Consider the following 121,896-nt stretch of genomic DNA (forward strand, 5'->3'; position numbering starts at 1 on the left):
AGAAAGGCAGGCAACCCTGGATCAAAAATGGGGGCTGCTTTCTCTTATCCCTACACTTCTCAGTTTGCTGCGATCTGACCACCCACTTCAGCTTCAGATTGAATGGAACCAGTGGCATTTCAGCTGCTATGTCCAGTGGACACTTCTCTATCCCCCGAGCCCCTTCTTGAGTCCTTCATCCCTCTTGACACTCTCTCTTCTCATCCTTAGGATGCTGCTCTGGTGCTTCTCCAGATTTTCTGGATAGGCCTTCTTAAGGCCCTTGACTATTTCCTCTTCTTCAAAGTTTTCTGCATGTCATTACTCACCCTACAGGCTTCCTCTACCACTGTTTCCACCCACTTTTCCAATGCCATAGGATTTGGCAAAATGTGGGGTGTTGGTGATGTTCATTCTCAATGGAGCCAGAATGGAGTGGGATGAAGAGTCAGTGCAGGTGCAGATAGCTCTGAAGGTTGGCTCCCTGGTCACCAGGTCCAGCCTGGTCTTCATTCCCAATGACTCTGTGCCAGCCCTTCCCACCCACCCTGCAGGGCAGTTTGAGGTCAAGTTCTCATCATTCCCTACCCAGCTAACCAAAAGCCTTCTAACCCATGACCTTCAGGAGTGCACAGGTTAGTGCAGGGAGTCTTAAACACTTTTGTGCCATGAACTTCTGTGGCAGTCTGTGAAGCTTATGGGCCTTCCTCAGAAGATATATATATGTATGTATATGTATGTATATATATCTGTATATGTATGTATGTATATATATATCTGTATATATATATGTATGTATACATATATATATGTATACATATATATGTATATATATTCTTACATACATAATATCCAGTCCCATCACTTCATGGCAAATAGATGGGGAAAATGTGGAAACAGTGACAGATTTTACTTTTTGAGGCTCAAAAATCACTGCAGATGGTGACTGCAGTCATGAAATTAAAAGATGTTCCTTGGAAGAAAAGCTGTGACAAATCTAGACAATGTATTAAAAAGCAGAGGCATTTACTTTGCTGACAAAGGTCCATATAGTCAAAGTTACAGTTTTTCCAGTAGTCATGTATGGATGTGAGAGAGTTTGACCATAAAGAAGGCTGCGTGCCAAAGAATTGATGCCTTTCAACTGTGGTGTTGGAGAAGACTCTTGAGAGTCCCTTGGACATCAAGGAGATCAAACCAGTCAATCCTAGAAGAAATCAATCTTGAATATTCATTTAAAGGGCTGATGCTGAAGCTGATGCTTCAATGCTTTGGCCACCTGATGCAAAGAGCCAACTCATTAGATAAGACCCTACTGGTGGGAAAGATTGAGGACAGGAGGAGAAGGGGACGACAGAGGATGAGATGGTTGTATGGCATCACTGACTCAGAGAGGTTCCTTGGCTCAGGCGTTAAACAATCTGCCTACAGTGCAGGAGATTTGCATTTGATCCCTGGATTGGGAAGATCCCCTGGAGAAGGGAATGACAACCCACTCCAGTATTGTTGCCTGGAGAATCCCATAGACAGAAGAGCCTGATGGGCAATAGTCCATGGGGTTGCAAAGAGTTGGACATGACTGACTGACTAACACTTTTCACTGACTCAGTGGATGTGAGTTTGAGCAAGCTCTGGGAGATGGTGAAGGACAGGAAAGCCTGGTGTGCTACAGTCCATGGGGTCGAAAAGAGTTGGACGTGAGTGAGTGACTGAGCAACAAATGTAGGATCCCAAAGAAACCAATTATAGTTATCAAAATATTTTTAAGTGTGTGTTTCAGGACTATGTATGTGTGGTGTGCTTCTTTATTTTGTTGTTGTTGTTGTTCAGTCGCTCAGTCATGTCCGAATCTTAGAGACCCCATGGTTTCCCTGTCCTTTATTATCTCCCAGAGTTTGCTCAAACTTATGTCCATTGAGTCAGAGATGCCATCCAACCATCTCATCCTCTGTGGCCCCCTTCTCCTGCCTTCAGTCTTTCCAAGCATCAGGGTCGTTTCCAATGAGCTGGCTCTTTGCATCATGTGGCCAAAGAATTGGAGCTCAAGTTTTAGCAATTCAGGGTTGATTTCCTTCCTTTAGGATTGACTGGTTTTATCTTCTTGCTGTCCAAGGGGCTCTCAAGAGTCTTCTACAGCACCACAGTTCAAAAACATCAATTGTTGGGTGCTCAACCTTCTTTATGGTCCAACTCTCACATCCATACGTGACTACTGAAAAAACCATAGCTGTGACTATGCTGACCTTTGTCGGCAAAGTGATGTCTTTGCTTTTTAATACACTATCTAGGTTTGTCATAGCTTTTCTTCCTAGGAGCAACCATCTTTTAATTTCATGGCTGCAGTCACCATCTGCAGTGATTTTGGAGCCCAGTAAAATAGAGTCTCTCCCTGTTTCCACACTTTCCCCATCTATTTGCCATCTATTTGAAGTGATAGGACCAGATGCTATGATCTTCATTTTTTGAATGTTGAGTTTTAAGTCAGTTTTTCACTCTCTTCTTTTACCTTCATCAAGAGACTCTTCAGTTCCTCTATGCTTTCTGCCATAAGGGTGGTGTTATCTGCATATCTGAGGTTATTGATATTTCTCCTGGCAATCTTGATTCTGGCTTGAGCTTCATTCAGGCTGATATTTCTCATGATGTACTCTGCATATAAATTAAATAAGCAAAGTGACAATATACAGCGTTGATGGACTCCTTTCCCAATTTGAACCAGTTCATTGTTCCACATCCAGTTCTAACTGTTGCTTCTTGATCTGCATACAAATTTCTTAGGAGACAGGTAAGGTGGTCTGCTATTTCCATATCTTTAAGAATTTTCCACAGTTTGTTGTGATCCACACAGTCACAGGATTTAGCATAGTCAATGAAGAAGAAGTACATGTTTTCCTGGAATTTACTTGCTTTTTCTATGATCCAATGGATGTTGGCAATTTGCTCTTTGATTCCTCTGCCTTTTCTAAACATTGCTTGTATATCTGGAAGTTCTGGGTTCCCGTACTGTTGAAGCCTAGCTTGAAGGATTTTGAGCATAACCTTGCTAGCATGCAAAATGAGTGCAATTGTGAGGTAATTTGCACATTCTTTGGCATTGCCCTTCTTTGGGATTGGAATAAAAACTGACCTTTTCCAGTCTTGCAGCCACTCCTTAAATTTAAAAAATCCAACAGGAGGTCCAACAACTTCAATAATTTTGATGATCAATAAGTTCAGTTCAGTCACTCAGTCGTGACCAACTCTTTGTGACCCCATGGACTGCAGCATGCCAGGCTTCCCTGTCCATCACCAGCTTCTGAGGCTTACTCAAACTCCTGTCCATTGAGTCAGTGATGCTATCCAACCATCTCATCCTCAGTCATCCCCTTCTCCTGCCTTCAATCTTTCCCAGCATCAAGGTTTTTTCCAGTGAGTCAGTTCTTTGCATCAGGTGGCCAAAGTATTGGAGTTTCAGCTTCAGCATCAGTCCTTCCAATGAATATTCAGGACTGATTTCCTTTAGGATGGACTGGTTGGACCTCCTTGCAGTCCAAAGGGCTCTCTAGAGTCTCCTCCAACACCACAGTTCAAAATAATCAAATCTTCGGCACTCAGATTTCTTTGTAGTCCAACTCTCACATCCATACATGACTACTGGGAAAACTATAGCCTTGACTAGACAGATCTTTGTTGGCAAAGTAATGTCTCTGCTTTTTAATATGCTGTCTAGGTTGGTCATAGCTTTTCTTCCAAGGAGCAAGCTTCTTTTAATTTCATGGCTGCAGTCACCATCTGCACTGATTTTGGAGCCCCCCAAAATAAAGTCTGCCACTGTTTTCATTGTTTCCCCATCTATTTGCCATTAAATGATGGGACCAGTTGCCATGATCTTAGTTTTCTGAATGTTGAGCTTTAAGCCACCTTTCACTCTCCTCTTTCACTTTCATCAAGAGGCTCTTCAGTTCTTCTTCACTTTCTGCCATGAGGGTGGTGTCATCTGCATATCTGAGGTTATTGATATTTCTTCTGGCAATCTTGATTCCAGCTTGTGCTTCATCCAGCCCAGCATTTTGCATGATGTAATCTGTATGTAAGTTAAATAAACAAGGTGACAATATACAGCCTTGACATATTCCTCTCCCGATTTGGAACCAGTCTGTTGTTCCATGTCCAGTTCTTTTTTTTTTCCCATGTCCAGTTCTAACTGTTGCTTCTTGACCAGCATACAGATTTCTCAAGAAGTAGGTCAGGTGGTCTGGTATTCTCATCTCTTTAAGAATGTTCCACAGTTTGTTGTGATCCATGCAATAACTTTGGCGTAGTCAATATAGCAGAAGTAGATGTTTTTCTGGAACTCTCTTGCTTTTTCTATGATCCAATGGATGTTGGCAATTTGATCTCTGGTTCCTCTTCCTTTTCTGAATCTAGCTTGAATATCTGGAAGTTCATGGTTCATGTACTGTTGAAGCCTGGCTTGGAGAATTTTCAGCATTTCTTTGCTAGTGTGTGAGATGAGGGCAATTGTGAGATAGTTTGAACATTCTTTGGGATTGCTTTCTTTGGGAGTGGAATGAAAACTGACCTTTTCCAGTCCTGTGGCCACTGCTGAGTTTTCAAAATTTGCTGACATATTGAGTGCTACACTTTACCAGCATCATCTTTTAGGATTTGAAATAGCTCAATTGGAATTCCATCGCCTCCACTAGCACTCGACTTCACATTCCAGGAGGTCTGGCTTTAGGTGAGTAATCACACCATTGCGGTTATCTGGGTCATGAAGATCTTTTTTCTATAGTTCTTCTGTGTGTTGTTGCCACCTCTTCTTAATAGCTTCTGCTTCTGTTAGGTCCATACTATTTCTGTGCTTTATTATGGCCTTCTTTGCATGAAATGTTCCCTCGGTATCTCTAATTTTCTTGAAGAGATCTCTAGTCTTTCCCATTCTATTGGTTTCTTCTATTTCTTTGCATTGATCACTGAGGAAGGCTTTCTTATATCTCATTGCTATCCTTTGGAACTCTGCATTCAAATGAGTATATCTTTCCTTTTCTTCTTTGTCTTTAGCTTCTCTTCTCTTCTCAGTTATTTGTAAGGCCTCCTCAGACAACCTTTTTGCCTTTTTGCATCTCTTTTTCTTGGGAGTGGTCTTGATCACTGCCTCCTATACAATGTCATGAACCTCTGTCCATAGTTCTTCAGGCACTCTATCAGATCTAATCCCTTGAATCTGTTTGTCACTTCCACTGTATAACTGTAAGATATCTGATTTAGGTCATAACTGTATTGTTTAGTGGTTTTCCCTACTTTCTTCAATTTAAGTCTCAATTTTGTGATAAGGAGTTCATGATCTGAGCCACAGATCATTAAAGTGATTAAAGTGAAAGTCACTTAGTTGTGTCCTACTGTTTGTGACCCCATGAATGATACAGTCCATGGAATTCTCCAAGGCAGGATACTGGAGTATACCTACTGCCTTTCCCTTCTCCAGGGAATTTTCCCAACCCAGGGATCGAACCAGGATCTCCTGCATTGCAGGCAGATTCTTTACTAACTGAGCTATCAGGGAAGCCCTTTGATGATCATAAATGACAGAAAACTATGAAAAGTGGTTTGGAAATATCTGTGTTTTGTTGGTGATTCACCTGTGGTTTGTTGCCTTCATTCGTCACTGAAACAAATGGTGAATTTCAGTTAGAAATTTGTGAAAGAGACCTCCATCCAAGTTCATATACCCTGTCTCCAAGGGCCTCTGGTTGAGAACCCTTGTAATCCAGTCACCATATTCAGCCAGGAGATCTGTCTAAATTATAATCTGATTGAGTTTTAAGACAAGTGAAAACTCTTGCATGGCTGGAGGAGAAGGTTTACCTCTTTGGCTGGCTCATCCCTGGACTCTTCTGCACCATCAACCCCACCCCAACCCCGTGCTCCAGCTGGGGAAGGAGCCACTTCCTCTCTGGGAGCTCTCAAGCCTCTGAAGCTCATTAGATGTCATCTCCCCTGTGGCACCCTCTTCCCTTTTTCTCAAGCCCGCCTTGCTCTTGACTCTCCTTCCCTCACCCAAAGCCTCCCCTGGGACATTATCTGTGATAGAGGCTGGCAACATGTGGGTTCCTTGGTACAGCCAGCACTCTCTGGAGAGGGGGTAGCACCCTCCTGGCTTCTCTGCCAACCTGCCATGCCCAATGTCCTCCACCATCCTCTCTGACAATGATACATATGGGAGGGAGAGGCCTTTGGCAATATTTAAGCAAATAAAGAAAACAAGGATTATTTAGAAGATAAGTAGAAACTTCTTCCACGTTAAGGCCCTGTCAGTTCAGATGCAGAGAATACCCAGATGCAGACACACCTCAGGACATGAAGCAGGCTCTTCCATCCTTGGCATGTGATGAGAATGCAACTTGTCTTTATCATGTGCAAGTTGCAATGTGTGGCAGAAAGGGCCACCAGAGAAGGAATAGGCTCCTTTTCCTTATCTATAAAAATGAATGAAATATTGGAAATTCCAGTAGTTACTCAGCAGTTTCACTCCCAGGGGCCCAGGTTGAATCCCTGGTCAGGAAACTAAAATCCCATAAGCTGCTGGTTTGGCCAAAAACAATAAATAAATAAAAAATAAGTGAGTGAAATACTACCTACCTCATGATTTGACATAATGATATCAATGAGATAATGTTATTATCTGAAATACTAAGCAATGTTGTGTGTGTTCAGTCACTCAGTTGTGTCCAACTCTTTGCAACCCTCTGGACTGTAACCCACAAGGCTCCTCTGTCCATGGGATTTTCCAGGAAACAATATTGGAATAGGTTAATATTTCCTTCTCCTAAGCAATATTACTTACCCCAAAGTATGGTTATCCTTTTCTTCTCCCACTTCAGGCAAAAAAAAAAAAAAAGAAATTCCTTTGCAAAATGAAGTGCTAAGTACACTCCTTTCTAAGATTTTCACTCTAGCTCTGTGAAATCTGCTAAAAGCAAGCATTTGCATATGTGTGTGTGTGTGTGTGTGTGTATACACATACATACATTCATACACACACATATATGGGGCTTCCCAGGTGGCGCTAGAGGTAAAGAACCCACCTGTCAATGCAAGAGATGTAAAAGATGCAAGTTTAATCCCTGAGTTCAGAAGATACCCTGGAGAAGGGCCTGGCAAACCACTCTAGTGTTCTTGCCTGGAGAACCCCATGGACAGAGGAGGCTGGTGGGGAGTCTATAGGTTTGCAAAGAGTCAGACATGACTGAAGTGACTTAGCATGCACTCATGCATACACATATATGTGGGTTACGCTTAAGTTTCAATATAATGGCACACACATATGTTCACTGCTCCCCAGGGGACAACTGTCAGGTGCCCACCAGCCAGGAGTGTTAGAGCAGATCTGGGTGGTGGGTCCTTCCTTGCCCAGAACATCTACATCTCCCCCAGAGCAACAGAAGAAGGTTCCCAGGTAGATGGAGAAAAGCCAGTCTTCAGTTGGAAAAGGCCTGTGGATACAGTGCAGTTCCTGTTGCTCACGATTCTCAGATTGTAACTAGAATGTGTACAAGAGGCTGGGAGACTCTAGGAGTTGAGACAGTTGAGGCCGAAGACTTTGGGCAAAAAGAGCAGAAAACCAGGAGGGAGCCTGCCATTGCTAGGCGTGGTACATTGTTGGCAAAAATGGCCCCAGTGATTCCTTCCATCATCCCTGTATACACAGCCCTTTGCAAATGTAACTTTGCAGCTCTTCCCAGAAGTAGAGTCTATTCTCCACCTCTTAAAGCTGGGCATAGCCATGTGACATGTTTAGGCAAGAGGGACATTAGCAAATGTGATGTAAGCAGAGACTTGGAAGTAGTTAAGCAAATTGGGGCTCACCCTCTCTTGCTGGTAGAGACTGGCGCACCACCATGTGCGCAAGCCCCCTGGGTGATGAAAGACACACAGAGAGAGGCCCTGGCAAACCAGCTGAGACTCCATATAAGTGAGGCAATCCTAGATCTTTCTGGCCCAGGTGAGCCAGCCCAGACCATAAGAACCACTGAGTCATCCCACAGAATCATGAAAAAAGATAAATATTTATTGTTTTAAGTTAAGCTAGTAAGAGCTAACTGATACACTTCAGTGAGCCATCTTCCAAAGGACTAGTGTGGAATGCCATCAGCTACAGTCCATCTGCTGTAGTATAGAGTGTTCTCACTAAGAACATATGTATACCTATGGCTGATTCATGTTGATGTTTGACAGAAAGCAACAAAATACTGTAAAGCAATTATCCTTCAATTAAAAAATCAATTTAAAAAAATCTGCCCTTTCTTCACTGGTCTATAATAACAATATCATACTTTTATGAAGAGATCTAGAAGATTAGAAGAACTTTTATAATCGCAGGCTCTTTTTTATATAGCCAGCAGGGAGAATTGTCTCCATTTGTTATGAGAGGTGATACTGACTAGGTTAGGTGAGTATCTCCACAGTTTAAAAAAAAAAAAAATCCAAGGTCATTAATAGTTTTCTCAAAGCAAACTAGCACCTAACAGAATGGTTTTCCCATGACACCACTGTGGCTCTCTGGGTTTAGTGTTGACCTAATTGTACAAGCCTGAGTTAGTTAATTTTTGTGTGTTTCAGCTGCAACTTGAGTTCCTTCCATCCTTGGAACTTGCATTCCTCCCAGGTCCTGTCCATCAACCTCTTTGGCAACCCTCTCACTTGCAGTTGTGAGTTGTCCTGGCTCCTCATGGATGCAAAGAGGATTGTCCTAAGCAGGTAACACGTTAAAAAAGCAGATGACTGAGGGGTGAGGATCAAACCTCTGGAGCTGAAGTTCTCACAGTTTGTATCTTACTCATGTAACAATGCTGGGCAGATTGGCAGTGCTGGGTGTGGCAACTGTTCCCCATGTAGTCACAGTCAGGGACCCAGGAGATGAAGACTCTGCCTCCATCCCCCAAGCCTGAGGAGCAAAGAGCTGGAGGAGCCCACTCAGGAGGTTTTAAGGGCCAGGCCAGCACTTTCACCCATATCCCACTGGTCAGATTAACTTAGCAGGTCATGCCTACTGCATTGGAGGCTGGGAAATGTAGTGTAGCTGTGTGCCCGCTAGGAAAAGAAAATGGGCTAAGTAAACAGCTCTTTCTGCTAAAGTGGTGTTATCATTGCTCATTTTAGAAATGAGCGAACTGGGGCAAAAAGAGGAAGGTACTTGCTTAGATTCATGCAGCTGCTGGGTGGAGGAGGCAGGATCTACTGTCTTCCAAAATTCTGCTCTTGGGACTTCCCTGGCTCTCTGGTCATTAAGACTCTGCTGCTTCCAATGCAGGGGACCCCGGTTCCATCCCTTGTTGGGGAACTAAGATCCCGTGTGTGGCCAAAGAAAAAAGGACATGAAAACGTGTTCCACTGAGTCCCCAGAACAGAGCCTGACCTTCTGTGGCATTCAGTCCAGTGACCGTGGCCTTATAGAGCTCCCATGGGACAGGAGCCTGAATATCAGTGGGGCTCAGTCTGCCACCCCTCACCCCTTCATCTTGCCTATAGCAGCAGGCTCTTTGCAGTGAATGAAAAGGTTGAGAGTTCAAGCTCTTCACACCACTTACTACTATTGATTTTGGCTGTTACTTAAACTCTTTGTGCCTCTACCTCCTCATCTGTAAAATGGGTATAATAGTGCCTATCTCATGAGGTAGTGGAGATTAAATTGGTTTATACAGAAAAGTGTTAGCAATAGTCCCTAGCATGTGGCAAAGTACTCAAAAAATGTTAGCTAGTATGAGTGCTGTTACTAGTACTCACCACCAGGAAGCAGAGAGGTGAGAATAAAATGACAGACCACTCTTAGAGCATCTGGACTGCCCTTCACCATTCTCACCCTGGGTTTAGGCTCTGCATTTGCTAGCCATGCTGTCTTGGGCAGTTAGCTCCTCTTTCTGAATTCCCATTTCCTTCTCTGTCCAATGGGACTTACAAGGGGAGCCTCCTTGATGGGTTGTCCTGAAGGTCACCGAGGTGACCCATGTTGAGTGTGTACCATGTGGTACCCGGCAGATGTGTTACAAGGCTTGGGAGAGGGGTTATCTGCCCTAAGGACTCAAAGCCCAGCACAGAAGCAGACCCTCTAACTGACCAACCTCTTTCCTCTAGGGAGGCAGACATTGTGTGCAAACCAGCTGCAAGATCCAGTGGCACCTTCTCAGCCCCTCTTTTGCTGTCCCAGCTGCCAAGTGTGTGCCATTCGGACCAAAACACCACCCTCCTTGATTCCAACCCACCTTCCTCGGTCATCTCCACCCACACACCATCTGCTCAGGGTTCCTCCACCTTGCAGAGCACAACACTCTCCACCACACCTGCGGGAGGCCAACAGAGCATCACCAAGTTTCCCTTCCTCCCTGTGGATTCCCGCACACGAGCCGCTGCCGGGCTGCGGCACCGCCTTGCGAAGGATGGGGCCGCTCCCTCCACTACTGTCTCTCCAACAGGTTCAAGCAACTCTGGCAACCCACCTAAGGCTGTGAGCACGGCCTGGACAGAGCACCAAGAATATGCTCCCGGGCTTATCCTGGAGCCTAACATCTCAGCGGCCTCCATCCCATGGGCCAGCAGACACCCTGGTCTCTCCCCTGCCTCCCGGGACTCAGTGAGCCTGCCCCAGCCCGCCTGGGAGACTCGAGCCACCCCGCAGGCTCGCCACCCGCCTCCTTCCGAGCGCGGGATTCCTGTCCTGCTGCTGGACGACTCCAGGGAGGAGGAGGAAGAGGAGAGCGGAAAGGAGGAGGTAGGGGCGCCCGCCTGGGATGTACCCTGCGATTACCACCCCTGCAGGCACCTCCAGACACCGTGCGCAGAGCTTCAGCGGCTCTGGCGGTGCCGGTGCCCCGGCCTCAGCGGAGAAGACACCCTGCCAGACCCTCCCAAGCTGCAGGCGGTGGCGGAGACCACCGACACGTCGGCACTCGTGCGCTGGTGCGCCCCCAACTCAGTGGTGCGCGCCTACCAAATCCGCTACGCGCCGGAGGGCTGGCCAGGGAACCAGTCAGTGGTGGGGGACGTGTGTGCCACCGCGCGCCAGCACGCCCTGCATGGGCTGTCCCCGGCCACCGCCTACCGGGTGTGCGTCCTGGCGGCCAATGGCGCGGGGCTGAGCCAGCGCGGGGCGTGCGCCGCCTTCACCACCGGGCGCAGCCCCGGGCTCGTCGCCGCAGGGCTGGGCTCCGCTGGCGGCCTGCTGCTAGTCAGTACAGCGCTGCTGGCCACCGGCCTCTGCCGCCGGGGCCGGACGCCACGCACCCCGCCCTGCCACGCGCAGCTGCTGGCCTACCGCAACCCCGCATTCATCCCTGTGCCCGCGACCCCGCTCTCACAGGCGGGTGTTGACTGAGAACCCACCGCCAGTGCGGAGAAGGCGGTCCCGGGGTCTGGAAAGACCCGTCTGCCGACTGCTTCCTCGAGGCTTGCGCTCCTTGGGCACATGTGGCCCTGACCGAGCTGGGATCCTCAGCCCCCGGAGCCTCTGCCTTCCCTTCTTGCTGCTTCTCTCTGTTCCCAGAAAAGTTATGGGTCACCTTGCCGGGCACCCTGTGTTTGGTTTTTCCGAAGCCGGTGTCCCTCAGCATCCGGTAGAATAGAATTGTGTCAGCCGCTATTGTCCTGCTGGAAGCGACATCTTCAAGTCATTTCAGTAAAGTTCCCTCAAGGTCAAGCTCTGGCTAAGAGACTCCAGCGGATTCTCTCCAGCGGATTCTCTCCCCGGCTCCCTGTTTCACACACCCTGAGCCCCCCCACCCCCCCACCCCCGCCCCAACAATACTCCCCCTCCCCCTGGGCCCCTGCCAGTGGATTCTTAACCTGAGAACCAGTTATGCTCCCTGAAGCCTTCTGTTCATTTCAGGGTATGGCAGCATGTGTACTTCTAGCTTTAAACTGCAGTCTTCCCAGAACATCTGTGAAACACAGGCAGGGGGAAGGCTGTCCTTTCAAACTCGCTTAATGCATTTCACTTAAGACCAGATGGGTAAAGGAACCGTGCACTGTTTTTTGAAGGAAGCATAATAATTGATGAGCTCACATTCAAGAACTTTTCTGAGAGAAAGAAATGAACAAAAGGAAACCCTCAAGGCTCTAGTTAAACGCCAAAGCACTTCTCTGCTCAAATTGCATCAAACTTTCTCTTATTTTACTTCTATACAAACTTAGGAAGGAAAGTGATTTTATTAAATTAAAATGGGGTCATATTTCTAGATTTTAGTTTTCTACATTATCATTTATGTAAGTTCTGTGGCAGCCGTAACAGACTACCACAAACTTGGTTGCTTCAAACAACTTAAGTTTATTCTCTTACAGGTTAGGCTAGAAGTCCACAGTCAAGGTATCAACAAGGTTGGTTCCTTCTAGAGACTAAGGGAAAACTGTTCCATTCCCCACCTCCGCCCTGGGAGCGGGTGGGGGAGGGGTGGCAGGGAGCCAGCAATCCTTGGGTTCCTGGGCTTGCAGGTTCCTTATCCATGCCTCCTTGTCTTCTGACAGTCTCTAAATCCTGCCCCCCCCCCTTTTTTCCATTATCTTTTCTCCAGTCTTGAGATATAACAGACATATAACATTAAGGTGTACCATGCAATGATTTGAGACTCCTATATATTGAGAGATAATTACAATGAGGTTAGTGAATACATCTGCCACTTCATACAGTTATCTTTGTGTACATGCGCGATAAGAACTTTTAAGATCTTAGCTACTTTCCAATATACAGTATCATTAACTGTAGTCATCATGGACTTTCTTGTACCATTTGACCACCTTCAACCCATTCCCCATCCCACCTCTAGGAACCAATGATCTAACTCTTGAATTGGTTTTGTTAGATTTCACATATAAGATCATGCTGAATTTGCCTTTGTCTTATTTCAGTTGATATAATGGCCTCAGGATCCATTCATTTTGTTCCAAATTGCAGGACTTCCCTCTTTTTATGGTTGAATAATGTTCCATTATATATATATATATATATGTATTTTTTTTTCCTTTAGCCACTCATCCATTGACATTTAGGTTATTTCCATGTCTTGATTACTGTAGATAACACTACAGTGAACATGGGGAGTGAAGATATCTTGAGATAATGATCTTACTTCCTTTGGATATGTACCCAGAAGTCAAATTTCCTTCTTCTTGTAAGAACACCAGGCACTTGCTTAAGGCCCACCCAAATCCAGTATGACCATCCTAATTTTGATTACATCTGCAAAGACCCTATACTCAAATAAAGTCCCTTTCACAGGTACTGGGGGTTAGAACCTGAAAAATGTCTTTCTGAGGCACAGTTCAACCCAAAACAGCATTTACTTCTAAGAAAAAAAAATTAGATTTAATTCTCATGGTATCTTTTGTTTCTACAACATGCTGCAGGACAGAAACCATGCTGTAGAAACTAAGCCTATCCAAGTTTGATCTGGATGATGGGACTGTGCTACATATTTCTAGATGTTTGAAGTTTTGAAAAAGCTTCCCCAAAATCTAAGGTGGATCCCTAGTTTTATCAAATATAACCAAGAAAAATGGACTGATTTAAAAGATCTACCAGCTCCAAATTTAAAGCTGCCAGGCAAAAGCCCAAAATGTGACTAATATAAAAGCCCTCAGGCATGTAATTAAATTATCCCAGTGCCCTTTTAAGTTTAATATCAAGATTGAATCTGTTATATAGAGGCACCAAAATGAATGTCATGCTTGGAGTCTGTATGCATGACTCAAATATACCTAATACAATTCCAATGTTTTTTAAACCAGAATTTGTTTTATAGCAATTCAGTATCCAAAAACCTACAGGTTGGGGAGGGGGGAAGTATATTAACAAGAATCAGATTAACACTTGACTACTAAAGAGACTATGGATCCAACTATAAGTCACTCCATATAGTACCAACGCTAGACCACAAGTGAGCATAACGAAACACAAAATTCTAATTTTCCCCCTACTTTATTTCAAGTTCTCCCTTTTAAAAACATTTTCTTGTGCTCATACTTTGCTAGTACTGAGACATGTTCAATGTGCCTCTTGGGTAGTCCAGCAATGTGACTTTCACCTCTCACTGCGACCCAGGCCATTATGAGACATTAAAGGAGGTTCCAGGAGGGGAAAATGACTAGCCTCACACAGCCCTTCTCTCACCCACTTCCACTGGAGTCCATAGCAGTGTCCCTGGCTGCAGGATTCAGTACTTTTCAAGCCAGGGGTGACTCAGTAGCTAATTTGGGAACAAGGAAGCCCGGGCCAGCAGGCAACAAAGGACACACTGGTCCAAGCATGCCACAACTGAGAGGCATGGATCTTGCTTATAACTCCTTATAATTTTTAACACAGCTTAACAGGCTACATTTAGATGACCTCATGGTATGAGGCTATATTACACTCGGGTTAGAACCTGGGACAATGAGCAACAACAGGCCTCCACTCTGAAGAGGAAGCAGCCAGCACCAGCCACATGTCGTCTTCTCCTTGTACCTTCCATTCTCTTAAACATGACAGTGTAGTAAGAAAAGGACTTTTAAGTCAGATGATCCTAAATCAATTATTTTTACAATGTAAGTGCAAGTGACACAGCTAAATGGACTTTATGAATCATAAAACTTCCACAACAGCAGATGACCACAGGATGCTATACAAACAACCCAAGTTGAAGGTCATTTCTTCCCAGCTTTTATTCCTTTAACATCTTAACAAAAGAACATTCCTCAAGTTTAAAAAAAAAAAAAAAAACTTTGAAAAATATACAGTTTCATATTATTTACATAACATACAAGTACAGGTCCCAGTATCATACAAACGTGTTAGATATAGTGGGAAGGTATGCTATAACTCACTGCCTCCTGAATGGCTAGGGTAACAGACATGTTTGCATTTTCCAACTACCTTTATCACTTATTATCCTGATGCAAGGCACCTGAGATGTTGGAAGACTTCTGAATGTGAACTTCAATAGCTTCTATTTTGATCTTATTGATTTCAAAACTGACTACATTTTAAATCTCTTTACAAGTTTACTTTATCCAAAACTAAGCTACCTTTATAGTCATCCTAAATAATCAAATATTAATCACATGTACTGTTAATATGTACACAGATCTAAAAGTCAAACATACAACTGTGCAGCTAAGTTATACAGGATTTTATATTTAACCCCAGGACACTCCCTAGTGCTCTGTGAGGAATCCAAATTTATTAAAGTGCCAGCTCTTCAGTTTCCATGCTCTCAACTGGCTTTTTGAATGTATTTTTAAAAATGGCTTAAAAAAAAAAAAGACTGACAATAATTAGAATAATTGCTACTTACAAATTAATCAAGAAACCTAAGATAAAAAAAACCTAAATTATAGTTTTATTTGTATTTAAAAATATGTTGGAAATTCTGCATATGCCCATGATCAAGCTTATTGTCAATGCACATTACTTAAAATTTTGATGACATGGTTTGTTCTGACAAGTCCTCCTTCAAGCTGAACACCAAAATAAGGGAACTCCTGTAGACTTCCATTGGCCCTGCCATTGTTGATGTGTACTGCTTCCTTGTTAATGATAATGGATGACTTTTCATCTGCCTTTTATCACCTGGACAGTTTTCCGGCCATAATGATAATAACTGTAAGCTGATGCAGCTGTGGTAAAAGCTGTAAAACACCTTTTATGGAAGAAAAGAAATTTAGTTTAAATGGTAACTATAAATATACATAAAGAATACACATAATATATACTAAAGAATACATTTAAAAGAGTTGTTTAAAAGTAAAAAAGCCTGTTAGTGTAATATAACAAGAATCTAAATATATCGCTTTTCCTTAAGACTTCATTTGAATCAATAATGTCAAACATAATTTATCTAGTTAACAAATCTGAAAAAAATAGCAATTGTCATTTTTACCCAGACATTATTCTATGATAGGTAATTTTATTTTCACAGCCTCACCTTACTGAGGAAACACTGCCCTAGAGAGCTTGCTCAGGGCCACAGAACTATGAGTCTGGCCTGGTTCCAACTCTAGAGCCCTTGTGCTCCTCCCACTGTTCCATGCTGCTTAGAGTATTAGTATTAGAAGCTATTTCTTGCAGATTTGGGGAATTCTAATAATCTGAGTCATTTTAAATACAATTCAGCTTTCTTTACTTAAAATTAATCATATTCTCTTTGAAATGACATGTGTGACGCTCAGGGCTCACTGATTGTATGCAGCTAACAGGTTCATTTTTGTGCACACATGAGCTTCTGCTTCTATCAGGTGAGGTGTAGGCTCGTGAAGACCATTTTTATTTGACCCCAAACCTGTTTATGCCAGCTTAATATCCTAAATTCACACATAAATTTAATGAAATATACATGTGGGAAGAATTACTATTTCTGAGAATTAAGCTAGAACCTTGGAAAGGCAAGACAATCTGCTAAACACTACTGTTGAAGTAAGTAGACAATATGGGCTTCCCTGGTGGCTCAGTGTAAAGAATCTGCCTACCAATGCAGGAGACACAGGTTTGATCCCTGGGTCGGGAAGATCCCCCAGCGAAGGAAATGGCAACCCACTCTAGTGCTCTTGCTTGGGAAATCCCATGGACAGAAGGAACCTAGCAGACTACTACAGTCCACGGGATGGCAAAGGAGTTCAATGCAACTTAGTGACTGAACAACAAGTAGACAATATAATTGCTAAAATACTGGAGAAAATAATAAAAATCTACAAAGTGTCTATACTCTGCTTCATAAATGTCTTACATTCTTATATCATTTTAAAAGAAAATGAAAATCAGAGTTTGTATTATGGATGCAGTTTTTTTCAAGAAAGAAAAAATATCCTACTGATGAGCCTATAATCAAAGAAAATGAGTTGGGCTTATACCAGAAGATATAGGACAAATGAGTGTAGAATTTATATTTTAGGAAATAAAATGTTCAGCATGTGTATCATTTTTAAAGATTCTAAGCTTAGCTGACTTTAGTTAACCATTATCTGGCTCAGACTGCATCAAGCAATGCTTTAATTATCAAGTTAAAAATATAGTAAAATATAGAGCTTTAGTATCGGTGTGATGTATGTGGACTCAAAGTATGAATCTGACACATTTTCAAGGCTACACATAATCTTAACAAAATAAAATTTAAACTCCTTTCTCCAAGTTTCTTCCCCACTCTGCCTCCTTCATTAGGCTGGGTGCACCTCTTTTTACCCACTCTCCTATACATCTGAGTTTGCTCAGGGTCTGTCCTTCACAAGAAAGGCTTCCCCTCAGTCTCTCCCCATCTAGACTTCATGGCTCAAATGCCACTCCTCCCTAAAGCTTTTCCTCTTCTTCCTACTTGGAATATTTTTCTATCCTCCAAAACCCCAACACAATATCTCTCATCCTTATAACTTGCATGAAAGCCCCTATAACTTCTACATCCTATAATTGATAGTAAGCTTCTTAAAAATGGTATCAATAAAAAAATATAGCCCCTACAGCTTTACCCAGTGTTTAATAAACATGATTAAGGACAAAGTAATTCTAGGATTGTCACAATAAGCCATTTTGTTGCCGTCCTCACAGAGTAATTCTAAGTTAAGCTTACCACAGGATCTGAAGGTAAATACTGTCAGCATAATTGAAAACTGGAGCTGCCAAAGAAGCTGCCACCAAGATTAACTGAACTGCTGTGTTTACCTTTAAAAAGAGAAGTCACAAATGAACAGTGTGAACCCAGTCATGTTTCAAGCTCACGAGAAAAAGGCATAACCCATCACAGTATAACACAACAGACTCTCAGCACGCCTGATGTTGTAACATCTCTGCTAAAAAAGCTGGCATTCACACAAAAGGCTGAACTTCACTAACTGGCTCATCTGTCTGCAGAGCTGCCCTTTACAAAAGGTGGAGAAGGGCAACTATCAGAAAACACCATTATCTTGAATTTTCATAGCAATTCAGTAATATTGCAAAGTTCTTTGCCTTTTTCTCAGCTACCCATTAAAACAGACCTCCGAATATGGACAGTGAGACTCTTCACAGGTGAAAAGGTAATGAGTTAAGTGACTTGTCTACAGTCTAGCAGGTTACAGATCCAAACTGAGAACCCAGATTTCCTGGCACTTCATTTAATGCTCCTTTCACTAGCATTAGGTTAGATACACAAGTTAGAAAGTTGAAATGCATTCATCTCCATGAGAAAGGCTCTCAGGAGGAAATGAGCAGGTTTCCCTACCCTAAAAGACAGTATGGTGGAGAAAAGGAAGATGACAAAACCACTGGAGATTTTCTCTACTCATCTAGATAAGCATTCTGGGAAAATAGGTGATATGTTGAAGGAAGCACCAATGTTCTCTCATCCATTCTGTAGCCAGATTACAAGGATTCCACTCCATTTTTAAAAAGAAGTAATAAAAGTTGTCTGAAGAACTTGCAAGACCAAGGAGTTGAGGCATTTGTTCCTAGCACCTCTTTAAGCCACTTTCCATATGGTGCTATACTCCAATTACTATACTTGATACATATAAAAGTCACAGAAATAAATAGGTAAAAAAAAACAAATAACCAACCAACCAATCCATATTTGTAGGTAAAAATTAACCCCAGGGAGTCTCTGGTTTAAGAGTAATAATCCTTTTGTCCTAAAGATGATTGGCATTCCTAACCTGTTAAACCTCTGTCACAAGGGATGGAGCAAAATAACTGGAGTAAATTTATGTGCCTCAATAGGCATTAACAGTGTCCTCTCTGTGCGCAAAGACTGGCATGCAGGTATTGCCCTGGAAAGGGCTCAAGAAAACAGATGGATAACTAAGAGCAGGAGTTGTTTATTAGTGAATAAAACTTTCTCCTACTCTTTCCATGTAATTGCATGGCTATTGCACCTGAAAGAGACCTTATTGTATGGTGTTTTCACAACAGGGAGGGGTGGGTAGTGAAAGCAGAAAGAAATCTTCATACTGTCTTTGTGTCGCAATCAATATGCAATTATACTTCTACTTTGTCCACCTCCCCTAAGTGATGGCCCTATTACTTCATTCAGAGACTTAAATTCTTAGACCACCAGACCACCAACATAAAACACACATGCATACTAGAGCTCCAGAGAGCCTGGAGGACAAAAGAACTGGGTTGATGACTCCACTCTATCCACTATGGTCAATGCATTAAGATCTATCTTATTTTCAGCTGCTCCAGACTGAGGTTTATAGTCATTATAATAATCCACAAGGGAATAATAACTTAAAAGGATGTTGTGTGTCTCTTACCTTACTGATGAAGGTTGGTTTTAACCTAGCAGTGGCATAACAAGGATTGAAATACTTAGAAAGTGTTCGCTGGCAGAGGACAAAAAAAAAAAAAAGATAAACTTTATTCAATTTATTAAGTTTAAAATAAATATTTTGCTATTATTAACATATGTAACAGTTACTGAGTGTATACCACATGCCTGGCTATATGCTAGATCTATCATAAAGTCTGGCTGACGACATCTTTTTAACTAATCTCCCTCATCACTATTTTTCCTTAATAGGCTAAAAAATCAAAATGAATAAAATGTTGACATTTTCACTGGACTCGGAATCAAAAGATGAGGCTGTTATGCTCATGTAGTGATTATTAGCTAAGTTTGCTTAACTGCTCAAATATTTGTAGAACCAATGAACAAAAGTGCAAACAAATTACCCTATGCTCGTAAAACTGTCTTTTTAAAAACCAGTTCTAGAGAATCCATAGTAGAAGGTAAGTTACACAGGAAAGGGTGCTTAGTCATACAAAACACTCTTAAGAGGGGACTTCCCTGGTGGTCCAGTGGCTGAGACTCTGAGCTCCCAATGCAAGGGGTCGGGGTTCAATCCCTGGTCAGGGAACTAGACCCCACATGCCACAACTAGCAGAGCCCACAAGCTGCAATGAAGACTGAAGATCCTGCATACCACAACTAAGAGGCAGCACAACCAAATAAATATTAAAAAAACAAAAACATTCCTAATAGAGTCTGCTGCTAGGGACAGGGCTAGTTGGCCTGAGTTTTATGGGCTATCAACTAAAACAATTTTGACTTAAAATAAAAACATGCTTTTAAAAAATTATTCACATGTTCATTGAACAGCTACTATAATGGTGATTCAAAAGCAAGATGATAGTCTGTTTTCTTTAAATTCCTAGTAAATGGATTAAATACATGATTGTCATAAATTATTCCCATAAAGTGAAAATCAGTACACAATAGTGTTTTTTTCTTTTGCCTTAAGTTACAAATACTACTAAAAAAAAATTTTTTTTTTTTTAAACAAACTCACCGGTGTTGGAAGAGTTCGATATCTGACATAAAAAACAGCAGCAATCAACATTACATCTCTTGAAATTATCATATAAGTAAGTGGAACTGAAAATCAAATATAAGATAATTTTGATCGGAATTTTGAAAATTATTTAGACATTACACATAACATAAAGCCTTACCATAAACTGGTGTTTCACCTAAGTAAAAATTTTATAATAAACATTTATCGATGCCTGTCTAGGGTCCTTACCATGAACCAGTAATTTTTATATTCTTCTTTTACCTGCCTTCAAAACAAGGCGAAATACAGACTATGGCTTTTAAAAGCACATTTCAGAATGTTGACCCTCACTTCTTTTCATTTTTTTCCTTGCATACGTTTTTAAGTTGTAGTTATTATCAGTGTCAGCTTTACTCAGCCACCACTATTTCCTTGTTACTTCTCAACTTTATAAGTTTGGGAAAAAGATAACCTCACTATAATTGCATGGAATGAGTTTGTAAAGAGGTTGGAAAAGATGTCAGGACTCAAGCCATTCTGACTTTCAAGAACTGACTGCTTGCTTCTGTAGTCTAGATTATTTTATGAACAGCAAATTTTGTTATATGTACCACTTGTGGAGAAACAATATCTTCAGTTTTGCCTGGCCAGTTCCTATCCAAGCAATTTCCATTTTTCCTTCTGCTCATTCAGTCAATGAACCCTAACTAAACACGAACTCAACTTGTTGACAGTTTTCTCATTATTCCTAAGATCCTACAGGATGGCCCCAGAGCCAGAAGGACATTTTAAATGGACACCCAAGGAACTCCTGCTCCCTTGTTCAGTGAGAATGGGAGGGCAGAGGTCTTGCTTCACTTAACATCCTTCCACATCTAAGGAAGTTTTAACCATGACTATAAATCACATTTTATTAGAAAGAAATATTTTTTAAAGGAAAAAACCTTAAGGCTAACACTCAATTCAAATTGTTTCAGTTACTAAAATAAATGGATCATGCATAGCTCTCCCATAATACCTTCAAACAGCTCTTCTTGAATTACTTTTAAGGCTATCCTTATGATCTGCTCCAATTTTGACATTCTATTGGTTCAGCAACTTAACAATCTCACTAATTAATTACAGATTTAAAACTTAAATCTCTGCTGGTTGTGGCTGTTATATATATATATAAGTGTTGATCTATGGCATAGTACTTCGTGACAAGATGATTCCAAAGAGAAAATGCTTATCCACTCAAATCATGGCATTTGGAGCATAAAAAAGACTCCACTGTATGAGCCAAATAACAAAACAATCCAGTAATGATTTTTAGCAGGATTTTTGTGCCTGTCAACCCAACTTTTCTATATAGCAATAATCAGCTGCAAAATCAAATAACAATCAGTTTAAAATGCAGCAACTCATGCAAATGATATATAGTGAATACAACATTACAGGAAAATAAATACCTGCTATTGCAGTTCATCACCACAGGTGGAAAAGAATATAAATAAGAGGTTTCTACAGAAGAACAGATGAGGTGATTCCATATATTGCAAAGCAGTGGGTTCTAGTTCTCTTAACTACCAAAATTACCACTTACTGAGCATCTGGCACAATTTAAGCATTATATACATATTATGTCATTTAATCTACATATCATCACCATGAAATGTGAACCATCATTATCTCCATTTTACCAATAGGAAAACAAGCCTCAGGCAGATTATATATTCTGGCCAAGGTCACCAGTTAGTCAGTGGTACTGCAAAATGCATCTCTGGACTCAGTTCACCAACTGTCAATCTGTTTGATAGAGGAAAGGACTGTTTAAAAAATCAAGTGTTCCCCAAACTAACTACTCATCACAGAATCACCTCATAAAAGTTTTGTAAAAGCACAGATGAAAGCTCCCTGGGGATTCACAATACAGCCAGACTGGGACCAGGGCTGCAAGGCCTCTGCCAACTGACAGCCTGTATACTGTACATACAGGCTCTTAACTTTCATTTGAGGGGCAACTTTGTCCAGTTCCCTGGTTTTTGAATCTTCTAACTGTTCCTGCCTTCTCTCTCAGTGTTCCCTTGCCTTTTCTTCCAGGGCTAAAGCAGCTTTCTTTCTGTCTATTAGAGTACGACAGTGTGTTAGTGGAGGTGTAAAATGTGTCAGGGAATGCTCCAAGGTTTTCTTCTCTATTTGCTAATTCTGTCTGAAATATAGTTTCTGCAACAAGGAAGTATATCATGGGCAAATTTTATTAGTGTTAAAGGGGAAATAATAAAATCAAGTCACTTTTACACACAAAGTGATCACTATCAATAGCATACACTGTTGCACTGAAAATTTAACACACAGCCACACTCATTTGTTTATGTATTTTCTATGGCTATTTTCACACTACAATAGCAGGCTTGAGCAGCTGCAACAAAGACCACATGACCCACAAAATTGGAAATATTTATTTACTATCTGGCCTTGACTGAAAAAGTCTGCCAACATTTGTTCTACATCCTAACCTCTAAATTAGGACCTCCACAACCTCTAAGGAGCAGATAGAGAGCTCCTATCTACAGAACAGACTTACAAGTACTGCAAATTCAGGGCCATGTCTGTTCCCTCCCTGTCTGTTCACCCTAGAGGGAATGATACCACTCCGTGAATTCCACCAATGCTCAGAGAGCACCCAGTTAACATTTTACAAAGTGAGTAGCCAAGGATCACTAGGCATTTTAACAAAGTCTCCATCATGAAAGAGAGACCAAAACAAACAGGAAAAAAGAAAGAGTACACACACATACACACACACATAAACAGAAGATATCCTGAAATGATGATATTCAGCTATGATGCAAGAAAAAGACTTTTTTTTTTTTTTTAAAAAAAAGAACACATAGAAATAGAACAAGAGCTCTCGGAAATTAAAAATGACGCAATAAAAATGTCAATAAAGGGACAAATGACAAAGTTGAGGAAATCTCCCAGAAAGAGAACAAAAGAGTTTCCAGTAAGAAGAGAATCTAGAAAGAAATGTTTAGAACTTAAAGATAAGTTTTCAGACTGAAGGGGCGTTCTCATTACCCAGCACAATGGAAACAGACTCTAGAACATAAACTGTTGTAAACTCTCAGGCCACAAGGTTAAAAAAAAGATCATCAGGTTCAGCTTCCGTTAATATCTGAGTAGGTAATAATTCTCCTGCTAACACAATTAAAGACCATTAAAAAAAAAAAAAAAAAAAACTTGAAAGTGAAAAGCTTATAAGATGCTCAGAAGGTATCAGAATGAGAACTTGGAAAAATAAGCCTAGGCACTCAGAGACACTGTCCGTGACCCGAGAGAAGTAAGCAACAAAGCTGAATAAAACAAAGGCGTTTTGGCAGCCTTATGGGACAGCAGAACCATAGTCAAAGCCCAGAGTCCTCAGGTTCGGCTGTGACAAACCACTTCCTAGCTTTAAGCTAGGATCTGAACAAATACTCCCACAGGGTTGAGAGAGGAGTTGGCCCTAAGTAAACTAAACCTTAAAAGAATGTTTTATCTGGCCATCTAGGTAGTCCCAGACTATCAGCATTCCTAGATACCTGGCAGAACTGAACAAAAAATCTCTTCCAGAGAGTGATGCCATCATCCTATACATCAAAATATTTCTCCAAATTATTTTAAAATATTAATAGTGTCTAAACAGTTAAAACACACCAAAGACATAAGATACCATGAGTAAAAATCAATAGAAACAAACACCTGAAAGAGACACTCAAAAGATATTTCAGAAATATCAGTGCTTATAAAACTAAAGCTTACTATGTTCAGAGGACTATATATATAACAATTAAAGGGATATACATGAAAATTTCAGCAGGAAACTGAAAACTATAAAAGATGATTTGCTAAGTTTGAAGAATAAAATAGAAATTCTGTAATAAAAAAATACAATAGAAGATTTAAATGAATTTGGCTCAGCTGAAGAGAGAAGCAGTGAAATGAAAGAGTGCGCTTCAGCTTCATTAGTCATCATCTAGAACGGAGTTCAGAAAGATAAAATTAGTAGGTACCATGCAGAAAAGAGGCTAAGACACTTAAAGGAAACAGTGAAATTTAACACAGATATATTGCAGTCCCAAAAGGAGAAAAACAGGCAACAACACCTGAAGATTGTGGCTTAGAAGTTTTTATAACTGATTAAAAATATCAATCTATATATTAAAAAGCCCAACAAATCACAAGCAGGATAAATAAAAAAGAAAAATCACACCAAATAGTATGAAACTATGGAAAACCAAAGAGAAAGAAGAAATCTTAAAAGCAGCCAGAGTAAAAAAAATACCTTAGAAAATGAAGTGAGTTAACAGTTGATTTCTTATTGCCAACAACAGAAATGAGTAGACAATTGCATGGTATTCTTTGTGGGGAAAGTAAGATCCCACATGCCATGGAGCAACTAAGCCCAGATGCCACAACTACTGAGCCCATACGCCAGAACTAGAGAGTCCATGTGCTGCAACATTAGATCCCGCATGACGCAACTAACGTGACACAGCCAAATAAATAAATATTCAAACTTTATAAGGGCAAAAGTAGAACAGAACATACGGGTCAAATAAAACACAAAGTAAAATGGAAGACTGCTACACAAATATCAGTAATCATAGTAAATGGATTAAATGTTCCTGTTAAGAGTGAAAATATTTTTAGACTGGCTACATTAAAAACCTATTATGTGTTATTTACAAGCAATACCCAAAATAGATGTAGACAAGTTGAAAGTGAAAGATTTATTTATCATGCAAACACTGGACAGAGATAAGCTAGAGTAGATAAAGTAATATTAAAAAAAAAACAGACAAAAGCAAAAATCATTTCTAAAGATACAGAAGGTCACTTCAAAATAAAATATTCAATTCACCAAGAAGACATAACAATTTTACTTTATATGTACCTAACAGCATAACTTCAAGAGACACAAAGCAAAAATCAGAGCGAAAAAGAAAAAGTAATGGAAAACTGGACACAGCAGGAAACTTCACTCTCTCAGTAACTGACAGAAAAGCAGACTAAATGTAAAAAATAAGTCAGTAAAGAAATAAAAGTAAAAAAAAAAAAAAAAAAGAAATAAAAGTACATAAAAGTAATTTATTAGGACTAAAAATTTGACGAAATGGACACACATAGACCATCACACCCAATGATCACAGAATACTAACTAATTCACTTGAAAAATGCCTAAAAATGTTGTTCATAAAATTTGACTGTATACTGAAGGGCTGAAAATCACAGAGCATGTTCTTTGAATATAGTTAATTATGCCCAAAATCAGTAACAAAAAAAATTGTTAGAAAATCCCACAAATTGAGAAATAAATTCTTATTAACTCCATAGGCCAAAGAAAAATCATAATAGAAATAGATTACTCTGAATTCAGATAATGATAAGAACACAAATACCAACATATGAGAAACAGTGAAAAGGAAAATGCAAAATGCCTTAAATGCAAACATTAAAAAAGTAAAGCTGAGAGAATTCCCTGGTAGTCCAGTGGTTAGCACTCCACGCTTCCACTTAGGGGGCACAAGTTCAATCCCTAATTAGGGAACAAAGATCCCATCGGCCACACAGCATGGTCAAAAAAAGGAATGAGTTAAACATTCATCTACAGCTGCACTATTCAATACAATAGCCCACCAGCTACATGTAAAGATAAAGCACTTGAAATGTGGCTAGTCTGAACTGAAATGTTGTAAATGCAAACTGCATGCTGGCTTTTGAAGACAGAGTATCAAAAAAAAAATCTCATTAATGATTTTTATTGATTATATAAAGTGGCTCTTTTTGATCTAGTGGACTGAATAAAATGTTATTAAGGGGAGGGGGTAGCACAGGCAACAATGCATGCTCAGAACATGCTGTCTCCACTGCAGCAGGAGAACAATGTCTCACACACACACACACACACACACTTCACCTGTTTCCCTTCACTATGAATATGACTTCTAAAAAAATTTAAATTAAATCTATGGTTCCCATTATATCTCTATGAGACAGGACTGATCTAAAGGATTTAGAAAAGACCATCGGAGAAAAGCCAAAGGATGACACAGAAATAAAAGGACAAGATTTAATGAAACAGTAAACATATCAGAGAAGTTTGACAAAGCTCAAAGTTGGTTCTTTGTAAAGATCCACAAAACTGACAAACCTCTGGCAAGACAAGTCAAAGAAAAAAAGGACAAATAACTAACAATTAGGATGAAAGGGGGGACACTACATACCCTACAGACATCAAAAAGTAAACGTGGATAACTTTAGCTTATAAATAGCTTATGGTAATTTTTTTTAATGTAGCTGAAATGAATCAAGTTCCTAGAAAAAACATCGTAACTCACAAAACAGACAAAAGATGAACCAGAAAAAACTGAACATATATATATTTTTTAAAGTGAATCAATTATTTTAAAACGTTTTCCAAAAGAAAACTCCAGGAATCAATAGCTTCAACAAGTTCTACCAACATTCAAAGAAATAACTGAAATCTCACACAAACATCTCCCAAGAATGGGGGGTCAGGGAGGAAGTACACTCCCTAAAATTCATTTTATGAGATTAGTATAAAACTTGATATTAAAACCTAACAAGGGCATTTTTAGAAAAGAATTTTAAGCCAATTTTGTGAATCTAGATGTGAACTGACAAAATATTAGTAGTAAACCAAATACAGCAATATCTTCAAAATATATCATGATCAAGTTGTATTTATAACAGGAATGTCGTCAGGTTAATTTAATTTAGAAAATCAATAATGTAATTCACCACACATTAAGCTTAAAGGGAACAAATATAACTACCATAATACATGAAGAAAAAGAAATTTCATAAAATTCAATATCCAATGTAAAAAAACTTCTGAGCAAACTCCCTGTAGAAGTGAACTTTACCCTTACAAAGGGGTGCTACAAAACTCTACAGGAAATGTCATATTTAGTACTGAAATATTGAAATCTTTCCTTCTGAGACTGAAAATAAGACACAAACACCACTCTTAGTCAACACTGCACTGTGTACTTTGGTGAGGCAAAATTATAAAAAGGTAAAAGTATTGATGAAGAAACACACTGTCATGAATTATAGACAATACATAATTGAGGATGAAGAAACTCCAAGAGAATATACATTTATATTATCAGAATAAGAGTTCAGCAAGTTTTGCTAGACATAAAAATTAACATTAGAAATAGATCTCATAAACAATAAGCAGCTATGACAAAATGAAATATTAACAGAGCCTCATTTACAAAAGAATCAAGAATTATCAGTTACCTAGGAATAAATCTAATAATTATTTATTACCTCTCTAGAAATAACTAACATTTTGACATTTTAACAAACCTAAATAGAGTATATACAACAGGTTTGTGGACTGGAAGACAATATTATAAAAATGTCAATTCTTCCAAATAAATCTGTAAATTCAATGTATCCCAATAAAATCCCAACAAGTTTTTTCTGGGAAACTTGAAAGTTGATTCTAAATCTACCTACAAATGCCAAGAGGTAAGAATATCAAGATAGAAGAACTTGTTCTATCATATATCAAGACTTTTAGCAAAGTAGTAGTAATTAGGGACAGTCCTGATACATAGACAGACAAATCAATGAGGAATAAACTAGACAACCCAGAAAAGGACTCATGTATATATGCACATGGTTTTTTAATAAAAAGTGCCGGGATGGATAATTGAGTGTCTAAAGAAGCAGTTAGAAAATTAACCCCTAAGAGAGAGAATTTTTTTAAACCAACAACTAAGAATAATGTAAAAAAAAATCTTAAAAGCTTTCTAATACAAAGCCTAATCACATATAAAGGAAAAGGTATCAGAATGGCATGAGACTTCTCAACAGCAAGATGGAATCTGGAAACCTATAGAACAAGGTCTTCAAAATTCTGAGTGAAAACAATCTGCAACTGAAAATTATGCCCCTTTTGAATCTCAATCAAGTATGGAGGGTAGAATAAAGACATTGTAGACATCTGTAGAATAGACACTGTATACCTCTAAAAACTTGCTGCCATGCTGCATCTGAGCACAGGAAACAACTGGAGATTGCACTCCACATGGAAGCCATGGGAAAAACAGATCCAAGCCAGAAGACAGAAAACGGAAGTGCCCAGAATGATAGTGAGTGATAATGAAGGCTTAAAAAGCAACCTACACCAATATCAACATTATCCATAATGCCAAAACATAGAAACAGTTTCTATGTTCAACAGGAAAATACCTGGCTAACCTTTGTGTAAAACAATACAACAAAATACAAAGTAACTCTGAAAAAGCTTCAAGGGAAGCATGAAAATGTACACACCACACAATAATCTTAATTGTGAATGTTAACAGAATGCTCCTTAGGATCTTTTTTCCTACAAAATATCTATATTACGTATAGCATACTTCTGCCCATTCAATACCCCCAACCATATACACACCATAATCATGACTTTCAAAGAAGCACACAAACAGTAGTTTAATTCATTTTTAAATTTGACCATGCAGATTTAAAAGCCTAAAGATAGAGGAGAAAAAGAATCTCTAGATTGAGAAGAATGTACTAGACTGAAACACCACTACACTTCCTATCAAATGTCAGTAACAGCATGGTACTGAAGGAGCAAGCGGCAGTTTCTTTGTTTTCAATTCTATTTCTAACTCAGAAATAATCTGCACCAAAGGATAAAAACTGAGAAACACAGCTAAAGTAGAAAATGAACAACTCAAAAAGCAGTACAAAATACAAAAGATCATAAAATTTTGTTACAAAGAGTATTCAGACAATGTACAAACTACATGATAATTAAAATTGCACAATAGTGTCTAATAACAAAGTGAAATTTTATAGACATCTCTAGGCCTTCAGAGCTCTTATTTATTAAATTGTACTTAGTAAATAAGACGACTCAGGAAACTTTAAATTGCTTTTAAAAAGCTACGCACTAAGAAAATAAAATAGTTTCAAAAGATTCTAGGATAATGTAAGTTAGCACTATGAAATATGTGCTCAATTTTAAACAATTTTACTAAGAAAACAGATTCTATTAGTATATCCAAAGTCATAAATTTGAAAGTAAAACAAACAGCTTAGCAAGCAAAACAGTTCAATAGTTTAAAATTAGGGAAACAAAAAAATAAAATAAAATTAGGGAAACACTTTAAAGTTGAAAAACATATTTGTGGAACAAAAATTATTTGTCTCTCAATCAAGAGAAATCCTAAGCTGACTAATGTCACTCTTCCCTGTACTATTTAAAAGCACACATGATGGCACTCTTACCTGGAATAAGATCTGCATAGGTCAAGCTAATATATAAGATACTGATAAGTATTTTATCAGCAAGTGGATCAAGAGCACTTCCCAAAGCTGATTTCTGACTGGCCCAGTTTCGAGCAATAAATCCATCCAACTGAAAATAGAAGTTTTTTTTAATAAATGTCACAATGGGTACAGAGTAGATATCCTGAAGATTAAAAGGTACCAGAATAACTATACTTTCATAAAATGTAGATAAAACTTCTGTTTCTTACTCCCAAACCTCCTGTTTTATTGGTATACATTTAACTTTTAAATTACCAATTGGTCAGAAAATAATTTCACTTTCCTACAGTACTTTTCTTTTTCAAGGCCTTCAGCTATTTGTCAATGTTTCCACAATGCCCCTTTGAGGGATGAACCCAGACACAAATTTAGAGATGTAAAGAACCCAAATAAAACTCAAAGGAAGCATGACTGACAGAGCATAGATTATGCGCCCCCTCCTCTCAAATCCTGGGCTATTTCACCACATCCAAAATAGCTGCTTTTACTTGCAAGGGCTACTCTTTAACTGCAAGATTTCCTAACTCACATTCCTACCTACTCTTCTATAACAGTATCCAATTCTCTAAGCTTTAGCTGTTATTATTTTTAACTGTTATCATCAATATTTTTTGTCTAGTGCCACTGTTAATTCCATGGCTGACTACATTTGCATGACTTGTACCTGAATAAAATATTCAATCCTTTGTATTTGGCCTACTTAAAATTTGATTTTCACTACTCTTGGAAACAAATTATATTTTAAAGCAGAGGTCAAAAAAATAAATAAATAAATAAAGCAGAGGTCATACTTGGTTTCCTGGGAGCCAAGGGGCCTGCAGGCTGGTTTTGTTTGAACTGCCCAGAGGTTTTTAAAATATAAATTAGTTGCCAATATTTAAATATTCAAAGTCTTACCTCAAAAAATCCACATCTCCAAGCTTACTTGAGGAATGGGAAGAAAATTGACTGAAACGAAGTAGTGCCTATTTTCATTAAACAACGTAGATATTTTCTGATTTTCCAAGTCCCTACCTGGCTTTTATTCATTTTATTTAACTTCAAGTTTCAACAAATGTTTGAATTTTCTAGTTCTATTTCCAAGGAAAAAGATCAAATTACTTTAGACACAATTTAACATGGTACATTTTAAAGGATAAGTAAGTCCTCCATATCTCAAGTATTCCAATAACTTAGAGACAGTTGTCATACTGGATAATGGTTAAGAACTTAAGTCTTCACAGCAGAATGTAAGTGGTAGTTCAAGCATTTGCTCTCCTACTCACTTAACTGTAACTCTGGGCACAACATTTGGCCTAAGCCGAAACTGAGGCTTAGGCATCTCCTTTCCTTCCTTCCTGTAAAATAGAGATAATGCTACTACCTCAAAGGGTAGGTTGTCTCAGTACACAATATGATTAAAATCTGTTTAGCACTCAGCAAATCCTCAAAAACATCAGTTATCAACTATTACTACCTCAACTGAAAAAAAAATCTATTTTCTCAAGTATACTAGAGGTAACACTAACAGAAAGTGCCTAGAACTGGGAGTTAGGGCCTCGGAAGATTCAGGTGTCAGTTCAGTTTCTGATCTCAACCTCCCATTTTTTCACCGTCATCTTCTCACCCTCATTGCTCCTCTACCCACACTGGATTCCAAGGTCATCAACACCACTTTTTCTTTGTAAATCTCTGTAACTCCCTATTCCACCCTCTCTCAATACTACTTAAATACATCTGTCATGTACTCTAAGCCGACACCCAAACAGCTGAACACTGGAAAACACCTAAATGAGCTGATCAGTCTCACTTTTACATGACCACAAATCTCCTGTGGGCACTCAATACTGCCTGGTAAACCTATACCCGCTTACTATGTTTACCTTCTCTTTTCAGCCTGCTCTTGCCACTGACTGACTCCATCCCTCCCAAAGCCTCTCTCTAGCTCATGACCATGTCTATATTTCCTCGAAAAGTAAAAGCAGGTTGTCAGCACCCCCTCATATTCTCACCTCTGAATCCCACCACCCACCAGTATCCAGGCACATTTATCTCTATTATCCTAATCCCTGACCCCCGGTCCTCTTACCTTCTGTGAGTTTCCCCCACCTCCCAAGCATCATCAATCTCTCTCTTCCTACTCAGTCATTTAATTAATTAGTTAACTAACAACAAAAATTTCCCCAGTATATATTTCTTTATAAACTACCCTTCCTTGACTTTATTCCCCTGTGAAGCAAAACTTCCTCAAAGTGACATCTATTGCCATCACTATCTCACATATGCTCACCAACTCACTCTGCCTGCCCCATCCTCTAGAGATTGTACTCATAAAGGTCACCAACCTATCCTCAACACATTGAACCACCTTCTTAATATCTGGGACAACTTACTGCTCAATTTTCTTCCTTTCTAACTAGTTTTTCCTTTTCAGTGTCCTTTACCAGCTCCTTCTCCGCTGCTCCACTTACTGCTTTTTTCTCTGACCCATTCTCTTCTTTTACCACAGCTTAGACGATTTCATCCAGACTTGACCATCTACATAATAACTCTTAAATCTGTCTCTAACCATGACTTCCTCCAACTTCAAACTGTTGGAGTTACCCAACAGTTACCTCCATCTGAACAGGCCTAACAACTCTTCCCACAAACCCTGTCCTACTCTTGAGTGTTAACCATCATAGAAAATGTAAACCTCCATGCATCTGCTTGTTGAAAAGAAAAAAGAAACTGCCTAGCACTCATACTTATTTCCTTTCTTTCATCCCACATATCCAATCCATTAATTTATCAATTCTATCTTCAAAACATACTCTCAACCCACTACCCTAGATTATTATATGCCCTCTAACCAGCCTCTCTGTTTCTACTCTTGCATTCCTGTAATTCCCTTCCCATACACAACAGAAATCAGGCTTAAACCCTGATTTAACCCTCCATGAGTCTAGCCATCTGCTCAGTGGCCATTCTAGAGGCATCAAAACCTCCATGGAGTATAAGTGTAAAACAACGCCAGTTAACTTAGATTTCCACACACATTGTCTTCTATATTTAGAAAAGTGTAAATGAGGCCTCTTCCACTTAATGAACATCTCAATCACATGTGGCAACTAAAGAAAACTTACAAACTAAAAAAAAAAAAAAAAAAGCAAATATGGTAACCGAAAAAGATCTTGTCTACTACAAAAAAAAAAAAAAAAAATCCATTATCAGTATAATGGTCTTTGACAGACCTGAAGACCATTTTAATAAGTAGAGGCCTTCACACTTCAGAGATAAAAGTAGGGACAAACGAAGAGGCTGTGTGAATGGGGAGAAATTGTGACAAACAGGAGCTAAATTCTGGAAAAAGAGAGGAGGTAGCCACTTTGAGAGACTGTATTTGATGCACATTTGGAAATGTCATATGACAATGCAAACGCCCTCCTTTGTTTACCCTGAAAAACCTTCAGCTAATTCTACACTGCTCAACAATGGTGCTGGGCAGGTGGAATTTTGTTTCTATGAATCTCAAAGGGAATAGCTGATGTTACAAAGGAAGATGTTATACAAACTGCATTAACAGAAAATAAGTTTCTCTTTATTCTCACTAAATACTGAGCATAACTTTTCAAACATACATCAGTTTAAAGAGGCACCAAATTACTATTGCTTGTCTGGGTGCTTACTTGGATCTCAGACCAGCCTTGTACAAGAATACATAATACATATACACAATATCTGTTTCTACATGCTTTTGTACTGATTTAAAATTTTTCCTCTACCATTTCCCCATTTCCTTCAATTTTGTTTAAAGGACATATAGTTTTAATAAGCTATTTCAATTCTTTATGCAACAGGGTGGGTGATAGATACAAATAACGTCATACATGCCAATGACTGGCCAGTCCACAAAAGCCTATATAACACATAATGCAGCTTTCTGTTATTAAAATTATTTCCCAAGTTCTAATTTGAAATAACCTGAATTAATCTTTCCCTCCCTCTAAACTGAGACAGTGGTGTCAAGGTATTCTCTTCTCCTCTGTCCATCTGCTGGGAGAGTGGAAGGAAGGATGCCTAATGCCCACCTAGGGCAGGGTCTTTTGGAAGATGGTCAGAGGGGTATGGAGCAGGAATCAAGGAGCAAACCTGTAGGGTGCCTATGGCCTCCTGCCAGCATAAACCTGAGCAGAGATCTGGCCTCTACAAGCTCCTGGTCACAACAACTGGCCCACTACTTCCCTCTCCATCAGTAAAACCAACTGTTGTTGCAGATCAGATATTTCTCTCTACTACATAAGCAGAAAAAAAGTCTCAGCTTCTCTCCTTTATTTCTATCCCTAAAGCAAGTAGTTGGCCCTTTGAGAATATCTAAGGCTTTTTTCTTTCATGAAGAAGTTCTCCAATGCCTCCCTACAACCTCTGCTTCCTTAGATAATACAAAGAATAACAGAGTCCCACATAGATGCTAATGACAAGCCTTTATAAAAGTACTAGGTGAAATGCATCTTTGAGGATTTTCTTCCAAGGAAAAGCAAACTGAAGCTGCATTATTTCAGTGTAGTGGAGACTGGGATTTAGAAAGGGAACAGAGCAAGGGGAGTGCCTTTACAACTTACCAAGTCAGTTAGCCCAGCTAAAGCAAAAACTCCTAATGCAATATTAAAATCTTCTTCAATAATCAAATAGCCCAAAACTGGGGCCAAGCCAATTCTCGTCATTGACAACATATTTGGGATTGTCCATGGGTTTTCATACTGAAACATAAAGACAACAAAATTTAAATTAAATACTATAAATTCATACTTTAAATAACTATATACACTGGAAAACACACTCTATCAACTTATAGGTAGGTCGTGTACCCAAACACAGACTAAAGTACTGACTATATATAGATTTTCTTATTAGAGAGAAGAAATAAAGATGTATTACCACATAAGTCAAGACTGTAATACACAACTTCACAATTAGAATTCAAAACTAAAAACATACTGCTTTTAAAAATGAAACTTCAACATTGCAAACCAACTATATTCAATAAAAATTTTTAAAAAAGAATTACTTTCCATTTATACAAAATAAAAAATGTTTAGAAGTGAAACTTCAGGAAAATCTTATACTTCAAGTAGACAAACAGTCTAGAAAGTGTCAGAAAAAAAGCCAAATGGGCATTCTGGCTAAAAAAACATTTATTGCAAATAACCTCTCCTCACTCTTCTATACATACCCATCAAAAGAATGCTAAATGCCATACACAGCGTTTGCAGATACGAATGAAGAGGAATTAAAAACACCTAACTCCATAACGTCATCACTAAACTGGAGAACTGCTGGAAGAAAATGGAACAAGGAATAGTGATTTAAATCCTTGGGAAATCTGTTCAAAATAGCCACAGCAATGTTAAGATCCCCAACCAGAAGCTGAAGCCTTTCACAGCTTCCCTATGGGAACTTTATGATTCCTTTAAACTTCATTGGGAGGCAAGGTGTCTGAAGTTGGCACCAACAAAAGGGCACCGTGGCAGCTGCTCTGAAGAACATTCCTTCCTTGCCAAAACAAAATCTGTTTCACGAGAGGGTATTTTAACTTTAAAGAACTAAGACACATTGCACAAAACTGGGTACAGAAATAATACAGAGAAAATGTCATTTCCTAAAGGCTGGTTTCTCCACTGAGTCAAGACTGCCAGTTCTACCTCATGGGACTATCTCCTCACAAGATAACCCTACTTAACCTCTTTCTCAATCAGTAACCAACTGAATCTTAATCTTTTAGAAAAGTAACAGCATCCATTTCTAAAGACCTCTTTTAAAATACCTTGAACCATTCTGTAAGAAAAGGCAGTTCTCTAAAGATACTAAGTTTGTGTTTATAAACAGAACCAGGCCACCTCAGCCTGGAAGGATAATGGGGTTCTGGGGGTCAGGGAGCAGAATACTGTCACTAAAGCTACAGAAAAATTCAAATTTTCTGGGAAACAATCAGCACTACAAACCTCTACCTTTTATTGAAGGTAAACCACAAGAGTAATTAAATGGACTCATTCTTGGAACACTCCAAACTCAAGTTCAAAGGTACAAGTGGTCAGAGTCCAGAAAAAAAAATAAGTCTGTTGACCATACTGCAGTACAGATAAATCAAACACTTATCCAGTATAACAGCAACTCACTGAGGCGGGAAGGGGAGGGTACAGTTCATGATTGAGAAAAGGGAAACGCAAAGCAAAAGGTCAGAATACAGAGGGCCAAAATTCATAACAGATGCCCGTGGGACAAAATTCAAGACACAGCTGTAAACAACCACATCATTTCATTTGGTGAATTAATAAACCAGACTGAATGTTCCCGGAACAATGAAAAGGATTCTTTTGAGCTCTACACAAAATATTTCAGTTAAAATACCTCATTAATCTCTAATTATTAAATTTGTAAACGTTTCTAAACTAAAATTAAGAGAGCTAATCTCAGATTACCCAACCAGATAACCTGTGGCATACTCGACCAACTACTGCCGTTCTGGGAAGGACTTCAGCCAGGATATGGCAACTTCAAAATATCCAGCATTCAAACCCCAACATGCTTTAGCTATTAATGGAGCTGAGACCCCTGCCAGGATGCGGCCAACCCAACCCATGCTGTACAATTGATGAAAGCGGCACAGGGGCCCACTGAAGACATAACAATTGAAGATGTAATAATTGCATGAGTCTTGCTACATGACATCAAAAGCTCTCCCACACTCATGCTCTGATTTCTTCTGTTTGGTCAGTATTTCAACAGGTAAGCGGACAAACATTTTCCTCCGTTACCTCAGAAAGTCTTCATCTTTTCTATAATTAGAGGTTAAAAGATCTTTTAATTATGATCTAAATTAGTTACCCTTCATCCTATACAACGTGTAAAGTTACCAAAGGTCAAATGGTAGTTAACCAAACCTGCAGAAGCAAACAGAAAGGCCTGTATATATTTCTGAAGACGCTCACAGACTTGCCCTAAACACTGGAGATTCGCTTCATAAAATTTAAAATGGGCTTTTAAAAAGATAAGTGAAGGCTATTTTTACCAATGCAATATCCAGAGGCGCGTCCTGCTACAGGTGAGGATAGAGGGGGAGGAGAGGGTTCTAACTTGACCACCGAGACGCAAAGAGGATCAGGCTGGTACCGCTGACATTGGTCCCGACCGAATGACCTACCCGTAACTTCTCTTCAGGGAACGGTTTAAAAGTTCTGAAATGGAAGCATCGGACCTGACCAGCCAGGGCACGTTATTCGTGTCCGGGACCGAGCCCGCCGCAGCCGTCGCCCTTCCGCCTCCTCCTTGGTACGTACCAGGTTGGAGGCGCTCGTCGGGCCCCACTGGCCGCGTCGGGCCTCAACAGCAGCGTCCTCTCCGGTCGCGGGCCCGGGGGCTGCTTTCTCCGCGCCCGAGCAGTGGGCTCGCGGGCTAGCCCCAAGCAGCCGCAAGCCGAGCGCGGCCGGCCGTAGCCACCAGCGCTCAGCCAAGAAACCGAGGCAGCCGGGCGCGGGCGGGAGCAGAGCCCCGCGGGCGCGCCCCTTTCCCGGCCGCGCTCCCGGTGCCCACGCGGCGACGCGCAGGGCCCCCCAAGAGGCGCGCGCCATCCGCGAAGCCAGCATGACCCCGCTGGCGCTAGAGGGAGACGCAGATGGCGAGAGCTCAGCAATCCAGGGCACTGGCGAACCGCTTCCTCATCAACTCTCCGCAACATTGGGGAAGCTCGACGGCCTCCATTACTGCTTCTCAAACCCCAACACGCTGTCTTATACAGGTGGCCTCGGATCGCCAAGGACGGAAGCCTTCGCGACGCTTTTGCGACACCGTCGCTGCTGGGTTTACCAGCGCCCCCGTCGGCGGCGGCGGCACTCGCGCACCGTTAGGCTCCGCGGGCTGCAAAGTAGCTCTTTCGTGCAGCCGCTGTCTGCCCGCCTACCGGCTTCTGGGTCGGTGGGAAGGCGAGGGGAGGAGCGCGCAAACCGGACGACGGCGCAGCAGCTGTGGCCGGTGTAGCGCAGAAGTCGTCTCCGGTCCTGGCCCGAAACCAAAGGTGTGCGCGGCTCTGGGAGGAGGCGGGGCGGGGCGGGGGGTGCACTTCGTGAGAGGTTTTAAGTACTACTGAAATACTTAGTACGGAGGAAGTATTTAATACTAGTTCTCTGTTCTTTTCCCTCTTTTGAGCTTTCCATATGTCAAAGATACGGGTATTAGAAACTGTCAATAATAGCAATTATTGATCGTTTCCTGAAAAAAAGTATTTATTGTAGCCAAGCTAGAGTGCATCATCCTGTTTAATTCAACAACTTTAGGATGGCATTAATTACTAGTTAATATAAAAATTATACTGATTATTGATATATTATTACATTATTGGTATTTATTAATATTGCAGTGTTACAGGACTGTCTTCTTGTTGAGTTCTATGTCAAAGTGAATTTGAACGGTTGTTGTGGCCTCTGAACCATTCCCTTCCGCTCTGTGATGACAGACCCACATTGAAGTTCATATTAAACTTAGTTCAGAGTGGCTTAGGAATTTGAGGGGCTTCCCTCATAGTTCAGTGGGTAAAGAATCTGCCTGCAGTGCAGGATACCTGGGTTCGATTCCTGGGTCGGGAAGATCCCCTGGAGAAGGAAATGGCAACCCACTCCAGTATCCTTGCCTGGAAAATCCCATGGACAGAGGAGCCTGGTGGGCTGCAGTCCACCGGTCGCAAAGAGTTGGGCACGACTGAGCGACTAACACTTCTAGGAATTTGAACATCATTGTAGATCTGTGTATTTATAAAAAGAAATCTTCAGCTTCTTACATGGGTATTGAAATGCTGATATTGAGAGAAAAAATGAAAATGTACCTACTAGAAATGTAAAAAGGATTATTAAAAAACAATAGAATTAGAATCAAATACCATATATAGACTTTCTGGACAATCATGTCAAGGGGGAGTGGGCAGTGTTTCAGGCTCCTATCCTTTCCACTGGGTGAATTGCCTTTACCTTTTACACCTTGTCCTTGTTTAGGAGACTTTCTAGTTGTCTGGAGATTTTTTTCTTCTCTATGCTCCATGAAGTTCAGTCCCACTGTTTCTGCCTCTAGTAGTTGCCATGAGAACATGATCTTTTCGTGTGTGTGTGTGTGTGTGTGTGTGTGTGTGTGTGTGTGTGTGTGTGTGTGTTGGGTCTTAATTATGGCACATGGGATCTTCTTTGGTTTTGTGGGATCTTTCATTGCCACCCAGCAACTCCAGTTGTGCCCTGTGACAAGCTCCAGAAGGCGCGGACTTAAGTTGCTCTGTGGCATGTGGGATCTTAGTTCCCCTACCAGGGTTCTAACCCATCCATATCCACTTGGTTACAAGGAGGATTCTTAACCACTGGACCATCAAGGAAGTCCCAAACATGATTTTACTTGCTTTTCTCTTCATATTTTTTTCCTCTTTCTTGCTGTGATAGGTTTTATTTCTACTCCTTTTTGTATTTATCTCATCTTACTTTTTTGAATTCTAGTTTAATGTTTAATTATTCAACCTCTATACAGTACTGTCAGTCTATCTGATCTTATCTAATCCTTTTCTTATCTAATCTTGTTTGTTGTTGTTTAGTCCCTAAGTCATGTCCAACTCTTTTCGATCCCACTAGGCTCTTCTATCCATGGGATTTCCCAGGCAAGGATACTGGAGTGGGTTGCCATTTCCTTTTCCATATCTAATCTTAAAGTGAGAGTGTTAGTTGGTCAGTCATGTCCCACTCTTTGCTACCCCATGAACTGTAGCCCACCTGGCTCCTCTGTCCATGGAGTTCTCCAGGCAAGAATACTGGAGTGGGTTGCATTTCCTCTTCCAGAGGATCTTCCCAAACCAAGGATTGAACCTAGGTCTCTTGCATCTCCTGCATTGCAGGCAGATTCTTTACTGTCTGAGCCACCCGTCTAACCTTAGGCATCTTTCTGATCTTCAGTATTTCTCTAATCTTTTCTTATTTTTCTAAATTCTAGTTTAATGTTTAATTATTTATTCCACTTCAGTACAGTACTATCAATTTATGGCTATCTGGTTTTATTCCAGGCCATCAAGAATGATACCATCAAGAATAACACCTGAGCTTTTCATTTAATGCCTTATTACTTGGAAATATAACCTTTTGCTTAATAGGGAAAAAGTCACAAAAATTAAACTGTGAAATTATTCATGGTTTTCTTTACAATCCAATTTCTTGTGTTTTGTATTTTCTTTTTTATTGTATTGTTAAAATACAATTTCTTTATATGTATTCTTATATAGTTCCATGTATGAAATTACTTTATACTGAATTGTAAGTTTTTAAAATAGAACTTTTGTCTTTTGTCTGTGTAGTGATTTCATTGTTGTTTAGTCACTAAGATGTGAGCAACCAGAAACCCTGTAATTTCATTGTTCTTCTGTTTTTCACTTCAGTATAAAATTAGAGAAAAAGTTAGCACCCAAATAAAATAAAACTAACACATTAAACCTAGCGAACTAGGAAATGGGGAAGTGTCAGTCAAAGGGTACAGTTCAGTTCAGTTGCTCAGTCATATCCAACTCTTTTCAACCACATGGACTGCAGCACGCCAGGCTTCTCTGTCCATCACCATCTCCTGGAGTTTGCTCAAATTCATGTCCATTGAGTCAGTGATGCTATCTAACCATCTCATCCTGTCATCCCCTTCTCCTGCCTTCTATCTTTGCCAGTATCGGGGTCTTTTTCAGTGAGTTAGTTCTTCCCATCAGTTGGCCAAAGTATTGGAGTTTCAGCTTCAGCATCAGTTCTTCCAATGAATATTCAGGACTGATTTTCTTTAGGATTAACTGATTTGATCTCCTTGCTATCCAAGGGACTCTCGAGAGTCCTCCCCATCACCACAATTCAAAAGCATCAATTCTTCAGTGCTCAGCTTTCTTTATGGTCCAAATATCACATCCATACATGACTACTGGAAAATCCATGGCTTTGACTATATGGATCTTTGTCGGTAAAGTAATATCTATGCTTTTTAATATGCTATCTAGGTTGGTCATAGCTTTTCTTCCAAGGAGCAAGCGTCTTTTAATTTCATGGCTGTAGTCACCATCTGCAGTGACTTTGGAGCCCAAGAAAATAAAAGTGTCTCACTGTTTCCATTGTTTCCCCATCTACTTGCCATGAAGTGATGGAACCGGATGCCATGATCTTAGTTTTTGAATGTTGAGTTTTAAGCCAGCTTTCTCACTCTCCTCTTTCACTTTCATCAAGAGGCTCTTCAGTTCCTCTTTGCTTCCTGCCATAAGGGCGGTGTCATCTGCATATCTGATGTTACTAATATTTTTCCCGGCAATCGTGATTCCAGCTTATCTAGTCCGGCATTTCACATGATGTACTCTGCATATAGGTTAAATAAGCAAGATGATAGTATATAGCCTTGACGTACTCCTTTCCCAGTTTGGAACCAGACCATTTTCCATGTCCAGTTCTAACTGTTGCTTCTTCACCTGCATACAGATTTCTCAAGATGCAGGTGAGGTGGTATGATATTCCCATCTGTAAGAATTTTCCACGGTTTGTTGTGATCTATACAGTCAAAGGCTTCAGCAATAGTCAATGAAGCAGAAGTAGATGTTTTTTCTGGAATTCTCATGCTTTTCCTATGATCCGATGAATGTTGACAGTTTGATCTGCCTTTTCTACGTCCAGCTTGAACATCTGGAAGTTCTCAGTTCACGTACTGTTGAAGCCCAGCTTGGAGAATTTTGAGCATTACTTTGCTAGCATGTGAGATGACTGCAATTGTGTGGTAATTTGAGCATTCTTTGGCATTGCCCTTCTTTGGGATTGGAATGAAAACTGACCTTTTCCAGCCCTGTGGCTACTGCTGAATTTTCCAAATTTGCTGACATATTGAGTGCTACACTTTACCAGCATCATCTTTTAGGATTTGAAATAGCTCACCTGGAATTCCATCAGCTCCACTAGTTTTGTTTATAGTGATGCTTCCTAAGGCCCACTTGACTTTGCACTCCAGGATGTCTGGCTATAGGTGAATGATGACACCATCATGGTTATCTGGGTCATTAAGATCTTTTTTGTATAGTTCTGTGTATTCCTGCCACCTCTTCTTAGTATCGTCTGCTTCTATTAGGTGCATACCATTTCTGTCCTTTATTGTACCCATCTTTGCATGAAATGTTCCCTTGGTATCTCTAATTTTCTTGAAGAGATCTCTAGTCTTTCCCATTCAATTGGTTTCCTCTACTTCTTTGCATTGATCACTGAGGAAGGCTTTCTTATCTCTCCTTGCTATTCTTTGGAACTCTACATTCAGATGGATATATTTTTCCTTTTCTCCTTTGCCTTTCGCTTCTGTTCTTTTCTCAGCTATCTGTAAGGCCTCCTCAGACAACCATATTGCCTTTTTGCATTTTTCCTTCTTGGGGATGGTGTTTTTTTTTTGTTTTTAAGATTTTTAAGCCTCTCATTTTTTTTTTCTTTTTTCTCCCATTTTTTTATTAGTTGGAAGCTAATTACTTTACAATATTGTAGTGGTTTTTGTCATACATTGACATGAATCAGCCATGGATTTACATGTATTCTTGGGGATGGTTTTGATCACTGCCTCCTATACAGTGTTACAAACCTCTGTCCATAGTTCTTCAGGTACTCTATCAGATCTAATCCCTTGAATCCGTTTGTCACTTCCACTATAGAATCATAAGGGATTTGACTTAGGTCATATCTGAATGGTCTAGTGGTTTTCCCTACTTTCTTCAATTTAAGTCTGAATTTTGCAAGAAGGAATTCATGATCTGAGCCATAATGAGCTCCCGGTCTTGTTTTTGCTGACTGTATAGAGCTTCTCCATCTTCGGCTGCAAAGAATATAATCAATCTGATTTCGGTATTGACCATCTGGTGATGTCCATGTGTAGAGTCGTCTCTTGTGTTGTTGCAGCAGGGTGTTTGCTATGACAGATGTGTTCTCTTTAGAAAATTCTGTTAGCCTTTGCCCTGCTTCATTTTGTACTCCAAGGCCAAACTTGCCTGTTACTCCAGGCATCTCTTGACTTCCCACTTTTGCATTCCAGTCCCCTTTAATGAAAAGGACATCTGTTTTTTGGTGTTAGTTCTAGAAGGTCTTGTAGGTCCTCATAGAACCACTCAACTTCAGCTTCTTCAGCCTTAGTGGTTGGCCATTAGACTTGGATTACTGTGATGTTGAATAATTTGCCTTGGAAACGAACAGAGATCATTCTGTCCTTTTTGAAATTGCACCCAAGTACTGCATTTCGGATTCTTTTGTTGACTATGAGGATTACTCCATTTCTTCTAAGGGATTCTTGCCCACAATGTCTGAATTAAATTCACCCATTCTTGTCTGTTTTATTTCACTGATTCCTAAAATGTCTGTGTTCACTCTTGCCATCTCCTATTTGATCACTTCCAATTTACCCCGATTCATTTCAGGTTCCTATGCAATATTGTTCTTTACAGCATCTGATTTTACTTCCATCACCAGTCACACCACAGCTGTACATTGTTTTCGCTTTGGCTCAGCCTCTTCATTCTTCCTGGAGTTATTTCTCCACTCTTCTCCAGGGGCTATTGAGTCCCTACCAGCCTGGCGAGTTTCCAGTTATAAGATGAGTAAATTCTGGGGCTCTAAAGTGCAACATGTGACTGTAGTAAGCAATACTGTATTATATACTTCAAAGTTGCTTGGTGAGTAGCTCTTAAATATTCTCACTACATACATGCACTAATCCTAACCACTGGACTGCCTGGGAACTCCCAGTAGTAAAACATCTTTAAAGTAATAGCGAGATTTTTAACATTACTTAATGCACGCATTGGAGAAGGAAATGGCAACCCACTCCAGTGTTCTTGCCTGGAGAATCCCAGGGATGGTGGAGCCTGGTGGGCTGCCGTCTATGGGGTCGCACAGAGTCGGACACGACTGAAGTGACTTAGCAGTAGCAGCAGTAGCAATGTATGACTTGCTTTATTTTTTTGTTGTTGTTCCATTTCTCCTTGTCAAATATTTAAGAATCTTGTTTTTCTTTCCTGTAGAATAGAGAGACCTATTTTAATGTTATCATCTATTCAATCCATTTCAGGACAAGTGACTGAATTTTTTTAAAAAATAATTTTATTTATGTATGTTTGGCTGTGCTGGGTCTTTGTTGCTATATGCTCTTTTCTTTAGCTTTGGTAACCCGGGGCTACTCTCTACTTGTGGTGCACGGGCTTCTCATTGCCGGGGCTTGTCTTGTTGTGGAGCACGGGCTCCACGGTGTGCTAGCTTCAGTAGTTGTGGCACATGTGTTTAGTAGTTGCAGGTTCCAGGCTCTAAAGCATAGTGTCAATAGTTGTGAACACAGGCTCCACAGCATGTGAGATCTTGCTAGACCAGGGATCAAACCCAGGCCTCCTGCATTAGCAGGCGGATTCTTTACGACTGAGTCACCAGGGCTCCTCTGGACAGTAGAGAATCTGCCTGCAATTCAGGGGACCTCAGTTCTGTCCCTGAGTCAGGAAGATCTCCTGGAGAAGGGAATGGCTACCCTCTCCAGTATCCTTGCATGGAAAATTCCATGGACAGAGGAGGCTGGCGGGCCACAGTCCTCGGGGTCGCAGTGAGTGGGACATGACGAAGCAACTGAGCACACACACCAGGGAAGCCCGTGACTGAATTTTGAAAGATGATAAACACCTAAGATGATAAACACCTCCTTCATACTCTCTTCTCCAGTGGAAAAAATTTAAACCAATGCTATAGGCTCCTTCAGTGGTCTACTTCTGAGAGAAACCTTCAGATGTGAGCACAAGATAATTTTTCCTTCACAGAATACTCAGCACTTCAGTTAATATTAAAAGGGTTATATAATACCTTCAAATTGAATACAGTGTGAGAATTTTGTTTTTTAAAGTGTTTTGAAAGTGGTAAATATTCTTCACCTTCTAATTTCATACCTCATGGGACTTCCCAGGTGGCTCAGTAGTAAAGAATCTGCCTGCAGTGCAGGAGATGAGTTTGATCCCTGGGTCATGAAGATCCCCTGGAGAAGGAAATGGCAAGTCATTCCAGTATTCTTGCCTGAGAAATCCCATGGACAGAGGAGCCTGGCAGACTACATCCTCTGGGGTCACAGAAGAGTCAGATATGACTTAGAAACTAAACAACATACATACTTCATTTCCTTAAAAACTTAATGGTTTGTTAGTCATGTTTTTAGAAACCACGTCTCTGTTACAGGGAAGAACTGGCTCTATGTTGTTTCTTTAATCTTTAACTGGATCTGTTTCTTTTACTTTAACCTTTGCCTCCCCGTTGCTTTTGTTTACTAAAAGGATACTATCCATACATAATGGTCTTCCCCTGGGAATGCTGCCCTTCTGCTTGAATGGTAAACCAAAATGCCTTTGTTCAGGACTCTGTCTACCTGTGTATAGCTACAGGAGGGAAGAAATTAAGACATTCCCTCCCCAAAGCTACCCATTCCCAGAGATATTTGTGAGATTAATGGTCTCTTTTTCTTTCCCTCCCCACTTCCACCCCGTTCTATAAAAGAACCTGGCATCCAGACTCTGATAAGATAGTTATTTTGAGAAAGAAATGGCAACTCAGTCCGGTATCTTGCCTGGGAGAATCCCATGGACAGAGGAGCCTGGCAAGCTATGGTCCATGGGGTCGAAAAGAGTTGAACAGACTGAGCAACTATCATTCACTCACTTTGAGATGTTAGCCTAATATTTTCTGTATCTGCTGGCTTTCCAAATAAAGTCGTATTCCTTGCCTCAGTGTCTCATCTCTTGGTTAATTGGCCTGTCATATGGTGAGCAAAGAAAGCTTGGACTCAGTAATAAATTTGGCTTAGCCAGCCAGGAGCCTTGCTGCTCTTGGCTAGCCAGCCAATCAGGGAATATTAGAGAGAGGCAATGAGAAAGTAAAGTAAAAACGGCCTTCAGTCTTACAAAGTGCATCTGGGAATGGCCAGAATCAGGAAAAGGATGTGTTAATCTCTTCTTGCTGGCAGTCATTCACAGGTGGGCAGGGTCAGATTGTCTCTCAAAGAACAGAACAAAGGTACTTTAGTTTAAGGGTCAGGCAGAGGGGCAGGGTCCTCTGAGGCAGGCCATTATGTATGATTATAATAACAAAGGCAGTGAAAAAAACAAGTTAAAAAGACTTGGCTGGAGTCAGAATTGGTGTCAGAACGGAGTCAGAATTGCTTCTTCACTGCAACATTCAGAGCCTGATAAAATTTTTGGAAGAGGCCTTTTCCTCTAAGCTAAATGAGTAAAACTTTCCAACATAGGTAAATGGATATCTCAGTCCCTCAATATCATTGAAATAGCCACACAATTTTTGAAAAAAGAAAAAAGTACTTGTTTTACTGTCATAGTCTTTAGGGGACCAGAAATGTGGCTCCAGAAATAGCTTGAATTTGTTTTATGTCATAGCAGTAACCAAGTTACTTTGTTAGTTGCATTTTAATCAGATTTAAACGGCCTTACGTCTTTTATCAGACAGTTACGGTTTCATTCCTATGCTTTTACAAAAATGCCTCCTCTTCAAGAAGATTTGTAAAAAGGACTGTTGGATAAATACAGGTTTCTGGCTTTCCAACTGTGATGCTGAACTGGGTAAGAAATTGAAGAATTCTAATGGGAAACCTGAAGGCTTCATAAAACTGTTAACAGAAAGAATTAGTTACATGGCACTAAGTGAACTGGTAAATATGGTTATAATTTTTATGGTTTCTATCTTAAAAAAAACTACTGATTTAAATCTGTGTTTTCCAGGTATAAAGAAAAGCTTCTCCTTAAACCAATTATGACTTACAGTAATTTGGGGAAGCAGAATTGAAACATTTAACTTTTTATCTCTACCTGGTTGATCCTACCAGTAGCATATGCTTGTCTCAAAGATTGAGCTTTGAGATGTGCGGCTGATAGAGTGAAACTGCAGATAGCTCATCAGATCAGTGATGGTGCCTTTCTCGCTCAGTTATTGAAACTAGATTATAATAATAGTTATTACAACTCATTATACTAATCATTCTTTTAATTTGTTTTTTGTTTTCAAATTGTTTGTGTTTTGTGTCTCCTTGCTGCACTGAGTCATTGTCAATGTAACTAGCTGCATTACTTATATCCTGTCTAATTTATAAGACTGTTATCTTTTACAGTACTCAGTGTAACCAGGCCTCCCACAAAACTTACATGGCTAAACACCTTTAGAAAATAGATCACATTTATAATATGAAGTAGTCGTAATAGTGTGATTCTAGGTGTCTCCTGGATCACAATCAGACAAAATCCAGAGAATCTTTATTAATGGGGTCCAGTCCAAAATTTAGCACCTAGAGCGACATATCAAGAATCTGGGATGAACCTTCCAGCTCTTTGGGAAAAGCTTTGATCATGAAATGTCTCCCAAATATTGGTCAAATTCCTTACCAAGAGAGGAGGACCTTAAAAATGTAATCAGTGTTTATAGCCCTCCAGTGTAAGCTGGTGAGTCCTGAGGAAACTCCAGAAGGAGAAAAATACCTGACATCTAGCAGTCATCAGACTACAGCTACATCCTTTGGTGAGCCCTGAGGAAACTTGAGATATGGGATACAGGCTCCCAGATAGCTGGGGTGCATATTGAGGAAATGATTTCAGTGAGCCCAGATTCTTGCATCTTCCCATACATAGAAAAGTGCTAAATTGCTTAAAATTGATGTGCTGCCTCCTAGGTTTGAAATCCTCAAAATTCCTGCCAAATAAAATATAACTCTTAAGTTATAAATATTTTTTTAATTCTGCAGGTGTAAATGAGACACTTCCCATATAGGAATAAAACAAGCAACCATTTGCTTTATTTTTTTTGGCTGCACTGGGTCTTCATTGCAGTGCAAGGGCTTCTCATCATGGTGGTTTCTCTTGTGGCACAAAGGCTTAGTAGTTGTGACGCACAGGCTTACTTGCTTCACAGCATATGGAATCTTCCTGGACCAGGGATTGAACTCATGTCCCCTCTACTGGCAGACAGATTATTCTTCACTGCACCATCAGGGTACTCCAAGAAGCAATATTTGGAACATTGGCACTGATGGCAGACATGCCCAGAGAGATCCATATGACAAGACACAACAGGAAACAATTAGAACGGTCATTGCTCCTTTTTCCACAAGATTGTGAAATGGACGTTGACAGTGGGAAATGGTTACAGAGAAGAACTGACTCTATGTTGGATCTGTTTTTTTACTTTAACCTTTCCTCCTCATTGCTTTTGTTTACTAAAAGGATACTGTCTACACATAATGGCCAAGGGGAACCCTGCCCTCTGCTTGAATGTTAAACCAAAATGCCTTATTCAGGACCTTGTTTACATGTGAGTGGCTACAGGAGAGAAGAAATTAATACATACCCTCCCCGAGGCTAGCCATTCCAGGAGATATTTGTAAGATTTGTTGTTGTTGTTTACAACAATTTGTTGCTAAGTCATGTCCAACTCTTTTGTGACCCGATGGACTGTAGTCTGTTGGGCTCCTCTATCCATGGGATTTTCCAGGCAACAATACTGGAGTGGGTTTCCTTTTCCAGGGGATCTTCCTGGCCCAGGGATGGAATCCGAGTCTCCTGCATTGACAGGTGGATTCTTTACCACTGAGCCACCGGGGAGGCCCATTTGTAAAACTGTTGCTGTGCAGTCACTAAGCCGTGTCTGACTCTCTGCAACCCCATGGACCGCATTACGCCAGGCTTCCCTTGTCCTTCACTATCTCTTGGAGTTTGCTCAAAATCATGTCCATTGTGTGATGCTATCCATCCATTTCATCCTCTGTTGCCCTCAATCTTTCCCAGAATCAGGGTCTTTTCCAGTGAGTTGGCTCTTCCCATCAGTGGCCAAGTATTGCAGCTTCAGCATCAGTCCTTCCAATGAATATTCAGGTTTGATTTCCTTTAGGACTGACTGGTTTGATCTCTTTGCAGTCCAAGGGACTCTCAAGAATCTTCTCCAGCACCACAATTCAAAAGCGTCAGTTCTTGGGTGCTCAGCCTTCATTATGGTCCAAATCTCACATCCATACATGACTAGTGGAAAAACCATAGCTTAGACTATATGGACCTTTGTAGGCAAAGTGGTGTCTCTGCTTTTTAATATTCTGTCTAGGTTGGTCATAGCTTTCCTTCCAAGAAGCAAGCATCTTTGAATTTCATGGCTGCAGTCACCATCTGCAGTGATTTTGGAGCCCAAGGAAATAAAATCTGTCTCTGCTTCTACTTTTTCCACTTCTATTTGTCATGAAGTGATGGAACCAGATGCCATGATCTTAGTTGTCCGAATGTTGAATTTTAAGCCAGCTTTTTTACTCTGCTATTTCACCCTCATTGAGAGGCTTTTTAGTTCCTCTTTGCTTTCTGCCATTAGAGTGGTATCATCTGCGCATATCTGAGGTTGTTGATATTTCTCCCAGCAATTTTAATTCCAACTTGATCTGCATCCAGCCCAGCATTTCACATGATGTATTCTGCATGTAAGTTAAATAAGCAAGGTGACAAAGTATAGTCTTAACATACTCCTTTCCCAATTTTGAACCGGTTTGTTCTTCCATGACTGGTTGTAACTGTTGCTTCTTGACCTGACAGGTAAAGTGGTCTGGTATTCCCATCTCCTTAAGAATGTTCGACAGTTTGTTGTGATTCTCACAGTCAAAGGCTTTAGCACAGTCAATGAATGAAAAGTAGATGTTTTTCTGGAAATCCCTTGCTTTCTCCATGATCCTATGAATGTTGGCAATTTGATCTCTGGTTCCTCTGCCTCTTCGAAACCCAGCTTGTACACCTGTAAGTTCTTGGTCCACATACTGCTGAAGCCTAGCTTGAAGGATCTTGAGCATTACCTTGCTAACATGTGAAATGACTGCAGCTGTACACTAGTGTGATAATGCCCTTCTTTGGGATTGGAATGAAAACTGACCTTTTCCAGTCCTGTGGCCACTGCTGAGTTTTCCAAATTTGCTGACATATTGAATGCAGCACTTTACCAGCATCATCTTTTAGGATTTGAAATAACTCAGAATTTCATCACCTCCACTAGCTTTGTTCATAGTAATGCTTCCTAAGGCCCACTTTGGAGAAGGAAATTGCAACCCACTCCAGTACTCTTGCCTGGAAAATCCCATGGACGGAGGAGCCTGGTAGGTTACAGTCCATGGGGTCGCAAAGAGTTGGACACAACTGAGGGCTTCACTTCACTTACTTCATACTTTATCACTGGAGAAGGAAATGGCAACCCACTCCAGTATTGTTGCCTGGAGAATCCCATGGTCAGAGGAGCCTGGTGGGCCATAGTCCATGGGGTCGCAGAGAGTTGGACATGACTGAAGTGACTGACCACAAGGCCCACTTGCCTTCATGCTCCAAGATCTCTGACTCTAGTTGAGTGACCAAACCATCATGGTTATCCATGTCATTAAGAGGTTTTTTATATAGTTCTTCTCTGTATTCTTCCCATGTGTTCTTAATCTCTTCTGCTTCTGTTAGATCCTTACCATGCCTGTCCTTTACTGTACACATCTTTACATGAAATATTCCCTTGGTATCGCCAATTTTCTTGAAAAGATCTCCAATCTTTCCCATTCTGTTGTTTTTCTCTATTTCTTTTCATTGTTCATTTAAGAAGGCCTTCCTATCTCTGCTTGCTAGTCCCTGGAACTCTGCATTCAGTTAGATATATTTTTGCCTTTCTCCTATGCCTTTGGTCTCTCTTCTTTTCTCAGCTATTTGTAAGGCCTCCTCAGACTACCACTTTGCCTTTTTGCATTTTTTTTTCTTTGGATAGTTCTGGTCACCACCTCCTGTACAATGTTATGAACCTGTGTGTATAGTTCTTCAAGCACTATGTCTGCCAGATCTAATCCCTTGAATTTGTCACTTCCACTGTAGAATCATAAGGGATTTGATTTAGGTCATACCTAAATGGCCTAGAGGGTTTCCTTACCTTCTTCAATTTAAGTCTGAATTTTGCAAGGAGTTCATGATCTGAGCCACAGTCAGTTCTCAGTCTTGTTTTTGCTGACTGTATAGAGCTTCTCCATCTTTGGCTGCAAAGAATATAATCAATCTGATTTCAGTGTTGACCATCTGGTGATGTCCATGTGTAGAGTCATCTCTTGTGTTGTTGCAAGAGGGTGTTTGCTGTGACCAGTATGTGCCCTTGGCAAAACTCTGTTAGCCTTTGCCCTGTTTCATTTTGTACTCCAAGGCCCAACTTGCCTGTTACTCCAGGCATCTCTTGACTTCCCACTTTTGCATTCCAGTCCCCTATGATGACCAGGACATCTTTTTTGGTGTTAGTTCCAGAAGGTCTTGTAGGTCTTCATAGAACTGTTCAGGTTCTTTGGCATTAGTGGTTGGGGCAGAGACTTGAATTACTTTGATACTGAATGATTTACCTTGGAAACGAACTGAGATCATTCTTAGTTTTTGAGATTGTACCCCATTACTGCATTTCAGACTTTTGTTGACTATGAGGGCTACTTCATTTCTTCTAAGGGATTCTTGCCCACAGTAGTAGATATAATGGTCATCTGAATTAAGTTCGCCCATTCCTGTCCATTTTAGGTCACTGATTCCTAAGATGTCAGTGTTCACTCTTGCCATCTCCTGCTTGACCACCTCCAATTTACCTTGATATGGACCTAACATTCCAGGTTCCTATGCAATAATCTTTATAGCACTGGACTTTATTTTCACCACCAGACACATCCACAACTGAATATTGTTTCTGCTTCCGCCCAGCTGTCTTTCTGGAGCTATTTCTCCACTCTTCCCCAGTAGCATATTGGACATCTACCTACCTGGGGGGTTCATCTTCCTAGATTAACCTTGGTTCCTAAATTCATGTATTCTGGATGTGGGAGAAACTGCACCATAAAGAAGCCACTGGCCTGGAGAAGATAATTCATCCTGTAGGACAGTACCCAGACTTGCTAGATATGATCAACTAGCTGGCCACATAGCAGATTTTCCATTTTTCATTCCAGTGTTTGTTAAGACCAGGTGCTCTTAGATGATGGGGTACATGGTAAAAACAGTACCTATGAACTTCAACCCATTGCCTTACTTTTTCAGTTGTAAAATGACTTCCTTAGTGAGAAATATGTGGGATATCCTGGTGGTAAATAAGTTCAGTAATGTCACATATGGCATTGTTGAAAGGAGGGCAGCAAGAAGAGAACTATCCAAAATAAGCTCTCATCTTACTTCCAGAGAGAACAAATTGTTACCCTCTTGGGGTCCAGTGTAACTGATCTGTCACCAAGTGGTAAGCTCATCCCCCTGAAGTTGGGTGTTGTGTTGTCTCAGATGAGCAGCTCTGCTGTCAAGTTAGACCCTCAGCAATGGTGAAGTCTAGGTCAGTTTTGTTAAAGGGATATTCATGTTGTTGAGCAGATGCCTAACTGCCGCCCCTGTCACATAGTCCTTAGTTTATTAACTCATTGGCAAGGGCTGGGGTGGCTAGAGGAAGAGACTAGCTGACATCCGTTGAGCTGTGAAGCTCCTTTGGTGCACATTCACGTGGATACAGGTGTTCTCAAACTCAGGAGTACATTCTGAGAAGCTTTTTCACAAGCCTCTTCCCCAGACTGACTTTCCTGCATTGAGCAAGTATTTATTGAGTGCCTGTCAATGCAAGATACTGTTATAGGAACAGAGAGCTTAAAAGTGAAGATAATAGTTTAAAGTCCCTATCCCCATGGGACTTACATTCTAGTGGGATAAAGAAACAGACATAAACAAGATGAAAAACTATATAGTATATTAGATTGTCAACACAGAAGGAAGAAAGGGTTGAGGGGAGTGCAATTCTAAACAGAATGTCCAGGGAAGATGTCACTAAGAAGGTAATATTTGAATAATGACCCAAAGGAAATGAGGGGACAACCCATGTGGCCCTCTAGTTGAAAAGCATATCAGATTGAAGAAACAGCATATGCAAAGGCTCTTGGGTAAGAATGTGCCTGGTTTGTACAAGGACCAGCAAGGAGACCAGTGTGACTGAAGCAGAGAGTGTGAGGGAGGGGAAGACAGTGGTTGAAATTAGAGTGTGAGTTGAGTGCAGCTGTGACCAGCTTGTTTCTTATCTGTCCTGACTGGCTAATCCATATGGTGTATGCTTGCAGTTGTGCCCACCGGGAAAAAATCCTTTTCTCAGTGTTCTTCAGAGCACTGCATTCTCCTTAGATTCCCTAATATGCCAGCAGATCACTTTTGGCTAGTGCCAGATTTAATGCAGCGCCATCTGTAAGCCAGGCTCAAATTGTGTCCCTCTCAGTCAGCTAACTCCAACATGAGGCCCCAGATACGGAAGGGAGAGGGCAGTATGACAGGATCAGACACACTGGGAATGCAAGTCACATTTCTGAAAACATACTGGGCCTTTGGGACCAACTCGGGCCTGTTCTTCCATATATACCTTTCACTTTATGATGGATGCTGCCACACCCACTCAGTGTTATGACTTATGGATCAGAGAATACCTCTTAGTGTCCTGTGGCCAGTAGATGAGAGCTCAGTAGAAAGCCTGGAGCTATTTCTGAAAAGGAGGCATAGTTGTTTGCTGAAGAGTACCTGGCCTTATGCCAATCCAGGAAGCCGGTGTCATGATTGGCCTATGAGGACCTGCCTGGACCAGCCTCTGTAGAGTAATTGACACAGAACCTTAGGGCACCAACATCACAAAGATGTTTGCACTGCAGCCTGGACCAATTAGAGAGCATTCTCTTGCTCTGAGCCTATTTGGGTCCTGGACCCAATTCCAGTGTGTGGGGTGGAATTTTCCCAAACCACCAAGCAAATCTCTGGACACCAGCTGGATGTCCTACAATTTGACTCCGTTCTAACACTATCAACTTGAAGATAGTATCAGATTCTACATGTGAAGGGCTCAGTCCTGTGTAACTGCCCTCCACTTCAAATGCAGATCCCAAACCCAGGTTGTTATCTGTGCTTCTAATTGGCTGTACATCAGAGATTCCCACAGATCCCCTCAGTGGATTTCAGTAATTTGCTAGAGGACCTCACAGAACTTCAGAAACCCATTTACTCACTAGAATAGTTATTTATTGTAAAAGGATGTAACTCAGGGAAAGCCAGGTGGATGAGATGCATAGAGTAAGTTATGGTGAAAGGATGTGGAGCTTCCACACCCTTGCCCCAAATCTCCACATGTTCACCAACCCAAAAGCTCCCCCAACCCTCTCCTTTTGGTCTTTAGTGGACACTTCATTGTTGTTGTTCTTTAGTTGCTAAGTCGGGTCTGACTCTGCAACCCCCCGGACTGTAGCTCGCCAGGCTCCTCTGTCCATGGGATTTTCCAGCAAGAATACTGGAGTGAGATGCCACTTCCTCCTCCAGGGGATCTTCCCCACCCAGGGGTCAAACCCGTGTCTCCTGCATTGGCAGGTGGATTCTTTACTATTGAGCCACCTGGGAAGCCCATACCCCTGCCTGACTATATCACCTCTCTCTATTCACCAGGGAAGGGGGCACAATTCCTGAGGTGCTAGCCTACTGTGTTCCCCCTTTGCCTGGCAAAGTAGTAAAGCTGCTCTTTCTCCTCTGTGTCTCCATATTTCTGTTTGTAACTGGTGCACAGAGAGGCAAGATTTTGGCAACACCACTATAAGATGGATTTAGGCCTAACTTGATTTGTTACCTGATTCCCATAGTTCCACCCCACCCTCCATCCAACTGTAATCTGCAATGATGTTCTGAATTTCCCAGGACTAGTGTTAGCTCATCGGTAATATATCAAATTTTTTGTTTTGATTCTAGACATAAGAGCCATTTACATATTAATTAATTTTAAATTTATGGCTTTATTGCTTTGTGATGAGAGATTTTTGGCTAATATTTTTACTTTTTAGAATTTAAGGTTTATCTGCAACTTCTATGCTTATTTGAAAAGAAGGTATACTCTCTCTCCAGGGTGCAGATTTTGATATTTATCAGTTGGATTCACCTTAATAATTATGTTACTCATTTCTTCCTTATTCTTTTTCATTAAAAAAAAATGAAGTATACTTGACATACAATATTACATGAATTACAGGTGTACAGCATAGTGATTCACAATTTTTAAAGGTTATATTCCATTTATAGGTACTACAAAATATTGGTTATATTCCCTATGTTGTATAATACATCCTTGGGGCTCATTTATTTTATGCATAATAGTTTGTACCTCTTAATTCCCTAACTCTGTCTTCCCCCTCCTCACTGGTAACCATTAGTTTTTTTTAATATCTCTTCCTTTTTTGTTGTGGCCACATTTTGTTTTTTATATTCCACATATATGTGACATACAGTATTTGACTTTCTCTGATTTACTTAATATTCTTGAAATCCATCCATGTTGTTACAAATGGCAAAATTTCATTCTTTTTATGGCTAAGTGGTATTCCTGTGTGTGTGTGTGTGTGTGTGTGTGTGTGTATTGGGGTATTTGAATTAGTGGGGCATTTATATGTACATATAAATACCACACCCAGGATTGAAAATGCTTAGTTATGTGGTAGTTTTCTGAGACACCTCCATACTGTTTTCCATAGTGGCTGCACCAATTTACATTCCCCCCCAACAGAGTACGAGGGTTCTTTTCTCCACCTCCTTGCCAACATTTGTTGTGTTTTTTGATGGTAGCATTTCTGACAGGTGTGAGGTGATATACCATTGTGATTCTACAACTTGCATTTCTCTAATCATTAGCGATGTTAAACATTCTTTCATGTCCCTGTTAGCCATCTGTGTGTCCTCTTTGGAAAACTGTCTCGTCATGTCTTATTCCCATTTTTTAATTGGATTGTGTTTGTGATGTTGGCTTGTATGTGTTGTTTCTATAAGTTGGACACTAATCTCTTATCAGTCATATCATTTACAAATATTTTCTTCCATTCAGTACATTGTCTTTCTGTTTTGTCGATGGTTTCCTTTGCTGCACAAAAGTTTTAAGTTTAATTAGGTCCCCTTTAGTATTGGGTTGGCCAAAAGGTTTGTTCATTTTTTTCCTGTAAGATGGCTCTAGTAGTGCTTAGTTCTCTTTAACTTCATTCAAAACAATTTTGTTAGACTGTATTGTGACAGCTATCATAACAGCAGGCAGGTTTTTTTTTTTAATGGTGGATTTTTGTGTAGACATTTTAATGTTGACGAGGAAAGAAAAAAGCAACATTTTCAGCATATTATGTTTTATTATTTCAAGAAAGATAAAAATGCAACTGAAATACAAAAAAGATCTTTGCAGTATATGGAGAATGTGTTGTGATTGACTGAACATGTCAAAGTGGTTTGCAAAATTTCATGCTGGAGATTTGCTGGATTGTGTGCCACAGTTGGGTAGACCAGTTGAAGTTGATAGCAATCAAATTGAGACATTAACATTATTGAGAACAATCAATGTTGTACCATGTGAGAGATGGGGGACACTCAAAATAACCAGATCAAGCAAGGAAAATCATTTGCACCAGCTTGGTTATTAAATTACTTTGATATTTGGATTCCACTGAAGTTAAGCAAAAAAAAAAACCAAAAACCTTTCTTGACCGTATTTCCACATGTGATTATCTACTTGAACATAATGAAAATGTTCCCTTTTAAAACAAATTGTGACAGGTGATGAAAAAGTGGTTCTGTACAATAATGTGAAATGGAAGAGATCATGGGGCAAGTGAAATGAACCACCACCAACCACACCAAAGGCTGGTCTTCATCCAAGAAAGTGATGTGTATACAGTGCTGTTGGAAAGGAGTCTTCTATGAAAAACGGCAGAAGGTAGTGGAACAAAATGGTGAATACACAGAAAAGTAAAAATTTAAGTTGAAAAAATGAAGTATGGCTAAGTCCCTTCACTGTCCACCTGAAACTATAACAACATTGCTTGTTAACTGCCTATACCCCAATAAAAATAAGAAGTTTAAAATAGAAACAAGAAAAAAAGAAATTTAAGTTAAAAAAAGTGAACATGTTGTTCAATAAAGTTCTTGGTGAAAATGAAAAATGTGTCTTTTATTCTTTTAAAAAACCAAAGGAATTTTTTGGCCAACCCAATCATTTGGGTTTTTATCTCCTTTGCTTTAGGAAACATGTCAGAAAAATAATACTGCTATGATTTATGTCAAAATGAACTGCCTATGTCTCCTTCTAGGTTTCTGGTCTTACCTTTACATTTTTAATCCTTTTTGAGTTTATTTTTGTATGTAGTGTTATTAGAGTTTGTCTGCTTCTTCTTAATTTTTGTCCACTTGACTACCATGAACTGAGAGAAGCAAATCAGAATCTCTTATTAATGGGTTTCTTCATTTCCTAGTATCTCTTGTAGTTTCTGGTTCCTATTGCTATTTGGCACATATCCATAATTATTATTATTATGAATTGCTCTGCCTAGAATTATATTTTCCTTTAATAAAGCTTTGCTTTGATTTTAATCTCCTTTTATATTAAAATGACACCCTTGCTTTCTTTTTGTATTTTTCTGGTCTATCTTTGTCCATACTTTTATTTTCAACTTTGTAATTGACTTTGTTTTAGGTATAACTTGCATCCAAGAGCTTGTTATTCCCATCTGAAAGACTTTTGTTTCAGTATGTGAGTTTAGCCCATTTGCATTTATTGATTTGACATATTTGGGTTTAGGTTTACTTCTGTCATGAATATGGTAGGCTTTTTTCTTAGTCCTGAAATCCACAATGTTTTCTTGTTTTGCTTTGTTATGTTTCTGTTCTAAAATTTGTGCCTGGTATTTATTTTAATCAGGAGTAAGTTGACAGACATGCGACAACTGCCTTTGAAAGAACTTATTACTTATACTTCCCAAGAGAAAAGGGCAATACCATACCACAAAGGGCCACAGAGTGAATCACCAGGGCTGGTCAGGGGGCAGGAACAAAGGGAAATCCTAGGCGTTTATTGCTGTGGTAGTGGGAATTGGTTAGGTGAGGACATCCCATATTGAGCAGGAAGTGAAACACAGTTAGTGGAATTTGCGGTTGGAGGATTCATAATCAGAGAAAGCCAGATCACAGGAGAGATGTAAACAACTTTGGACATTAGTTTGGCCTTGTGACTAAGGGATGCCAAATAGACTAAGAGGATCTAAGAAACACAGAAGAGTTTTTTCTGATAATTTAGATTTATATCATCTTTTTTCTATAACTTCATCTAATTATGAAAAATCAGATGAAATATCATCTAAAATAATTTTATCATTTGATTTTTAAAACAGCATCTGTTATTTTCCCCTTTGAACAATGTATATTAACATGGTATATTTACACTACATCAATTCAGTTCAGTTCAGTTGCTCAGTCATGTCCAACTCTTTGCGACCCCGTGGACTGCAGCACGCCAGGCCTCCCTGTCCATTACCAACTCCTGGAGCTTGCTCAAACTCATGTCCATTGAGTTGGTGATGCCATCTAACCATCTCATGCCCTGTTGTCCCCGTCTCCTCCTGCTTTCAATCTTTCCCAGTATCAAGGTCTTTTCCAATTAGTCAGTTCTTCGCATCAGGTGGCCAAAGTATTGGAGTTTCAGCTTCAGTATTAGTCTTTCCAGTGAATATTCAGGACTGATTTTCTTTAGGAAATCACTGGTTTTGATCTCCCTGTAGTCCAAGGATTCTCAAGAGTCTTCTCCAACACCAGAGTTCAAAAGCATCAATTCTTCGGCACTCAGTTTTCTTTATAGTCCAACTCTCACATCCATACATGACTACTGGAAAAACCATAGCTTTGACTAGATGGACCTTTGTTGACAAAGTAATGTCAATGCTTTTTAATATGCTGTCTAGGTTGGTCACAGCTTTTCCTTCAGGGAGCAAGCGTCTTTTAATTTCATGGCTGCAGTCACCATCTGCAGTGATTTTGGAGCCCAAGAAAAAAGTGTCTCACTGTTTCCATTGTTTCCCCATCTATTTGCCATGAAGTGATAGGACGAGATGCCATGATCTTAGTTTTCTGAATGCTGAGTTTTAAGCCAGCCTTTTCACTAGATTTAACTAAAAATTATGATATATAACTAAACTGGAAAGAAATGGGAAAGTGTATATGTATGTATATACATAGAAGGGTTTAAAAGAACTAGACTCATATTCTGAGGTAGGTAAAAAGTCAGTATAATTTTTGAAACTGAAAACTCAAGAATGAGCATTACTATTGATAGATAACAAGAATTTACTGTATAGCATAGGGAACTATATTCAGTATGTTATAATACACTATAATGGAAAAGAATAGAAAAAAGAATATAATATACACATATATATGCATAACCAAATCACTTTGGTGTACACCTGAAACTAACACAGTATTATAAATCAAGTATACTTTAAGAAAAAAAAATAATTAGCATTAGTAGCATGTCCTTTAGAAAACCGGAGGTAAATGGGAGAACAATTGAGACTGAACAGAAAATTAGGGCATGTGGAAGAGTGAAACAGAGGCTGCTACAGTCTTGCACAGCTATTTAAATTTTTTTCATTAGCTACGATGTTAAGCTTAATATGTCAATATATGGATGGACACTAGGCTTTAGGTGAGCAGGAAATAGTATATACAGAAGTCTAGTTACACATGAAGCTCATATCATGTTATAAATCAAAGTCAGTAAATAAAGCTAAGGGAATTCCCTGGCAGCCCAAATTGTCAGGACTCCATGCTTTCACTGCCAAGGGTCCAGGTTCAATCCCTGGTCAGCAAACTAAGGTCCTGTGAGCTGCACAGCACAGCTAATAAAAAAGAATAAAGAAAAAAAATTAAATTTAAAAAAAATATATAATATTTCCAAAATTTGGGGGAATTGAAAGTTGGTTTCAATTTATTTCTAAAAGATGCTCAATTTTGTGTGTCAGAACTATTTAAACATTTAAATGTAACCTTGTGACTGTTTACCCAGATGGACATTTGATATGCACAACCATGAAATATTTATAAGAATAAAAGAAAGGTCAAAAACAAAACTATAACTTCTAATTACATCATTTAGGTAAAATGTAAAATATTTTTAGTCTTCTGGAGAAGTAAAAAATTAACACATGATTTTATCACTTCTTAAATTAGTTCAACTCTCTTTTCCTATTACATTTGGGGTGCCATTTTCAGGTAACAGTTTGTTTTTTTTTTTTTTGCATATTCTTCATAACAAACCCAGGAGATCCTGGCTTGGTAGTCCTTTTATATAGTTTGAAGTTGGTAAACCTTTGGGCCTTTTTTCAAGAGATAACCTTGGTCATTTAGTGATCCAATAAAATTTTCAAAATCAGCAACCTAGTAGAAAATAATAAAAGAGCCTGTTAAATAATATGCAAAAAATGTGATTTTTTAAAATTAATCTCTCAAACAGTAATATACAATTGTCAAAGTTTTTTGGGCAAATAAAATCATTTGTACTTCTTACAGAGAAAGCTGCACACATACGAACCTTGGATTCTATAACACCTAGCTAATCAAAAATAACTCCAGTATGCACAGAATCTTTTATATTTGTTTTAGCTTAGCTTCAAAACAAAAATTAGACTAACTTTTGAAATTGAATGAGCAATTTTCCATAGAAACTGTTTTACATATTTAAAGTGCTATTGTCCCCATTTTCACTAAGACTTTTAAGTAGTTAGAGCAAGTGGAATCATGTCCATTTAACAAATGAGAAAATTGAGGTTCAATGATGTGTAAGATGACTTGCCCTCAGAGACTGTCAGTATAACATGGAAACTTGCTATGATGTTTCTCCTATCAAGATGTTGAAAACTCTTTTGAAAAGAAGTTTGAATTTTAGATAAAAAACTGTTTTTTTAAAGTTCTGAGCAACTAATTTTATATCTTAAAAAACAAGCATGTATTTTAAATACTCCAAAACAGCATATTCCATGATTTTAGTCTAAATCTTTTGACATCCAAAAGTTCTATATTAATAAAGCCATCCTGAAATTATTATAAAAAGATTTACTAATTATTTATCATACCTGAATATTTAACTCTTTGGCAATCTGCTGAAGTTGATGAAACTGAAATAAATTATTGTAAGTTCTTTCAGCAGTATTGTTGAGAGCAGAAATAAATCTTTTTGCTGCTGATCTGTTGCTCATTCCAGAACCATGCTGGGATCGTTCAAAATCTAGGTTCCCAAATTCATCGGAGTAAGTTCCTAACATGCTTATGGAAGGAAAGAAAAACAGTTACCCAATGTGTTTCAGCTATAGAAATTTTTGTCCAAGTTATAAAAAGAAAAATGTGGAAGCAGCCTGGAGGATCAGGTAACAAAGATTTAAACGTGTATTTACTGAGTGGTGATTGTGAATTAACTATTTATGGACTATTCGGGGATAAAAATATTTTGGACATAGTTACCACTTTTTAAGAAACTCCCTATATTTAGAAACAGAAATACAAATGTATTTTTGCATAAAAATACAAAGTTGATAGACTATAATATAAATACTTGGAACATTCTCTTTGATTCATGAAAAAAAGAAATTCTAAACATACTAAATTTAGGCTTTCCTTGGTAAAGATGTCTTCCCATCTCCTAGGGCAGCATCTGGCAAACAAAATGTGTTGGAAAATACTCTGGGAATGAAGTAGAAAGGTTCTGCTGAGTTACAGTAATGATGGTTAGATATTAAAGGATACACCTATTTCTCCAGCCCTTGCTTGTTTTCTTCTTATTTTCACAATATCATCAGGAAAGAAATACATAATTCATAGTGAATTTTAGCCAAAAGTCTGAAAGTACCAGTTAGAAATTAGCCATCCTCTCTAGTCCAGCCCTGTTGCTGACTACCTGCCTTAATTCTCAGTTTATATATAATCTCACAACCAGGCTCAGAGGCAAAGATGTTATTTAATGAGTTAATTAATCAAATAAGAACTGGTCACTAGACAGTAGGCTTCTCGTGGTGGAACAAAACAGGTGCAATTCCTGCCCTTAAGGAGCTCTTAAGAATGCGTTTAAAGGGTTATTAAAAACACATCTTCATTTTGTTCCCTGAATAGATAAGAGCCCACATGAAAGAGAATAAGCTGTACATACAGGAATGAGTCATCCAAATAAGACTGTAGTAACTAATAAAACAATTAGATAAGTATGTGTATTCCCTAGAAATGTAGCATAATTTTTTTTATAATTAACTACTTTACCATATTATTATTTGTTGTTGTTTAATCACTAAGTCATGTCCGACTCTTGCGACCCCATGGACTGCAGCCCGCCAGGCTCCTCTGTACGTGTGATTTCCCAGGAGAGAATACTGTAGTTGCCATTTCCTTCTCCAGGAGATCTTCCCTTCATTGGCAGGTGGACTCTCTACCACTGAGCCACCAGGGAAGCCCACACCATATAATTTACCATATTCTTATTTCTCATAGAACAGTCGTCACAAATGCTTTAAGCTACTATGTCAATTAGAATAGCTAGTATTTACCTTAATTATATTTATTTACCATGCACTGGTTTGATCTCCTTGCATCAAACCAGTCAATCCTAAAGGAAATGAACCCTAAATATTCATTGGAAGGACTAATGCTGAAACTGAAGCTCCAATACTTTGGCCACCTGATGAGAAAAGCCAACTCACTGGAAAAGACCCTGATGCTGGAAAAGACTGAAGGCAGGAAGAGAAAGGGACAACAGAAGACAAGATGGTTGGATGGCATTACTGGGACTCAATGGACATGAGTCTGAGCAAGCTCCGGGAGATGGTGAAGGACAGGGAACCCTGGAGTGCTGCAGTCCATGGAGTCACATAGAGTCGGACATGACTGAGCGAATGAACTGAACTGAACTGAACCATGTGCTACCCAATTTAGCCCTTCCAGCAATCCTATTACTTGGGGATTATTCTTATTTCCGTTTTACAGATGAAGATACAAAGTCTTGTAAGGTTAAGTGACTCGCCAAAGATTACAAAGCTAATTAGTGTCATATCTGGGATCTGAGTCTGGCTACACTGCTTCAGATTTGAAGGAAAGTATGTAAAATATTTGAGTTACTTTCCTTACACAGAAGTAGCTCACAATGATCTCTCAACCTCTGAAGGTGGCTCTATTTTCTTCTACTTCCTAGTATATTTCCAGAGACAGCTTATATGACAGCTTATGTTGCCCATAAACAAGTGGTTTTTATAGCTATGTGCTCTATAATGTACTGTCACCAGTTTAGATTTTTCTTATTTAGGCTTCTGCTTCCTAGTTAAAATATAATTTAACAGGTTCAAAACCATGTTAAGGACAAAAATTCAAAGCTAAAGACACAAAGATAAACACCAATACAGTACACTAACGCATATATATATGGAATTTAGAAAGATGGTAACGATAACCCTATATGCAAGACAGAAAAAGAGACACAGATGTATAGAACAGACTTTTGGACTCTATGGAAGAAGGCTAGGGTGGGATGATCTGAGAGAACAGCATCGAAACATGTATATTATCAAGTGTGAAACAGATCGCCAGTCCAGGTTGGATGCATGAGACAAGTGCTTGGGGCTGGTGCACTGGGATGACCCAGAGGGATGGGATGGGGAGGGAGGTAGGAGAGCGGGTTCAGGATGGGGAACACATGTAAATCCATGGCTGATTCATGCCAATATATGGCAAGAACCACTACAATACTGTAAAGTAATTAGCCTCCAACTAATAAAAATTTTAAAAAAAGGAAAAAAAAAAGCTAAAGAGACAGAAACTCTGAAATGGAAGATTTAATGAATGAAGAATGATTACTAAAATCAACCTAACAATCAATGTAGTGTATTTACTGAGAGCCTATTGTGTGCGAGGCGTGAGTCTGGGCCCTGGGAGTACAGTGGTAAATCTGACAGATAACTTTCTCTTCTCTCACAGAGTTTAGACGAAGGACAGAAAGCATGTTAAGTATAACAAAGCAGATAATTCCCAGTCTGGTCTCAGTTGTGTTTAATTGGGTCTTGATCTCTACCATGGAAATAATGCTAGGTAATATCAATCATTTGAAATCAAAGAAAGAAAGAAGAAAGTGAAGTCGCTCAGTTGTGTTCGACTCTGCAGCCCCATGGACTGGTAGCCCACCAGGCTCCTCCATCCGTGGAATTTTCTAGGCTAGAGTCCTGGAGTGGGTTGCCATTTCCTTCTCCCTTGGAATCAAGCTAGCCTCCTTTTTTCTCTGAACATTTTTATAAAAGTTGGTAAACACTCAAGCAATTCAGGGACACAAACTGGTAATCGGATGTGGGTGCTATTTACACTTAATCATGAGGCCTTTTTTTCAGGATCCCAGAAGAAAACTGACAGTCTGAAGTTAATTCAGTTTTATCAGCAGGCAACTTTGAGAAGTAGAAACAAATACAATTTCCGTAAGGGAAAGCACATGCAAACATTGTTTGACATGAGTATTCAGATATGTAGAACTATTCATAAATGAGAACTATAGCTTTTTTATTGAAAAGGCAATTAAAATTTAAGTATAATGCTCAGATATGAGAACTAATCCATGGCATCCACAGAACCATGGCTTTACTGTAGAGAAACACCAGAGTGGCTACTTGAGGCAGTCTGGGGTCTGAGGTCTTGGGAAACTGACGAAGGGTAAAGCCTCAAAAAACAAATGTTACAGGTGAAGGAAAGTTGCCGAGGTAGTCTGACCCTTGATTTGCCAGCAGTCTATGATGTAGAGCACATGACATTCTTTAGCAGAACCAGGCACTAGAAGACCCAAAGAAAGGGCAAGAGTTCAATAAAAAGAAAAGAAAACCAGGAGTGGCAATCTGGGTCCACTGCCAAAGGTGGAGAGCTTAAGGCCAGGATACACTGGCCTTAAGAGAATGAAAGAGGATGATACATGCACTCGAGATTGTGAGCAAAGAAGCTACCTTCCTGTCATTGAACAAGAAGTCTCTATTGTTGGTCCCTGTTTTTAATTAGGAAAAAAGTTTAAAATACAAGATTTCTAGAATTTTGGTTGGTTTCAGTGACTTACTTTGGATCTCTGTTAGGTCAGATTCTCAGTTTCCTATTGGTCTCATCCCACTAGAAGTCAGGTGGGTAATTGGTTTTTGTAGCCATTCCTTTACTTCATATGCTGCTCACTATAGTGAGTCCTGGCAACATGCTGTATGAGGAAGTCTAGTAATTCTAGTATTTATAAGGTTGCTTATAAATAGCAAATGGAGGTTCTCCAGCACAAAGCAGCAAGTTTGGTAATTTTTACCACAAGACCCTTTAAGCCCTATTTCTGAGGCATGTAAAAGAGAAAATTGATAGTTCAAGCAATGTGTGATGCTCAACCAGTAAGATATTAAGATATAGAGGGTAAAAGTTAGCAACTGGTTGTTGTTTAGTCGCTCAGTCTTGTGGCCACTGCTGAGTTTTCCAAATTTGCTGGCATATTGAGTGCAGCACTTTCACAACATCATCTTTCAGGATTTGAAATAGTTCAGCTGGAATTCCATCATCTCCACTAGCTTTGTTCGTAGTGATGCTTCCTAAGGCCCACTTGACTTCGCACTCCAGAAAGTCTGGCTCTAGGTGAGTGATCATACCATCAGGGTTATCTGGGCCATTAAGATCTTTTTTTGTATAGTTCGTCTGTGTATTCTTGCCACCTCTTCTTAATATCTTCTGCTTCTGTTAGGTCCATACCATTTCCGTCCTTTATTGTGCCCATCTTTGCATTAAATGTTCCCTTGGAATCTCTGATTTTCTTGAAGAGATCTCTAGTCTTTCCCATTCTTTTGTTTTCCTCTATTTCTTTGCATTGATTACTGAGGAAGGCTTTCTTATCTCTCCTTGGTATTCTTTGGAACTCTGCATTCAGATGGATATATCTTTCCTTTTCTCCTTTGCCTTTTGCTTTTCTTCTTTTCTCAGCTATTTGTAAGGCTTTCTCAGACAACCATTTTGCCTTTTTGCAATTTTTCTTCTTGGGGATGGTTTTGATCACTGCCTCCTGTACAATGTTACAAACCTCCATCCATAGTTCTTCAGGAACTCTGTCAAATCTAATCCCTTGAATCCATTTGTCACTTCCACTTACAATCATAAGGGATTTGATTTAGGCTATACCTGAATGGTCTAGTGTTTTTCCCTATTTTCTTCAATTTAAGTCTGAATTTGGCAATAAGGAGTTCATGATCTGAGCCACAGTCAGCTCCAGGTCTTGTTTTTGCTGACTGTATAGAGCTTCTCCATCTTTGGCTACAAAGAATATAATCAATCGGATTTCAGTATTGACCATCTGGTGACATCCACATACAGAGTGATCTCTTGTGTTGTTCCGAGAGGGTGTTTGCTATGCCCAGTGCAGCACATTCTCTTGGCAAAACTCGTTAGTCTTTGCCCTGCTTCATTCTGTATTCCAAGGCCAAACTTGCCCGTTTTCCACGTTATCTACTGACTTCCCACTTTCGCATTCTAACTCCCTATGATGAAAAGAACATCCTTTTTTTGGTGTTCATTCTAGAAGGTCTTCATGGAACCATTCAACTTCTTTGGCATTAATTGTTGGGGCATAGACTTGGATTACTGTGATGTTGAATGGTTTGCCTTGGAAAAACACTGAGATCATTCTGTTGTTTATGAGACTGCACCCCCAAGTACTGCATTTCAGATTCTTTTTTTGACTGTGAGGGCTACTCCATTTCTTCTAAGGGATTCTTGCCCACAGTAGTAGATATAATGATTGTCTCAATTAAATTCGCCCATTCCCATCCTTTTTAGTTCACCAATTCCTAAGATGTTGATATTCATTCTTGCCATCTCCTGTTTGACTACTTTCAGTTTACCTTGATCATGACCTAACATTCCAGGTTCCTATGCAATACTATTCTTTACAGCCCTGGACTTTACTTTCACCACCAGACACATCCACAACTGGGCGTCGTTTCCACTTTGGCTCAGCCTCTTCATTCCTTCTGGAGCTATTTCTCCACTATTCTCCAGTAGCATATTGGACACCTAACCACCTGGGCTTCCCAGGTCACGCTACTGGCAAAGAACCTACCTGCCAGTGCAGGAGACATGAGATGTGGGTTCGATCCCTGGGTCAGGAAACTCCCCTACAGCAGGAAATGGCAACCCACTCCAGTATTCTTGCATGGAGAATCCCATGGACAGAGATGCCTGTTGGGCTACGTACATAGGGTTGCAAAGAGTCTAACAGGACTGAAGCAACTTGCTTGCACAGAATGACCTGGGGGATTCATCTTTCTGTATCGTATCTTTTTGCCTTTTCATAATGTTCACGGGGTTCTCAAGACAAGAATGCTGAAGTGGTTTGTCATTCCTTTCTCTGGTGGACCAAGTTTTGTCAGAAGTCTCCACCATGACATATCCATCTTGGGTGTCCCAACATGGCATGGCTCATAGTTTCTTTGACTTACATAAAGCTGTGATCCATGTGATCATTTTGGTAGTTTTTCTGTGACTGTGGTGTTCATTCTGTCTGCCCTCTAATGAATGAGAACAGGAGACTTGTGCAAGCTTCATGATAAGAGGGACTGACTGTGGGGAAAACTGGGTCTTCTTCTGGTGGGCATGGCCATGCTCAGTCAGTCTTTAATCCAGTTTTCTGCTGATGGGTGGGGCTCTGCTCCCTCCCTGTAGTTTGGCCTGAAGCCCAACTATGGTAGGGGTAATGGCAGAACTCCTCCAAAAGGATTTATGCCAGCATGCTGCACCTCCCGGAACTGCTGCTGCCAGTGTCCCTGAAACTGCAGCAGGCCACTGTCAACCCACACCTCTGCCAGAGACTCCCAAACACTCACAGGCAAGGCTGGCTCAGTCTCTTGTGGTGTCCCTGCTCCTTTCTCCTGGAACACAAGATTTTGTTTGTGCCCTCCAAGAGTCTCTGTTTCTGTGGAAGTTTAGTAATCAAATCCCACTGACCTTCAAAGTCAGATTCCCTGGGGATTCTCAGTCCCTTTGCTGTATCCTCAGGTTGGGAAGTCTACTGTGGAGCCTAGCACTTTAACAATAGTGCGAGTTCTTCAGTATAATTGTTCTCCAGTTTTCTTATCACCCACCCAGAGGTTATATGGTGGGGCTAATGGCAACTACCTCCTCCAAGAGGACTTATGACACATGTCACACCTCCCAGGACTCCTGCTGCCAGTGCCCCTGTCCCCATGGCAGGCCACTGTTCACCCATGCCTCCACAGAGACCCTCAAACACTCAGAGGCAGGTCTGGCTCAGTCTCTTGTGGGGATCACTGCTCCTTTCCCTGGGTCCTGGTTGAAAGGATTGGTAGTCATTAATTGTTAGTAATTTTACTCATTATGAGACAGCTGTTCTTGTGCTAGCAGTAAAAAATTAAGAGCTATCAATTCAACAGTCCTTAAAGCTTCAAAAACTGTAAGTGTAACCTTGCTGACAAATTCTGACATGTTGATTTAAGAAGAAAAGTTCTGCTTCTTGCATAGATTATCTAAAAGGGCAAGAAACAAATTGCAACTTAATGCTTAGACCTTTGGGAGATAGCATGGGTGCCCTTCTACCCATACAGCATGCTTCCAGAGGCAGTCGAGGGAACAGGGTGTCCTCTGGGGACAAGTTAGTGACAGCCCGGGGATGAAGAAACAACTAGGTAAATCTCTCCCTATAAAGACAGGGAGAAAAGGATCTGAAGCTCAGAGCTACTGAACAATGTATATGGAGAGCTCTAAAGGTCAGAATGAAGAAATTCTTTGAAAGGGGCAATTTTGGAAACTTCTGATCTGTGACATGATCTCTGCCAGTTTTTGAAACCTTCAATGTGTGTGATGAGTCACAGTAAAAGTTATCTGCATAGTCTCATCATCATATCATCAAAGCTGGCAATATTGATAGTGTTTACTGAGTGTCCACTGATCTGTCAGAATCACATTTGTCACTTTGGCTTAGTGCATGATATCTCAGGGCACAATCCTTTGTCCTGAGTTCTACACAAAAGGAGACTGAAAAGCAGAGTGTAACTTGCCATGGCAGCTCCAGTTCAGTTCAGTTGCTCAGTCATGTCTGACTCTTTGTGACCCCATGGACTGCGGCACACCAGGCTTCCCTGTCCATCCATGGCATTCTTCCCTGTCCATGGCAGCTCCAGGTCAGATTTTAAAGCCCACACTCTGGCAGCAATGCTGCACCACTTTTACTTAGAGCTAAAGAGAAACGATTGGTTCTGACTCCAAGCAAGCCCAGAACAGTAGCTCTTAGGGGAAAAAAAAAATTACTTAACAAAATAATTTTGTCTTTAAATTAGTATTTTTAGATCCTCAGATTCCTAACAGATTTATATTTTAAGTACTGTGCATATTAAAAAGAACTAATTTCTAAATTACGATAAATCCACACAATGAAACACTGCAGTTGTGAAAAATAAAAAGATACTCTTTAGGCATTGACATGGAAAGATTTCAAGATCATTTTCTCAGTGAAAAAACTGAGGTATAGAATGTGTATGCTACCTTTTGTCTATAAAAGGGGGAAAAGAATATACAGATATGGAGTTGTAATGTATATTTTATATCTGAAATCACACAAAAATTGATTTGTCACTAGGGAAGAGGAAGAACAAGGGAGCTAGTTAACAGTATATGAAGAAACTTTTACCATCAAATACTGTTTGAACTTTGGAATTTTGAGGTATATGAATGTGTAAACCTATTAAAAAAATTTTTTTAACTGAAATGCCTATCTAAAATAATCAGAATAAGATGTGTTCTCATATGTCACTTCTTAAAAGTTAACATGTGCAAACAGGAAACCAAAAAGCACAAGAAGCAAAAAAAAAAAAGGCATCCATGACCACAAGCAGTTTACCATTTGATGTGTTCTTCTAAGTTAATTGATTTTTTCAAAAACTGCATGTCTAAGGTAGTCATATATCATCAGTTAAAATACAGATTTTTTCTTTTATGTCTCCTAAGAACTATAATCTACCAAATGATATAAAATGCAAAGGTCACATATTAGCAATATTTGTCAAATCCTAATGCATTTATTGATCCTTGAACCCAGAAATATCATTTCTTAGAATATACTTACATCACATGAAGTATCTCACAGAGATTACTCATTGTAGCACTGTTTGCAATAGCAAAATCATGGAAAATATTCACGTGTCTAGCAATGGGAGACTGATTAAATAAACTATGGTATATCATGGTATATCTAAACAATAGAATACTATATAGGTGTAAAAAAAAACTTTATATGTCCTAATAAGGAAAGATCCCTAGATATACTGTCAAATTAAAAAAACAAAAGATATAAGAGAATGGATTGGCAGTTGCTAGAGGCTGGGGGGGCAGGGAAGGGGATGATAAGGGGTGGGGTGGGTAAAATGGGTGAAGGGAGGTCAAAAGGTACAAGCTTCCAGTTATAAATATAAGTAATGTAAGAATGGTGACTAGTTAGTAATACTGTATTATATATTTGAAAGTTGCTAGAGAGGAGATCTTTAAAGTTCTCCTCACAAGAAAATAAACTGTAACTGTGTGGTGATGGACATGTGCAGTGTGGTAATCATTTTGATATATAAAGTACAGAACAACACTGTAAGTCATGTGCTATTTATAAGAAAGTAATGGGTGTCCTGGTAAAGAGGAAGGGTAAACGGTAAATAGGATGGGGCAAGCCTTCTCAAAGTATGTGTTTTTTAAATTCATTTTAGAACTATGTGAATGTATCAATAATCATTAGGGACTTCCCTGGTGGTGCAGTGCTCAAGAATCCGCTATGCAACGCAGGGGATGCGGGTTCAATACCTGGTCTGGGAACTGAGATCCCACATGCCTCAGGGTAACCAAGCCTGTAGGGAGTCTGTGGGCTGCAACAAAGATCCTGCATGCTGCAACTAAGACCCAAGGCAGCCAAATAAATATTAAAAAATGACCCAATTTTAAAATTACCCATTCAAAAAACATTTTTTTTTAACATGTAAAGATTATTTACACAGGAATATTTTAAGCCAGAAAAGTATAATTTGCTCTGAGGAAAATAAGTGATCAAATGCGTTAACTAAAAATAATTTTGCTTGGCCTAATTAAATACATAAATTGAGACAGAATGATGACTGTTTTATTTCATTTGATGAATGTTTTATTTCATTTAAAACAGCATTTAAAATGTATTCTTACCTGTACTTCATGATTTCAACTATGTCCTCAGCATCTTGTTTAGTTGCTTCCTCTCTCAATTCCAACCTTGCTCGTGCCTTTAAAAGAAAACAACCATCTTCAGATAACAAAAGATAAATATATTTAACATTGAGCAGGTAGAGTATATATAAGCTTATTTCATTTATTAATTTTACACAAAAACTTTTAGAAGGAGAGATTGCAATATAAAAAGTCAGAATTTTAAAATATTATCAAAAGCTTGAATATGACAATTATCACTCATTTTAAAATCTATTTTTATCTACTAACACATCTTTCTGAATGTTCATTCCAGAAGATTTGATTATGCCTTTTACTTTCAGGAAATCATGCCTAGCTATTAATTTGTTAAAACAACAAATATGAGTTAATCAGATTCTAGAAGCAAAAAGCTCAAACTCTAACCCAGCTAATTTTAACTGCCAGAGTTCTCTTAGCATTCCATACTTGTGAAGAGATATAATGCTGTTAGAAAAATAGGCACTTACAGACCTGTCATGTATCAAATCAAATACTACTAAGATATTTGACACATTCCATCTTACCATATGCTCATTTTTGAATACCTAAATTCTTATTTAACCTAAGAAATCTTCAAACCTCAAGAGTTCCCTGAGTGTCATTAAAGGAAAAACAAAACAAAACAAAAAAAACCCATTACATGGTATGTAACTAGTCCTGCTTTTAGAAAGTGGCTAAACATTGCTTGATATGCTAAATGTACCACAGCCTTCTTTTTAGACCTTGCCTTGGGACATGCAGGATCTTAGTTCCCCAGCTAGGGATCAAACCAGTGCCCCTGCATTGGGAGCAGGGAGTTTTAACCACTGGAGCGCCAGGGAAGTCCTATGACTACCTTTTATTTTTTTTTTAATTTATTTATATTTTACTAAAGGGTAATTCAAAACAGCAGAGACATTACTTTGCCAACAAAGGTCTGTCTAGTCAAGGCTTTGGTTTTTCCAGTAGTCATGTATGGATGTGAGAGTTGGACTATAAAGAAAGCTGAGTGCCAAAGAATTGATGCTTTTAAACTTTGGTGTTGGAGAAGACTCTTGAGAGTCCCTTGGACTGCAAGGAGATCCAACCAGTCCATCCTAAAGGAAATCAGTCCTGAATATTCATTGGAAGGACTGATGTTGAAGCTGCAACTCCAATACTTTGGCCACGTGATGTAAAGAGCTGACTCATTTGAAAAGACCCTGATGCTGGGAAAGACTGAAGGCGGGAGAAGAAGGGGATGACAGAGGATGAGATGGTTGAATGGCATCACTAACTCAATGGGCATAAGTCTGAGTAAACTCTGGGAGTTGGTGATAGACAGTGAGGCCTGGTGTGCTGCAGTCCACCGGGTCGCAAAAGGTCAGACACGACTGAACGACAGAACTAAACTGAACTGAAGGATAATTGCTTCCTGGAATTTTGTTGTTTTCTGTCAAACCTCAACATGAATCAGCCATAGGTATACATATATCTCCTCCCTTTTGAAACTCCCTCCCATCTCCCTCCCCATCCCACCCCTTTAGGTTGATACAGAGCCCATGTTTGAGTTTCCTGAGCCATACAGCAAACTCCCATTGGCTATCTATTTTACATATGGTAAGTTTCGATGTTACTCTTTCCATTCATCTCATCCCCTCCTCCCCTCTCATGTCCATAAGTCTATTTTCTATGTCTGTTTTTCCACTGCTGCCCTGTAAATAAACTCTTTAATACCATTTTTCTAGATTCTGTATATAAGTGTTCAGTTCAGTTCAGTTCAGTTGCTCAGTTGTGTGCAACTCTTTGCAACCCCATGGACCACAGCATGCCAGGCCACCCTGTCCATCACTAACTCCTGGAGTTTACCCAAACTCAGGCACACTGAGTCGGAGATGCCATCAACCATCTCATCCTCTGTCACCCCCTTCTCTTCCTGCCTTCAATCTTTCCCAGCATCAGGGTCTTTTCAAATGAGTCAGCTCTTTGCATCAGGTGGCCAAAGTATTGGAGTATCAGCTTCAACATCAGTTCTTCCAACGAGCACTCAGGATTGATCTCCTTTAGGATGGACTGGTTGATCTCCTTGCAGTCCAAGGGACTCTCAAGAGTCTTCTCCAACACCACAGTTCAAAAGCATCAATTCTTTGGGGCTCTTTATAGTCCAACTCTCACATCCATACATGACTACTGGAAAGACTATAGCCTTGACTAGATGGACCTTTGTTGGAAAACTAATGCCTCTGCTTTTTAATATATGGTCTAGGTTGATCATAACTTTCCAAGGAGTAAGTGTCTTTTAATTTCATGGTTGCAGTCACCATCTACAGACTTTGGAGCCCCCAAAAATAAAGTCAGCCAATGTTTCCCCATCTATTTGCCATGAAGTGATGGGACCAGATGCGATGATGTTAGTTTTCTGAATGTTGAGTTTTAAGACAACTTTTTCACTTTCCTCATTCACTTTCATCACGAGGCTCTTTAGTTCTTCTTCACTTTCTGCCACAAGGGCGGTGTCATCTGCGTATCTGAAGTTATTGACATTTCTCCCAGCAATCTTAAATCCAACTTTTGCTTCATCCAGCCCAGCATTTCTCATGATGTACTCTGCATATAAGTTAAATAAGCAGGATGACAATATACAGCCTTGACGTACTCCTTTTCCTATGTGGAACCAGTCTGTTTCATGTCCAGTTCTAACTGTTGCTTCCTGACCTGCATACAGATTCCTCAAGAGGTCGGTCAGGTGGTCTGGTATTTCCATCTCTTTCAGAATTTTCCACAGTTTAGAATACAATATTTATCCTTTTCTTTCTGACTTATTTCACCCTGTATAATAGGTTCTAGGTTCATCCACATCATTAGAACTGACTCAAATGCGTTCCTTTTTATGGCTGAGTAATATTCCATTGTGTATATGTAGCACAAATTCTTTATCCATTCATCTGTTGATGGACATCTAGGTTGCTTCCATGTTCTAGCTATTGTAAATAGTGCTGCAATGAACAATGGGATACATGTGTCTTTTTCAATTTTGGTTTCCTCAGGGTATATGCCTAGGAGTGGGATTGCTAGGTCATATGGTGGTTTTATCCCTAGTTCTTTAAGGAATCTCCATACCATCTTCCATAGTGGCTGTATCAATTTACATTCCTTTGAACAGTGCAAGAGCATTCCTTTTTCCCCACACCCTTTCCAGCATTTATTGTTTGTAGACATTTTGATGATGGCCATTCTGACCAGTGAGAGGTGATATCTCATTGTAGTTTTGATTTGCATTTCTCTAATCATGAGCAATGTTGAGCATCTTTTCATGTGTTTGTTAGCCATCTGTATGTCTTCTTTGGAGACAAGTCTGTTTAGGTCTTTTTCCAACTTTTTGATTGGGTTGTTTTTCTGGTATTAAGTTGTATGAGCTGCTTGTATATTTTGGAAATTAATCCTTTGTCAGTTGTTTTATTTGCTATTATTTTCTCCCATTCTGAGGCTTGTCTTTTCACCCTGCTTATAGTTTTCTTTGCTGTGCAAAAGCTTTTAAGTTTAATTGGGTCCTACTTGGTTACTTTTGTTTTTATTTCCATTACTCGGAGGTGGGTCATGGAGGATCTTGCTTTATGTCATCAAGTGTTTTATGTTTTTCTCTAAGAGTTTTATAGTTTCTGGTCTTACATTTAGGTCTTTAATCCATTTTGAGTTTATCTTTGTGTATGGTGTTAGGAAGTGTTCTAATTTCATTCTTTTACATGTAGCTGTCCAGTTTTCCTAGCATCGTTTACTGAAGAGGCTGTCTTTGCCCCATTGTATATTCTTGCCTCCATTGTCAAAAATAAGGTACCTATAGGTGTATGGGTTTATTTCTGGTATTTCTATCTTGTTTCATTGGTTTATATTTCTGTTTTTGTGCCAGTACAATACTGGCTTGACGACTGTAGCTTTGTAGTATAATCTGAAGTCAGGAAGGTTGATTCCTCCAGCTTCATTCTTCTTTCTCAAGACTGCCCTGGCTATTCTGGGTCTTTTGTGTTTCCATATGAATTGCGAAATTTTTTGTTCTAGTTCTGTGAAAAATGCCATTTTGGTAATTTGATAGGGATGGCACTGAATCTGTAGATTGCATTTGGTAATATAGGCATTTTCACAATATTGATTCTTCCTACCCAGGAACATGGAATACCTCTCCATCTGTTTATGTCATCTTTGATTTCTTTCACTAGTGTCTTATAATTTTCTGTGTACAGTTCTTTGTTTCCTTAGGTAAGTTTATTCCTAGATATTTCTTTTTGTTGCAATGGTGAATGGGATTGATTCCTTAATTGCTCCTTCTGATTTTTCATTGTTAGTATATAGAAATGCAAGTGATTTCTGTGTATTGATTTTGTATCCTGCAACTTTGCTAAATTCACTGATTAGCTCTAGCAATTTTCTGATACTATGTTTAGGGTTTTCTATGTACAGTGTCATGTCATCTGCAAACAGTGAGAGCTTTACTTCTTTTCTGATCTGGATTCCTTTTCTTTCTTTTTCTTCTCTGATTGCTATTTCTAGGACTTCCAGAACGATGTTGAATAATAGTGAAGAAAGTGGACACCCTTTTCTTGTTTCTGATCTTAGGGGTAATGCTTTCAGTTTTTCACCATTGAGAATAATGTTTGCTATGGGCTTATCATATATGGCCTTTACTATGTTGAGGTAGGTTCCTTCTATGCCCATTTTTTGAAGAGTTTTAATCATAAATGGGTGATGAATTTTGTCAAAGGCTTTTTCTGCATCTATTGAGATGACCATATGGTTTTTATCTTTCAATTTGTTAATATGGTATATCACATTGATTGATTTGTATATATTGAAGAATCCTTGCATCCCCGGAATAAACTGAACTTGATCATGGTATATAAGTTTTGATGTGTTGCTGAATTCTGTTTGCTAAAATCTTGTTGAGGATTTTTGCATCTATGTTCATCAGTGATATTGGCCTGTAGTTTTCTTTTTTTGTGTTGTCTTTGTCTGGTTTTGATATCAGGGTGATGGTGGCCTTGTAGAATGAGTTTGGAAGTGTTCCTTCCTCTGCAATTTTTTGAAAGAATTTTAGAAGGATAGGCATTAGCTTTTCTCTAAATGTTTGATAGAATTCTCCTGTGAAGCCATCTCGTCCTTGGCTTTTGTTTTTGGGGAGATGTTTGATCACAGCTTCAATTTTCAGTGCTTGTAACTGGGTTGTTCATAATTTCTATTTCTTCCTGGTTCAGTCTTAGAAGATTGAACTTTTCTAAGAATCTGTCCATTTCTTCCAGGTTATCCATTTTATTGCCATATAGTTGTTCATAACAGTCTCTTATAATCCTTTGTATTTCTGCATTGTCTGTTCTAACCTCTTTTTCATTTCTAATTTTGTTGATTTGATTCTTCTCTTTTTCTTGATGAGCCTCACTAAAGGCTTGTCAATTTTGTATACCTTCACAAAGAACCAGTTTTTAGTTTTATTTATCTTTACTATTGTTTCTTTCATTTCTTTTTCATTTATTTATGATTTCTTTTCTTCTACTAATTTTGGGGGCTTTTTTGTTCTTCTTTTTCAATTGTTTTAGGTGTGAAGTTAGGTTCTCTATTTGATGTTTTTCATGTTTCTTGAGGTAGAATTGTATTGCTATAAACTTCCCTCTTAGAACTGCTTTTGCTGTATCCCATAGGTTTTGAGTTCCATAACCTTTAAAAAATTTTTTTATCTACCCATTTCTAATGTTACCCAATAGGAAGAAAAGCAAATAATTACACAGAAAATTTAAGAGAAATCTTATAACCCTGTACCCCCTTTTTAAGCCAAAAGAGCAAGAACTTAAAATAAATGAACCTCTGTTAGACGAATCAAAGATTCCAGCTGCCTAGTAGTGATTGGTGAGCTATTTAACCGCTGGCTCTGTTTCCGGAGCTCAAGGTAAAAATTCTGAAGAATTTGAGCAGCTTCTGTGGATAGCCTTGGATAGACATACTGCCGAGAGTAGCCAATGTACTTTCTCAATAACTGGTGGGGAATTGGATCTATTGTTTCTCCAGGAACCACCTAAAACATGATAAAAAGGCCCAAGATTACAAGGATATGTAGCAAATAAAATCTTTCTGCTAAAATAACTTGTTTAGATAAATATAATATTCTAAAATATTCTAATACTTAGATAAATATTATATTCTCCAAATAAACCAAACTCTGCAGTTCTAGCTCTTGGTCTAGCTGACTTAGATTATTTCAATTGAACTTTATATAAACTCTAGTATTATAATATAAAAGGTATTTGCTAAGAAAGTTTACGTACTACTGCTCTACAACAAGCAACACACTGAACTCTGACTTTCAAACAAAACTGAACCAAATTATTAAAGAGAAGAAACTTACCTTTAGTCTTTCTGATAGTGGCTTATCAGAAACCACTTCAAGTATAGAAGTATTTGAATCCTGACTATTCATACGAGCTACTGTGGCACTGCTAACAGCTCTCTGCTTTCCAGCCCTTATTGCAATCACATGTTCAGAGAGTAAATGATCATGATCTTCATTTGGAGTGTCTAACAGGATAAAGACCAGATCAAATCTGGATAGTAGGGCACTCCCCATTCTAAAGGTATGAAAGAAAGAAGAAACAGTGATTGGAATTAAACAGAAAACCTAGAAAGCTGTTTATTCACTTCTTTACTACTAATCAAGTTCCATGTAGAACTTAAAAAATGAAGCTTTAGGTTAAGGAAACAAGCAATAGCTTCTGGATTCAATGTACCCACCAATTCCAGAGACATACCAGGTCACATGTGCACAGGCTTATATGTACCCACATGTTAAGATGCCTTTTCTCACACCATCAAAACTAAATTCTTCTCTTATGTTCTATATGACTTCTGATGATTTAGGATCATTGAAATTACAAGCTAGAATGCTTCATAATACATTGAAGATTATCTGGTTGAGAAATTCTTAATCTTTTACATCTTTTGTCTCACCAAAAGAGAGTCTTTGAGTCTCTCAAAGCACCTATGCCCATTTAGAAGCAAAATACCACTTTTTCTCAAATATACCTCTATATGCCTGTTAGTCATTATAGTAAAAGTGCTGTGTCCTACTTAATCATTTTTGAATCTACCAATCACACAACTCCTTTATTTGAGACCAACAAACTGAAATCCAGAATGATTTAAAGAATCTGACTAACGTTCCAGTGGTACCACTAAAATCAGAATCTAAGTCTCCTGGATCCTTGTTTAATAGGATCTTTCTGATCTTTCCAATCTAGGATTTTGTCATTTTACTAAGAAACACTAGTAAGATGGATGGCTTTTTTGGTGCTGGTAGTACAGAAATACCCAGAATCTCAAAGTAAAATTGTGTATGTTACTATGTACCATTTCTACAATAAAAGTATTTATTACTGGGACTCCCCAGGCAGTCCAGTGGTTAAGACTCCACCCTGCCAATGCAGGGGTGAGGGTTCGACCTCTGGCTGGGGACCTAGTAAGATCCAACACATAGCCAGAAGATTTAAAAAAAAAAAAGAAAAAGTAGCTATTACTAAATATTAGAAAATTAGCATTTTGTTTCCCACTAGAATTTTTAAAGTTCTAAATTTTCATCTGAGGCATCTTTTTGTCTTTTTTTCACTTATGCATCACTTGAGTCTATTTTCCCCTTCCCAAACATTTTGTCCAACCTGTACAGAACAAATTAAAAGAGAAAGCATACTCACATATAGACATAAATACTGGTTTTGGAAAAAAGTAGGATCACATCACACATACAAATAAGCAGGTAACGTGCTCCTATCACTTAACAGTAAAGCATAGACATGTTTCTTATCAGAGTATATGCAGAGCTACTTTGATTCTTCTAACTGCTGCTTTCCACAGTATAGTCTTACTATATAGTTCAACCACTTCCCTGTCAATGAGCATTTCAAGTTGTTTCCAGTTTGTGATGGTGATAAACAATGCTGTAAAACCCACCCTGTCAACATATCTTTGTGTATTCTTGTGCCTATTTCTGTGAATATAACTCCTAAAAGAAATGGCTGGAACAAAGAAAGTACATTTAAAATAGTGATAAACATGCCAAGCTGTCCTTCAAAATCTCAACAATGTATGTAAGACTCCATTTCCCCACCCCACTGACAAGAATGATTAATATTTAAAATGTCTGCCAATCTGGTAGATGTCAATAGCACTTCATTGCTTTAATGGAGTGTTCTAACACATTTTTGTACATTTATTGGAAACTTGCAACTTCTGTAAAATATCCATATGTCCACAATTATCTTTATCTTTTTCATATCTATAGGGATTCAATATATTAAAGTATAAATATTTGAAGAGACTTACTTTAAATTCTCAGAAACTGTTTTGGCTTTATTGTAGTGTCCTCCAACTGGATTTGCAGCAGCAATGATGGAAGTTCTTGCAGGGAGGCTACAAACCATGCCAGCCTTAGCAAGACTAATACTCTGCTGTTCCATGGCTTCTAACAAGGCTTGATGTTGATTCCCCATTTTATCAAATTCATCTATTCCACAGATACCTGCAACCACAGTAAAATAATTCAGACAACAATTTTTCCTTTGGTCAAGTTTCAAACCTAACAGGAAAGAAATTATTCCACAATAAAGCATATTTCCATAAGTTTCCAACAGTTAAAATTATGAAGTGTCATACAGTACAAAATTTGTGCTTGATTTACAGCAAATAAAATATTGGTCTTATTTAACTGTTATTTAATTAGCATTTTCCACAGGCAAAGCACTACATGTGAGGGTTACAAAAATGAAGATATGAGAGTAACTCTCAAAAGCTTAAAGAGTTAAATCTGAACAGATGAGGTAAGGATATACACATTAAAGATAGTGTATTTTAACAACTATAATAGATATGCATCATCATATGAACTTTCTGGGGGTGAGGTGGGATTAAAAGAGGAAGGGGAATCTGGAAAGGTTTCAAGAAAAAGGTGCTATATGAGCTGGGTCTTTGGGAACAGTGGGCAGCATGATTTGGGAAGGAACACATGGGCTCTAAAGTCAGAAGACTAGAGTGCAGGTCTCAGCAATACCAGGTGTTGACTACAGAACTTACAGTTAATTGTACACTCAAACTCTTTAAATATGAAGAACCATCACTGAATGAAGGCATTTTATGTGCCAGATGTATTTTACATCTAATCCAGAGGTTATTGGAGGCCCTCTAACATTATCTTGTAATATTTTTCCTCTCCTCCTCTTCATACCATGATAATTTGGTGGTCATGCCCCAAGGGCTTTGCTATGGTTAATCCTCTGTATACCTACTCTATGACCAGTCAGTGCAGACCTCTCTGGAATTGATGGTATTACTGGAAATTCTCGAGATTACTAGTAATAGTTCTTCAGAGGTGGGGACAGGGTAGGAATAAAGTCAAGCTACCTCTCTGCCACTTTGCAAAGTTTAAAGCAAGAGCTGGCAATCTTTTCCTATAAACGGGCAGATTTTGATGTTTTGTGGGCCACATACAGTCTTGTCACACATTCTTGGGTTTTTTGTTTGTTCTTTACAGTCCTTTAAAATAGCTTGTGCCCACACGCCACAACTACTGAAACCCACATATCCTGTGCTCTGCAACGAGAAGCCCTCACACAAGAACTAAAATGTAGCCCCTGCTTGCTGCAACTAGAGAAAGCCCTCAGGAAGCAATGAAGACCCAATGCAGCCCCCAAAAAAAGGAAAAGTAAAAAAAGATTTTAAAAAAATGAAATAGCTTGTGGACTACACTAAAACAGGCTGAAGGGTGGATTGATCTGTGGACTGAAGTTTGCCAATACCTGGTTTTAAAGCATAAAGTTTAAATTATGAACATTTTAAGCTCTTTCTAGTTTGTCTACAATTGATATATCTTGTTGCTTGTTTTCAAACAATTTTTTGGTTATGTCATCAGATATTGAAGAAGAGAAATATAAAACAGCTCTATTTCTCATTTTCTCCCTTGAAAGTCTTCAGTAAAGATTTTAGTAGGATCCTATTTATTATTTGATAGGATTATATTTGTTTCTAGAATCTGGTCTCTGTTGACTAATATTCTTTTGTATTTTAACAGTAATATATATATATATATTTTTTGTTAACAGTGATATTTTTACCATCATAATGCTTGGCTTATCTGCATAGATTTGAAAGAGATGGCCATGGACTTTTAACACTCTGCATCTTAAATCCCATTAGCGATCTGCACAGCTAAACACTGTATCACCTTCAACTTCTATTTAATGGAAGATCTGACAGTTTAACAAAGTGTGAAAGTGTTAGTTGCTCAGTTGTATCTGACTCTTTGCAACCCTGTGGACTGTAGCCCACCATGCTCTTCTGTCCATGGAATTTCCAGGCAAAAATACTGGAGTCGGTTGCTATTTCCTTCTCCAGGAGGTCTTCCTGATCCAGGGATTGAACCTAGGTATCCTGCATTGCAAACACATTCTTTACCATCTGAATAACCTCTTCCTGCTTATTATTTTCTTCATCTGCTAACTTAGTAAAAATATTGTCACTTCTAATGAGCTATACAATAACCAGAGAAATGTTTTAGAATTTATGAATTCATCAAATATTTACTGAATGCTTTTTATAAGAAGAGGTGGCAAGAATACACAGAAGAATTATACAAAAAAGGTCTTAATAACCTGGATAACCATGATGGTATTATCACTCACCTAGAGCCAGACATCCTGGAGTGTAAAGTCAAGCAGGCCTTAGAAAGAATTACTAAAAACAAAGCTAGTGGAGCTGATGGAATTCCAGCTGAGCTGTTTCAAAGCCTAAAAGATGATGCTGTGAAAGTGCTGCACTCAATATGTCAGCAAATTTGGAAATCTCAGCAGTGGCCACAGGACTGGAAAAGGTCCGTTTTCATTCCAACCCCAAAGAAGGGCAATGCCAAAGAATGTTCAAACTATCGTACAATTGCCTGCATTTCACATACTAGCAAGGTCACGCTCAAAATCCTTCAAGGTAGGCTTCAGTAGTACGTAAACTGAGAACTTCCAGATGTACAAGCTGGATTTAAAAAAGGCAGAGGAACCAGAGATCAAACTGTCAATATTCTTGGACCATGGAAAAAGCAAGAGAGTTCCAGAAAAACATTTATTTCTGCCTCACTGACTTAGCTGAAGCCTTTGACTGTGTGGATCACAACAAAATGTGGAAAATTCTTAAAGAGATGGGAATACCAGACCACCTCACCTGTCTCCTAAGAAACCAGTATGCGTGTCAACTGGTTAGAACTAAACAACGAACTGGTTCAAAATTGGGAAAGGAGTACAAGACTGTACACTATCACCCTGCTTATTTAACTTATATGCAGAGTACATCATGTGAAATGCCAGGCTGGATGATTCACAAGCTGGAATCAAGATTACTGGGAGAAATATCAACAACCTCAAGATATGTGGATGATATGACTCCAATGACAGGGAGTGAAAAGGAACTGAAGAGCCTCCTGATGAGGGTGAAAGAGGAGCGTGAAAAAGCCGGCTTAAAAGTCAAGATTCAAAAAACTAAGATCATGGCATCTGGTCCCATCACTTCATGGCAAATAGAAGGGGAAAAAGTAGAAGCAGTGACAGATTTTAGCGCTTCCCTGGTGGCTCAGATAATAACCTGTCTGCCAATGCAGGAGACCTAAGAGACATGGGTTCAATCCCTGGGTCTGGACGATCCCTGGAGGAGGAAATGGCAACCCACTCTAGTACTCTTGCCTGGAGAATCCCATGGACAGAGGAGTCTGGCAGGCTACAGTCCATGGGGTCACAAATAGTCAGACACAACTGAGCAACTAACACACACACAGAGTGACAGATTTTATTTTCTTGGTCACTGCAGACTGTAACTGCAGCCATGAAATTAAAAGACCCTTGCTCCTTGGAAGGAAAGCTATGACAAACCTAGACAGTGTATTAAAAAGCAAAGACATCACTTTGCCAACAAAGGTTTGTATAGTCAAAGCTATTGTTTTTCCAGTAATCATGTACAGATGTGAGAGCTGGAACATAAAGGAAGCTGAATGCCAAAGAATTGATACTTTCAAACTGTGGTGCTAGAGAAGACCAAGAAGTCCCTTGGACTGCAAGATCAAATCAGCCAATCCTAAAGGAAATCAGTCCTGAATATTCATTGGAAGGATTGTTGCTGAAGCTCCAATACTCTGGCCACCTAATGCGAAGAGCTGATGCTGGGATTGAAGGCAGGAGGAGAAATGGGCGGCAGAGGATAAGGTGGTTAGATAGCAACACCAATTCAGTGGACATGAATTTAAGCAAACCCCTGGAGACAGGGGAAGACAGAGGAGCCTGGCGTGCTGCAGTCCATGGGGTAGCAAATAATTGGACATGATTTATCAACTGAAAAACAAGACTATATTCTAGGCATGTGGATATAACAGTGCAAAGACAAAATTCTCCATACTTGTTGTGAAGGTTACATTCTGTTCAGTGTTGGAGGCAGACAATAAAAAAAAGTAAACCATATGGTATATGAGCAGGTAAAATGCTCTGGGCAAGAGAGGCAGAGTAGGATAAGGAGAACAGGGTCAGTGGGGGTGGGGGATACAGTGTAAAATGTGTTGTTAAGGGAAGGTCACACTGGGGTCTTTTGAACAAAACATTGAAAGAGCCCTGCAAACTATCTGGAGTAAGAAGGTTCCAAAGTACAAAGGCTGTGATGTGGGAACATGACATGCCTGGAGTGCTGGTACTATACGTCAAGGTATAGCAAGGAGGCCAGGGTAGCTGGGGAAGAGGAAATAAGAGTGAAGAAACGGGTAGATAATGAGGCAAAAGAGGTGATTAAAGGCCAGAATATGAAATAGTGATTAAAGGGCATCTGTGTCACTATCAAACCTGGCTTTCACCAAGTGAGATGGGAAAGGCACTGGAGGGTTTTGAACAGAACAATGTGATCTAAGTTTTAATGGGATTTCTCTGCCTTGTTACAAACAATAGAAAGAGCAAGGGTGGTCACAGGCATGCCAACTAGGAGATCACAGTAATAATCCATGCGAGAGATGATGGTGCAGCAGCAGTGGATAAGTGGTGTCCAGAAGGTAGAGCAAACAAAGTCTGCTGACAGCCTGGATGTGAGGTATGTGACAAAATTAAGAATGTCTTCATGTTTCCTGATACGAGCAAATAGAAGGATGGAACTGTCATTTACTGAGGGGAAGATCAAGATTTTGGCTTTGGATGTGCTAGGTTTGAGAAAGTTGCAGAGACACTGCATAGGCAAAGGGATATATATGCCTGGAGTTCAAGGGAGAAGAAACATAAATCTGGAAAACTTCAGCATATAGGTAGGTGAAGAACCATGAAACTAGATAAAATAACCAAGCAGATAAGTACAGGCTGAGAAGAAAATACTACAAAAACTAAGTACTCTGAGGAGCCAACCAGTTAAGAGGTTGGGGAGATGAAGAACAAAGTAAAGACAGACTGAACAGTGAATAAACAAAGAAGAAAATCAGAAGAGTGCAGTGTCCTGGAAACCACGGAGATAAAGTATTCCATTGATGCAGTCATCAGCTGTGCCAAACATGGCTGACAGTTACTGGATTTAGAAATGTGACATTGCTGGCAAACTGGAAGGAAGGAATGATCTCAGCTGGACTAGAATCTGGGTACACACTGCCTGACACATACATAGGTATATGTTTTCCCAATAGGGTTAAAACATCACAAAGAGAAACAGGCAGCAAAGCCCAACTGTCAATCTCTTCCTGCTGAGACTTCCAACTAGGTTTCTTATAAAAACTATCTGTCATATCATGAAAACACAAAACAATGAGATGGGTATTTCTAGTTTTTTTGGCACTCATTCTCAACTCACTGGTTGGAAAGTGCTATCCAAATGACTCTTGGAACAGAATGTAAAGAAAGTAATTGAAAAAGAAAGACTTAAAAGAAAAAAAGCCCCAGAATTATTATGTGCTTTGGCCTCTTACCTTGATCACCAAGTACTAGGGCACCAGCTTCCAAAGCAAAATCTCCAGAAGAACTATCTTTTGAAAGAGTTACAGTCAAACCAGAGGTGGTTGTGGTATTACCACAAACATACACGCCACGTGGAGCAACACTGCATACTGCCTAATGAAATGGAGAGTTTAAAAGAAAGTAAAAGGGGAATAATACAGTAGAGGCTCACAAACATTAGCTATATGCCAGTCATTCTTCTAAAAGCTTTCCCGTACAATCTTCACCACCACAGTAAGAATATTATACAGTATTATACACAGTACTATACACCTGTTACTGATGTAGAACAAAGGTCTGAAGAGAGTAACTCACACAGCTATGAAGGTGTGAAGTTAGGATTAAATCAAACCCGAGCAGCCTGATTCTAAAGTCTGTGGTCATGTGACCATTGCAACTTATGCTTCAAGTTAAAATAGCAAATATGTATGTATTAATTATAGTTTCAGAAACCCCAGTGCTTCTTTAAACACCAGGTAATAAAATGGCTTAATAGTGTTCACCTTCAAACAAGGTAACAGCACACAGAAAAGTAGTTAAGTAGTGCAACAGCTAAAAGCATGGACCTCTGGAGTCAGGCAGACCTGTTTAAATCTTGGCTCTATCATGTACCTACTGGTGGTGCTGCTCTTGAACCTCTCTTGAAACCTCAGCTTCCTTATGTTTTATTACATACTGCATTGAGGACTAAATGAGATCATATGTGCAAGGCACTTAACCTGGTACATGGCATATAATATGTGCCTCGTGCAAGGCCACTGTACACCTCTGTGCACCTCACAGCCCTAGTAGGCAGTGCTTACCCTGCTATGTCAATAGTGTGCTCTGGACTGATGTAGCACACAACCTAATGTGAAGCTTTGGTGCCTAGCTAAATAAACGGTCGCTATCATTATTTTTGTTACTTCTAATTCCTTAGTTGTTAGTTTGAGAATATGTTGGCTTACTAAATGGTCAAAGGAAAATAGTTTAAAAATATAAACAACTCATAACTGTTCAGTTCAGTTTAGTTGCTCAGTCAGCGTCCGACTCTTTGCGACCCCATGAACTGCAGCACGCCAGGCCTCCCTGTCCATCACCAACTCCTGGAGTTCACCCAAACTCATGTCCATTGAGTTGGTGATGCCATCCAACCATCTCATCCTCTGTCGTCCCCTTCTTCTCCTGCCCTCAATCTTTCCCAGCATCAGGGTCTTTTCAAATGAGTCAGCTCTTCGCATCAGGTGGCCAAAGTATTGGAGTTTCAGCTTTAGCATCAGTCCTTCCAATGAACACCCAGGACTGATCTCCTTTAGGATGGACTGGCTGGATCTCCTTGCAGTCCAAGGGACTCAAGAGTCTTTTCCATCATAACTATTAGTATTAGCCTAATTTTTAAAAACCCTGGCTTAGTGGGGCTAGCAGACTTACATGAAATTCAGATTCCCACACACACGTTTACCCACATACCCTTACCTAAGTACACTGTTTTCATTTTTACCATCTACTCTGTTTCACCTATAACTGGATACTCTGTGTCTCAGTTATCAGGCTTGTAGCAAGGGTTCAGAACAAAATAAAAACAAGTTGGCCCAAATGGCCAAAACAAACAAAATATGAAAACAAAGGATTTTTAAAATGTCAGATTAGAAATTAAAATAACTGAGTGATTTGTTGAAGTATACTTTTTATTTAAATATAATGTACATAATTATAGTACATATAACTGTACAGTTCAACAAATTTCCATGCAACTGGCATCCAGATCAAGAAACAACATAACTAGCATTCCCAAAGTCCCTTTCCAGGCACCACCCAGTTAACTTGTAACACAATAAACTAGTTGTGATTTATATGAAACTTTAAATGAATAGAAAAAAAAAAAAAAACTAATTTAACACTCAGCCATAGGGAATAATGGCTCTGATGGGCAGTAGGTTTATAATACAATGGGGAGACCAGTTTTCAATTCTGGCTGCACTTCAGAATCACCTGTGGTTATAACATGTAGATGCTAGGACCCTTATTCAAGAGATTCTTAATTCTTAATACTGGGGAAGGCCACAATATTTTCAAAAAACTCCAACGCTGATAGTGATAGGGTTCCTAACCATTCTTACATTGGCTTGGCAGGTGTCACTCCAAGCATAAGCATTCCAAAGGCTGCACCTTCTAGGGCAGCATGGGGAGAACTACTAGACTCTGATGGGCAGAGCTAAAATCTTGGGGACCAACAACATATTGGTCATGGGAATTTCCTTGTTTTAGACTCCGAGAGAAGCAGTGGAGATGGATAGGATTGACCTTTATCAGACTACTCTTAAAGCCTAATTCAGTGTTTATATAGTTGTATAAAGAGATATTGGGTGAACCTGCTTTACTTTCTTGAACTATTCTATTCATAGGTGAGGTCACAACAATAAAGACTAGTAAAGCAATGCTGGATACAAAAAACGGTTAGGAGGACTTCCCTGGTGGTCCAGTGGCTAAGACTTCATCCTCCCAATGCAGGAGGCGGGGGCCCTGAGTTAAATCCTTGGTCAAGGAACTGGATCCTGCATGCTGCAGCTAAGAATTTGCATGCCGCATCTAAAGATCCCACATACCCCAATGAAAACTGAATACCCTGAATGTCACAACTAAGACCCAGTGCAGCCAAATAAATTAAATAAATACTTTAAAAAAGAAAAGAAAAAAATCTATTTTTTTAAAAAATAGGGGTTAGGAAAATGGTTAATATTTTACAATAGTTGACATCTTTAACTCAGCAGTATGTTTGTACAGCCTGTGTGACAGGAGACTGGCTTAATTTGAAAGGATGGTCAGATACAAGTTACTCACTCACACAAACTCCATCTCACTCACACTACCTGACAAATGATATCCTCTGGAACACAAATACCACACGTTTTAGGAAAATTCATTTGTGAATTATTCATGCATTTTATAAGCAAAAGGTCAAATCCTAAATGTCTGATTTCCTACCTGTAGCATCTGACTTTTTCCCAAGCCTGGGTCTCCAACAACAAGGACATGGGGGTCTCCTCGAATCGGAATTCTATTTTTGTCATCTGCATATTTCTGGCTTCCTCCAAAGAGTGCTAATATCAAACCTGCTTTAACAAGCTCAAATGTGAAAGGAGAGAGAGAAAAAACAAGAAAGACAAAGATGACTAGCAAAAGGGGTGCTCCTCCTATATTTACATTTGTGTGTGGATTTTTTTTTTTTTAAACATGACTGCATGTTGCTTTTCTCTTTTCCTAAGTGTAAAAATACACTTCTTTAATGTAAATGATTAGAAAGCATATAAAATAAGGTATCATAAAAGTCACTGAGTATACATGTGTTCCCCATCCTGAACCCCCCTCCCACCCCCCTCCCCATGTATACCCATGGCGGAGTCAAGTCAATGTATGGAAAAACCAATACAGTGTTGTAAGTAAAATAAATAAATAAATTTTTTTTAAAAAGTCACCAAGTGAAGACCTACCTTGCCAGGCACTGAATCAATTCCACAAAACTGAGAAGTATTTGTTACTTTCTGCTTTACCATCTACTGTGTTCAGAGTCACTTTAAAAGAAGTCCATTCCTATTAACTCTAATTGGCAGGAAGCTCTATCTTACAAAGGACTGTGGTTTCTCTCTCACATCATTCATTTATGGAGAATAATGATTCATATTAAACTATGAATAACTGGCTAACAGAAATTACTATTTTTTTGCAAAATCTTTATATTCTATTTTTGTTAAATTTATGTATTTTTGAGTAAAATGAAGTAAAATACTTACTTCATGACCAAAAATGACAGGGCAAAGCGAGCTGAAAAACAGAATACGATTTATAAATTCTAACATTTTCAGGTGATAAAGAGGATCTACTTTACAATCTGCTTAATTTACTTAGTACCAAACAGCTCAACTTTATTCCAACAAATTTATCAAAATTCTTGATGAATCTATAAAGGGAAGAATACTTTAGAAATTGTGTCTGTGTAAGGGAGACAGGATACTTATAAATGTAAACACAAAGTTGGTATCCTGCCATTCCCCCTTGGCAATCATTCCTGCAGATCACTGCTCACCTCCTACCAAGCAACTGCATCTGTGTGCCAAAAGGCTTTCTATGGCTGCAGAAGCATTAGCAGAAGGCAGGCTGGGCAGAAGTGCTGGCATGTCTAATATTCTCAGGAGCAGCTCCAAATCTAGACCCTTAAATGGAAAAATACTGAGGCTAGGTCTTCAGTCAAGTGTCCCAGAGGCCTCAGAAAAGATTAAGCCTTCATTAAGGCACCAGACACTGACTACCTCCCTTCTCTGTCTCACTTTCTCATTCCCCTCCCAGTGTTTCTGGGGATAATCTCCCAGATAAACCACACTTATGCAAATCATTGTTTCTGAAGGAACCTAAACTAAAACAGCCTTCTATTTGTCTTCTCCATTCTCTTCTCAAAGGCTTCCATTTGTTAATCTAGCAAGGGTTGACAACATTTTTCATAAAGGGCCAGAAAATAAATAGTTTCACTTTTACTGTCTGGGTCATAACTACCCAACTTTTATCAAAGGAGTGATCAATAATTTGCCAATTAATGGGTGGGGCTGTGTTCTAATAAAACTTTATTTACCAAAATAGGCAGCTTTCCTAGTTTACCAATCCCTGCAAGATTAACAAATGGAGAGCCATGAAAAATTCTAAATTTAGAACTAAAAGGTAAAAGCAAACTGTAGGAAGGAAATCCAAGTTTTTCATATTAACATACATACTTCATTAAGTATGGCAGAAAAAGGACCACTGCACATGTCCACTGTTATTATAATTGGTAAGAGGTACCAAAGAGGCGTTTTGGTCCTCAACCAGGGAGTTCCTTGCCACCTGCTACAGACCACTCACCACTCCACCACTTATCACCAGATCACTGAGTCTCCCTAGCACAAGGCACCCTATGTACCAGGATGTGTTTGGATGGCTATCTAGTCAAAGGATATCTTTGAGGGTTTAAGAACAAAAAACCCTCAAGGAATCTATACTTTTCCCAGCTTGCTAATTAATATATTAAAGACAGAAATAAAAAAGTGTCAAATTCTCCTAGAGCCCAAAGGCTAAATGACAAGATCAATTTTTCTAATACAATGCACTTCAAAATCTCAGTTCTGTACCTCTGTTTGGTACATCTACTATTTAGTCTCTCATTTTCTATTTCTTCAAAATTACCCAAAAAACTGCCAAAATAACAGTACATTGTGTTAACCATGTTAAGTATATAATGAAATCTCATTTAATCTTTAGAATAACATTCTGAGGCAGCTATTATTATTTCTACTTTAGGAGGAGAAATTAAATGCCTCAGACTACAACTGGAAGTGGCTGAAGCAAGATTCTAACTTAGATTTATATCTCCGTGAAAAAGTTTGTAACCACTAAAGCAAAAGTACCTCTATATTGTTTCTTCTCTATTGCAGGACAATAACACAGAAATAAAAACTTCTGAAATACTTCTCAATAGTAAGTGACTTCTATGTGACTCTCTTTCTTGCTTTCTAAAAGTAAACAAACAACGCTCTACATACAACTAATTGAAATTACTTTGGAATTCACTGCCCCATGATTCTTTTGTTAAGTAATCAGTTAATGTGAGATAGTAAATTTTCCTTATTGTTTCAACTAGAGATCAGCAATCTTATTTGTAAAGGTACAAACAGTAAATATCTGTGACCCATCTCTATCACATCTACTCTATCACTGTAGCTCAAAAGCAGTCAGATACTATGTAAATGAACGAGTGTGGCTGTGTTCCAATAAAAGTTTATTTGTGGACAGCAAAATCTGACTTTCTTGTAATTATGTGTGTCATGAAATATTCTTCTTTTGATTTTCTTCAGTCATGAAAAAACATAAAAACCAATCTTAGCTCACAGGCTATACAAAAATGAGTAATTGGCTAAATTATCTCTTCCACTCTGCCCTTTTTGTACAAATAGGATTATACAATCGATGAATGGAAAATACTTCTTTATATTCAACATAATACTTCATATATGGCCTTATGTATTCTAATTCTTTGAACTGAATATGAAATTTCAGTTCAAATATGAATATGAAATAAAATATGAAATGTTATCCCTTCTTTAAACATTATGTATACAGTTCACCCTTTAGTCTCCTTCTTTCAGTGACTGGGCTGCACAGGTCTAAGGATGTCTAATGAATTGTAATTTGCAACCATTTTGACTGGTTTTCAGTTACTGGTAGTCAAAAGCACCCACAACATGCACATGATAAAATAAAACTTGAGATAATCTCATACATACTTGACAATGAGTTTAAACAGGTTTTCTTCAGACTGAATCTCCTGGATGGCATAAAGGTCTTTAAGTGAGAACTCCATCAACGCTCCATGCTTACATCCATCCTCGGAAGCCTTTGTTTTCTGTCCTTTGTTATTACTAACAGAATTTGCTTCAATGTACAAAAGGAACATGCATTTGTCATTCTTATTTCGAGAACCTGTAAATTTCAAAGTACAAAAATACAGTAATTGGTATTTTCCCTACAGAGACTCAAGTAGAATGTAAAAGAAAGGCATGGTGAGTTATATTACTAAATAAACCTTTATTTTAGAGAAAAAGTTTCACCTATATAAGAATCAAGGAGTTCTTTAAATTACTGCAAATTCAGAAATATCTTTAAAAGGGAAAAGAAGAATGCTCACAAACTACAGAGAGACAGTCAAATTGAGGAAAGTTATACCACACCTTCCTCAGCATTGGAGACTTTGACAACTCCGGTGATAGTCACTGTGTCTCCCGGGACACAACTATCCACGAGATCATGAACAAGCTCACATTCTATTGTTCGTGGAATCCGACCTGCTTCTCGCTGATCATCAGACATCAACTCCTGTATTCTAAAAAGTTAAACAATTTTCAGTCAGTACTTACACTGACTCTAGGTTATTTCTTCAACATATTAACTATTCAGGGTCCACATGGTGCTAAGCTAGATAAAGGGCAGTTCTTTAGTTTAAAAAGGTTCAACAGTATATCTAAAACTACTTTGGCAATTTCCAATTAAAGATAGCAGAAAAGGCACACGCATTTGCCTACCTTCCCATCAAAATGTGCACCAAGATGACAGTCACTAAAAGAGTGAAGGGAAATTCGGGGGTGTGCAGAGGTGCCATCAACAAGTAAGAGATATGAAATTTTAGAAAACAGAAAATGGGAACGTACTGATGGATAAAATAAGATGAATTCCAGAACACACACAGGAAAAATTTACACAGGTACAAGAGAAGTGGGAGCCAATGTTCTCAGCCCCAGAGAGCCTTCTAAGTTGGAGCTGGCAGGAATGAAAACTGGGAGTAGATGGCTGAAACAAAACAGGATAATTAACTGAAAGCAAGTCACTGAATAGCTATTCAGAAATTATTTGGAAGGTGGGTAGACAGGAAGGTAGAAGAATGAGGGCACCCAACCAAAGCCATCAGGTCTCCCCGCCCAGCAAAACCAGAGCACTGTTCCAAGGAAACAGACCATCTGCTCTGTGAAGGTAGCTAAAGTGTCCAGAGGGGAGACAGAGCTCCAGCGTAAGGCTTCTCATTCTGGCACTTGAGCCCAAGTCAAAATAAAAAACACATTCATAAAGCAAAATCTGACAGTCAAAACTCTACCTTCTATCCAGTGATGAGGCTTTTTGAAGAAAAACTCCTACCTAAGAAATAACAAAGAAATAAGAAATAGCACTACCCTACCTACTTCAAATTTCTCATTCCTCATCAGATATTTGAGGATGAAATGGCAACAATTCAAAAAGGAGAAGAGCATTAAAAACAAAACAAGCTAAGAGTTTCTAAGAAAACATTACCTTCATAAAACAAGAATAAGCTGCTATAAAAAGAAACTATTGAAAAACACAAGTGTGAAATCAGGAAAGTTAAAGACGTATATAAAAAGCAAACATTTACAGAAAGGATAGAAGCAAAAAAAAAAGAAATCTAGAGAAGAGCATAAAGAAAACAAAGGGTAGGGAGATTCCCAGGCAGTACAGTGGTTAAGAATCCGCCTTGCAATTCAGGGGACATGGGTTCGATCCCAGGCCACAGAGCAACTAAGCCCACATGCTCAAACTAGAGAACTTACATGCTGCAACCACTGAGCCTCTGTGTTCTACAGCCCAAGTAACACAACTAGAGAGGAGCCTGTGATGCCTAGAGAACCCTGGGCACCACAACAAAGATCCTATGTGCCACAAATAAGACCCAATGCAGTTAAATAAATAAATATTTTTTCCAGAACACCATGGATAAAAAGATTACAAAGAGCTGGAAAAGTGCTAAACAACAAGGTTAAAGTCCAAATATGAAGCGTGTTAAAATATGGGATAATTCAGTGAAGCATGAGAAAAGATAATCCATTTTTTAAAAACATTCTCTCTTTTTTTTTATTTTATTATTTTTTTTTTAATTTTTTTTTTTTACATTCTCTCTTTTAAAAAAAAAATTATTTGGCTGTATCTTAGTTGTGGCACATGGGCTCAGTAGTGGCAGCCCACGGGCTTAGCTGTCCCATAGCACGTGGGATCTTAGTTCTCTGACCAGGGATCAAACCCACGCTCCTGCATTGGAAGGCAGATTCTTAACCACTGGACCAGCAGGGAATTCCCAAAGATAATCCATTTTGATTTTGATGCTTGGGTCATTTTCCTTTAAGGGGGAAAAAAACTCAACAAAACAACCCAACCCAATTACACAAATTACATTTGCTTCTCTTGGCATCTGATCATCTGAGTTGATTCTTTGTTTAACAATATTTACACTATCATTAAAAATATAAATGCTGTTTGTTGGTTTTATCAGATATGACCTATGAATAAAACATGACACTATCTATGGTGAAACAGATCACCAGCCCAGGTGGGATGCATGAGACAAATGCTCGGGCCTGGTGCACTGGGAAGACCCAGAGGAATCGGGTGGAGAGGGAGGTGGGAGGGGGGATCGGGATGGGGAATACGTGTAAATCTATGGCTGATTCATATCAATGTATGACCAAAAAAAAAAAAAAAAAAAAAAAAAAAAAAAAAAAAAAAAAAAAAAAAAAAAAACGAGTTTAACAGGTACAAAAGAGAAGGAAAAAAAAAAAAAAATGACAGATAATTCTGATTAGGAAACAGAAGCAAACCTTGACAATTTAAAAATAACACTTTAGCTGAAAAAAGCCCAAAGCTGGAAGGGGAAGAAGGAAAAGCAGGTACCATGTCTCTAATGTCCTCAGCTCACAGAGTGGATGAGTAAGTGACATGTAAGTAAAGAAAGAGACATGATAATGCTATCTAGAATTATGTATAAGGCAACAAGAAGTTGCAGGAACTGTGATCTTCTACGTTAAGCTTTTTAAAACACTTAATATGCATTATTTTAAAACCTTTTAATCACTTACATGATGAATGTAAGCACAAACCCTACTGCACAGTTACCCACTACCTTCAACTTTCAAAGCACATTTTAAAAAGGCAAACTGGGACTTCCCTGGTGGTCCAGTGGTTAAGAATTTGCCTGCCAATGTAGGAGACACAGGTTTGATCCCTGGTCCAGGAAGATCCCTCATGCCACAGTGCAACTAAGCCCCTGGACCACAACTACTGGGCCCATGCTCTAGAGCCCATGAGCCACAACTACTGAGCCCACGTTCCACAACTAAGCCTGCATGCCTAGAGTCCGTGCTCTGCAATAAGAGAAGCCACCAAAATGAAAAGCCCATGCACTACAACTAGAGAGTAGCCTCCACTCGTCACAACTAGAGAAAGCCCAAGAACAGCCAAAACTAAATTAATTAATTAAAAAAAATCCTGGTGAATTGCAGTGAGAAGTATCAGAATGACACAAACATGCTAAGATCATCTTGGTTTAAAAAAGGTATATTTTAGACTTTTCTTATTAAAAGAACACCTATTTCTATGTCACCTTTGGAAAAATTTAAAAACACAGATAAACAAAAAGAAGAAAGTAACAATCACCCTCATCTCACTTCTCAAACAGTATACTCTCAACATGTCTTTTTATTTACCAGTGTTGTTTTTTAAAAAAGATAAATAAAGTCAGTATTATATATTAATAGTAGAAAACATTCTGTGACCTGCTTTATCACTAAACTCAGTGTAAACATTTCTGGATGTCATTTCAAAACACTCTCCTACATCATCGTAATTAGTGGCTATACAATAATTCACTGTCCCATCCTTATAAATTTTCTTCAGATGTTTAGGCTATTCTCCATTTTTGGTCATCAACACTGTGAAAATGTACCTTCAGCAAGTAATTTCTGCACGTGTTGTGACTGTCTTCATCAGATGAACTCCTAGAACTGGGCCTGTTTCTGATTCTGATATACACTATAAAACTGTCACCCTGATGCATCCAAACGTTTCAATGCTAGCTGAAAAACTATAACTAATTCCTTATGGACATCCAAGCTAAGGCTCAGGAAAAAATGAAACTGAATTTACTATATATGGCAGGAAGGCGGCCTTTCTTCTAGGGCAAAAAAATCATTTTATCAATAGACTAAAACAACTATCATGTAAGCTAATATTGCATTAACAAAGTTTTACTATAACTGACTTATTTAAAATGAACTTGAGTAATACCTTTTAAAAACCCACAAAAAGGATTTAAATGTCCTCCTTTTCTCAATCGTCTACCCCTAAGTTTGATTTCCTAATATTAGGAGATGATCATTCAAATTCAGTTAAAATACTTAAGCCTATTTTTAGTCTGCTATTTTTACCTGAAAACAAAGAGACTTTAAAATCACTTAAAAGCCATAATAATATAATTAAATCACTAGATCTTCCATGCATCTATGTGGACCTCATGGCACCTTTGAGGCCCTCACTACCCTCTTCAGTGGTGAAAGTACTATAGACACAGGCTAGAAACCAGGCTTCCCCATTCGCAAGGCACGTGATCACACTCAAGAGTTTTAAACATTTTGTCTTCTATAAAATGCTGTTTGTAAACATCTCAGCATAGTGCACAGCTAATTACTGTATATATTGGTCTTGGTTTTTATAGGGCAGAAGGAGGTCAAGTTAGGACAGGGCTTGGTAGCAATTTACTTCATTTCCCCTATGTTCTTAGAAGTTTCCTGGATAGCACTCTGACTTCAAAGCTATCCATTACATTATATTTAGGGATGAGTTATGGGACTATAGCCAGAAAAAAAATGGGATAAACTGTTAGACTAAAAATATACACACAGAGAGAAAACTATCTGACTTTCAAAAAAAAAAAACCAAGTTTTTAAAAATACCCATACAGTAACATGTCTCATGAATAGTGTGAACATAAAATGAAGTATCTATTTCTAAGGGAGTCTCTATTTTAAAACTTGAAAACAATATTATTTTTAGAATATCTTCATTATGAAATGAAACACTGTTGTTGTTTAATTGCTAAGTCATGTCTGACTTTTGTGACCCCATGGACTGTAGTCTGTCATTCAGCTTTGCTTCTATGTAAATCCAGTTCAATGAGTCACATAAAATGAGATATAAAGTAATTTCTCAGTAGCAAAACAACAAAATAGTTGCACATCAAATCCCTTCTGGAATCTGACAGAAAACAAATCTCAAATAAAGATAATTATCACTTCAACACATAACGCTTCACCAAATAAACCTTTTATACTTTATTACTATCTACACCTAAGAATCAACGTATAATACAAGAATACTGTAGATTAACTTGGCATTATAAGAGCTCTAAAACCTGCCTTTTATTTAATAGTCTGATTGCTTACTTGATTGACTGCCAGTCCATTGTAACTGTGAGAGGAGAGCTACGAAGAGCCGTAAATGACTTCCCTCGACATGCTGGTACAGGACACTGCAACAAGATTAATTCACACTTAAATTTTGCTAAATTATAATCATATCTCAGGAAAATTCAAGTTAAAATGCTTCATTTAGTATGTTTAAAAGTTGGTCCCAGAACAGTATTAAAGTAAGATGAGCTAAAAGCTGCAATGATCTATTTCCTTCTATTACTCTCTTTCTGAGGTACTTTTTTGCCTGGTATCTCTTGCTTACTGCTCTTATTCTTTCTGCTGCGGGTATGCAAGGCTCCTTACCTGCCTCTCACACCAAGCACTTATTTCTTCCTTTGTATTCAAGTAGTCTCCCAATCCTTGAACATTCCCTTATATCCAGTCCCACATACCCAGCCCCAATCTTCTCTTTTTCAAAAGCCTTTCTTGGGTCTTCTTTAATCCCCAATTCTCCTATCTAATCTCTTTCTGCACTGTCTGTATACTATTAAACATAATATTTTTATTGTACCACACAGGCAGTCCTCAACATGTAAGTCAGTGTTCAAGTTTTCATGAGTCATTTATTTTCATAAATCACTTAAGTACCTCAAGATGCATTTATAAATACAGAGACTGTGGCAAACTGTGGTTTCCAAATATAAGGTTGTAATATCTCCCCTCAAACCTTTCCAGAACCTTGCCACTCCCCTATTAAGAGTTGGAGTCGAATTTCCCTCTCCTGGAATGTGGACAGGCTTGTGACTCACTTTGAAACCAACTGAATGTGACAGAAGTGATGCTGCTTGACTTCTGAGGCTGCCTGAAAAGAGGCAAAGCCATTTCTGCTGTCAGCTGGAACTCTGCCTCTTGAAGCTATCGGCAGTCATGTGAGCAGAATGAGTGTCCTGAGCAACTATACTGTGTGTGAGAAACCAAAACCAGCCCACACAGAAAAATACTACAGAGACGAGATGCTGGCCAGCACCCAGCCACTCCAGTCCCTTGCTGTTCCATCCAGCTCCATAAGAGATCAAGACCTAGAAATACCAAGACAACCAGTTCTTCCAAACTCAACCTACAGAAACCATGTGAAATAATAAAATGATTGTTATCCTGAGTCACTATGGTGATTAGTTATGCAGCAATAGTCACTAAAACAGAGACCACCTGGAACAATCATCTTTCTGATCACTTTGATTTACTTAAGTTCAGACACATGAATAACAAGTTAGCGTTTCTACCTACTATATTATAGGGTATAGAAATTCCTTGGTCAGATAATATTTACAGAAAATATCTGATTTAAATCAGGATTTAAATTCTGGCCTCTCCAGGGAATTCTCTGGTGATCCAGTGGTTAAGACTCTGTACTTTCACTCCAAGGTCTTGGGTTCAATCCCTGTTCAGGAAATTAAAATTCTACATGCATGGCATGGCCCCCAATATAAAATAAAAACAACAACAACAAAAAAAAAAACACCTGACCTCTCTGACCTAAAGGCAGTCCTGAATCTTAAGCCCAAATAGTAGATGCCACACATTTATCAACACTACTGACTATTCAGAACCAACAGCTGAATCTAACACATTCTGTTCTTCCTACAAGAGAAGGAAGCCTTAGGAATTTCAATTTGAGTAAAAATGTAATTAATGCTAAACTTATTAAAGTCTAAGGATGATAAAGGCAACTCTGAAAAAGAATAGGTATGGCAAATCTCCCTACCTTATTAAAAGTTTTTATAAGGTCAATGTAAATAGGATCATGTAGATCTGGTATAGGAACAGTAATATAAAACAGATTCACGTGTCTACAGGAGTACAGTGTACTACACATGACATATTACACATCAGTAGAAACAGAAATATTAATGCATAAATGGTGACAATTGGGTTTTCACCTAAAAGAATAAAATTAGATCCTTAGCTTAATGCCATTCACAAAGTTAAATTTCAGATTGACGAAAGATCTAAATAGAAAATACAAGACTTAAAAGTATTGGAAGAAGAAAAACATGGTCTGAAAAGATACACGCACTTCAAGGTTCATTGCAGCACTGTTTACAATAGCTAAAACATGGAAGCAACCTAAATGTCCATTGACAGAGGAATGGATAAAAATGTGGTACATACATACAATGGAATAGTACTCAGCTATTAAAAAGAATGAAATAAGGCCATTTGTAGCAACATAAATGGACCTAAAGAGTGTCATACTGAGTGAAGTAAGTCAGAAAAGGAGAAATATCATGATATTCCTTATATGTAGAATCTAAAAAGACACAAATGAATTTACTTACAAAACAGAAAAGAGACTCATAGACTTAGAAAACAAACTTATGGTTGCCAGGTGGAAGGGACAGTTAGGGACTTTGGGAAGGTCATGTACACACTGCTGTATTTAAAATGAATAACCAAGAAAGACCTATTGTATAGCACATGGAACTCTACTCAATGTTATGTGGCAGCCTGGATGGGAGAGCGGTTTGGGGGAGAATGGAGACGTGTGTGTGTGTGTGTTTGGGGGAGAATGGAGATGTGTGTGTGTGTGTGTGTGTGTATGTGTGTGTGTGCGCGTGTGTGTGTGTGTGTGCGTGGTGTGTGTGTGTGTGTGTGTGTGTATTCACCTGAAACTATCACAACATTGTGAATTGGCTATACCCCAAAAAAAAAGAATAAAATTAAATTTTAAAAATATTGGAAGAAAATGTAAGGCAGATGCTTATAATGCTTGAGTGAGGGGCCCTTCTTAAACCATGCATAAAATGTAAAAAAGTCATAAGGAAAAAGACTGATCAATCTAGCCATGTCAAAATGTAAAACTCTAAAACAAAAAATGTACCACAAAGTTAAAAATAAACTGAAGACTGGGAGAAAATATCTATAATGTAAGAAATCAAAGGGCATCTTCCCAACCCCAGGGATTGAACCCAGGTCTCCCAATCGCCAAATTGCAGGTGATTCTTTACCAGCTGAGCCACAAGGAAGCCCAAGAATACTGGAATGGGTAGCCTATCCTTTCTCCAGTGGATCTTCCTGACCCAGGAATCAAACCGAGGTCTCCTGCATTGCAGGCAGATTCTTTACCAACTGAGCTATGAGGGAACCCTGTTTAATATCTAGAATTCATAAAAACTTCTATCAATAGTATAAACAGAAAAATGAACAGAAATTAAAACAAAATTCAATAAAGTAACTGAATGGCCAATAAACATGTGAAAAGATGCTCAAACATAACAGAAATCATAGACATTCATATTAAAAATGAAATACCATTTTATACCCATCAGTCTGGTAAAAATTAAAAAACCCAACAATATTAAGTGTTAATGAAAATATGGGGAAATTATAATAGCCTGAAAGTACTACCAGAAGGGGTGTAAGTTGGGACCAACATTCTGGAAAGTACTTTGGCTACAGCCTAAAAAGTTAAAATTAAGCATATCATATAACTGAGAAATTCCTCTGCTAAGGAGACATGTATAAGAACGTTCTCGGCAGCATCATTTGTAATTGTGAAAAACTGGAAACAGCATCATGTCTGCCAAGAGAATGGATAAACAGTGACTATTCATTTACTCCACTCAGTAAATGAAAAGAATTAGATATGTATCAAGACAGGTATGAGGAGTGGGAGGGATATATGTACACAAATAGCTGGTGCATGATGTTGTACAGGAGAAACAACCCTATAGAGCAATTGTACGCCAATAATAATAATAAAAAAAAAAAAAACAGGTAGAACTCCAAAATAACCAAGTGGAAAAAAGGTAGCAATTTGCTACCTTCAGAGTATCACTTATGTAAACAAAACAAATTCTGCACATATATATAGTCAAATATGAAAATGTAGACTTGAAGAATACATGCTGATTTCAGAATAGTGGCTCCAGGGGTAGAACAAGGTTAATGGAACTACAGAGGGAACCAAACAGACTTTATAATACTTAACATTTTTTGTTAAAAAATTAGCTAAATATTTGCCAACTCATAATGGTGCTATACAGATATTACATTATTCTCTATATTTTTCTGTAGTTTCAAAATCTATAGTTTAACAAAAAAAAAGGAACACATCACTTACAAACACAGCAAAATAAAGGGAAGAAAACAATATGTGTACCTATCAAGTCAAAATATAAAAAAATGAACAGAAAGAATACATGTTAACTTCAAGATAGTGGCTGTCTCTGGGAATGGGTCAAGCAAGGGGTAAAAAAAGAGACAAAAGTTACACCAATAATGCTTTATGTATCTTTCAAGATATATCTGGAGCTGGCAAAATGTAAATTCTAAGTGGTGGGTAGAGATGTTTTATTTCTTTATTTTCTGTACCCTGAAGTATTTTATAATTTAAAAACAAAAAATAACAAAAATAAGCTCTGTATTTAGAAACACTGGGAAATGGTTTCCATAAACTGATTTGTCTTCTTTATCAAGATAAAGAAGGAAGTAGTGGGAACTCCCCTGGTGGTCCAATGGTTAAGAATCCGCCTTGCAATGCATAGAATGTGGGTTCGATTCCTAGTCAGGGAACTAAGATCCCACTAAGTTGCCTCAGGGCAACTAATAAGCCCATGCTCCGCAACTACTGAGCCTGAGTGATCTAGAGCCTACACACCATGCAATTCATGACGCAATAAAGATCTCGCATGTCGCAAATGCTGCAGCTAACTGATGCAGCCAAATAAATGAATAAATAATATTTTCAAAAATAATGAAGTAGTTAAAGAGCATGATATCACCTTTGTGGGAAGATTATATTTTCCATCTGGAAGAGAAAAACTCTGAATTTCTCCACATGCAGCACAAAGAAAAGCCATCTTGGTACAAAGAGGCTTTATATTACTGACTCGAACCACTGTTCCTCTCAGAGCAATGTATTTTCCATAGTAATTTGCTCGGACATTCTTCAGCTGTGTCAGCGGCTCATAATTATATACCCTAAAAACAAAAATAGGAACATATTAACTATGAACTTACAGTGAGCAGAAAGTTGAGGTTGTCTGTATTTTCACAAGTTTCTTTTAGAAGCAATTATGGAATTCCCAAATCATATCACCCCATATATCAGGTATCTTACAAGTATTAAGTCATTCTTAAAAGTAAAAGAAGCTAAATCTTCCCTTTTACTCTTGTCCCATTGGCTGTTCTCTATGGGAAAAGGAAAAAATAGTGCCAAAGGGAAAGTCTCAGATTCAGCAATTTTTGAGTTTCTAACTTCTTTTTCAAGAAGTATTAGGAAATGTCTTTTTTAAATTCTGGGGGAAAACAGAACAAAAATACCTGATCACCTTATTCATCTCTTCTAATGTGAATTTAAAATCTTGTAATACAATACAGGTAAATTCAAGAAAAAAGTCCATTTGTTCTGTGTTTAATAGAAATCTAATAACTTGAATAAAATTTAATTACACCACTTAGTGTATTGCAGGGATTATTAAATGTAAACAGCAGAGTCTTGATAGGCACACATCCAAAGTTAACACAGAAATTTGCAGGCTCACATATCAACTTATTTGGGCAGAAAAGGTTTATTTCTATCATGATCTCTTTAAATTCAGCATGTTCATTGGGTGTGATAACCACTGAGTTAGCAATAAAGTCATACCCTTTTTACTGATTTCTTTGACTTTATAAAATGAGGTTCTCATTCTTAAACAGGCTTCAGTGCCTGATTCTGATAATACTTTAATACCAGCAAATTCTTCACCTTGCATGAATGTGTGGTACATTAACCACTGTTTCCCCATTTCGAGACAATCCTTCTTGGGCTTGTAACTCAGCTGCATGCCTTTCGAGGTCCTTAGTTAATACCTAGACAAGACAGACATTTACTTAAGAGTTACTTAACAAGATATCCTTTTGAAGCAGAACTCTTTTACAGAGAATATGAAGTTTAGAATATAAACAGTTCAGAGAGATTAACAGAACTCTAACTGCCCTTTAAATTATGATATTTATGATCAATTATTTTATAGTGGATTATGTTTTACCTGGGGTTTTGCTGTCCCTGGACTGACAGAAAGTCTGCTACTTTCTGTCTCAACTAAACCTAGTATTAAAAGTCCTTACAGTAGCCCCCAAAGCTATACATTCTAGATGCATTCTGGTGAAAAAGTATTTTCTACTTCTTCAAATTCAATGTTAAGATAAAGAAATAAAGATGACTTCTGAAACAACCAATACTTACTTTCTTGGCATTTGACATTAAGTAAAATAAATATTTAACATCTACTTGTGTACAAAGCAGCATGCTGCCATGAAAAAATGGCTCATCTCTGAAAAAAGAGATGTGACTATGCAGCTGTAATTGCTACCATAAAGATATACAGACCAAAAAACCATATGAGTTTTGAAAAGGAGTCATGAAAAGATTTCACAGAGTCATAACTGAGTTAGACCCAAGACATTTGGATATGTGAGGCAAGGGGCATTCTATGCCAAATGGACAGCACATTTAAGAGGTGCAGAACTCAGAGAATCCTAGAGGGAGCTCAGTTTAGCTGGATGGTAGTAAACGGAGAGTGGGAAGAGAAGTTGAACTACATTATGGAAGGCTTTCAAATGCCACATAAAGCATTTGAGTGTCATTTGGCAGGAAACAGTCACCATGGTTTCCAAGGATAAACCAAGTTTTATCATGTATGGCAACCATTAAGGAAAGATGAAAGAGACTGTAAAGATGGGAAAGAGGTGGATTTAAGAGATACTTTAGAAATAAAAGTGAAAGGATGTGGTAATTTAGATACGAACTAATGAACAAGAGGAGTCTAAAAACAGTCAAGGTTCCCAGTCTTAGGTCACTAGCAGTGTATACATCTTTGTGATGAACCTTCGTAATGAACCCTCACTGGGATACCCTGACCTCCTCTGCTCTATGTCCAGTCTCCTCAGTAACACTTTAAGACCCATTATAAAGCCCCCCACACCTATGAAGTCTTCCTCTAACCAGACTGCAACCTTTCAGTTCTAGCAAAGGTCTGTTGTTAAAAATTAACATTCTATGAGAAGGTACTGTTACTGTGAAATCTTCCTTTGAAAGTTTTACAAAAGTCACAAAATAAACATTTACCTGATGTATTGCCAGACCCATGCAAGCCAGGGTTTTCTCAGGTGTATCCCTTAATTCATCTGCTATATTTGGTATCAGTTTAGTTATTTCAGCATCATTTGTCAGTTCTTTAAAATCCACCAAAATACTTCCCTTTCTTTCTATTTCATCCTATAAAATATAAAGATATGAAAATAAGGATTGCTTTTTCAGAGTGAATTATCATGAGCATTCAATCACACACTATGAGAAAGCATATAATGTTAATATGGTGATAATAAGTATCCTATGTTTTGTGTCAAGAACAGTTCTAGTATTTAAAATATATTAACTTATTTATGCCACTTAACAACCCTTTGAGGTAGGTATTAATACGATTATACTCTAATAATAGATGAGAAAACTAAGGCACAAAGAAAGTAAGTAATTCACCAATGCCCACACTGCTGGTAAGTGGGAAGCTGATAGCTGGGCCAAGGCAGCCCACTGTCTATAGTAACAATTACTAGCACCTCAAATACACTGTTCAATAAGATGACACATAAAGGTGGACTAGTAGCTTTGTTGTGCAAGAACCTTACCTTATCATATAACTCAATACGCTCCGTGAAAAAATTTTCAAATGCTTCAATCTTCTCAATAAAAGGAATGCTGTCACTGTAAACTAATCCAACAAATACTACATCAGACTAATAATAAACACAAATGTACAAGCATATTTTTCATGAGACAGAAGAAATACTATTTATATACATGGTAGATGGCTTATAATCACTGTGCATTCTGATTACATTTAGATTAGAACTGGTATAAAATGTAAACTTAAGATTCTAAAACAAGTTCAGGTCTGCATAATCTGAAATGCAGAAAGGAAGTAGCTCTCTCTAAAACCACCAATATCTGAAAATCTTTACAATGAAATGTGACACCTAGTAAGACCTACTAGTTCAAATAGCTTACATGATAGAGCCAAAGTTTAGCACACAGACTAAACTCTTATTTCTTTGCAAAGAAAATCCTACTAGTCCAAATAGCCACTTGTCAAATCCCTTCCTGAGATCAGGGTAGGTAGGTTACAACTTGACTCCAGTCCCAAAACTGTAAAGTTATCTTCCACACGGTAAAGTTCTGTAACATTTTTGAGTTGGTCTCCCACAGACGATCAGTACAATGAAGGAGGCTGGAGTTTGAAAGTACAACTGGCCAAAGGCGCCTTGTTCTGAGCTAACTGCTAGGGAAATATTGCAGGTATTGGTGGCTAATGCTTCCTAAAGCAACAAAAGACACATCAACTATGAAACATAACATTTCTCCTATGACAGAAAAAAAGAACACCCGACTCAATGCAGAAAACATTTGTACATCACTTTCTTCATTCACAAAATGAATACTGAGGATGTGGTATGAAGCAAGATCTTTGCCGTTAAGCAGTACAGTCTGCTGCTGCTGCTGCTAAGTCGCTTCAGTTGTTTCTGACTCTGTGCGACCCCATAGACGGCAGCCCACTAGGCTCCCCTGTCCCTGGGATTCTCCAGGCAAGAACACTGGAGTGGGTTGCCATTTCCTTCTCCAGTGTGTGAAAGTGAAAAGTGAAAGTGAAGTCGCTCAGTCATGTCCGACTCTTAGCGACCCCATGGACTGCAGCCCACCAGGCTCCTCCGTTCATGGGATTTTCCAGGCAAGAGTACTGGAGTGGGGTGCCATTGCCTTCTCCGAGTGCAGTCTAGTGGGAGATATAACAAGCCCACAATACTATCAGACCATAGAAAAGCCAATTCTCCAAATCCATACGCACAGATATATGAAGTTAACTGATGTTCTGGATTTTAAAAAGGAGATTCCTTAACTATGTTTCTACACAAACTTTGTTGGTTGTTGTCTCTTGGTTCCAAGCCTATCCTTCTATTTTCCACTTTATGATTCTATTATGAAGATCTGCACAATACATTTCCCAGATTTCTGTAAGGTTCTGCCAATTAAAGGCAACTTTAGATACTGGCAGATGGAAGGATAGGAAGAAAGGAATTTATTGTTTCCAATTCTTTTCAGCATTTCTCCAGATGCAGAAGATAGCTACAGTTCTAGCCCCCAACTCCAAGCACCAACCATTCTCCTGCCAGAATTACCAGCAGCATCCAGCTTAATTCACCTCATAGTCTGAGCACAGCTCTGAAAGATATTTTGCAAAGGTCCAAATACAGCTTTGTAGGGTGTCCCTCTAAGGCTGAAACCGCAGTTATGCTGTGGCTCCTCCTTTGAATTCTGAGGTTCTGGAACCTCAGTGTGCATGCATGCTCAGTCACATCCAACTTTTTGCAACCCCGTGGACTGTAGCCCGTAAGGCTCCTCTGTCCATGGGATTATTCTGTCAAGAATACTGGAGTGGGTTGCCATTTCCTTCTCCAGGGGATCTTCCCCACCCAGGGATCAAACCCAAGTCTCATCCATCAGCAGGTGGATTCTTTACCGCTGAGCCAACGAGGAAGTCCAACCTCAGCACTATTTATCTTTTGTTCCCTCGGTCAAAAGGTTGGTGCTCTTTTCCAGAGTTAATACTATCCAGGAGTTTACCTTAATGTTCCCTTTTTGTTCTTTTAATCCTCTGTCTGTATACCCAATTCCCTGTATTAAATCCTCTTTTTGAAATAACTAGTATGGTTTGTTTTTCTGATGCAAAAATGAAAAATAATGATCCTGAAACATAATTTGTTTGAATTAATATTAAAGGTGAATATTAATATAAAGGCGAATCAATATTAAAGGAGATGGCGATATATATAAAAATATACATACACACACAAATATATATGTAAGCAGAATAAATTATAGTAATTTGAGATGTAGCACCTAAAGAAAGTTAAGAAAATAAAACTTATGGTACTTTAGCACTTTAAACTCTACCTTCAGAGAAATAAAGCTTCCAGCCTTTATATGGTATGAACCGATCCAATGTTGACTGCAGTAGCAAAGACCGTGGGGTTTGTTCTGAAAAAGCAAAAAACCCCACAAAAACTGAATACTGGGTTAATAGAAACATTTTTTTCTAATTTGCTTCCCTTTTTAATGAGACACTGATATGTTATTAACAAATATCTACATTACAGTTTCAGTAATTTTGGATATTAACATCCAAATGTTACCTTTAAGGGTAACATCAAATAAAAGACAGACAAATTTTAAGTTAAACTGCTTTTCACAACAGGCATGAACAGATTCCTTCATGGAGGAGAAAAAAAAATTGAACTACTGTTGGCCTCTCCTACCAGGATGTTTTCCTGTGGCTTTATTTAGGTCAGGTCTGTGCTCTCTTTCTCTCCATTTTCCTGAGAAGCCCCCACCACCTCTTCCACGTTTCCAGCTTTGAAATCTTCCTTGTCCAAATCCTCTGCCTCTGTACTTTCCATTCATATCTTTTAAAAGATAGAGAATAGGAAAGTCTCATCAAAACTGTAGGGGAAACTGTGCTCCTAAAAATGTATTAACACAGTAAATAAGCAAAAACTAATATATATTCTAGTTTGAGACCAGCAAACAGGCTTGCACAGAATGGTACGAACTCCAAACACTCCACAGTTACTCTTCTAATCCTCACCTCTTTTTAAGGTATACCACAGATGTTTAAACAAGTATACTGAATGCTTAAATGCTTATCAAACAAGTATACTGAATGCTTATCATGGGATAAAAGTAAGAAAAGGTACCATACTTGTTTTCAAGGAATTTCCACAGTAGAAGTGAAAATAAGAGGTAATTAACTGTAAGATAACTTTGTAGTGTTGTGAGACTTATTACAGGGCAGCACTGACTGAACATTATCTTGACCTGTGACTTGAGGAATACATCATCATAGCTCCTTACAGTCAGTCCAGCAGTGTTCTATCCACTTTTATAAGAGACACATGGATATTCTTTTTTTTAATTAATTAATTTTTACTTTGGCCATTTGTTGTTCAGTCACTCGGTCATGTCCGACTCTTTGCGACCCCATGAACTGTAGCACACCAGGCTTCCCCATCCTTCACCATCTCCTGGAGCTTGCTCAAATTCATGTTCATTGTGCTGGTGATGCCATCCAGCCATCTCAATCTTTCCCAGCATCAGGGTCTTTTTCCGTGATTCAGTTTTTCGAATCAGGTAGCCAAAGTATTAGAGCTTCAGCTTTAGCATCAGTCCTTCCAATGAATATTCAGGACTGATTTCCTTTAGGATTAACTGGCTTGATCTCCCTGCTGTTCAAGGGACTCTCAAAGAGTCTTCTCCATCAGCACAGTTCAAAAGCATCAATTCTTCGACTGCTAAGCCTTCTTTATGGTCCAACTCTCACATCCATCCACTGGAAAAAACCATAGCTTTGACTATAAGGACCTTTTTCAGCAGAGTAATGTCTCTGCTTTATAATATGCTGTCTAGGTTTGTCACAGCTTTGCCATGCCCCAAATCAAAAACTACAATGAGCTGTCACTTAACACTTGTCAGGATGGCTATTGTCAAAAACACAACAAATTTATGTTGGGGAGGATGTGGAAAAAAGGGGCTTACTACACTGTTGGTAGGAATATAAATTGATGTAGCCAACTATGGAAAATAGTGTGGAGCGTCCTCAAGAAATTAAAAATAGAACTACCATAAGATTCAGCAATCCCACTCCAGAATACAGGAAGAAGACAAAAACACTAATTTAAAAAGGTATATACACCCCAACATTCAGACATTATTTACAACAGCTAAGATATGGAAGCAACCTAAACTGAATGGATAAAGATGTGGTAGGTACACGCATACATACACACAATGAAACATTACTCAACTATGGAAAACAATTAAACTCTGCCACGCACAACAAAATAGATAGACCTGGACAGTTTTATGCTTAATGAAGTAAGTCAGAGACAGGTACTGTATATTTTCACTTATAAGTGGAATCTAAAAAACAAAACAAAGACTTCCCTGGTGATTCAGTGGTTAGGAATTTGCCTCCACATGCCTCTGGGGCAACTAAGCCCAGGTGTCACAAATGACTGAGCTCAAGCCGGGCAAATACTGAGGCGTGGCGCCCTAGAGCCTGTGCTTTGTAACAAGAGAAGCCACTTCATTGAGAAGCCAGGGCACCACAAGAAGACCCAACACAGCCGTAAATAAGAAATTTTTTTAAATGTTTAAAAACTAGTAGAGAGGGGTGTGGGTGGAATCCGTAAAGGGGATTAAGAGGTACAAACTACTAGGTATAAAGTAAGTGAAAAAAATGCAATGCACACAACAGGGAATAGAGCCAATATTTCATACTAACTTTATGATTGGGATTTTCTTTTCTTTAAGGTTTTTTTTTTTTTTTTTTTTTTTTGGCTGCACCGCATGCAGGATCTTAGTTTCCTGACCAAGGATGGAACCTGCGCCCCCCTGAGGTGGAAGCACTTAGCCCAAAGTATTCCCTGAAGTATAACTTTAAGTGAAGTATAATCCATAAAAATTTAAACATTATATTGTACACGTGAATCTAACATCATAAATCAACTACACTTCAATTTTTAAAAGTTCCTATCCTAAGGATAAAAATAAGAATTTATCATAACATAGACTGTAGGGGCAATTCATTCCAAAACAGCCTATCCGCATCTTTATTTAAAGCGTTTAATTAATAAATAAGTTAAAGTTCATGATGTAAAGGAACTAATAAGGTTTTGATAATATATAGACCACGTCATATGTTAAGAAACTGAAGACCAGAAGAAATAAGCGAACTAATTAAGATCAAAGTTGTCTGGTGACAGTACTGAGCTGAAACTTCGTCTCTGCCATTCTTAAGCTGAAGCGCTGCTTCCAAACGCTACCTGCCGCGTCTTTTACAAATGAGGTAATATGGTAAGAATAACTAGTAAAAATTCCAACACAAATTTAAGAGGTAGGACTGGAAAATGAGTTAAAGCCACCGTCGGGCTGCTATGCTTGGTTATATAAGCCACTTCATTTACGTCTCCTCAAGACTAAGCTCTTACTTGCAAAAGACAGAGGCCCCAAAACACCCTCAGTTCACTGCTCGGCTGACTCTCCCTTTCCCTATGGGGAAGGCAAGACGAGGTGAGAGGAGACCCCGCAGTCCGGGCTCCTCAGGTGATTCTACCCAAGCCTCGGAGACTTTTCACCCTTAGCTCTCCTGACGTTCCGGCGCAGGACTGAGGCTTGTCTGTCGAAGCGGCTCGAGGACCTCAACTTCTCCACCTAGGCCGCATAGGTTAGCCGGAAAACGTCTAGCGCAGGCAGCCACAACAGGGATGCAAACCAAACTCTAGTTTTCCTAGTTCTTTTTTGGCGCTTCTGTGACGCAAATTCCATCCGAAGCCGCGCAGAGATGTGAGGGGCGGGATGAAGGACAGCCAATCAAGGAGATCAGCCAGACGGAAGCCGCGAGGCTTCCGGAAGCCCTCCCGAGGTTCTGACCGGAAAGCGGAAGCGGCACGCAGCACGTGGGGGCGGTGCCGGTCGGAGGGCTTTGCGTCCCTTTAGGTTTTTGGAGGTGATCCTGCCGGCGGCAACGGCCTAAAGCCAGGGGCGGAGTGCGAGGAACTGGAGGGACGCTGCGGGGCTCTGAGACCCGCTGAGCATCATGGAGAGCTCTGAGGAGCAACCAGGCCCACAGCCACAATATCCCGGGAACCACTGCATCCGCGACGGCGACTTCGTGGTGCTGAAACGGGAAGATGTGTTTAAAGCAGTGCAAGTCCAGCGGAGAAAGTAAGTCAGGTCTCTGGCCTTAGGAGTTCTCCGCCCGCACCTTCTAGACATACTCTCTCACCGAGGTCCCGTTCTTGGTTCTCTGGATTCTCTATCTTCTCCCTTGTTATCTCCTCTCGGATCTTTCCACTGAGGACTTTGCCCCCAGGATCCCATCCTTGGCCCTCGGGATCACCCTCACGCCTCCTGTCTTCCAACAGAGCCGTGACCTTATTCCTGGTCCTCTATCTTAAGTATCTTACTTAATCTTTCCAGAGTCCTTTCCCAATTCTTGGCCCTCGCTCGGGTGCCCCGCCCCTCTTCAGCAAGCCGCCCCCACCCCACTTCCCACGTCCTGGGGTTCTTTCCTCAAGTGTTGGGTTCTTCTCTCTTGTCTTCTCACAGAACCCACCTTCCACCGTCTAATCTCATCCTTGCCTCCCAGAACCCCCTCATCACTATTTTGTGTTCTTGCAACCAATACCTTTTTTCCCCCCAGAATTTCTGATTAGAAATATGTGTTTGCTTCCAAGTACATAATTTTTATAAAGTGCTTATACTAGTTAAGCTTTTAAATTTAAGTATAGCAGTACAGCCAAGTCCTTAGGTTATAAGTTCCATGAATGATTCCACAGTTACACAGCTGTATAATGACTGTACAGGTGAAACTTTGGTTTTTCTTTCTTGTATTGTTCTTTTAAGTTGCTTTATCGCGAGATGTGGTTGGTTGAATGTGGGTCTTAAAAACATGCTCTTTTAGACTAGGCTTTTCATTCCCAAGGAGACAGACAGCAACATCTTTATTTCTAAAAAGTATTCTTAAGACACATATTTTGCAACACATTTTATCAGTTTTCTTGGCAGAAGCATAGCTTTAGTTGCCATTTTATTTAGAAAATGATTCGGAACTCAACTGCATACCAGGGCAGACTCTCCCTTCACTCTTTCCACAGGTCTGCACTCGTCTGGTTGGGCACAAGCAATCCTGGCTCTGTGAGCACGTCTCACTCTTGCCCACATCCTTCTGACTAGGTCCCACTTACCTGACAGCGACCTCCTGTCAGGCCGGCCAGTTTGAGTGATGTACTCTTCTTTGCATGTCAGATCAGCTGCCAGAGGGTAAACCCAACCCATCTCAGACCCAGTGTTTCACTAGCACTGGACTACTCAAAGGATGAGGCAGGGGATGGCGCACAATCTAGCCTGAGCTGCGTTTCAGCTTCTCTGAGGGGATTCATGTCCACAAATATTTTGAGTGTCTATTATGTGTCAGTCACTAAGGACCCAGCAAAGAACACGAATTGGCCCTGTCTGAATACTTAGGATCTTGGAGAAATTCACTCAGATGATTCTAGTGAGGAGACTTGAAGATGTGCACATACACATACAGAGTTATGAAAAGGTTTAGAGCACCAGTAGAGACTTGTGATGCATCCAGGGGTCTAGAATGATGGGAAGCCTTTGGCCAGGGCGATGTGATGCCATCTGATTCTGTCATGGTCAGCCTCTCTGGGCACACAGGAAGAGAAGGTGTGGGATGAGGCACAAAAAACTAGTCAGTATATGTCTTTCAGAATTCAGAGTTCTATTGGTGTGGGCCATGTCCTGAAGCTAAACAGACTTCCTGAGATCCATTTATTCTTTGTTGGGTAGACTGTGTCATGTAGTGGAAAGAACCAGGCTTTGGGTTCAGGCAGATTTGGATTTGAATCCCAGCTCCTACTATGTAACTGCATCTTGGGCAAGACACTTTTCCTGAGCTTCAAGATTGCTCATCTGTTAAGAGTTATGTCCAGGATGACTGAATTGAGAATTAAATCAAAAAGTGTGAACCATCTGGCACATACTACCTAACCTCTGATCAACACTCAGCAGGTGTTATTTCTCATCTTTTGAAAGGAAAGTTTTTTTGGCTTTTGTGGGATGTCCTTTTTAAATTGTGCTGTGCTTCAGTCATGTCTGACTCTTTGCAACCCTATGGACGGTAGCCTGCCAGGCTCCTCTGTCCATGGGATTCTCCAGCAAGAATACTGGAGTAGGGTGCCATTTCCTTCTCCAGGGGATCTTCCCCACCTAGGGATCAAACTGGTGTCTCTTAAGTCTCCTGCACCAGCAGGGTCAGTTTACCACTAGCGCCACCTGGGAAGCAAAATCTGGGTAGTGGGAAAAGCTAAAATTGCCTGGGCCTCAGTAGAGCCTTGTCGGTGTTAGGCATCACTTACAAATGTGTAAATGGTCAGTAATGTTTACAGGCAAATGTCATTTGGTTTTACTGGATAATTTTCAAAGAAAATGGCCATTTAGGCCAGGGTATTTGTTAAATCCCTGTTATCTCAATGATTGTTCAGTTTTGAGGTTTTCTTATGTTCAAGAGGTGTCACAGTATGTGTGTTAGTGGCACGGCGATCTTGGGAACACTTTATGCTACTTAGGAAATCTGAAATCTGCAAATTTGGACATCCCATCAGACAGTAAAAATTGGAGCCAGAACAATGCCTCGGAAAAGTAATGTCTTCTGTCCCTGTTTTTCATTCCAAATTCTTTGTTTTTGTGCCTTGTTTGTTAATTTTATCTGCCCATAGCCCAGTTCTCTTTCGTTCATTTGTCAGTTCACGGTCAGAGATAATGCTGCCGATTATCCTTTAGGGAGAGTGATTATGAAGTAAACTAGGTCAAATATATCTTTCCAAAATTGAGTGCAGATGAGATTCAGCTTATTGATTGCATTTTCCCCCCCAGGAAAGTAACTTTTGAAAAACAGTGGTTCTATCTGGATAACGTCATTGGCCATAGTTATGGAACCACATTTGAAGTGACCAATGGAGGAAGTCTTCAGCCTAAGAAGAAGAAGGAAGAGCCTACTTCAGGTGCACTATACTACTTAGGATGAATGAAATAGATGCCCTTGAACTGTCCAGTCAGAAACCTGTCAACCTGAATTAATTCTGAAATGCTAGCCCAGGCTGTTCCCAAAGGAATCTGAACTCACAACCTCAGAACTGTAGCTCAGTAGAATGAATTAGGGTCTGCTTTTGGCTTTGAGATAACCTGGGTTCTGACTCCAGCCCATCATTAACCAGCCCTCTGACCTTGGGCCAGATATTTAATCCCAGGAATCCTTGCAACTTCAGTGTAAGAGGAGGTATAAAGCCCTGTTGGTGTCTAGAAGTTACCAGCTTTTGAGGTAGTTAGCATATAGGGAAGAGGATATGATGTCAGGTTTTTAATTCAACTGACTAGGTTTAAGTTTCAACTTCATCACTTAGCTTGTAACCTCGAGCTAGTTATTTGGTTTCTCTAAGTTTTATCTGTAAAATAGGACCACAACACATGTTTAGTGACCAAGCTATAGTGAGTATTCAATCATCTGACACATTGAAAGTTCTTAACAATGCCTTGCCTGTTAAAGTAACAGCCCCATGGGTTTAATATAATCATTAATTAAAATTGAATGCTTAAATTTTTGTTAAAATAAGTATACTTAAAATATTTTATTAATAAAATTATTATTAAAATTAAGTAATTAAAATACTATTGAGATTCTGGTTCAAACCACTTTATTAAATATTTATTAAATATTACTTCTAAATATTCATATTTTTATTAAGCATCAAATACATTCCAGGCATGATTAAACACTGCAGTTACAGCAGTTTGTTAGATAGACCATCCCATAAAATTTATTTAGCAGTGAAATTGTTAGTCACTCAGTCGTGTCTGACTCTTTGCAACCCTATAGACTGTGGAATTCTCCAGGTAAGAATACTATAGTGGGTTGCCATTTCTTCCTCCAGAGGATCTTCCTGACCCAGGGATTGAACCTGGGTCTCCCACATTGAGGGCAGATTCCTTACCATCTGAGCTACCAGGGATGCCCACTTAGCCGTGGGAAATGCCAAAAATAATCAAGTAGACAAGCAAACAGCATAATTTCAGGTGGTGATGTGTGCTACGCAGATGATGGATCAGGGAGATGTACTGAAGGCTGATTGAATGAGGTATAAGACTTGGCTAAGATTGTGAGCTCAGCCCTGAGTGATGTAAAGAGGATCCACCCACTTGGAAACGTTGCAAGAGCATTCCAGGTGGAGGGAGAAGCAAATGCCAAATTCCCGCATTGTGACCACACTGCTGTGTCTGAGGAACATGAGGAAGTGGAGTGGCTGAGTACAGGGCTTAAGAAATGAGACCTGAAAAGGTAGCCGGGTACCAAATCATGTATAACCTTGCGGGGACCCTTTAAATTGCTACAGGAAGTCACTGTGTGGTTTTATGCATTGGAATAGATGAGCCAGTTTGCATTTTAAAAAGAGAACTCTGCTATCCAGGTGGATTGTTAGGGGGCAAAAGTGGAAGCAAGAATATGAGTGAGAGGAATATTGTGACAAGAAAGGATAATGGATTGGGGTAGGGGCAGTGGAATTCTTTGGAAAAGACCCTGATGCTGAGGAAGATTGAAAGCAAAAGAAGAGGGCAGCACAGGATGAGATAGTTAGATAGCATCACCGACTCAATGGACATGAATTTGAGCACTCTGGGAGATAGTAGAGGACAGAGGAACCTGGTGGGTACAGTCCATGGGGTCACAAAGAGTCTGACACGACTTAGCAACTGAACAACAACAAGAAGTAGCACTGAAAGGCCAAATTTAAGTGGCTGATGGGCTGGATATAGATCTAAACTTAGAAGAAGAAAGATTTTTAAGTAATTTCAGATCATATATGTCATAGAGCAATTTTCTTCCTTAGAAACCAAAGAAGCGGGCACTGATAATCGAAATATAATTGATGATGGAAAATCTCAGAAACTTACTCAAGATGACATAAAAGCTTTAAAGGACAAAGGCATTAAAGGCGAGGTAAAATTCAAAGGATTTTTTGTTTTGTTTTCATTTGTTATTTAGGAAATTGCTTGCTTTTTAAAGCAGACTTTTCCTAAGGTAAGATGTAAAAATACAGTACATTTCTATTAAAAATAGCTTGAAGTGTTTATGCAATTCAGTATGTCAAAGATTTTGTTTCTTATAGGCAGGAATGTAAGTGAATGACATTACTAATATTGTTAGCAAAAAGGAATTTGATAGCTTATTGCATCTTAGAGCTTGACTTTGTTCATTTTCAATAATGTTTTCAGCCAGTGTCTTCAGGACTGACAGTGTACTTTACCTCTTTTCTCCCTAAATTGTATATGTCTGTTCTTTTACTTTGATTTAAATGGAATTATAAGGTACTAATATTTTAATACAAATTCTGGATAGAGTATAAAAATACAAAGTTCATCCATTTGGACTTCTGTGGAAAAGGGCCTGGAGAATCAGACTTTTGGATACATTCTGTGGTAAGAAACCTTTGAAGTTACCTGTGCTGTGAAAATAAAGTTTCAGGAAATCTGCTTGCTCCTTTTCTTATAGGAAATAGTTCAGCAATTAATTGAAAATAGTACAACATTCCGAGACAAGACAGAATTTGCTCAAGATAAATATATAAAAAAGAAGAAAAAGAAGTAAGTAATTATGCTTTTAAATGGATGGAAATACAAAATATTTTTATAGATTTATAAAATGTATTATTTAAATAAAGTATTTTTAAACTAGCTTTTTAAAACTGATGTTCTGTTTTTCTTCCCCCAGATATGAAGCCATGATTACTGTTGTGAAGCCGTCCACCCGCATTCTTTCAGTTATGTATTATGCAAGAGAACCTGGAAAAATTAAGTACGCTTTGTTTCCTTTCAAAAGTATAATTGGGGGAAAATATATCTTTAAGAAAGTCATGATTTTAAATAAAATGAAAATCTTGCTCATCTGCGTAAAGTATCCTCCTACTTCATAAATTGTAAGTCCTTTTTTACTATTGCCTCCAAAGCAATCAATAATCTTATCAACATCATTTTTATGAAACAAACAAAACTTGAAAAATGATGGTTAAAATAGAAGACTTTGCTTAGCTAAAAATGAATACATTATTCTTTTTTCCTTAGCCACATGAGATATGATACACTCGCCCAGATGTTGACATTGGGAAATATCCGTGCTGGCAATAAAATGATTGTGATGGAGACATGTGCAGGCTTGGTGCTGGGTGCAATGATGGAACGAATGGGAGGTAAGATTTAATGTTTTCATGTTCATTAAAACCCCACCATGATTTGAGTAGAGAAGTCTAAAAAATTCAAACTCATGGAACGTGAGGTTGAGTTACTGGAAGTTAATGAAATGACTTGGGTGTGCCTGCACAGCTGCAGTCTCCGGGAGCTTCCTCCACAGTCCACGTCTCCCAGCCCGAGCTGTGTTGGCATCCCCGATGGCAGTGTCCTTCCCAGCTTCCATGTCAGTGGGAGTGGTTTTGAAGCCTGTGACTGGCTAGGACTTCAGGACAGTGATTTCAATGAACTCTAGGGTAGCTGGTGCTCATTTTATTGGCCTGAATTGAGGGGAGAGGATAGAGTGGGAAGAATACTAGGTATGTATTCTGTCCTAGAAGAAAACAACACAGCCTGATTTGCCTGCCCTTTCTCTGACCCTGTTGAAGATAAGAACTTTTAACTGTCTGTCTAAAGGTTGGCCCAGAGGGAAGCTGAGAGCCAGTCACCAATCGTGTGACATCCAAATTTGTAGGTTCACAAAGTGTGAGTGGGAGTACGCTTCTTTAAGACTTCCTGTGTACCTGTTTGGAATTGTGTAACCTCCATTGGGAAGATACATAGAGTCCAGATGGACCTCCCTGAGGAGCTACATCATCTTCAACCTCTGAACAGCATAAAGCAGAGAAACCTTCAGTCTCCATGACATGGCATACTCTGAGGGTTGCATAGTCAAGTCCCCTCCATTGAGCAGATGTCTGTTTCTTTTATCTTTTCAGGTTTTGGCTCCATTATTCAGCTGTACCCTGGAGGTGGACCTGTTCGGGCAGCAACGGCATGTTTTGGATTTCCAAAATCTTTCCTCAGTGGTCTTTATGAATTCCCCCTCAACAAAGTGGACAGTCTCTTAAATGGAACATTTTCTGCCGAGATGTTGTCTTCAGAGCCGAAAGACAATGCTTCAGTTGAAGAAAGTAATGGCACACTGGAGGAAAAACAGACTTCTGAACAAGAGAATGAAGATAGCATAGCAGAAGCCCCAGAGAGCAATCACCCAGAAGAACAAGAAACAATGGAAATTGTCTCTCAAGATCCAGACTATAAGGAGCCTAAAGAGAGTGGAAGTAAAAAGGATTATGTAAGAATGTTAAGAGTTCCCACTACCCTCATAATGTCTTCCCCAAGGCTTCAGTTAACTTCATGTAAGCCTTGAGATTTGATTTGACTTTAAGAGCATCAGCTCCCAAGATAATAAGTATCAAAACAGAGAAAGAGTGTGTGTGAGTGTATACATGTGTGATTTCATCTTTGGGATGGAACTTTAGGATACAGAAGCATTATATAGGTAGCTCCATGGTGGTTTTATAACAGCAGGGCTCTTATGTGTTTTCAACTTCCCTATAAATGATCTCCCTCTGTTGCTTTAGTTCAAGTTGGTAGCTATTGTTAAAATGTTTGGATAGACCAGTATTTCCAAAAAGCTGACTCAGGATGTTGGTTTCTTATTTTTCTTCTTGAAGATTCAGGAAAAGCAGAGGAGACAAGAAGAGCAGAAGAAAAGACATTTAGAGGCTGCTGCTCTGCTGAGTGAAAGAAACGCAGATGGGTGCGTTGATGAAAGATCACAGGCGATGTCTTGGTGTTCAAGGGCTCTAGCACTGTCTGCTTGTCTGCTTTGGTTGTAGCAGGAACAAGCATGATGATTCTGTCTTGGGTTTGTAAAGAAAGGAGACTGCATCTGTCAGGAGTGGGAAATTGATTATGCTCATTTCAGAGTTTTAAAAGAAACTGAAATTTCTCCAATGATAGCACACGATCAGATGGGGCTTTGTAGTCCCACTAGCTGCAGGTGGGTGGGGCATTCCAGTTGATGTGATACTGGCTAAAGGCAAGGGCTAAGGATCACCTGATGGGAAAGGTAGATTTGGGTATCTACAAAGCCAGTATTACAATGTTGGATTTGTTTGCAGATCTTTTTTTAAATCAAGAATGTCATTAAATTCCACCTCGAGTTGCCAAGCACCATGAGAGTTTATAATCCAGTTTGTGTTCCTTAGAAAGTAATAGTTCATGATTTTACTGTTTGGGATCTCTAGAATACTATATTTAAAACTCTTCCTTGTGTGAGTCATGCAAATAAATATCTGAATATTTTAGATGCATTTTAAAACCTGTGCTCCACCTTGGAACTTAGAGAAATAATTTGTCTAACATTTTCTTGCAGTTTAATTGTAGCTAGTCGTTTCCATCCCACTCCACTGCTGCTGTCCTTGCTGGACTTTGTGGCTCCTTCAAGGCCATTCGTGGTCTACTGTCAGTATAAAGAGGTAATACTGAAATGGAATGGACTGCAGTTCTTACATCTAAACATTGCAGCCCTCAAAATAATTATTAATAGAACTCTGTTTATGCCTTTAGCCTCTGTTGGAGTGCTACACAAAACTTCGGGAAAGAGGAGGGGTCATCAACCTCAGGCTGTCTGAAACCTGGCTCAGAAATTACCAGGTATGTACGTGTCCTTACAGCCAGTCCCTGGGAGCTACTCTCCTGGGTTGCCAGCTCTGCACAATAGTGCCGAAAGCTGGGGATCTCCGTATTTCCATCTACAGGGATGAAAGAGTCTCATGTCTGTAACTCAAAGTGCCCTGACCTTTCCTGACCCTTTTTTTCTTTTTCTTTTATCATGTCATGGTCAGTAACTCAAGTCCAGAGACACTTAAAATGCAGCAACTGTGCTTATGTTTCCCCAAGGCTTTGAGAGCACTGTAGAGTGAATAACTGATAATGGCAAAATTCCTCAGCTAACAAGAAAGGTGACCCTTTCCTCTTTGCTGGGATGTCTTTGCAGCTAGTGTTCAGGATTTCCTGGTGGAGTCTGTAAGTTCAGGTTCTCTGAAAGGTAGACGTGTAAGAGATTTATTGGAGAAACACCTTTGAAATATAAAGAGAGGGAGCAGGATTAGGTAGGGAGCGTTGCCAGACCATCATGCAGGTCTGAAGCCTATGACAGAGTTGGAGGATGAAGGGGGAGGAAGGGCTTGCGTGCGGCTCCGAGAAAGGATGATGGGGAACCCCAGAGCAGAGATTGCCCACTAAAGGAGTGCAGTATTGGACAGTTGTGGTACATGTGCTCAGCTGTCAACTTGGAATAACCCATAGGCTCCATAGGTGTGACTCTCAAATGCACACATCTTAAAGGAGCAGCAGCTAGAGGCTTTCTGTTGCTTCACCTCACAGCCAGTTCCCTCTTATAGAGATCTGGGCCGGGGGGGGGGTCACCTCCATGACGGTCACAGGCCCTGCTTTGCTTCCTGGACATCTTACTTAATCCAGGACACTCTGCAGACCTGGAAAACCCTGCACTTCATGGTAGTCATCTTATTTAGTTCTGGAAACAGGAGAAAAGAATTCTTAACAAGAGGTAACAGGGTGCTGGAGGAGGAAGGCTCTGTCTGTATGTCTATAGCTACTTCTCCATGAACCGAGCTCCACTGTTGACCACGAAGCTTTCTGGAGCCAAGAGGGAGAAAGCCAGGCCCAGAGCACTACAGAAACCAGTTGCCCTTTTACCTCCAGGAACTTGGCTTCAGGTTAAGAGAAATTATTTCACTTATGTTTTTCAAAGAAAATCACTCAAACCAATTTCTGTACTTCATCTGCACTATTATGTGAAAGAAGGACCTCCTTAGGAATTGGTCTAATTAAATTGTTCTCTCTTCAAGAAAATCTGTGTCATTTAAATTCTAGTTTCTGTCATGTGTATTGTTAGCATGACCTTATCTGCATAGGGAAACATGAATGTCTTTCTGTTTTGATTAGGTTTTGCCAGATCGAAGTCATCCCAAACTACTGATGAGCGGAGGTGGGGGGTACCTTCTCTCAGGCTTCACTGTTGCCATGGACAACCTTAAAGCAGACCCCAGTCTCAAATCTAGCACCAGCACTTTAGAATCTCACAAGACTGAAGAGCCAGCAGCTAAAAAACGGAAATGCCCAGAATCTGACTCTTAACCTTTTAAAAATTGTTTTGATTTTTGTTCTCAGACATTATACAGTTAGTAAGTAAACCTTAAATGCCATTACTAATTGTGTTTTTGTATCCTAAGAATAAGAACATGTTTATACACCTGTTCCCAGGAAGGACAAGTAAGCCTTTTGTCCACCTCTGACATAGCTAGGTTTGGACTGTCAAAACCTTGAGCCAAAATACCTAAACCTGGGGTAAGCAGTGGTCTGGTATATGGCCAATTCTGTTTATTTCACAAAAATCCTTTAAGTACTTTCAGTACTCTGTGCAAATTTCTTGAGAATTTAGAGATCAAAGAAATATATTTATACAAAATTTTGTTTATATGTTAAGCTAAGTGGAATAACACACTATCAGTGAAACTTGGGTACTAGAAAGAAGGAATTTGTGGAAGAAATTCCTCTTCATTATGTTCTCTTCAACCTAAGCAATATGAATGTGTGTGAGATTTACAGTACCAAAAATGTCCATCCTTTTCCTTTCAATGGAATAAACTTTTAAAAAATATTTTACTATTTTAATAGTTGATGACCTGGAAAAACTCTTGAGTATTTATTTTATTGCTGTTTTTGTCAATAGGTGTAGTAGGGTACTTTTTTGCATTAATTTGCCAAATCTCTCATTCTTTTGTTCAAAATAAAGTGACTAGAATTTTTATGTACTATTAAAGGAAGCAAATGGTTTTTTCTCTCCCCAGAGACTTATGGAGATAGATACATACATGTATGTGAATGTTGGTATATGCACATATATATATTTATGTACACACACATGCACATGGAGGCAGAGAGAATGCACTGTCTATATGAACTATAGCAAAGTTTAGTGCAGGGCTTAGACCAGTCCTCACTGCATTAGTGTCACTCCTTGTCAAATGTATTTTAAAGTGCCTTTTTTGGTGATTATTAATGCTGGTTTGTTGAGCTCTGGCATGACTGGGGGTTAGCCTTTCTAAGCTCTGAAAAAAAAAGTGTAATCAAATTATTTTGGTCATCTGCTGCAGCCAAGAAAAAGTGTTTAGAGGAAGTCAAGGCTCTTGTCCATTGAGAATCTGAGTCTTGCTCACCGAACATGTTCATCATGTATGTTGTTAATGTCATTATAAAATAGATGTAGATCATCCAGCAGGGAGCATCTCAAAAAAAAAAAAATAATTGCTCTTTCCTAATAGCATGTTCTGTTCTAAAAATGGCCAGTTGTGATTACCAACAAGTACAGTTCTGATTCCTCTTTCTTAATTGCTTTTAAGGAATAAAAGCATTTCATACTATGATCTGTCTGACTTACATTAATGATGCTGTTAGTGATGCTGCCTTCACTTGCTTTCAGCTGATTGTGACACATGGTCTATGTAAGAAAACATGCCTGGATTGGCACCTCACTGAACATGTCCATGAAAACAGTTGTTACCCACATGCATCCAGTCAAGTCTGGTTAAAGAGAACACAATATATGCACAGACAGATTGAGTAGTGGCTGGTCTCCACTGGTCACTGTTGTTAGAACCGTATCCTACTTGAAACTCAACCGGTTTTCAAGTCCCAGCTCATTCAGTT

General features: G+C 39.2%; 4 protein-coding genes across 9 annotated transcripts in view; 2 read left to right on the forward strand and 2 right to left on the reverse strand.

The window, feature by feature from the left end:
• The window catches only part of LRRN4 (leucine rich repeat neuronal 4), a 16,282-nt gene extending 4,953 nt beyond the window's left edge, over nt 1–11,329 (forward strand). The window contains exons 4-5 of the mRNA XM_043480563.1: nt 8,581–8,718; nt 10,093–11,329. Coding sequence (XP_043336498.1) covers nt 8,581–8,718; nt 10,093–11,329 — 1,375 coding nt within the window. The remainder of the gene's footprint in view (nt 1–8,580; nt 8,719–10,092) is intronic.
• Nucleotides 11,330–14,621: 3,292 nt separating this feature from the next.
• CRLS1 (cardiolipin synthase 1) lies at nt 14,622–37,329 on the reverse strand. 2 transcript variants are annotated; one of them, XM_043480320.1, is made up of 7 exons: nt 36,861–37,329; nt 34,146–34,283; nt 29,524–29,653; nt 20,239–20,324; nt 19,204–19,272; nt 17,541–17,632; nt 14,622–15,623 (listed from the first exon to the last, which is right to left on the reverse strand). In XM_043480320.1, exons 1-7 carry the CDS (start codon nt 37,164–37,166, stop codon nt 15,536–15,538), a joined length of 909 nt encoding a protein of 302 aa, XP_043336255.1. In that variant the 5' UTR covers nt 37,167–37,329; the 3' UTR covers nt 14,622–15,535. The 2 variants fall into 2 exon arrangements, with proteins under 2 accessions (XP_043336255.1, XP_043336256.1); XM_043480321.1 differs by lacking the exon at nt 36,861–37,329 and adding an exon at nt 36,725–36,849.
• A 21,359-nt stretch (nt 37,330–58,688) lies between these two features.
• MCM8 (minichromosome maintenance 8 homologous recombination repair factor) lies at nt 58,689–109,864 on the reverse strand. 3 transcript variants are annotated; one of them, XM_043480309.1, is made up of 19 exons: nt 109,685–109,864; nt 106,788–106,934; nt 106,426–106,509; nt 104,106–104,188; nt 103,546–103,695; nt 102,184–102,287; nt 101,216–101,414; nt 96,465–96,550; nt 91,419–91,570; nt 90,975–91,170; nt 88,458–88,488; nt 87,652–87,792; nt 84,660–84,801; nt 79,028–79,223; nt 77,061–77,280; nt 76,521–76,730; nt 70,673–70,749; nt 60,550–60,739; nt 58,689–59,854 (listed from the first exon to the last, which is right to left on the reverse strand). In XM_043480309.1, exons 2-19 carry the CDS (start codon nt 106,930–106,932, stop codon nt 59,762–59,764), a joined length of 2,499 nt encoding a protein of 832 aa, XP_043336244.1. In that variant the 5' UTR covers nt 106,933–106,934; nt 109,685–109,864; the 3' UTR covers nt 58,689–59,761. The 3 variants fall into 3 exon arrangements, with proteins under 3 accessions (XP_043336244.1, XP_043336245.1, XP_043336246.1); XM_043480310.1 differs by having other exon boundaries at nt 109,518–109,864; XM_043480311.1 differs by lacking the exon at nt 60,550–60,739.
• A 22-nt stretch (nt 109,865–109,886) lies between these two features.
• Nucleotides 109,887–121,610, forward strand: TRMT6 (tRNA methyltransferase 6 non-catalytic subunit). 3 transcript variants are annotated; one of them, XM_043480317.1, is made up of 11 exons: nt 109,887–110,253; nt 112,972–113,099; nt 114,981–115,090; nt 115,643–115,734; nt 115,862–115,945; nt 116,212–116,336; nt 117,093–117,451; nt 117,834–117,919; nt 118,538–118,640; nt 118,732–118,818; nt 120,133–121,610. In XM_043480317.1, the coding sequence occupies exons 1-11, from the start codon at nt 110,126–110,128 to the stop codon at nt 120,322–120,324; spliced, it is 1,494 nt and encodes a 497-aa protein (XP_043336252.1). In that variant the 5' UTR covers nt 109,887–110,125; the 3' UTR covers nt 120,325–121,610. The 3 variants fall into 3 exon arrangements, with proteins under 3 accessions (XP_043336252.1, XP_043336253.1, XP_043336254.1); XM_043480318.1 differs by lacking the exon at nt 112,972–113,099 and having other exon boundaries at nt 109,952–110,253; XM_043480319.1 differs by lacking the exons at nt 112,972–113,099; nt 114,981–115,090 and having other exon boundaries at nt 110,118–110,253.
• The last annotated feature ends 286 nt before the right edge of the window (nt 121,611–121,896 follow it).

Source organism: Cervus canadensis, chromosome 10, assembly GCF_019320065.1.
Source record: "Cervus canadensis isolate Bull #8, Minnesota chromosome 10, ASM1932006v1, whole genome shotgun sequence".
Classification (NCBI taxonomy): domain Eukaryota; kingdom Metazoa; phylum Chordata; class Mammalia; order Artiodactyla; family Cervidae; genus Cervus; species Cervus canadensis.

Coding starts and splice junctions, on each gene's coding strand:
- CRLS1 (XM_043480320.1), bottom strand. CDS start 37,166: ATGCTGGCTTCGCGGATGGCGCGCGCCTCTTGGGGGGCCCTGCGCGTC. Junction 20,325..29,523: donor CTATGCAGATCTTATTCCAG/GTAAGAGTGCCA, acceptor TTTGATTTTCAG/TTCCACTTACTTATATGATA. Junction 15,624..17,540: donor ATTTACCTTCAGATCCTGTG/GTAAGCTTAACT, acceptor CTTCCATAAAAG/GTGTTTTACAGCTTTTACCA.
- MCM8 (XM_043480309.1), bottom strand. CDS start 106,932: ATGAATGGAAAGTACAGAGGCAGAGGATTTGGACAAGGAAGATTTCAA. Junction 103,696..104,105: donor GTATTGAGTTATATGATAAG/GTAAGGTTCTTG, acceptor TATATTTTATAG/GATGAAATAGAAAGAAAGGG. Junction 88,489..90,974: donor CTGTTTAAACTCATTGTCAA/GTATGTATGAGA, acceptor TCTGTTTTTCAG/CTCGCTTTGCCCTGTCATTT.
- TRMT6 (XM_043480317.1), top strand. CDS start 110,126: ATGGAGAGCTCTGAGGAGCAACCAGGCCCACAGCCACAATATCCCGGG. Junction 115,735..115,861: donor ATAAAAAAGAAGAAAAAGAA/GTAAGTAATTAT, acceptor TTCTTCCCCCAG/ATATGAAGCCATGATTACTG. Junction 117,452..117,833: donor GTGGAAGTAAAAAGGATTAT/GTAAGAATGTTA, acceptor TTCTTCTTGAAG/ATTCAGGAAAAGCAGAGGAG.